Below are 109,714 nucleotides of genomic sequence, written 5' to 3'. Positions count from 1 at the left end.
TTGCGACGCGGCATCGGTATGGCGCATCCCAGGTAGAACACAAAATCATAATAAGATCATGATGACATCAAGTAGGAGTCATTTTAAGAAAAATCATCATGACGTCAATCGATACACTTTTTATGATGATTTTGTGATGAATTCTTGATATAGCAATGATTTTTTAGTGATTTTTTAAATCACGATTACATCAAAATGACGTCTAAATGATGTCAAAATGATGAGAAAATGATCAAATCATGATTAAAAAGTGAGTTTTTGTAATCATTTTCTATTCCTCTTGACATCATTTTGGTGTTATCGTGATTGACTGCATTCAGTAAAACATTTATTTTGCAACTGTTGAAAGTTTTTCTTCGCTAAGATAAAACTATTTCTTTAAATCTAAAAGTATAATCTAATCTTAGCAAAGAAAACTTCCAAAACAGATGCAAAATAAACGTTCTCCTGAATGTGGCCATTCATATTATCTGAAATGTACATAATTTATTTGTAAAAGATGTCAAAAAGGTAAAAAAAAGCATAAAATTGGATATTATACGTTATAGATATATAATTGCATCTTAAAAATTGCACAAAGAAAATTCTTATCAATATACGTAAGTAAATACTACTGTATCACAAAACAGTATCACAAAAATAGTCTTATATTAATAAACTACAAATTATGAAAAAACAAAAAGGAACTTTACTTTTTAGGACATAGCCAACTAGGCTACACTGGCCTAGTTGGCACCGATCTCTTGATACGCGTATCAAATAGTATATTTAAGCTGATCAACCAATAATCAAACTAATTCACTAGTTATTTAATACCCGTATCAAGTGATCGGTGTAAACTAGGCCACTATCTATAGATATAATTGCATCTTAAAAATTATATTTAACGAAAACATTCTTTTTATCAATACATAAGTCAATACTTATTATCACAAAATAGTATCACAAAAAAGTCATAATATAATGAACCGTAAATTATTGAAAAACAAAAACGAACTTAATTTTTTAGAAAATATTCTCTTATACTACTTATCAATTGGAGGGGTTAAAGTCAAATTTTTAAAATATTGACTCGTGCGCATAGATACAATCTATACAATATATAATTTGCATCTATGCACACGAGTAAATATTTTTAAAAATTTGACTTACACCACTGACTTTACCCCTACAATTAATATTCAATTATTAAAAATATATATATAAAGCAGAAAAAATATATTAATTAACTTTTCGTTGATTACTTGTGTACAACCATCGCGATATTTTCTTTTCCATTTTTGTTAAATTGCTCTGAGGGAAAGCATTCAAAACAGCACCTAAAATAAAAAATAAAACAAAAAAGTTTATGCATTGTTCAAAACAATAAATATAATTTATGAATAAATTTTACGCAAATTTTAACTTACAACTGATTGCTTCATGAAGTTTTGTATTTTCGAATTTAAGTTTATCACCTGACCCTGAAAAATTCATCATTCGAGCCAAAGAATTTGATATTATTTTTGGTAATAAACGACCAACAGCTGTATATTCATCAGTTTGTGAATCAATCTTCATTAATTTCACAAAATAATCCACCTGAAAAAAAGGAAAATTTAAGTTTATGTATAACTAATTACATATATATGTAATAAAATTTCTCTTCATTATGAGATGCGATCCACTTGATGTTACAAATGCTTCGAAGCATTTGATTGACCAATCAGAATAAAAAACTTTACAAATTGGCCAATCAAAGAATGCTTTGAAACATTTGTAGTGTCAAGTGAATTGCATCCATAATCAACAACAAGCGTAGAGAAATTTAATTTAAATATAATGCCCAGAGAAATTTATTTTATATTTATTATGAGTGATGCAAGTATACTTACTACAGGATAAAAATTATCATCAGACATCAAGAATGTTTGAATTTCTAAAAATGAGTCTTCATTATTTAAGGGCAGTGTAGGAAGATTTTTGGCTTAATGACTTTTTCCTCTTCTGGAGCTAATTTACGATATATTCTGTTAAGCATCACAATAACGTTGTCTGTTTTGCCATTTAGTTCTTCTTGCCTGTCCGCTAAAGTTCTAAGGACAGCAGCAACATGGTGATCTAAAAGTAAATTATAACAATAATAATTATGTCAAAGTCAAGCAAAAACCAAGAAGATGAAAAGAAATATAAGTAAGATACATTTAAATATGTTAAATTATTCATCAATGGAAGGAAATACAATTTATTTCATAAATATAAAAAGCAATATAAATTACCTGAGTGCATACCAACATTTTTCATTAAAGATGACAATGCTGAAATATAAATCAGCAACAAAATGTCAATATAAATAGACATACGATAATGAAATTAATATAAAATTAATAGAAAAGTTATAGTTCAAAAATAAAAATAAAATAACCTTACATTTATGATGTGACTGATCAAGTGTCACAATCTTAGGAGATAAAGCAGTATCTTTAACTGTATCATTGAGAGAAACCGTTGTTGCAGAGGATGTTTCACTTGATGGTGATTTCTTTTCAAAAGGTAATGAAGCATTCAAAGATGTATCTTCATGTGCTTTAACAATAAACAATAAGAAACAATAATTGATAAAACAAGATGCATTAGAAGTAACTAACTATATATATTATTTTCAATCGTGAAGTATGTTAACTAAAAAAATAAAGTAAACAATACAATACAAAGATACTAATAATTTGAGCTGGACCTAAAAACTGTAGCTTTTGTAAATAAAATTTTAGTTCTAGAAGTTTGATTAACAACTTCAGATAGAACATTTAGAACTGAAGAGATAAGAAATGAATTCTTCACAAAACAGCACTTATTAATGATTGAGAAAAATAAATACTATTCTACACTGTTATATATATATATATATATATATATATATATATATATATATACATATATACCTTATCTTTCATGAGAGCAGAGGTAATTTCAGAGAACTGTGATTCTTTCCGATATGGTAATGTATTTAAAAACTTAGAAGTAGTCTGCTTTTCTATAACCGCTGAAAAAAAAATATATAACTGTTTTAAATGTAAAAAATATTAAAATCAAAACTTTCCTTTATCATAAAAAAATCTATCTGTACGCGACAATAGGGTTATCTCGAATCATCCTGAACATATGTGTGTGTGTGTGCGTGCGTGCGTGCGTGCGTGTGTGTGTGTGTGTGTGTGTGTGTGTGTGTGTGTGTGTGTGTGTGTGTGTGTGTGTGTGTGTGTGTGTGTGTGTGTGTGTGTGTGTGTGTGGAAAAATAATAAAACAAGTTTTAAAGCTTTATACCTTCTTATTGCCTGGCATGATATATTTTCATGTAATCTGATGACAATTTAATAAAAGTGAATTTCACGATCACGAAAATCTGTACAGCTCTCTACAGCTACAATCTCAGTGTGTTTCCTCACGACCATTCGAAAGTGGATTCTCAATATAACTCTTTAATTATAGCTCTCTGCACACAATAGAGAAACAGGGATAAATGTTAAATATTAAAAATAAAAATTAGGAATAGAGATGAGATAAACGTAGCGCACAATGAATAGAAATAAGATATCATACAGATACAACATAACCTGTTATTTATCTCTAGTGCTTATTGAGAAGACTGATTCTAAAACTCTATATATATATAATTCCTTTATTCATTTAATATTTATTCTTATTTCTTCATTGTGCGCAGATCTTACCTTGTAAACACTATAGCCTCTCTCATCGAAAATCTGCTAAACGCACTTGGAAAATCCACCGATCCACGCGGAATTAATTGCGAAAATAGCGGGAACGCGGGAAGTGCCGGGAAGTCTTCTTCTTCTCGAGACTTCTTTTGTCTATTGGCTGCGTTCGGTTTGGACGCTCACGCGCTGTAAGCATCGCTCTATCTTCGTTTGATATTCGATGTGCAACGAAGATAGAATGATGCTTACAGCGCGTGAGCGCCCAAACCGAACGCAGCCTATATAGCGCTATATATAGGTTAAGAACCAATGTGGCTAGTTCTCAAGAATCGGTCATAACAAAGTCACATATATTAATTACCATTTACAATTGTATTTTCTACTGTCTACATTATTTCAACGATATATTAAAGCAACAGAAATATTTTGGGAACCAAAGGACGCTTTTATCTATAATATAGCGTACGATTTCTTTTTTCATTTTTATATCATTTTTGCGTCATTTTTTATCAGTGACTTTTAAGAGAGAAATAAAGTCATGATGATATCCTAATGATATCATTATGACTTCTATGTTCTACCTGGGATACGGCTTGCGGACTTTTGCTCACAAATAAACAATATAAAACAAGAATCAGATTGGTGCCCATTCCCCAAAAGCACAGTTTTTTTAACACATTCAAAAAATTACGCTGCGCAAAGGCGACACCTTCAGGCCGCCATACTTGCGTTTTCGTGTTCCACATGACACCGGCTATCGTCCCAAAAAGTTTCGTCGTGGAGCCGATCACACATGTTTTTCTCGCTAGCTCCCGGTCTATTAATATACAACTTTTAGAATATAATACAATAGTTACTTACTTATATATATAAATATGCTGTAAATAAAGAGCACTCCCCTACCAGCACACGCACGCCGGTAAAACGTTTAGGTAACGTTCGAACCTGATCCGTTCGGAAATAGTTCGGAAGTGCCACCACAAAAACGTTTGTCTGACGTTTGCATGGAACGTTTGTTCCTAACGTTCAGAGAACGTGCTAAGAAACGTTCAGAGAACGTGCGAATAAACGTTCACGAAACATTAGAAAGAAAAAGAAAAGCTAGTATTTCAAAGAAAAGCTATTTATTTCACAAAATTTATTTCACAAAATTTATTTTTTTCTAAAACATCTTTCTTTTAACCACTTCTTTATCCCATTTTCTGCTTTTCCTGTGTCTAGCTTGTCTCCTCTCAATTTTTAACTGCCGCTGAAATAACACAAAATAAAAGAAGTGTCAAAATCCCAACAAAAAATATTAGTGAAAAAAATAATGTAAGTAATGTAATGCCAATAAATCCACCAAAGATATGTTGCGAGTAATATAACACATGTGAATAAAGTACGAGTAATATCACGCAAATGAATCAGTGCAAGGCTGTTAGCTCGAATAATGTTATATAGTAATCGGGAATCGAATACGGATAAGCGTAACGGTAGTTCACAATACAACAATTGACGCGACGAGGGGGTAAGTCAAATTAAAGGCGAGACCGCCGACGAGAATGTAAACAACTGTAAAGATCTCGAATCGCGTCGAGGCGGCGAGATGTATCGGTCACGACAGAACATACGAAATCATTCAATCAAACGGAATAATTGCACTAACGCAATATTACTCATCAGTCATGGCCATCGCGGGCCCGATAGAATGCATACCGAATAGGATCGCACCTATCGCGAAACCGACTCAACCGAATGATGTCGAAAGAGATACAAGAGCTTGTCCGATATTGCATAGAAAATAACACGTACAGAGTACTTAGCGTTCGTAGTCTTATCGTCAAGGACGATGTCGGCAAAGCATGGAACGTCCTTTCTCCTGGATATCTCGTACGGAGAGGAAACCCGCGCACCCTCTCTTCCTCTATAGCGGGCGCGAGAATTACACTTCGCTCTATCGCAGGTGTAATGAGGCAACGCCGAGGCCTTGCCGGCTTGCGCGCCCCTAGATCGCTCGATAAATGCCGCGCACCGTGAACATTAACGTTAATGAGCAGCAAAAGTCACTATTCGTGTGAATTATAAGACGTTTCTGATAATACTGCTAAATAAACTTTACAACGAGAGGTTACTGAATATCGCAAGTCCGAACAAAGAAGAGAATATATCTCGCGTGTTGTCGCTTCCGCGTGCTTCGACTGACTACGCAATTTAACGCGTTGCTACAAGAATCGTGTCGCGAGCGCGGACCGGTAAGACAAAACACGATCGGGCTCGGCCCCCCTCGCCGCGTCGCTTTCGCTGTCGCTATCCGGCCCGGGGTATCTTCGCGAGCGCGCTATTTTTCAAACACAATTATCAGAAGAAGAGTACTGAAAAGACACTGAAATTCGAAAAGATATTATATGCGTGAGCTAAAAACTGAAATAAAAACCAAACTTTCTCATCCGCCTTTGTGCATGCAAGTTTGGCGCGCGCCGACCGTCACACGTACTCGTACATTTAATCAAATTCCAGCGATTCAATTAAGGCATCTGATCTTTCTTTTTATTGCTCAAACCGTGTAATACTTATATATAGGGGAGACCGGGGCTAGACCGCTAACGGGGTAAATCCGCCAAATCAAATATCTCGGAACCTGTATATTGTGCGAACTCGCTATTAACATTGTAAACGCTGCTTATGATACCCATGTGACCAACGGAGTTTCGGCAGGTTACCTGCCGTGTTATGATTTTTACGAGGGCAAACGTGTTTTCGGAAGGTGAAAGTGAAATTTTCTGCGCGTGGAAATATTGTAATATCTGCAATAATATTTGCTCTCCAAATCTCGAGGTACGTGATTATAAAGAGTAATGCATGCTGAACACGAATCCAGTGTAGTTTTTTTATTATCGTTGATGTCTAATATTTCGTGGGCGATCAAACCTGAAACTTATGTTTGGGGCTTATCCGCCAGTAAGCACCCGGGGCTGGTCCGCCGGTCTCGTCACTGTGGCGCGCCGGGCGCACGACTTCAGTTCACGGCGATTTCAGATTAGGTTTCCCTCGAGCGTGATTCTGTCTTCCCTTGCACGTGCGTCAGTTTGTGTAGGAGGGAAATGGTACGCACGTATCGTCGCAAAACGGGTGTTTTGGCCGACCGAAAAGATGGCGGACCGTTGTTTTCGAGATCGCTCGCGCTCACGGCACGTCGGCGAGGTACGGCGAGACACGGCACGGCTCTGAGATCCCGCGATTTCCGCGCGAGAGTTGACATGCCGCGCGCGCGGTAGATCGTCGTTGTTGGTCGTTGTGTCAGTGACAGTCGCGCGTGCGACCGCATCGTCCAGCGTTCGCCGCATCGTCTCGGCGTCATTGTCGCCGCCGTGGTAGTGATGGTGGTGTCGGTGGTGGTCATCGTCGTCGTCGTCGTGGTGGTCATCGTCGTCGTCGTCGTCGTCGTGGTGGTGGTCGTGGCCGTCGTCGTCGTCGTCGTCGGCGCGTCGAGGAATCGGCGCGAGGACGCCGTCGAGTCGGTAAAATGGTCGCGCTCCACCGCGAGCTTTCTAACCCCCCTGTCGCTATTTATCGCTCACCCGCGAGAAACGCGGCTTGGTTAGGTTGCTCGAGGGTCCGCGCTGATCCTATGGCACCGGAACGCCGTCACGCGTGTTCCCCGTGGTTGACCGCATTGACAATGTGACGTGCCGTTGGGGAGTTTACGATTTGGTTAATCTCTGTATTCACGTGCCTAAATTGTTTTATGGAATAGGTAAAACAATTATTTTTAATGTTTCGCATAAAAATTTGAAATAAATTTTTATTTTTCTCTTAAAAAACAATTATTAAAATATATCCTATCATTTTTCAGGATTAGATGTACGTATATGTATTAAAAATGCAGTGTAACGGATTAACCCCGGGGGGTGGCGGTTCAACCCCGGCATTTTTGAGATTTCAATTTTTGCACCGTTGTCGTTTTTGCTCTATACCGGTTAAACAAAGCGACGTAGATAAAAATTTCCTGTATAAATTTTGTAGCTAAAGGTTCACTCTTTACAGTGGTATACCACATTTAACTACAATTATTTATTTTGTTGTTGAAAATCGGCACCGAAAAAAAACTAACGGTCTAGCCCCGGTCTCCCCTACTTACCTTGACACTGGTTTCAAAGAAAAAAAGAAAGTTTCAATCGAAGTTCTGTGAATTCGGTGACTAATATGCACAATCACTGATAACACAACCCCACAAAAAAAAATTTTTTCTGTCCGGCGGACCGGACTAGTCAATTCTTACGTATTTTGGGTCGCTGAATCCGAATCCGAGGTCAGAATTTAAAAGTTGGTTCGTGTTTTTTTCTAATCTCAAAAAACATACTTTTTTAGTACATTTTGAGCCGTAATGAAAAAGCGCGAGCTAGTTTCGAAATTCTGACCGTGGATTCGGATTCAAAAGCTTGAATTACATAACAATTGACTAGATTTTTTAATACAAAATGGCAGATCCAATATGGCGGACCCAATATGGCGGATGTTTTTTCAAATTGATCCGATTCGCTTGAAACTTGGTACTCGGGGGTTTTTGTGGTCGCTGAGTACGAATCTGATGTCAGTTTTCCAAAATTCAAAATGGCAGATCCAGTATACCCGATGAGTTTTTGAAAATTGACCAGCTTCGCCTAAAATTTGTTACTCGAGGGTTTTTGGGGTTGCTGAATACGAATCTGACGTCATATCATAACATAATCACACTGAAAATGCAGTTTTTTCCCACATGACTCTGAGAAAGTACAAATCTTATATATTTGACGTCCAAGACCACAATAGTCAAAGTATATCCACCCTGGCAAAAATGAGAAGTTTCATAAACGTTTGTTTGATGTTTACGTGAGCGTTTGCGGAAGTTCGTTGAGAGTTTAGAAACGGTCAGTATAGAGTTCGTAGAGCGGAAATTGCAACGCTGCAGCGTTTGAAAGGCGTTTGTATATAATGTTTTTGAGAGTTTGCACAGCGTTTACATGACGTATGACGTTTGCTGAGAGTTCTTTAAAACATTTAGAGATCCTCTGTTAAGCGTTTAGGCTACATTCGGAAACGTCACCCGGGTACACACGGGTATACTCCCTTCTCCTTCTAACTCGCTGAGATAGAAAGAGAAGGGAGTATACTCGTGTGCACTCGGGTGACGTTTTCGAACGCAGCCCTGATAAGTCGAAAGCGTTTGCTTTCATCATTGAAAACTGCGTGCAGCCTCTATTGAGCTTATGGCCCTAAGCAGAATGGCTGTCTTGGCAATGTTTTATGCCTTAAGTCTTTGTCCCTAAGTTATGCCTTAAGTCTTGGACCTAAGTCGTCTACAGACGATTCCGAGTCTCGACATCGAACTCGCGAAACTCATGTTCGACCGTTAGACGCCGTGCCGTCGTAAGCGGTGAGATCCCGACGACGGGCAGAGGCGCCGTACGGCACACCGGGCTCGTGCGACGACCGGCCCGCGAGGACCGGCCGCCTAGTAGTGTGTCACATTGTTTTGAGCCTTTCGACTCACGAGACTCCTAGAGATATCATTGCCACCTTTGACTAGAGAGGATACGGCCTTAGAGGCGTTCAGGCATAATCCTACGGATGGTAGCTTCGTGGCCCGGTTCTGGGCCCCTGTACTGTACAGTATTGTGCGTTACATAAGACAAAGACTTAAGGCATAAAACATTGCCAAGACAGCCATTCTGCTTAGGCCCTAACGGGCGTTTACTCTTGTCGTTAGAAGAAACGGCGTAAAGAGCGTTAAATGTTAAAATCTGCTTTTCACCTCGCAGGGGGTCTGCTTATATACGCGGCTGGATGTATTTTAAATGCGAGAAAGATACACCGCCTAGCGGCATTGTTAGAAGAACGTTTGCTGAACGGAGGGAAAACGCTTGTGTTACGGAGTCGGGAAAAGCGTTTCTTGGGCGTCTTTAAGCCGTTTGCGTTAACGCCTTACAAATCGTTCACTGCGCCTCTACAATTCGTCATCGGAAGAGCGTTTGCTGAACGGATTGAAAACGCTTGTCTTACGGCGTTGGGAAAAGCATTTGCTAAACGTTTGAAAAATCTGACAGCAAACTCTCTGCACGCAGCGTTTACTGAGCGTTCTCTAAAAAGCGTTGCCTCAGCTTTTCAGAACTTTCATGAAACGTTATATACAGCGTTTTAATAGAGGCTGCACGCAGTTTTCAATGATGAAAGCAAACGCTTTCGACTTATCAGGGCTGCGTTCGAAAACGTCACCCGAGTGCACACGAGTATACTCCCTTCTCTTTCTATCTCAGCGAGTTAGAAGGAGAAGGGAGTATACCCGTGTGTACCCGGGTGACGTTTCCGAATGCAGCCTAAACGCTTAACAGAGGATCTCTAAATGTTTTAAAGAACTCTCAGCAAACGTCATACGTCATGTAAACGCTGTGCAAACTCTCAAAAACACTATATACAAACGCCTTTCAAACGCTGCAGCGTTGCAATTTCCGCTCTACGAACTCTCTACTGACCGTTTCTAAACTCTCAACAAACTTCCGCAATCGCTCACGTAAACATCAAACAAACGTTTATGAAACTTCTCATTTTCGCCAGGGTGGATATACTTTGACTATTGTGGTCTTGGACGTCAAATATATAAGATTTGTACTTTCTCAGAGTCATGTGGGAAAAACTGCATTTTCAGTGTGATTATGTTATGATATGACGTCAGATTCGTATTCAGCGACCCCAAAAACCCTCGAGTAACAAATTTTAGGCAAATCTGATCAATTTTCAAAAACTCATCGGGTATACTGGATCTGCCATATTGAATTTTGGAAAACTGACATCAGATTTGTACTCAGCGACCACAAAAACCCCCGAGTACCAAGTTTCAAGCGAATCGGATTAATTTGAAAAAACATCCGCCATATTGGGTCCGCCATATTGAATCTGCCATTTTGTATTAAAAAATCTAGTCAATTGTTATGTAATTCAAGCTTTTGAATCCGAATCCACGGTCAGAATTTCGAAACTAGCTCGCGCTTTTTCATTACGGCTCAAAATGTACTAAAAAAGTATGTTTTTTGAGATTAGAAAAAAAAAACACGAACCAACTTTTAAATTCTGACCTCGGATTCGGATTCAGCGACCCAAAATACGTAAGAATTGACTAGTCCGGTCCGCCGGACAGAAAAAAAATTTTTTTTTGTGGGGCTGTGTAATTAATATAAGATTATACTCGCGATCGAATCATTCGGTCATTCCGAACAACCTCGCAACGTTCGGGCGGCGTGCGAGGCGACCTTCACTCGAGCATCTTCGCGCGGCTCGGCGATTTTTGTTCGGTTGGTTCGGAGGGCGGACGATTACGCGCGATCCAAACGAGAAATCGTTCTCCAAACGTTCGCCCGTCGTTCGCGTGCTGGTGGGGTCCGCACTGCTCGATCGACACACGTGTATACGCACTCACGCATCGTATGTAGGATAATCATGTACATCATGGCTGTCGCGATGAGCGTTGCGCACAATATAAAACAATAACATTATAACAACAGAAAATTAATATACTACCAACGTTATTTCTAAGTCCAAATTACAAGGAATTTTGAACTGTTGCATTGATCTCAAATAAATGTCAGAGTAACATTTGAAAAATATTTTCTGTAACGTTTTTAAAATATTTTGACAACATTCAGAAAAATCATATTACGAAATAATATTTTTTAAATATGTGTATAATATTATTAAAAAACATTTAAAAAATACACATAAAGTCAATATTTCTAAACGTTAATTTAATTAATGTTCCTTGCTTAAGCCTTGTGTCCACGATGCTAGAACTGCGTCCGAGTTTCGGTTTAAGCCAATGAAACTGCTGCTTTTCTGTAAGAGCTGCAAGTTGATTGGCTTAATCCGAAACTCGGACGCAGTTCTAGCATCGTGGACACAAGGCTTTACTGGGATAAATGTAATCATGGCTGTCGCGATGAGCGTTGCGCACAATATAAAACAATAACGTTTATAACAACAGAAATTTAATATACTACCGACGTTATTTCTAAGTCCAAATTACAAGGAATTTTGAACTGTTGCATTGATCTCAAATAAATGTCAGAGTAACATTTGAAAAATATATTTTCTGTAACGTTTTTAAAATATTTTAACAACATTCAGAAAAATCATATTACGAAATAATATTTTTCAAATATGTATATAATATTATTAAAAAAACGTTTAAAAAATACACATAAAGTCAATATTTCTAAACGTTAATTTAATGTTCCTTGCTTACTGGGACATTTGTGTCAACTTGTGTCGCTTGCTGGAAAGCTCCCAGAATGACGCTTGTGTCGACTTGAGTCGCTAAATGAAAAGCTCCCATACTGTGCTCCGTGTGCCTCTGGCTTAAGTGTGACTAGTTGGATCCAAAGGAAAGAACCAATCACATTCTATCGTTACTTAGCAGCTCAGTGAGTGGTCGTGCTCCTGGATGGACCCTTTCTCTCTACGTCTCTACACGTTTCAGGTTTCAGAGTTCAGTACAGTTCAGTATTATTCAGCGTTATTGAAGTGCCTGCTACGCTTGGCTACGCTACGCATTTTGTTCAGACAAAGTGACTGCAGAAACTGCGCAGTGAGAGATAGGCTCTTTCCCGCGATCTGTGAGCTCATTACGCGAAAATTAACACCATGTGCTCCACCGACAACAACAGCAGCATGAACAACGGCATGCAGCGCGACGACGTAGGCGACGCGTTTGGATCGTTCGGCAGGTATATACGAGAACTTCGCGTCTACCTGCGTTGCCAGGCACGCGTACACATTTGCGCTATCACACAAATTGCGAATCGTCGCAAGTGTCCATATTGTCTATATTAAAAAAATTTACAATAATTAATTGAACTACAACAAGATATCTGTATATATGCATATATATATATATATATATGTATATATATGTGTATATATATATACATATATATATATATATATATATATATATATATATATATATATATATATATATATATTATAATAATTAAACTCGATATTAGTATTGTAACAAAGAAAGATGTCATTAGAGCGGATTACTCCTATCGTACGTAAGATATGAGACAAGTTTATTTGATACGCAATGATTGTTCAATGACTGCTCGAAGCAAGCTAGATTGCACAAACATGGCACAAACATTGGCTGCATTCCGATATTCACTGTCAGTACTGAAAATCTATATTTTTTTATATTTTACGTCACGTATACTATCGATTTTCAGTACTGACAGTAAATATCGGAATGCAGCTATAAAATGGACTTTTGTCGATTTTTATCATAGAATTAACTCTTATCGATTCGCGAATCATGTGCAATTTCCACGTTTAGATTAAAAGCGAGTCGTATTAAAAATATGAAGAGTAGGGGAGACCGGGGCTATCTGTCCACAGTACTGCTATCTCAAGTTTTAAGAGACAGATGTCTCTACCATTGTAACAAGTAGTTGAAAAATGCCCTACGTAAGATATTTAAATGTTGTTTGTTTTCTTGCGATGCCTCTCGCAGACGCTATATACGTTAAAAGAAAAGCGAAAACAATTATTCACATTTTTCGACGGTCGAAAAATTTGCTGTGCGACAGTAGTTTAACTCAAATTAAAGTAAGCAATTCATAATATTATCAATTAATATATAGTTATCAGGTGTGAGAAGCGTCAAATCTTAATTCCGCATTATCTAAAATTGGCAACATGTTAAAGACTGAAAAACGTGGTCGGGGCTATCTGTTCTATTTTTGATGGGGCAATGTGTCCACACTTCAATGACGAATTGTTCTTTTATAAATAGTGCGTAACTACAAAAGAAAGACTTTTCTTAAGACGGATAAGGTAGACATATCCAATAAAATTATATTTAAAGCGATTAAAAGAATAAAAATTGAGCGAGAATCTTTTCGTAAAATCAGCGTTAGACTTTGGAATAAATGTTCGGGCTCTCACTCGCTACTGTAAAAAAGTGACCTACGAGCAACTACTTGATCCTGCGATTCAAGAATCGTCACCAAATTTTTATTTTAAAAATACACGTCAAGTTAAATATATGAGTTTGTCTTAAATTATTGAGTATTTTCTATTTCAAACGCTGCCGAGGATAAAGTAAAGGCCCCAAATAAAAAAAAAGATTAAAGAATTGAGGGGACCAAAGAAACTCATCACATTGATTTTGCAACGGACTCAAAATCAGTTTGATGCCACCGTATATAAAAAAAAGTCAGCTCTACGCAGGAAACTTATCAAAAAATCTACACAAAGTGCCTACAATACTTCTCTGACTCCAACGACTAGGCAGTTTTTTCAATATTATATATATTAATAATAAATAATATTATAAATAAGTATAGAAATTAATACAAATAATGTGTTTTTTATTATGTGGACAGATAGCCCCTCGAATGTGGACAGATAGCCCAGTATATGGGGCTATCTGTCTACGCTTGACTTGTCCACTTAAAAAATTCGCCTCTTTAAAATGTTAAAAGATCAACGATTCTAATTATGTTTTTTTTTAATAGCAAGGTTGAAAGGTTATACCATTAAAATTTTAGCCAAATATCTTTATTAGGTTTTTAGTAAACTTGAAAAAAGCGTAAAGTGTGGACACATAGCCCCGGTCTCCCCTACGATACGAGATGTAAAATTCAGGCTCTGAATACAGATGTAAATGGGTGCTTTCCTATTATTGACACAAGTCGACACAAACGTCGTTCTTTCTTTCTTTGCATTCAATGAGTAACAAAGACAGAACAACACTTGTGTCAACTTGTGTCAGTAAATGGAAAGCATCCGATGTGTAGCAAATAAGCATGTACCAGAAAACACATACAGACTATATATATTTATTTACATGGCGGCTTAAGGCCATTGCACGTAACAATGTTTTAGTTGTAATCGTAAGGCCGTAAGAAAATAGACCAATCATAGTCGATTATTCTTCTCGCGCTTGAAGAATAATCGAGTGTGATTGGTCTATTTTCTTACGGCCTTATGATTAAAACTAAATCTTTGTTACGTGCAATGGCCTTTATAATCCGGTTTAATTACTATCGTATACTACCCGATCGAAAATTTTTCTTTTTTAGTCATAATAATCATTTAGATATGAGCCTTTTTTGATACTTAAACTATAACTTTTTTAGTATATAAATATTAAAAATTGATTTAAATGTTTAGAATATCAAAATAGGTTCATATTTAAATGATCGTTATAATCAAAAGAAGAAAAATTTTGGATCAGATATATAGGGGTGACCGGAGCAAACTTGACACGATTTTTTCGGAGGCAATTTTCAACAATTAATTAAAATTTTCAAGCGAATTCAATGGTACACATTTAAAGAGTGTTCCTTCAGTTACAAAATTGCTTAACCCTTTCGGTACGGAGAGTGACTATAGTCACTGCCCACATGCTGCTCACTGCGGCCGAGCAACTTGAAATATTAACTTGAAATGCTTCTGTTAATAAATTTTTTTTAATTGTTTTTTTTATTGAGTTTTATTACATATAATAATTGAAGACGTCGAGTGCCTATCTCTCTCGGCCGAATCGCATATATCGACGCTTCGGCCACTGGAGGGCCGTTCGCGTTCCGGTCGCTCCGTACCAAAAGGGTTAAGGAAGTTTTGCTGCATGTCGCTGGTTTTGTCCCCAGTAAAGGAAAAGTGACGCGAAGACAAATTTTCAAATTAAAAAATGCTGGGGCAAACTCGGCACTTTGCCTGATCGACACAATTTGATCTGGAACTTATTTTTTTATTGTCTGAAAATGAAAATACGTTGTTTATCGTGTATTTAGAAAGTGCAAAAATTCAGAATAAGTAAAACAATCATGGGAAATAATGAAAAAAAATTGTTGAACTTTCACAATTATTTTCATCTAAACTCATGTCTGAAAAACAATTAATGCCGATAAACTCGCGATCGGATGTACGCACACATTTGTCATAGAGCCATACGGCTGCATGGCAAGCATCGTTTGTTATTGGGATCCGACGAAACGGCATGGTGTCAACTTTGCCCCGGACGTCGTTTTTCACTTTTGTCACTCCAAAAACATAAAAATTATGAAAATATGAGAAAACGATTATCGGATTCGTATAGAGCATCAAATTTCCCATCAAAATCACTTACCGGTAGATTCGCAAGAGTAAAACTCGATGAAAGAGTAGAAATTTTCGAGAGATAAGAAAAATTACTTTTTATCATCGAAAACGCTTATATCGCACTAAAAATTACACCATAACTCTGAATGTCACCAAATTCCGTTGACAACACTGGCACATAAAGGCACATTTACAGTAGGAAAGGCTGGAGATCCTCCAGGGACTTCCTGGAGGGTCTCTAGGAAAGGCAAGTTTCTACGATATATTTGTCAAAAAGCCTAGTGTCAAGTTTGCCCCGGTGTCGAGTTGCCCCGGTCTCCTCTACAGTAGTTATTAAACTGGATTATAAGCAGCTGTGTAAACATAGTCATAGTCTCTGAATCTAATATGGAAAAGTTTTAAGTTAGAATATATGGAACAACAAGACAAAATTCTTTTTACAGGAGCAGCACAGTTTCTCCTCTCAGTGTAGCACAATTGGCACCTACTCAGCGTTATGCCATATACTATAATATGAATCATTCTAAGCGTGGTGTAGCTCTCATCTTCAATCATGAATTTTTCACTGTCCCACATCTTAAACCTCGCTGCGGTACAAATGTCGATTGTGAAAATTTAACCCTTGCCTTGAAAAATCTTGGTTTTGAAGTGAACGACTTTCACAATTTGACTCACAAAGATGTAGTAAAACAATTGGAAAGAGGTAAGATGCACTTCAACGTTCAACTCGCACATTCAACATTTCTTTAAGAAATTTTTTATTTAAGAGACATTTGTTAAAAAGTATAAGGAGAATGTCTGATGTTTTACAGATGAAATATCATGTAGGATATAACTGAAATATGTGATAACAAGCAGATTATTACTTTCACAGCTGCGGAAATGGATCATTCTGAACATGATTGCTTGGTGATAGCTGTGTTAAGTCACGGTGAACTTGGATTGCTCTACGCTCATGATACTGCGTATAAAGCGGATTCTCTATGGCATTACTTCACTGCCGATAAATGCCAGAGTCTTGCTGGCAAACCTAAGCTATTCTTTATACAAGCTTGCCAGGGTGATAAACTGGATCCAGGTATTAATCTCAAAGAGCGTACTGAAACGGATGGGCTTGTCTCAACATTCCGCATCCCTACTCAAGCGGATTTTCTTATTGCCTACTCAACCATTCCAGGTATTGTCATTTGCGCTATCTGAACATTAACCCTCCATTGCCCTCGTTCAGCAAACGAACGTCAGTACTCTCGTGTTAGCGCCATGCTGCGCTATATAGTATGTTTGTCACTGTATTAGGGGTGTAGTTCCGAATGACCCCTGCTCCTGATTGACCTAAAGTTTTACACATAAGTTGTTTTCGATGTGAGGAATAAAATCGGCGTGGTCCCAACTTCGGGAAATAAAAAAAAAAATTTTTTATGATAGCATTTATCTCTCAATTATTGAGTTGGAGATCTGTGTTTTTGCATCAATTCATGAATTTAGTTGGCTACATATTACATAAGATGACACATAAGTTATTTTTAAAGTTTAGCCACAATTTCGATTTTTTTAAATAATGTCAAATAGTTCATTGTGTACAGGGGTGTGTACACAATAAACCTAGACATTTTTAACAATAATGAACCACATGTTTTATACTGTGAATTGTTAGTGTTATTTTAGTTTTACTATATGTTTTAAAATGTTTATTTAGGGAAGAGATAATTATAAGACATGAATAATGTAAGGTTAGGATAATATTATGACTTTAAATTAAAGCTAATTATATATGTTTGCTAAACTTAATTATATATCTTATGTTTTTATTATTTGAAACTTACAATCAAAATTATTACTTTTAGTCAGACTTTTTCTCACTTAGATTATTATTCATTGTAGCAACTAGTCAATTTAATAATAAGACTTATAACACAGATAACTATAGTAAAAATAACAAAATGGTTCATTGTAGACCATATAACATTTTTTACGATAATCTCCAAAAAATACAGTAAAATAATGCAATAGAATAAAGTTGCTTACAGAATTATAAAGCCAAATATACACACAAAATTATAGAACAATGAAAAAAATGATAGATATAACAACAAAAGCATGAAAAATATGTAAAATTTACGAAAAAAACTTAGTTTGTCGCCCAAAAATCACAAAATGTGGCCTGAAACTGCCGTTCTTCGCGCGATTTGCCGGCCGATTGGGGAGCCAAAGAGGGGTTCAAATGTCGTTGCATGACAACAAGCACAATCTGGCAACATTACATTTATGAAATATTGCAATGGTTCATAGTGTACTACTGGTTCATTGTTGGACTACCTACCCTATATGTTACTGTAAAAGTGATAAATTCAATAATTATATGTAATTACCGGTTATCATGCATAATTTTTAACATACGGTGGTAAATGTGATAAATTATAGCAAATTTATTAATTTTACCAGTAATTGTAACCAAGACTTTTTGATAAAAGTAATAAATCTTTTATTATAATTTTATCTTTTATTATAATTTTGTTGTGGGTGGAAAAATGTGAATCTATTGTATTCACGCATACTTTTCCATCCACACAACAATTAGGTTGGGTTAGGTCAGTTTTTTGGAAGTGGTGCCCCCCGCAGGGGGGCGAAACCTACTGCCTTCATGCATACACTTTCCACGCGAAACGAGGTGCTACATGGGTTTACAACTTTTCACGCGTGGAAAGTTCACGCATGTACTTTGCAACCCTTATGAAAAAGTAGTACTGGTTTTAATACTGGAAAAAATATTGGTGAAAGTACTAGAGACATAAGTACTCAAAGTACTACTAAATTCGACCATACTGACTTCGTCAGTACTCCTTCCCAGTACTCATCCAATACTCATTCAGTACTCCCTTCAGTACTTCCTTTAGTACGCCTTCCAGTACTCCCTCCAGTACTTTCTCCAGTACTCCCCCCAGTACTCCTCCCAGTACTCCCCCCAGTACTCCCCCCAGTACTCCCACCAGTACTCCCTCCAGTACTCCCTCCAGTACTCTTTTAGTACTTATCGAATACTCGTGGGATACTAACGTGTGGTACAGGCGCAGTACTTGCGCAGTACTATCCAAGTAGAACAAAAAGTCAAGATGATATCAAAATAACGTCATATTGATAGTTTGGTGTGTTAATTTAGTATTTTATTAATTTAGTATTTCCAAGATACGTTACGAAAAAGTAGTACTGGCAATCAGTACTCAGTACTGAGTGATCAGTACTCGTAGTATTGACAGTATTAGTATGTTAATACTCATGAATATTGCATAATGGTCAGTACTGTGCCTATTAGTTCTTACAGTACTGGCAGTACTATCATGATAGTACTCCGAATATTAATCTGATAAAGTACTGACCACTTCAATACTTTGAAGTACTAATGAGAATTATTGCTTGTAGTACTGCCAGTACTGTAAGCACTGACAGACACAGTACTGACCATTCTGCAGTATTCATGAGTTTAACATACTAATACTCTCAATACTACGAGTACTGATCACTCAGTACTGAGTACTGATTGCTAGTACTACTTTTTCGTAAGGGAAGGTACACTATATGTCTAATTTAACGGTAATGGAACCCCCCGCAGAGGAGGGCGGAACCTACTGCCTCCACGCATACACTTTCCGCGCAAAACGAGATGCCACATGAGTTTACAACTTTTCACGCGTGCTATATATTATATATTATATATTATATATTATATATACTACAGTCAAGCTAACTCGAACCTCGCTAACTCGAACCTCAACTCGAAAACCTTTATAATTCGAATTTTTGTATTCCCTTGTAAAACCCTCTATAAATCGAAAAAAAAACTCTGTAACTCGAAGTAAACCTCTGTAAGTCGAAGAAAAATAAGAGATTAACTCGAAGTATTTTTCCAGCATCAAGAGACACGGTAGTGTCTCGCGCCAAGTACACGCGAAGCGAGACCGCACCGTGACTTTTTTAAGCGAACGCACGAGTTGTGAGTACTCGAGATTTCGAGATCTGAATAACGAGTAAACGGATCAAGTTCTAAGTAGGCTTGATCGACAGCTTGGGGTCGATTTATAGTGTTTTTAGTTTTTCTCTACGTCCCCTACGAGCGGAGATATTACGACGCAAAGTCTGAAATGTTAAATTTTACAATTAAGATACGTCGCCGTACGGTTGATTTTGCATCGATAGATGGCGTTTTTGAGATACCTCGAGTGTTTGAAAAGAGACAGCATATACGTACGTGTGCGTCGTGTGCGCTCAGTGCAGACAGTGTGTTTAGCGCGTTCAGCGCGCTGTCAGTCAGTTACTTATAACCTAGAAATATATATCGTGCAACACCGTGATCTCTCATCATTAAATACGATCGTTTAATTCCGAATTTCGGTCGCGTCACGCAAGGATCGAAGTGTCACGAAATTGGGATGGGCGTTACAAGAGACGAAATATTAGGCCAGTCATATTAGATATCAAACCTTCCAATTAATCTTCCCAGGTTGCAACCACCATGAATCGCTTTGATTTGAGGTGCTATAAGTGGGATTTATTTTGCTTCGCAAAATTAACAATATTATCAACAAAAAACACGTTTTTTTTTATTTTTTCTCAAATATCTCGAAAACTAAGCAAGATAGAGTAACTAACTATACGTACCTTTTTTGTAGAGCGTAAAATTATCTACAATAATGATCTGAACAACATTTATCGTCAAGTCAGTCGTTTAGCTTGCACGCGCCGTCAAAGTCCGAGACTCGGATTCCGAAAACCCTCGATTTCATCGTTTTTTTTATGTTGCGCCGGTGATTTTTTTCCGTCATTTAAAATGGAATTAAAAATCCCCCTAAAATCACACATCATCTTAGAACTACAAAGAATACTTTTCATGATGCAACCGATTTTTTAGACCCTTTTTCTTTAATTTGTAGCTATGTAAGCAAAAAATTTTGATTTTTTGGAATTGTCTTAGTTTTTCGCTGTTTTCAGGCCTTAGAATTTATTTGAGACGAATTTTATTGTATGCATCTTGTTGTGGGCGAAATTTGCAACAAAAAAGGACCCTTGTATTTTTTTCGTACGACGAACGCTGATTTTTTTATTGACGCGCAAAGTTATCCAATATTGCGCACAGGTCGGATAACGCTTGTTTTACACTAAAATAATTATTTTTTATTAAAATTTACGTGATTTTTCGCATTATTGAACCATATTGCAAAGCCGTTTTTTGCATCTGTATCTCGAATTTCGATCAGTAAAACCTCTATAACTCAAAGTAAAAAGATTTTGCATCAGCTTCTTCCTCCTTCTTTCTTCTTTCTCTGTCCGTTCGCTAAAACAACTGACAAAATTTTAAATGCGATATCTGACAAAATAATAAGGAATGCATAGTCCTTGATTAGTTTGTTTGTTTTGACATTATATTGTTTATCTAGTATGACTTCTCTAATGACTTTTCACTGTTGCTGACTTTAATTTATTTAACCGTTACTCGTCGAGATATTCAGACGTGCTTCTTAACACGTAAGAATTTTATAATTTACTACACTTTTCACTTTGATGAATCCTGCACCACTAAGGAGGTCAAAAATGCTATTACATCATTACGTCCTTTTTTTTTGAAAGAAAAAGTGATATTGATAATAACATATTTAATGCTCTTATAAAAATTGAAAACGCTATAGATTCCCAATAAATTAAAGCCATGAAGCAAAATAAAATCAGTTTTTTTTATTAAATAAAAAAAATTTATATATGAATCTCTATAATGTATCTCTATAAATAAATATGAATTTACTTACTTAAAAGTTATTAAAATTATTAAAACCTTTTACTATTCTGTTGTTTTTTTACGGTAACCTTAAGTTATTTATGTATAATTTCAAAACCTCTATAAGTAGGATTTTTGTTCCACACCTCTATAACTCGAAATCTTGATATCTCGAAATACTCGATAAGTCGAATTATTTTCTAGGCTATGTTCCGAATGCACTCTAGTTAACTAAAGTACTATAGTGTCGTTACGTATACTATAGCATTTTAGTTAACTAGAGTGAATTCAGAACACAGCCCTATTCCCTTGAGTTTTGAGTTAACGAGGTTTGACTGTAGGGGAGACCGGGGCCTAACCGTCGCCGGGGTTGAACCGTCAAATCAAATATCTCGGAACCTGTATATTGTGCGAACTCGCTTTTAACATTGTAAACGCTGCTTATGGTACCCATGTGACCAACGGAGTTTCGGCAGGTTATCTGCCGTGTTATGATTTTTACGAGGGCAAACGTGTTTTCGGAAGGTAAAAGTGAAATTTTCTGCGCGTGGAAATTTTGTAATATCTGCAATAATATTTGCTCTCCAAATCTCAAAGTACGTGATTATAAAGAGTAATGCATGCTGAACACGAATCCAGTGTAGTTTTTTCATTATCGTTGATGTCTAATATTTCGTGGGCGATCAAACCTGAAACTTGTGCTTGGGGCTTATCCGTCAGTAAGCACCCGGGGTTTATCCGTCAGTCTCGTCACTGTGGCGCGCCGGGCGCACGACTCACGGCGATTTCAGGTTAGGTTTCCCTCGAGCGTGATTCTGTCTTCCCTTGCACGTGCGTCAGTTTGTATAGGAGGGAAATGGTACGCACGTATCGTCGCAAAACGGGTGTTTTGGCCGACCGAAAAGATGGCGGACCGTTGTTTTCGAGATCGCTCGCGCTCACGGCACGTCGGCGAGGTACGGCGAGGCACGGCACGGCTCTGAGATCCCGCGATTTCCGCGCGAGAGTTGACATGCCGCGCGCGCGGTAGATCGTCCCGACTCCCGGCCGCGGTAAATCGTCGTTGTTGGTCGTTGTGTTAGTGACAGTCGCGCGTGCGACCGCATCGTCTAGCGTTCGCCGCATCGTCTCGGCGTCATTGTCGCCGCCGTTGTAGTGGTGGTGGTGTCGGTGGTGGTCGTCGTCGTCGTCGTCGTCGTCGTCGTGGTTGTGGTGGTGGTGGTGGTGGTGGTCGTGGCCGTCGTCGTCGTCGTCGTCGTTGCTCCGTACAAAGCGACGTAAATCACAGAATCCCTGGGTCCTGACGGAGCGATTCCGACGACGTGTCGTCGTCGGCGCGTCGAGGAATCGGCGCGAGGACGCCGTCGATTCCCGTTGACAAGGAGCAACTCAAGAAGGCAGTTCTTGCGGTGAGATCAAGGGGCCACTATTTCCAAAGTCTGTTAAACTCACAGACATATCTTCCTATGTCTGTAGTTAAACTCTAGCCGACTATTAAATTAACTTCTATTGACTATTCTGAAAAGTTAACGATCGATTAGAAGTTAACAGACGTTGGAAATAGTGGCCCCCGAACACTACGTAACTACGTTTACACAGCGGCTTGTAATCCGATTTAATAACTACATACCGTATACTATCCGATCCAAAATTTTTCTTCTTTTGATCATAATAATCATTTAGATATGAACTTTTTTAATATTTAAACTACAACTTTTAGTATACAATAGATATATATCAAAGATTATTTCAAATGTTTAGAGTATCAAAATAGGTTCATATTTAAATTATTGTTATAATCAGAAAAGAAAAATTTGGGATAGTATACGGTAGTTACTAAACCGAATTACAAGCCACCGTGTAAACATAGTCTGTATTGTAAGAACAAGAGGATGAAATATCGACCGATACATCGATATTTCATCGATATTTTATTTGCTACAGTAAGACTTAGATTTAATAACAGCGCAAGTCGTGTCGACTCTACGTATTTGTTCTTGACATAGCCCAGGAAAATTAGACGAAAAAATAACAAATCTGCGGAAAAATTTGCACCCAGCTGAATTTTTGCATAGACCTTTATTTTGTCTTTATAAACAATATATGAAAAGTCTCCATCGATGTGACCCCTGCTAAAAATTTTACAGAGGGTCAAAGGTAAAGAAAAACAGTTTTTCGCGAATATCTCTTTATTCATTAGTCTTACGGCAAAAATAGTTTTTACAAAATTTATAGCTTATAAAATTCTTTATAAAAAACGTTTCATAAGTTTTTTTCGTACGATCAATCGTTTTCGTGTCCTGCGGCTTACAAAGTTTCAACTTTCATACGTTTCAGAGATAATGCACTGTTTTCCACACCACCTCGAAGGTACAGTGCTAGGCGCGTTTTTTGTAATGTCCCCAGTAGGCCTAATTCACTGTTTTTCTGAGAGAAATAAAACAATTAAGTACTTCTTCAATTCCCTCCGTTGGATCGATATCCATAACTTCTTCAATTTCCATGGCTTCCGCCAAGAAATCTGCAGGATGTACATCTTCGTAGCTGCAGTCGGCATAGCATTCTTTGATTGCATCAGGTGCTGCGTTGAGACTGGCAACGGCAATGTCCACATACTGCTGAACATTTTAAACCAATTTTTCTGCAGCCACAGTTGAATCCGCAACTTTTCGAGCAATTGCAAAAAAATGGAGTTTAACAGAGTGTCCGGAGCAGATGGTAGCAAAGATGGAATCGGTTCTGATCATATCATCATTCCTCCTTATCCATTCTTAGTTTTCAGGATTGAGATCGTTCCCCGAACCATGTTTGCACTTGACAGTACACCCAATACAAATGCTGTTGAGCAACACTAGATGTTGATGGAAGAATAGATAATTTCACTGCCTCAGTAAGCAGCGTTAATTTAGCAAAACAATAATATCTAAATGTGTCTATTGATTCCTCATTATGTCAAGCGCTATACATCGCCAAAAGAAAGCGTACTCCATTAGTAAAAATTAATTGTGACGAACATACTTTTATTTTAAAAACCTCCGCAGAATTTCTCAAATCGTCACGTTTTTCTAATATTTTTAAAGCTTTCGATTTACCTTTATTAAACAGAGCTGACGTCGTGTCGCAGCCAGTGATTACGTGCAAAAACAAAATATGGTCTTTACTTTTACCATATCCTCTCTGTTCAACAAAGGTAAATTGAAAGCTTTAAAAATATTAGAAAAACGTGACGATTTGAGAAATTCTGCGGAGGTTTTTAAAATAAAAGTATGTTCGTCACAATTAATTTTTACTAATGGAGTACGCTTTCTTTTGGCGATGTATGGCGCTTGACATAACGAATCAATAGACATATTTAGATATTATTGTTTTGCTAAATTAACGCTGCTTACTGAGGCAGTGAAATTATCTACTTTTCCACCAACATCTAGTGTTGCTCAACAGCATTTGTATCAGGTGTACTATCAAGTACAAACACGGCTCGGGGGACGATCTCAATCCTGAAAACTGAGGATGGATAAGGAGGAATGATATTTCAGAACCGATTCCATCTTTGCTATCATCTGCTCCGGACACTCTGTTAAACTCCATTTTTTTTTGCAACTGCTCGAAAAGTTGCGGATTCAACTGCAGGAAAATTGGTTTAAAATGTTCAGCAGTGTGTGGACATTGTCGTTGCCAGTCTTGTCTCAACGCAGCACCTGATGCAATCGAAGAATGCTATGCCGACTGCAGCTATGAAGATGTACATCCTGCAGATTTCTTGGCGGAAGCCATGGAAATTGAAGAAGTTATGGATATCGACTCAACGGGGGGAATTGAAGAAGAAGTACTTAATTGTTTTATTTTTCTCAGAAAAACAGTGAATTAGGCCTACTGGGGACATTACAAAAAACGCGCCTAGCACTGTACCTTCGAGGTGGTGTGGAAAACAGTGCATTATCTCTGAAACGTATGAAAGGTGAAACTTTGTAAGCCGCAGGACACGAAAACGATTGATCCTACAAAAAAAACTTATGCAACGTTCTTTGTAGAGAATTTTATAAGCTACAAATTTTGTGATAACTATTTTTGCCGTAGGACTAATGAATAAAGATATATTCGCGAAAAACTGCTTTTTTCTTTACCTTTGACTCTCTGTAAAATTTTTAGCAGGGGTCACATCGATGGGGACTTTTCACATATTGTTTATAACGACGAAATAAAGGTCTATGCAAAAATTCAGCTGGGTGCGAATTTTTTCGCAGATGAATCCTAATTTTCCTGAGCTATGAATGCTGCGTTTAGATATATCACACGTTAGCACTTTCAAAATCTAATCGAAAAATTGTACTAACAAGGGAATTTTGGAAAATAATCATATAAATATAATCTAAAAGATTAAACTAAATACGCCATTTACGATCCGCGCTGGATCTTGGTAGCCTGATTATTATATATTTTTTGCGTATTACACATATCTTTAAGATCGGATAATTCATAAGGCGGATCGTAAATGACAATTTAGTTTAATCTATTTGATTGCATATCATAACGGTCGTATAATTCTCGTATTATTGATAATGTAAAAGGTTGTAGATGAAAAGTCAAAAAGTTGCAGAGTCAACTTTTATGCCATATCTATGCAATTGAAAAAATAAGATGTGATGTTAGCGCTCGCTTAACATGAGAGCAATGGAAAGTTAAATTATTATAGAAAGATATTTAATATTCTGAGGAAGAGGCAAATTACCCGATTTAAGTACTTTGCTACTTAAAAATGATTTTTAAAAATTGATAGGTTATTATTCCTGGAGGAATACCAGCCGCGGATCCTGGTTTATGCAAGCATTGTGTATGGAATTACGCGATAACGGCACTCATTATGATTTACTGACTCTGCTGACATTTGTATGCCAACGCGTTGCCCTGGATTATGAGTCAAATACACCTGACAACATGGCCATGCATCAGCAGAAGCAAATCCCATGCATTACTACTATGCTGACGCGTTTGGTAAAATTTACGTCTCCAAGGAATGGAGTTATATAGCCTGTAGAGTAAAGGAAATTATTACATCGCATTTATGTACCTATTTACGATATACAGGCCATATCGTTGAGTAAGGCTGCAAATGGTGCAAATATCAATTTTATTCATGCGCCATAGTTTTCTAGTATGATTGCCGCGTATTACATGCTAGATTTAGCATTTTATATCTATATTTAATATTATTTTAAAATAATTTTATATACTGTTCGTATCCCAGTGGAAGTATTGCATCTAAACTAACTATAACAGTATGAAATAATTCTTGTTTTTTTTTTTTTTAAGGCAGATTTTTATACAGGTATTTTTATTTCTTTTGCTCACATTATTGTTCCTCCCATCTCTACCAGGAAAACAGATCATTAAACTGCTAGAATCCTTTCTTTTCACATTTTTCAATTTTCACTCATACCTCCCCAGATAGCAAGTTGCCCGCAGGTTGCTGTCAATTTGCTTAAAACTGCTCTGCTAAGTTGCCTTCAATATTGAGGAAAGCGGCTTCCGATTTTGCCTATTGGATTGCCGACTTTTATTGCCACCAAAACGATTGCCAACAGATTGTGGCAACTTTTATGGCAATAAGTATGCTACGAGCTTTCCGCTTGTTTGCGTAAGGTAATCGTTGTCTGCATAATGCTTTTAAGTTGCTCTAAACGAAATTACTGTTGTCCGGTGACAGCAATATGATGGCAACTGAAGGGAAACTTATGCCAAACACTATTTCCTTTCTTATGCCAAGGAATGCTTGGCTATCTGGGTCTCTACGTGACAAAAAAATCCTGTGTTGTGATAGCATTTCAATCTTTTTTTTTACATTTAGCATAATAACGATAAGCATCAAAGTATAAAATATCTGAACAAAATTTGAAGAGAACTTCAGAAACAACTGCCGTGCTTATGACATTCGCGTTTCATACGATTTAAGATATATAATAAGTACAAATAAAAGAGTTATCGACTGCAAAATATACCTACGTTATATACAATATTCTTAATCATATTTCGTCAATAATTCGTATAAATATAAGATATATACATATATGAAAAAGATTAGCTATTTCGTATGTCTATTACAGTAGCATTGATGTTACACACATACAAACAGGATATTTTTTAATTATATATTATAAATCACATATATATGTATATATATATTATATACATACTAACAGGGTGATTCAGGATCTCTACAACAAACTCTGAGGAACGATAGATCTCGCAAAGAGGACCATTTTGTGTGAAGCAACCCTTGTTCTCTGACACATCGTTTAGGAGCTACGCGACCGCGCAGACAGATTTTAGGTGACATTTATTACAATTTCCGCTCATAAAAAAGCAGTGTAAGAGGTTTTATTGTTAACGCTTTTCCGCGATGCAGATTGGTTCTCTTATTGTGCTGACTTCGTGAGCATCTGTCGCGTATTTTGACAGTTTTATGTGTATCAAGAGGTTAATAATGTAATAGTATAATAGAGTTTGTCGCGGAGGTCCTGAATCACCCTGTATATACAATATGTAATATATATATGTATGATGTGACTGTCCTATACTACGTTTACGCGAGCGTTACTTCTGTAGTAACTTACGATAAATCACTCGTTTACGCGAAGTAAATTATCGTAAGTTACTACAAAATCCCGTTTACGCGAAGAAAATTCCTGTTTACGCGAAGGAATTATCGTAAGTTACTACAGAAGTAAAGCTCGCGTAAACGTAGTACTAGGCCGGTATTCATATACTACGTTTATGCGAGCTTTACTTCTGTAGTAACTTACGATAATTCCTTCGCGTAAACAGGATTTTCCTTCGCGTAAACGGGATTTTGTAGTAACTTACGATAATTTACTCCGCGTAAACGATCGAGTGAATCCCCAAGCAGCATTTTTCGGTTAACTTTCCGACTAAGGACTACTTTTCTACTAATCACAACGTTGTAAGCGGTCCAAGAAAGTTATAAAATGTAACTTATAATTAAAAGATAATACTAACGTTTTTTGGACGTTGTCATAACGTTAAAATTACGACGTGCTTTTTTTATCATTTCCCCAACGTCAAATTTGAAACAGTTTAATACTACGTTTACGCGAGCGTTACTTTTGTAGTAACTTACGATAATTCCTTCGCGTAAACGGGATTTTCCTTCGCGTAAACGGGATTTTGTAGTAACTTGCGATAATTTACTCCGCGTAAACGAGTGATATATCGTAAGTTACTACAGAAGTAACGCTCGCGTAAACGTAGTATAAGTCCTATTACCCGACGTTAAGATATTTAACGTTCGCCTGACGTTATACTCTGCACCACACTTTTCGAGCGACTTCACCCTTACGTAATTCCCAACGTAAACCAACGTTTTGTTATCAAGCGTTGTAAAACGCTAACGTTGTGAAACGTCGCCTGTGGTCATTTCTGACTGACGTTAAGAATCGCGAGAAATGGTAACAAATTCTGCCTAAAAGAGAGTAGAGATATAAGTGTAAATCCGACTTACGCTTAACGCTATACCATAACCATAACCTAGATCACCATAGATGGTATTGCATAGGTCGGATTTGGTTAAGATATACGACGCATTCGCAAATCTAGTATAGAATTTTCAACTAATCGATACTTTATCGACATGTTAAGTCAGTTTGGCGACCTTGTTAAGACTTTTAGTCAATATAGGTACAATTTTGCCTACAGTGGTATACTACTTAGTTTGCAAAAGTCTGAAAAAGTTCATTATTTTATACGAGAAGACAAATCTTAGTAGAATTTATCGCACCTTTTACTACGTAAAGTTTGATATAGTGTGGAACGCTGACTTCACCATTTTCATTCCTCAAAGAGGAAGGCAAATAATCCGCCATTTTCCAGTATATTTAGATTTATATTTTTTAACGCACTTTATTAACAATTTAAAGCATTTATATAATATCTGTTGTTAAAGTTTTGACAACATGTTTATTTTAAAAGTAATTTTGATAAAAAAAATAAAAATCTACATTTTGAAAATTTTAGTTATTTAATAGAATATTTAATAAATTGGAATATTTTAGAAGGGATTCGTCTAATTTCGACCTATTATTTCCACATTTATCAATAAAGTGGGTTTCGTTATAAATTTTCAGTGCTGGGTTCGTGTATTTATGGCAAAATTACAATAGTATCAAAGACTGCGCAAACTATATTTTTCCTCTAAAGCCATTTTATTTGTGCCAAATTGATAAGTACGTATTATGATACATTTATTACACCAATGCCGTCATATGGTTTGAATGGAAGCACGAAAACTACACGTAATATTACGTTGTGAAAAAATAACCTCAGGTCTAGCAGAGTGTACAAAATCAAAGTTTACAAAAATTACTTACACCAACGTTAAAACTGGTGGAAAAAATGTAACCTCAATTTAACTTATATAAGTCGGATCCCAACGTTGGTACAACCTAAATTTGATTCCCCAAATTAGTGCAAAAGAGGGTTGAAACGAAGTAGCGAAAACGTTGGATACCAACGTTAAGTGTGTTTATCTTAACGTCGGGCGGACGTCAAAATGCTGCTTGGGTCACCGTAAGTTACTACAGAAGTAACGCTCGCGTAAACGTAGTAATAGTCAGATCTTATATTTAAGACCGTCTTATATAAGTACAATCTTAAGATGTTATGAACCAATCACAGAGCCGTATTAGCATTTTAAGACATTACTTAAGACGGTTTTGAAATAAGATCCGACTATGAATACCGGCCCTAATTTTTACGATTATTACTACGTTTACGCGAGCGTTACTTCTGTAGTAACTTACGATAATTCCTTCACGTAAACGGGATTTTGTAGTAACTTACGATAATTTACCCCGCATAAACGAGTGAATTATCGTAAGTTACTACAGAAGTAACGCTCACGTAAACGTAGTATATGTAACAGTATAAAGGTGCATTAATTCGATGAGTAATAGAATTCTGACTTATTGGCCGCTGGGTCTTTAATAATTATTAAAGTAAATTATTAAAAAATCAGAATTCTATGACCAATCGAATTAATGCACCTTACTGTACATGTGTGTATAGGATGGAGCATTTAAGTGTTACAATCTATTATCCCTGAAAATACACGTCATATACTACGTTTACGCCAGCGTTACTTCTGTAGTAACTTACGATAATTCCGTCGCGTAAACGGGATTTGTTTTCGCGTAAATGGGATTTTGTAGTAACTTACGATAATTTACTCCGCGTAAACGAGTGAATTATCGTAAGTTACTTCTGTAGTAACTTACGATAATTTGTTCGCGTAAACGGGATTTTGTAGTAACTTAAACGATAATTTACTCCGCGTAAACGAGTGAATTATCGTAAGTTACTACAGAAGTAACGCTCGCGTAAACGTATAGTAATAGCAAAAATTGTTTAGATAAAAGTTATATATATACTACGTTTACGCGAGCGTTACTTTTGTAGTAACTTACGATAATTCCTTCGCGTAAACGGGATTTTCCTTCGCGTAAACGGGATTTTGTAGTAACTTGCGATAATTTACTCCGCGTAAACGAGTGATATATCGTAAGTTACTACAGAAGTAACGCTCGCGTAAACGTAGTAATAGTCTGCAGGGGGATAAATGGTAAAATCAATTTTTGAAAATTGTATTTGAAAATTGTGTGTGTGTGTGTGTGTGTGTGTGTGCGTGCGCGCGCGCGCGCCCTGGGCATATATTAAGGTCCTTGCATAATATCAGGCAACAGGCAATAGGAACAAGAAATAACCAAAAATTTGTTAATTACAACCTAAAAATTCGAATGCTATTGGTTAGCAACAGGCAATAGGCACAGAATTTTCAACATGACGGAAAATTCTGTGTCTATTGCCTGTGTCACTGTTTATTCTGCATTTATACATGATTTTTTTATTTCTATTCCCTGTTCCTATTGCCTGTTGCCTGACATTGTGCAAGGGTCTTTATGGAACTTTTTTGGATTCCAAAATTGAAATTATTTCGTTTTCCCTAGAAAACACAATAGAAATCTAGGAAATAACTAAACAATTCCGAAAAATTCCATAAGGGTGCAGTCCCACGTAGAGAAAAAAGCGGAACGGAAAGCAAGCACAGTGGGGGGTAACTAATAATCAGAACGTTTCTCCAAATATTCGTTCCGATTTTATATGAGGCTGAAGTCGATCCTATGGCATGTATTTTCTGCGTAACGCGTAACCGCGTAACCAATCACAAGCGTGAATATGCGTAACAGAAAATGCGAAACGTCTCTGATTGGTTACGCGATACGCGTTACGCGGAAAATATCAGTCCATAGGGCCGGGGCCTAATACGTGCCCTGCAGATACCGAGATCATCAGATATGCATTGTGTTGCTAGATTAAGGAACATAAGTGCTGGTCTACAACCTTGCTTTAAAGAGTATTTAAGCCGTAAGAAATTGACCAATCACAGTGGAATATGAGGAAAATACTCGACTGTGATTGGTCAATTTCTTACGGCTTAGAGCTTAAATACTTACTAAAGCAAGGTTGTAGACCAGCACTTACGTACTAAATAAAGATTTAAGAGGAACGGATCAATTAGTATTACAGCGGAGATTGCTGTATTCGCAAGAGAAACGGTAACGAAAATTGCGAAACGTGATACAAAGTCTTTCATAGTGAGAGTAACGGAATTTATATGCCTTATACACAATTGTTTGATAACTATAGTTAAACTGTGTAAGACTATTAGCGTACGCATGACATGCATATTCAACGGTAGTTTCTGCGAATCGTGTTCTCATTTATTGTTCCTCGTATAGTAATATATATGCAGTTTACCATACAAATGTATTTTGCAATGTAAACAATATCTTATCTAAATGACATTATAAAGCGATTGCTCAAAGATATAAGATGTCATTGCAAAATATAAGATTGTACAATGTCCATTGTGCGTTGTGATAAGTGTGTACTAAAAATAGCCACTACATAGGCCACATGAATCAGGCATTTGGAAATTGCATTTTTCAGAATCAGTGTTACCGGAGTAGTGAAGTAATTTTGCAGCATCTTTATACACATAAATTTAGTAATATTTTGTGTGCTTTGTATCGTATATATTTGTAATATCTTTCTATACACGAACTTGTATACAAATTTACACAATAAATCAATAAAATATAACGTATAAATGTTGACGTGCTGCAGTAATGCATTTATACTAGTTACATGCAAGGATACCTGATACTTTTCTTTGTGGACACATTTAGTTGGATAATCCATTTATTATATTACATATATATTATGAATTTACAAGTTTTTTATTTTAACAATATATATTATTATTAATATTTATATAACTAATAATGGCGAATTCGGTTAGACGCACCAGTGCGCATTCAAGCCGTTGTACACTGATTTAATTTCTAATATTTAAAGTAAAATGCAAATATTTCGACTGATTAATGCCCAATACATATTTTACCAAATAGTACAATAAAGATAATTGAGGATTTCGTGACTTAACCCGTTTATATCAAACATACACTTTACGTTGATTCGTGTACGACGGCTTTAATGTGCACTGAGTACGCACTGGTCTAACCAAATTCGCTATAAAGTTACTTTCGCGTTTTTTCCGATTTCGAAAATGTAAATCTAACGGTATAAAGCATTTTCGTACAAAAGATATTAATTTGAAATGTGTAGAGTTAAGCAATCCTAATTTACTAAAACTAACAATATTTAAGATATTACGTATCTAAAAGTCTATCCATAACAGTTTTTATCAACTCACATTTTTACAATCATTTACAGCTTTTCATTCATAGTACATTATATATGGTTCTCTTTAAGGGGGTATAACACCTTTGAGCATGAAATTTAACCTTTTTTTTCACGATTTTTTTTAACATATAAGGAATAGAGCAATCGAAAATCGGCTTTAAGGGGTCTTTTTATTATACATTAAAGATGTAAAAAAAAATTTTTTGTATATAAAATTATTCGTATATAAAATATACACCCTGTCAAAAGAGGCCGTGTGCGTCCAGCTGGTGTACACGATTTCGGCTGACTGGTATGACCTAGAACAGAAATCCAAAAAAATTCTTAATCTGTGATAGATTGGCTATGGAGGTACATAGGATTTTTGAAAAATACTGATTTTTGCGAAATTGACACTAATTTAAACAAAAGTGTCCAAATTTACACTGAAAAATCGTGTATAAAATTGGTTCCCAAAAAAAAACTACCAATCCAATTTAAAAACGGCTATGTACCTCCATAGCCAATCTCTCACAGATTAAGAATTTTTTTGGATTTCTGTTCTAGGTCATACCAGTCAGCCGAAATCGTGTACACCAGCTGGACGCACACGGCCCCGGACAGGGTGTATATTTTATATACAAATAATTTTATATACAAAAAATTTTTTTTTACATCTTTAATGTATAATAAAAAGACCCCTTAAAGCCGATTTTCGATTGCTCTATTCCTTATATGTTAAAAAAAATCGTAAAAAAAAAGGTTAAATTTCATGCTCAAAGGTGTTATACCCCCTTAACTTAAGTATAAAGGCCCTTGCACAATGCCAAGCAACAGGCAATAGGAACAGGAAATAATCAAAAATTCGTTAATTACAACCTAAAAAATTCGAATGCTACGATTGGTTGACAACAGGCAATAGGCACAGAATTTTCAACGGAACTCTGTGTCTATTGCCTGTGCCACTGTTATTCTGCATTTATATATGATTTCTGATTTCTATTCCCTGTTCCTATTACCTGTTGCCTGGCATTGTGCACGGGCCTTAAAAGTTACAGATGTGCTGCTATTGAGGCACTTGACCAGGAATGTTGATTATCGTCATATTATTTGATAATTGTTGCGATCTTTCTGGCGCTGTATACGGACGGATTAGCGTAACTTTATTTTCGTAACTTTCACTAGGACTGATATTTAGATTCAAGTGATCTAATATTGTAGTCATAGTTTGTGTGCTTTTCTCTCCAGCGAGAGTCCCTACATTAGGCGTAAGATTTCGTAAAAGACTTTCGCATTTAATAGTTGATTGCTCAATTGGAAGAGGGGCAGTCTTATTTCTCTTTACAAAAACTTTTATAATGCTTCTCCTTTCATTGGTACCTATAAAAATATTTCATATTGATTTAGGATGTTATATATTTGTTTTATTAACATAGGTACACGTACCATTGCACGATTCATTTATTAAAGCTTCATCCTGAAATTTTTAGAAGAAAATATCAGATCGATAATAAGAAATTTAAATTGAGAGATTTGTGTCATCATATTTCTAAGATACAAACATAAAGCTAGATCTTCATCTATCGTAACGCTTTGATCGCGATCGTAAGCAATTAAGCCGTCGTAAACCGTATATCTATGCCAATATATCTATAAACACACTTTTCTTCGCACGTCGAGAAGGCTGACAGGTTAGGTTATGTTGTAACGCCAGACAAGCGTCGTAATCGTAAAAGTTCAAACTGAGTCAACTTATATGATGAGCTTACGATAGCTGTTACGACGAGCGTTACGATCGCTTACGATGAACTTTACGATAGATGTAGTTCGGGCTTAGAGCGACTGTGTACAATTAATATTCATTGTGCACCTTTGCCGCCAAAAGATCTTTAATAGGTTTGAAAGGATTGGAGTGTATAGACACTTTCGATGGCGTATTTGACACAACAGACTGTGCCCGTTGAACGCTTTTATGTTGAAAATTCTGTGATTGTTTGACTCTGTTGTTCAGAACAGCATAATTCTTCACTATAATATCCAACAACCATCTGGAGGAGAATAAATTCTGATCATCAATATGACAGTATATGCCATTAATCTCTTATTTCGTGCACGTATCTAAATCTTCTTAACAGTAATTCTAAGCTTACTTATATCCATCCTTTATACCCGCAATACTACTCTTGGATTGCTCCTTGTCATAAATGCAGGAGCACGTTTCTACTCTTGTCGGACATCTCATGGCATTAGCCGCACGCTCTACATCCAGGTTTTCAACCACATCTAGCTCGTCGATAGCTTCATTCAGATCTTGTTTGTTGGCGAGTCTATGCATACATTACGAAAATCTGAATGAGATTTGTACCGGCAATACCACACAACTTATCAACATCTTTGATCATTATATGCACACAAATGACCTAATCTGCTTTTCGTATGTGCGCAAGCAAAAGTGTGCAGAGACATAACTTCAGAGATCTCTTACAACAATATTGGTTTCGTCAAGATATGTTCATGTGTGATTAATTCGTTAAATACAACTTTATTCTCTGCAAGACGGGAAATATCACTAGCATCCACCACGTATATAAGTCCATGTATCTAAAAGATGTCAGTTGAGACATATATAGAGATATTGAAGTTGCTGTTTGCAGTTAGCAATGTTAGCATAGATGTAGCAGTCAATTGTCTGATGTTCTTATCGTAACATTTAATTATAACTATCGTTATTTATTTAGATTTACATAAGTCACTTACATCGTTGTAATATTTAGGCCACAATGCTCTAATCTGGGAGCTGCCTCCGAGATCATATATCTTCACGGAATATGACTTGTGCTTCAGGGATACCATCCGGAATCCTACCGTGGGCAGCACCTTCTGATCTGAATCTACAGAACAAGAATACGTATTGTACCAAAATTTAATACCATACAGCGATAAGCTTCATTTGCAGGAATTTTCGCTTAGTGTTAAACCTATTTTTAATTCTTGAAAAATTTACCGCCACTAATGTGATTGAGTATCATAGACTTTCCGGCATTGTCCAGTCCCACAATGAGCAAAACAATGGTCCTGAAATCGTGAAAAATAAATGTAAACAAAAGGACGTCATCTCTCTCCTTATTTCATATCCAACACGCATTCTTCGTTCATAAATGATGCGTACTTCTCTGCTGTACGGTTTCTTCGCAGCCTCCTCAGTATACTTCTGATGCAACTACTCATCGCGGGAAGAGAGAGAGAAAATCGCAATCCCATGCTTCCCGCGGTCTTAATCGCGCTCCGGTGGACTTCTGTTATTCATCGAGTCCATCGAGTCCTTCCTTCCTTTTTGATTATTGGCCCAAATTGGCCCCTGCCTCCATGCCTCATAGAGGACAATACGTCCAATACGATCAGAAGGGGTCGATTAAGGCCGTGGCACATAGAAAAACTAGAGAGACTCGTAGGGAGAGAGTGGCGAACTCGTCACGTGACCCCCTTTCCTCTGATTGGTCGCGGGCGTTAAAGCTCCTTGTGATGTAAAGAAGAGGTTAAATTAGCAGGTTAATGTTAATGTTTACAAACTAAGGTTCCGTCGCGTTACAGCAATCGAGTCTCCGTAAGTGATACATTATTATTAATTCTGAAATTAATACTGAATACGAAAAAATTTGCTCTCTTCGATTTTATATACATACATGAAATAAATTCAGTTTTTAGTGTTTCCTGCATATTATAAAATGCCTGGCAGGTACAGTGCTCCAAGATGCACAAATTCCAACAAAGAAGGATTTTGTTTAACAACATTTGCTCATGATCCTCAATTAAGACAACAGTGGATCGATGCTGCTGGAATTCCGGATTGGAACCCTCCAAAATCAGCTGTACTATGTGAAGTTAGTATTGAAGTGTATGTACTTATGTATTATGGTATAACAGATATTTTTCTTTAATGTACTTGTACCTCTCATTTTAGGTTCATTTTCGTCCATCAGCGTTATACTGCGTGGGCAACAAGAAATTTATTTTAAAAAATATCATGGTAAATCTGAAGGAGAGCTCACTCCTCTCCGATTTCGATGAAATTAGGCTCAATCGACGCGTTTTTTCTCAAAACGACCGAATCTGGCAGAAAAAAGCGTCGCTCTGCCCCGCGACGCGAGATATTAAACGTTAAAGTTGACAGGAATCAGGTTATGATTCCTGTCATACCGACAACATGTAGCAACACTGAACATGCCCCGCGGTCACATGCGCATGCTCAGTGGTCGCACACGCATGCAAAACTGCGCCAACTTTAAATATACACAGCATAGAGGAAGCGCAATATTGAGTATAGATTTCGATATTTAAATCATAAGGTAATTCTTTCAATATTTATTGATAACTATAGCAAACAAGTATATTGTTTTTTATTCTTTTTAACATATGGGACAAATGCGACGCAGCCGTGTGTACAGTTACAGCGTTTTCCATAGATAAATGTTAGATCAATATGAATCCAATAAATAATTAAAATTGAATGTATTATTTTGAAGTTGTGATTTTCATTAAAGCAGATATTTTGTATTTAACTAAATTTAAAGCGCGTCACTAACCTATGTAGGTTAGTGACGCGCTTTATAAGTATTTAACTGTTTAAGCGCGTCACTAACCTACCCTTATGAAAAAGTAGTACTGGTTTTAATACTGGAAAAAGTATTGGTGAAAGTACTGGAGACATAAGTACTCAAAGTACTACTAAATTCGACCATACTGACTTCGTCAGTACTCCTTCCCAGTACTCATCCAATACTCATTCAGTACTCCCTCCAGTACTCCCCCAGTACTCCCTCCAGTACTCCCTCCAGTACTCTTTTTGTACTTATCAAATAATCGTGAGATACTAACGTATGGTACAGGCGCAGTAGGGGAGAGTGGACACCCTTGAACCACGTTTTTTCAAATCACATTAAAAATGTGAATTTAAAAATTTTAATAACTTCATTATAATATAAATGAGACTATTCGATGTTTAATATAATAAACTTTGTTTGTAAATGATTTAAGAAGTAAATTTTCAGAAATATTTTGCAAAAATAATGATATTTCGAAATGCTGCGTTTGTCACAGTGGACCCCACGCGTGGGGTCGATTGAGCCATAGCGTAGGGTACACTGTGACATGTAATGTGAAAGGTAGGGTACCCTGTGACACGTAGAAGAGATCTGTTTAAATCCTGTTTATTACAAATCTTTAGTCAATTGAAAAACCAAGACTGTGCTAGAGAACCAATTTATCAATAATCTGTGCCTATTAGTTTCTTACAGTACTGGCAGTACTATCATGATAGTACTCCGAATATTAATCTGATAAAGTACTGACCACTTCAATACTTTGGAGTACTAATGAGTATTATTGCTTGTAATACTGTCAGTACTGTAAGCACTGACAGACACAGTACCGACCATTCTGCAGTATTCATGAGTATTAACATACTAATACTCTCAATACTACGAGTACTGTTCACTCAGTACTGAGTACTGATTGCTAGTACTACTTTTTCGTAAGGGTTGACTGGCAAAAAAGATTTATTCGTATATCTGTATTGTTAATATTGTTATGCGATAGCTTTATGCTCACCAAAATAAGCAAGTATAAGAAAGAAAGAAGCGTCAGAGTCAGAGGATCACCACTACCCTGTTCGATCATCGATGTCAAGCGACAAGGCGCCGGTATACTACTTGGATGGGTGACCAGTTGAGAGAGCGGATTTCTTCGGACAAACGCGCGACGGCTATACGCACATATACGGCTTAATATATTTTTTTTCGTTCCGGTAATAAAATATTTTATTTTTCACATATCAACAAATAGTTTTTGCGTCAGTAAGAAAATTTTGTTTGCTAATACGAAACATTTTTTTTAGTGTAAAATGTATTTGAAACATCTCTGAAGTGTTTCCGCAATATTTCGTAGATATATTTGAGAAATACTTCATAACATTGCCGAAATCTTTCAGCATGGTCGCATTTGAAATAATTGCGGACATTGAAACATTGCCGAAATGATGTAGAAACGGTCGTGAAAAATTTCTGAAATATTAATGAAAGATGTAATATTTCAATTGAAATTTTGCAGAAATGCCTTTGAAATATTACGTGCCGAGTGGGTTAGTTTATTCTAATGTAATATTTAAACGAAAGTATTATTTTGGGTATTATAGTTTTGTGATATAATTTTTTATTATATATGATGTTATTTTATGTGATATTATTTTATCATATATGATGTTAAAATTAATATTTAAAATGACAAATAATCTCATTAATATTTTTATTTGCTAGCAATATCTTTTATTCGTTCTAAGTAGTTATTATATTGAAGGCCATGTTATATGTAATTCGATTATTTCAGGATTTTTCTTTTTTTATAGATGTGGCCATGTATGTTTTGTCGTTCTAATATATATTATAATACATGTTATATAATGTATAAAGAGATATATAATCTAATATGTATTTTTCTATCAAATAAAATGTTATAAATTTATTACAAATGTCTATTACAAATAAATGTTTTATATTTTTCATGACTAATGTTTATAACTAATCTTTTATGACTAAAAATAAAACTTCTCACGACTAAAAATAAGAACTTATTTTATTGTCAAAAATTATTTTATTACATATTCTGTTATAACATATTCTATTAACAGTTTAATGTTGAAAATACGATGTATAGATTTAAGGTTTTATTTCTGAAATCTTGATGAAATTAATGATATCGTCGATACTCCATTACTATTAACTTTCAGAACTTTATAAACTCATTATTTGATTGACTATTATTATAATCTCTCACATTTAAGCCTAATAACTATAACTATAATAATAATTGTTAATAGACTCTATGTAAATATTATTTATTTTATTAACTAATTTATCATTTGTTCATGGAATGGCAAAAGCAACATAAGAATATTATAATATATAACGTCCTATATTAATTATTAAAATACATATTTCTTACATGAAATTTTGTATGTTCAACATGTAATTTTTGTACAATACAAAATTTATCTTAAGAAAGAGAAGAAAACTTTTCCTTTACAAAGAACAATTTTTTGGTGTAAAAGAAACAAATATTTAAAAGATAATAACTTATTCTTTAATATGTATTTATAGTACAAATATGTATTTATAGTACAAATATGTGTTTATAGCACAAATATTATTATCAGTATTAAAAGTACAAGATCAAATTCTGTTATCTCTTTCAGACGAAACTTGTATAATTGAAAAATATATACAGAATTAACAAACATCATCAAAGAGTTAGTGCGTTATATGTGAGATTCAAATGACTTAATATGCATTAAATCATCTTGTAAACAATGAACTCTTTCCCTTAAAACTTCATTTTCCTGTACAACATTTTTTAACTTTACTTGCATTGCCTTATAGATTTGTAAGAAGTTCTCTTCTCTATTTCTTTCTTTTGTAACTTCACATAGTACAGCTGATTTTGGAGGGTTCCAATCCGGAATTCCAGCAGCATCGATCCACTGTTGTCTTAATTTAGGATCTTGAGCAAATGTTGTTAAACAAAATCCTTCTTTGTTGGAATTTGTGCATCTTGGAGCACTGCACCTGCCAGGCATTTTATAATATGCAGGAAACACTGAAAACTGAATTTATTTCAGGTATATAAAATCGAAGAGGGCAAATTTTTTCGTATTCAGTATTAATTTCAGTATTAATAATAATGTATCACTTAAGGCCATTCTACAATAGCGTAAACGTAGTCGTAAGTGGTTGTAACATATTCAGAATGTATTCAGAACGCACTTTTATCGATAAATGCGCGCATTTAGCATATGGTTTTCGTCATAATGTAACGTAAACCATATGCTAAATGCGCGCATTTATCGATAAAAGTGCGTTCTGAATACATTCTGAATATGTTACAACCACTTACGACTACGTTTACGCTATTGTAGAATGGCCTTTACGGAGACTCGATTGCTGTAACGCGACGGAACCTTAGTTTGTAAACATTAACATTAACCTGCTAATTTAACCTCTTCTTTACATCACAAGGGGCTTTAACGCCCGCGACCAATCAGAGGAAAGGGGGTCACGTGACGAGTTTGCCACTCTCTCCCTACGAGGCTCTCTAAAGAAAACTTAAGCAGTAAAACTCAAGCAGTAAGCAAATCAGCCAATCACAGTCAAGAACTTAAGGCACGGCCCTAAAGGCCTTCACACATAAAATCGCGTAAGGACGTAAAACGTAAGCGTAAGAAAATCGACAAATCCCTCTCAAGTATTATGCTGTCCGTAACCCCAGTAGGGGAAAATACTTGATTGGGATTGATCAATTTTCTTACGCTTACGTTTTACGTCCTTACGGCATTTTATGTGTGAAGGCCTTAAGCGGTAGCGATCCATACCATTGATTTCTTACTGATTAAGTTTTACTGCTTAAGTTTTTCTATGTGCCAAGGCCCTTACGCTCGCGTAAACATAGTAGCAATGTACATATGGCTTCTGCCCACAGGACGCGGAAACGCTTGCCGCGCGGCAAGCGTTTCCGCGTCCTGTTTAAAGGCCTTTACACATAAAATCGCGTAAGGACGTAAAACGTAAGCGTAAGAAAATCGACCAATTCCAATCAAGTATTGTGCTGTCTGGAACCCCAGTAGGGGAAAATACTCGATTGGGATTGATCGATTTTCTTATGCTTACGTTTTACGTCCTTACGGCATTTTATGTGTGAAGGCCTTTATTACGCGAAGGAATTATCGGCTTCTGCACACAGGACGCGGAAACGCTTGCCGCGCGGCAAGCGTTTCCGCGTCCTGTGTGCAGAAGCCATATACTACGTTTACGCGAGCGTTACTTCTGTAGTAACTTACGATATATCACTCGTTTACGCGGAGTAAATTATCGCAAGTTACTACAAAATCCCGTTTACGCGAAGGAAAATCCCGTTTACGCGAAGGAATTATCGTAAGTTACTACAAAAGTAACGCTCGCGTAAACGTAGTAATAGTTAACTATACAGAAGTAACGCTCGCGTAAACGTAGTAATTGACCGCTGTTACACGGCGCCGTTAATCGGGTTTAATAACATCGGTAGTTCTTAGACTAGCCAATCACACTCATTCTTCAGAAGAAGGGAATAGCTGTGATTTGCCAGCCTAAGAACTACCGATGTTATTAAACCCGACGTATAACAGCGGTCATTGACTGTGTTTACATGACACCGTTAATCGGGTTTTATAACATCGGTAGTTGTCAGGAAGACCAATCGTAATCATTCTTCAGAAGAATGGAATAGCTGTGATTGACCGGCCTAAGAACTACCGATGTTATAAAACCCGATTAACGGTGCCGTGTAAACGGAGTCATTGAAAGCTAATTGTAAGTGATATGCATTATAAGTACACATATGGTGTAAATAGACAGGAAGCATTGCGCATAATGGCGGCAGGTTTAGCGGTTGAACCAATCAGGAGGCGACCCGTTTTGTAGGCGCTCACTTTAAAGTGAAATTCGATTATAAGAAATAAAAATGCGTGAATCATGTAAAATTTTAAATATATATTTAATAAAATATAATAAAACCTTAAATAAATAAATTAATTAATGACAATTAAACCTACGTAACCCAACTAAGGCAGGAAAAACGGAATAAATGAATAATAAACTAATAAACGATTAACCCTTAAGCTGCATACGGCGTCCGACCCAAAGTGATATCTGCTCGTAACTGTAAAACTTGCAAGCCTGTCAGAAGATATTAAATAAACGATGTTTATCAAAATTACTATAAAATCGTCAATTGCAATGTAGACAGATGTTTCATGAATTTTTTTAGATTTTTAAAAATACTTTAAGGTAGGGAAAAATAGCGTTGAACGTGACAAACCCACGTATGCACTTAGAAGGTACCGAAAAAACCTATGCACTTTAAGTGTTAAACCTACCTGACCAAATCAGGACAGAAGAAAGGATCCCTGGGAAGGCGTGGTCCCTGGGTCACGGGGGAGCTAGCCGAGCACTTGAGAGCCCTGTATGTACTCCAAGTGTCTCAGGCCGGTATCCATAGTCGGATCTTATTTTAAGACCGTCTTAAAATTAACTCTGAAAGAATATTATAAGGCATTAATTTCATTTGTACATTTATATATGGAGGGGTGAAAACCACAGTGGTGTAAGTCAAATTTTTTTAAATATTTTCTCGTGTGCAATCTGTACAATATATAAATTGCATCTATGCACACGAGAAAATATTTTTAAAAATTTGACTTACACCACTGTGGTTTTTACCCCTCTATATATAGATACACAAACACACACACACACACGCACACGCACATGCACACACACACACACACACACACACGTTAAAATACTCACGGTACTTTAATTTTTTTGTTGTCTTCTTTGCTCTGCGACATTATACCTTTTCGCTTTTTTTCTAGATTTAATGTTGGAACAGATCCCTGTTTTAACCTTAACACTTCTTTAGCTGGTTTATTTTGTAATCGTGGTTTTGTCTTCTCAAGCACCAAACGATTTTCATCAAAATGGATTGCGCATATCCTTGCTGTAAGCATATTAGGTAATTATACAGTTTAGGGGCCTCACCTCCGATTTTGATGAACTTAGGCTTAATCGACGCGTTTTTGCTCAAAACGACCAAATCTGGCAGAAAAAAGTGTCGCTCTGCCCCGCGACGCGAGATATTAAACGTTAAAGTTGACAGGAATCAGGTTATGATTCCTGTCATACCGACGCCATGTAGCAAGACTGAACATGCCCTGCGGCCACATACGCATGCTCAGTGGCCGCACGCGCATGCTCAGTGGCCGCACGCGCATGCAAAACTGCGCCAATTTTAAATATGTATTTTATAAAACAAATGAAGCGCGATTAGGTTTCACGCTGGGAGTTTTGTTTAGATTTATTATGCGGGGGAAGGGGCTTCGCCGCAGGCTACTTCTATGTAAAAATCACAACTTCTATAAAGCAGGGCATATACACACGTGTGTGTGCCCTGCTTTAACAAAAATCACAATTTCTATAAAGCAGGGCATACACACGTGTGTGTGTGCCCTGCTTTAACGGAAATCACAACTTCTATAAAGCAGGGCATACACACGTGTGTGTGTGTGTGTGTGTGTGTGTGCCCAGTACATGCGTGGGCGGGGAAATTTTGCTGCCCTGCACCCCCCTCCCCATGCATGTACTTTATAATTTCGCTTTACAACTTAGCATGTACTTTAAGTTGTAAAGCGAGTTCCACGCTTTCAACCACGGGGGGGTGCGGGGGGGGCCGAAGGCCCCCCCTCGCACCGCCTCGTCTGTGTGTGTGTCCACGCGAAACGAGGTGCCACATGGGTTCATGACGCGCTTTACAACTTAAAGTACATGCTAAGTTGTAAAACGAAATTATAAAGTACATGCATGGAAAGGGGGGTGCAGGGGAGCAAAATCCCTTCGCCCACGCATGTACTTAAACGAGCTTGTAAAGCGCGTCATGAACCCATGTGGCACCTCGTTTCGCGTGGACACACACACACACACACACACAACGGGGGGGTGCGAGGGGCGGGCCTTCGGCCCCCCCCTCCCCCGCACCCACCCCGCCGGTAGGCAGCGTGGAACTCGCTTTACAACTTAAAGTACATGCTAAGTTGTAAAGCGAAATTATAAAGTACATGCATGAGGAGGGGGGTGCAGGGGAGCAAAATCCCCCCGCCCACGCATGTACTTAAACGAGCTTGTAAAGCGCGTCATGAACCCATGTGGCACCTCGTTTCGCGTGGACACACACACACACACACACAGACGTGTGTATGCCCTGCTTTATAGAAGTTGTAATTTTTGTTAAAGCAGGGCACACACACGTGTGTATATGCCCTGCTTTATAGAAGTTGTGATTTTTACATAGAAGTAGCCTGCGGCGGAACCCCTTCCCCCGCATAAAACTAAACAAACTCCCAGCGTGATACCTAACTGCTTGAATTAAGACGCTTGATTATTCCGCATGATTGACCAGTCATCATATTTAAAATTGGCGCAGTTTTGCATGCGCGTGCGGCCACTGAGCATGCGTATGTGGCCGCAGGGCATGTTCAGTCTTGCTACATGGCGTCGGTATGACAGGAATCATAACCTGATTCCTGTCAACTTTAACGTTTAATATCTCGCGTCGCGGGGCAGAGCGACACTTTTTTCTGCCAGATTCGGTCGTTTTGAGCAAAAACGCGTCGATTAAGCCTAAGTTCATCAAAATCGGAGGTGAGGCCCCTAAACTGTATAATTACCATCATTTTTTTTTTCATTAACTTACCCAAATCAACTTTCATATCCGTTTCTTTTCTTTGGCAGGCATTAAGCCATTGCTGACGAACAAATGTTTCTTTAGGAAAAGTAAAATATTTAAATCCTTTCGTCCCATTATGATTCGTACGATTCTTACAATTTTTTACACAGCACGTTGGCATAGTTTTTCCGCAAAAATAGAATATCTAATATCTAAACACATTATAACCTTTAACTATACTTCAAAATAATATGGGAGGAGCCATATTGCTTTTGGCATCTTGGATAAAATTCTGATTGGTCAAAGAAAATGACGACTGCGCATCCTCGAAACTGTTACACCTGTCTTCTAACACCATGACTAACAGTAAAAACTTATACAAGAAAGTAATCCCTAGTGTAACCTCTGGTGAAAGTAACCTCTGCTGACACTCCTGGTGAACATTTCCTCACAATTTATAAAAACAATTCGCAGAATTTCTAAATTCTTTATGAACTTTTTAAAATATAATTATTTGTTATTAGACTTTTTTCATCCAACACATGTATATGGTTTGTTAAAAATATCCGTTTGTTTCGCATTTAATCTTGTATAATTTATTATTTATTTGTTATGCTAATTAATCAATATTCCTAAATATTTTTTCAGGTTTGCACAACGTGCAACAATAAACTCAGATTAAAGAAGAAAGAAGAATTGGACATGGTATTTAATTTATAACTGATTGAGGATGGATACACATTACGATTTATTAGAACATTAATAATTAGATAATTATTGTATATAATAATTGTATACTTGTACAGTGATTTCAATAAAATTGTATTTTAATTAAAAGTAAATATTTAATACAACTTTTTCATAGTATTTCTCTATATATAGTACTGTTATTAGATATACATCTCTTTTTGATTGTATCGATTGCCTTTCAAATTAAAGCCCGCGCACAACTAGCAATATGGCGATCTATTAGTCATCAGATCAAAGGTGCCGACACCGAGTGAGCTTACTGTTCTTTCTTATACTGTGCCAGTACGGCTTTCAAGAGGGCAAATCAACGGTTGACGCGATCGAGCGTATCCGTGCCCTCTCGGAAGCCCCGGCGGAGTCCGGCAGGGTACGTTGCTCGGCGTCTCGTTCGACGTCGCCAACGCTTTCAACACCCTGCCGTGGCCGGTAATAAGGGGGGCGCTCGAACACCATGGCGTCCCCCCTTACCTGATAGCCGTTTTATACGACTATCTCCGGGACAGGAGATTGGTCTACAGACCGAAATGGCGTAGTGAGGGTTAGGCTGGTCGTGCGAAGGGTTCCACAGGGGTCAGTACTTGGCCCCCTCTTGTGGAACCTGGGCTACGACGCAGTCCTGCGCGTCGCTCTGCCCCCGGGCTGCTGGTTGAACGGTTTGCCGATGATACATTCCTGGGGGTTGAGGGCGACACTGGGAGGAGACCATACGACTGGCCAATGTCGCAGTGGAGGCCGAGGTGAAAGTCATGAAGAGGGTGGGCCTTAAGGTGACTCCCCAAAAAACGCAGGCGGTCTTTTTCCACGACCGGCGCTCCAAGGGGAGGCCACCAAAGGCCCACATACTGGTGGAAGAAACCCGCGTTTCCGTGGAGGCCCACATGAAGATCTTGGGCCTCTGGTTGGGTGGCACGTGGAGCTTTGGCGAGCACTTCGCTCGCCTGGCTCCCAGCCCTGCTAAAAATGACCGATTGAATCCGATTAAAAATTTTGAATCCGCATGAATCTGGATTCTTGATTCGGAAATCACGGATTTATAACGATTACACCGACTGAAAACGATTGAAACGGATTGGTATTCAAGGATGTAATTTCAATCGGATTCTATCGATTTGAATCGTTATGATTTTATAAACGATTACACTGATTGAAAACGATTGAAACGGATTGGTATTCAACGATGTAATTTCAATCGGTTCCTATCGGTTTGAATCGTTATGATTTCGTAACGATTACACCGATCGAAACCGATTGAAACGGATTCGTAATCAATTAACGATGTAATTTAAATCGGTTCCTATCGGTTTGAATCGTCATGATTTCATAACAATTATACCGATTGGAAACGATTGAAACGGATTCGTACTCAAGGATGTAATTTCACTCGTTTTCTATCGGTTTGAATCGGTCTTAGTCAATCGTTTAAATCGTTATGATTTTATGAACCCCGAAATCACGAAATTATAATGATTTATACGGATTGACTGACCGATTCAAACTAATAGAATCCGTGAATTCCGGATATATAAACAGGATTATTTATTACTTTATTATAATTACCCGATTTAAATAGATTAAGCGCAGATACGATTGAAACCGATTGAGTCGGATTCAGATGAATCCGGAAATATCGCATTAAATCCGATTCCGGTGTTGTATTAACCCTAAGAGCAAAAAGTCGACTTTAAGTCGACTTGAAGTCGACTTTTACCGAAACTGACTTGGCAGAGAAGTCGACATTTTTAAGGACAAAAGTCGACTTGAAGTCGACTTGAAGTCGGCGAATGTCGCAAAAACCACCGACTTAAAGTCGACTTCCCGTCATGATGAAAAGTCGACTTCCCGTCATGACGAAAAGTCGACTTCCCGCCAACTTTTAAAGTCGATAAAATAAACCGCCGCGTACGTCTGGAGGTCGATTGTGTATCTTGAAACGAGGTAAAAATAACAAAAGTTAACAGATTTTATTAGATTTTGATAAATAAAATCGTAGATACGCTAATGAATTTTCTCACTTTTGTAATTTTTACCTCATTATTTCAAGATACACAATCGACCCCTTGCTGGAGGGCTAAAACTGATGCATTTCGATTTTTTTTCATATATAAAATAATTTAATTATCTAAAAAACTGTATAATTACAATCCTAATGTTTTATTCTTAATTACAAAGGCGGCCATATCTGTGCCACTTCTGCGTGCGCGGATTCCGGCAGCCACTTCTGGTAAGCTGACAATAACAGAACTAAAATTAAAACATTCCAGCGTTAATCGCGAAACAATATGCAAAATTAGCTATATAAATATATATCATATTATTATCATAATGTTGTAAATATATAATAATATTGTTTTATATAAATATATATATATATACACTGGGCAACAAAATTATCGCAACAAAAATTTACGTAAAAAATTTGCCCAACTTCAAATAAGCATAACTCCGCGAAAAATTGTCATATCTGAAAGATTTTTTTTTCATTTTAAAGGGTGAAGTCTGTATTTTAAGGAACCATTGTTAGATTTTGAATTTAGCCTCCCGCCCTCCCGCCGTTCTTCCAAAAGTAAGGACGTGTTACGTCTCCAAAAAATTGCATACTTTGACACATTCTACGGAGTAGAATGAATTTTTTTCGTAACTATCATGGCAACCATCGTAAAATATGGACTTTTCCCTGCAAATTAAAAAAAAAATTAAGTCCGTACGATTTTTTTTCGCCGAGTTATGGCTTATCAAAGTTACCTATGCATTTTTGTGCATTTAATCACCGCCAACATTAGTATTACCCGATGAACACTTCGGGGAGGTTATTGGTCGGATTTTGCCTATCGTGTATGTGTGTGTGTGTTAGCAGAGATTTGCGCAAACTAATTTTTATTCAAACGAGGCATTGTTACGATTTTGTCTTTTGGTTCCGAATGAGCAATACAATACAGTGACTGCAATACTGTGAAGTTTTGTAATACTGAAGTAAGTAACTTCACAGTACATTACTTCTGTAAGTATAACTTCACAGTATTGCAATCACTGTATTGTATCGTTAATTCGAAAACAAACGACAAAATCGTAACAATTCCTCGTTTGAATGAAAATCAGTGTGCCCAAATCTCTGCTAACACACACACACACACACACACACACACACACACACACACACACACACACACACACACACACACACACACACACACACACACACACACACACACACACACACACACACACACACACACACACACACACACACACACACACACACACACACACACACACACACACACACACACACACACACACACACACACACACACACACACACACACACACACACACACACACACACACACACACACACACACACACACACACACACACACACACACACACACACACACACACACACACACACACACACACACACACCACACACACACACACACACAACACACACACACACACACACACACACACACACACACACACACACACACACACACACACACACACACACACACACACACACACACACACACACACACACACACACACACACACACACACACACACACACACACACACACACACACACACACACACACACACACACACACCACACACACACACACACACACACACACACACACACACACACACACACACACACACCACACACACACACACACACACACACACACACACACACACACACACACACACACACACACACACACACACACACACACACACACACACACACACACACACACACACACACACACACACACACACACACACACACACACACACACACCACACACACACACACACACACACACACACACACACACACACACACACACACACACACACACACACACACACACACACACACACACACACACACCACACACACACACACACACACACACACACACACACACACACACACACACACACACACACACACACACACACACACACACACACACACACACACACACACACACACACACACACACACACACACACACACACACACACACACACACACACACACACACACACACACACACACACACACACACACACACACACACACACACACACACACACACACACACACACACACACACACACACACACACACACACACACACACACACACACACACACACACACACACACACACACACACACACACACACACACCACACACACACACACACACACACACACACACACACACACACACACACACACACACACACACACACACACACACACACACACACACACACACACACACACACACACCACACACACACACACACACACACACACACACACACACACACACACACACACACACACACACACACACACACACACACACACACACACACACACACACACACACACACACACACACACACACACACACACACACACACACACACACACACACACACACACACACACACACACACACACACACACACACACACACACACACACACACACACACACACACACACACACACACACACACACACACACACACACACACACACGATAGGCAAAATCCGACCAATAACGTCCCCGTAGTGTTCATCGGGTAATACTAATGTTGGCGGTGATTGAATGCACAAAAATGCATAGGTAACTTTGATAAGCCATAACTTGGCGAAAAAAAATCGTACAGACTTAATTTTTTTTTTAATTTGCAGGGAAAAGTCCATATTTTACGATGGTTGCCATGATAGTTACGAAAAAAATTCATTCTACTCCGTAGAATGTGTCAAAGTATGCAATTTTTTGGAGACGTAACACGTCCTTACTTTTGGAAGAACGGCGGGAGAGCGGGAGGCTAAATTCAAAATCTAACAATGGTTCCTTAAAATACAGACTTCACCCTTTAAAATAAAAAAAAAATCTTTCAGATACGACAATTTTTCGCGGAGTTATGCTTATTTGAAGTTGGGCAAATTTTTTACGTAAATTTTTGTTGCGATAATTTTGTTGCCCAGTGTATATATATATATTATTATAAATATATAATATCCACAGACTTTTATACTAGACCACTAACATCTATGGACGCACTGCCGAAAAGCTGATGCGAGTGCAAGGTGCAAGTGTTAGTGAAGGGTGCGGCCATATTGAATTAACAATAAGTCACTATCGGGTGTTCAGTTGCTCATGATGTGCGTTTATCTGCATTCGTTATTACAGTACATAACGAAGCAGGCAAATGTTTTTGTGTTAAATATTGGTACATGTTATCAATAAGTTTGTAAGTCATGCCTTCGACGTGTAGCGTACTTGGATGCCGAAATCGAACCACTACTCCTGTAGTATTAAACCCTTTCTTTTGGACATTCTGTATATGCCAAACTATTGTATAGAAATCTTGTATAAAACCACTTGTATAGAATAGTAGTATAGCATATCTTGACTAAAATCAACATGGCGGCAAGCATCACGGCCGAGATGTCTGTCAGCGGTCTAGTATTGTATAGAAGTCTATGATAATATCTAAATATTATTTTATAAATTAAAATCTCACATTTTTTATCCGAACCTCAGATTTCTAGCAGTTTGTGTTTGGACACGACTCCCTGCGACTGCAGCGTTTGTACTATTGCTTGAGTGCGTGGTATCAACCTGAAAAAATCGTATTGAATTGATGTAATCTATTCGATGAATCAACGTGAAATCGAAAGGAGATAGAATAACGATTTACCTGGCCCATGACTTGGTGATGCTCCCAGGTGTCGTCAGCAGCGACAGGACAAATCGTTTCAGCTTAGGGCACACTTGACCCTCCAAGAAGAAATACGCTAACCACTTGACACCATCCACGGATGCTCTATATCCATCGATGGTAGTGCCCATTCGGCCTTTCCGAATGTACCAGACACGCGGCAAATGATCCTCCCGGTTCATTGATTATATCTATAAATATCTTTATAAATAAGTAGGAAAAACATTATAAAGCAACAATTGTGATAAAAATACCTTGGCGGTGGATCAACCAATGGTTCACTAAGATGGCATAGCATGGGCGAATTTCGGCAATCATTCGGGTTCTATCACCGTGACACCTCGCATGTATATCTTATTCGTTTCGTACACCTCTTTATAAACCACCTATTCCGGACTGATTTTCCGTAGAACGCACGAAGAATGCATGAACACAGGTTCCTTCATTTCTGGTGTTCTGAAAGATGATACAGAATGGAGAGGTCGCATTCAATAGGTCTTAATTATCGATGATAATTAATAACACACCATACCTAACCTGTAAGCATGTTTCCACTTGGCCTTATCCTGACCATCTTTTACCTCGTCGGGCAAAACCTTTCTCGCGACTTGATCCGCCATACCTGCAAAAACTATCTGGCGTCTTATTGTGTCCTGTCTCGCGGCACGTATTCCTCGCACTCGCGTAAACTCTGGTCCACTCTGGTCCTCCAGCCTCCTCGAGATTCGCCGCCATATTGATGATGCATGACGCGCCGCTTGACCTGTTTTCGTCTTTTTATAAGTCGACTATTTAGAAGTCGATTTTTAGTCGACTTTCCGCCATTTTTAGAAGTCGACTATTTAGAAGTCGACTTTTAGTCGACTTTCCGCCATTTTTAGAAGTCGACTAGAAGTCGACTTATAAAAGTCGACTTGCCGTCGACTTTCCGTCAACTGTGCTCTTAGGGTAAAATTTCACGATTGATGCGGATTCAATAGGATTCATGTGGTCATTTTATTTACCCGCTTAAAATGGATTGGCATTAATACGATTGAAACCGATTCAGTCGGATTCAGATGAATCCGGAAATATCGCATTAAATTCGATTCCGGTGTTGTATTAAAATTTTACGACTGATGCGGATTCAATACGATTTGTGTGGTCACTTTATTCACCCGATTAAAATAAATTGGCATTAATACGATTGAAACCGATAACGGCGGATTCAGATCAATCCGGAAATGCTGAATTAAAAACGATTCCGATTGATTTGTTATTAAAACCGATTCACTTCCAATCGGGCATCCGATTAACCGGATTGAAAACGCATTCATTCCGATTCAATTTCACCAAATTTAATGCAGAACCAATCGGATTCAATCGGTCATTTTCAGCAGGGAGGGCACTCGGCGTGGCCAACAGCCTTGCAAGGCTCATGCCGAATCTGGGAAGGGCGAGCGGTCGTGCTCGCCGATTATATGCCACGACCGTGCACGCCGTGATGCTGTACGGCGCCCCTGTTTGGGCGTCAGCGGCGGAGGGGTCCACGCGCATCAAGGCGCAAATGCGCCAAGCGCAGCGCGTGGTAGCCCTGAGAGTATCACGTGCGTATCACATTGCACTAGTGTTGCACTAGTGTTGCACTAGTGGGCGATAGTGCAGCCAAGAAAAAACGCTATTATATTACATGGAGCACAATTTGCGCGGAAAAGCGGAATAGGGAATTATAAAATAAGAATGTTTAGCGGTATTTATTGATTAAAATGCTTATATTCAATAAATAAACTGAAAAGATAAGCATACTAATACAAATTGCAATGAATTAAGTCAACACACATTTAATAAAGGAATATAAATGTCTAATAGTTATCACCATATTGTTCCGCTTTTCCGCGCAAATTGTGCTCCATGTAATATAAGGAGAAATAAACTTGCGGAACGAGCGCGTCAAATGTTTGTTCTTTTTCTCTGTACTGTTGCACTCAGATACTTTAGATAGGTTATGTATTTTTATAATATATTCTATCCCGCTTAGAATATTGTGGACATTTCTCCGTGAAATTGGAAAAGTGATTTAATTGTTATAAACTATTCAGTAGAACAAGCGCTAATGCATAAGTGCCCTATAGCCGTGAAACTCCTGGTGCAGGCTAGTGGCACGTGCAAAAGACTCTAAAATATATATATATATATATATATCGATTCCAAATCTCGGAAGAAAAAGTTATTTTGTACTTTGTGTATTTTATTAATTATTTTAAAAGTATATCATGGATCCAAATATCATTTAATGGTTATTATGAAGTTTCCGCTGTTCCGCTCAAATGGGATAGAAAGAAGCGACGAAAACGCGGAATCTAGTTACTTTCTTTCCGCGTTTCCGCGCTCCATGTAATGGCACCCTAAGGGTCGACAGGAGTCATTTATTACTAGAATCGTAAAATCCGTATGGCCAAAATAATGAGAAAATCGCCCTTTAACTATGATATTCGTAGTTAAAGTGCGATTTTCTTATTATTTTGGCCATAATACGGATTTTACGATTCTAGTAATAAATGACTCCTGTCGACCCTTAAGCAGGGCACACACACTTTTTGTAGAACGTAATAGTAAGGTTTCGACCAATAGCGTTGCTCGATTCGGCCGTCTGTAACCGTAGAAGTAAGAATCGAGCAACACGATTGGTCGAAACCTTACTGTTACGTTCTACGAAAGGTGTGTGTGCCCTGCTTTAGGCCCGGTCTACAATGGGTGTCGTAACTGTCGTAAGTCGTTAGTCGTAAGAAATTGACCAATCACAATCGAATTTGAAGAGAATAATCAACTAATGATTGGTCAATTTCTTACGACTCACGACTTACGACAGTTACGACATCCATTGTAGACCGGGCCTTAGGACCCGGACACACACTTTTTCGTAACAGTAACAGTAAGGTTTCGACCAATCGCGTTGCTCGATTCGGGAACGTACGGCCGTACGTTTCCGAATCGAGTAACGCGATTGGTCGAAATCCTACTGTTACGTTCTACGAAAAGTGTGTGTGGCCAGCTTAAGGAGGTAGAGAATCCCCGTGCTGTAGTCGTCAACTTTAAAGTCCCTTGCACAATGCCAGGCAACAGGCAATAGGAACAGTGACCGCTGTAAAAGCCCCGGACACACACTTTTTCGTAACAGTAACAGTAAGGTTTCGACCAATCGCGTTGCTCAATTCAAGAACATACGGCCGTACGTTTCCGAATCGAGTAACGCGATTGGTCGAAATCCTACTGTTACATTCTACGGAAAGTGTGTGTGGCCAGCTTCACGTCGGGTTTAATAACATCAGTAGTTCTTAGGCTGGCAAATCACAGCTATTCCCTTCTTCTGAAGAATGAGTGTGATTGGCTAGTCTAAGAACTACCGATGTTATTAAACCCGATTAACGGCGCCGTGTAACAGCGGTCAGTAGTGCAAGGGGCTTTAACTGTTTTTGGCAGGGTTGAAGGCGCTAATGCTCCTAACCTAAAAGGAGCAAACAAAAAAAAACATTAACTGTTAATATCTCGCTTTGCGGGGCAGAGCGACATTTTTTTCTGCCAGATTCTTTCGTTTCAAGCAAAAACGCGTCGATTAAGCCTAAGTTCAACGAAATCGGTGAAGAGGTCACTATTCTTCAGATTGACCTCGTATTTGTTGGCAAAATGGATATTCTAAAAGCGGAAATAATGAAGAAACGCAAAGAGCTAGAAGAAAGTCATGTTTTGGTACGTACATGTATTCTATAATTTTAGTCTTGCGTGATTGTGTATTAATATTTATTTTAAAATATCTTTCTCAGGAAAATAACAAGAAGTACTTTAAGAGAAGTCAATTGATATCAAAGCAGCAGGAAGTGCATGAAACTGACAAGGGGAATAATGAAGCTGCCCCTTCAAATGTCAGTCAACAATCGGAAAATCATGTAACAGACAGCAGTTCCGAACATTTGCTGTCCAGGCAAGAAGTAATTAGGCGATTACGCGAGCGGGGAGAGCCCATATTGTTATTCGGCGAATCTGAGATAGAAGCGTTCAAGAGATTAAGGAAATGTGAAATCCTTGAGCCAGAAGTAAATAAGGTAAAGTATCCATCTGCTTTACATTACTTCCGTCAATTAAAAAACAGCTTGCTAAAAAATAGAAATTTGATTGCAATAATTTGTCAACAGGGTTTCAGAAATGATTTTCAAGAGGCCATGGAACAAGTGGACCAAGCGTATCTCAATGAGATTTTGACATCTTCCAAGTCTCAAAATCTTGATGGAAAGGGAGATGTAAATGTACCTGACGAGGGCGTCACTTATGAAGACATAGAAAAGATGTCGACTAAACTGAACAAGGGAGACAAAGACTTCGATATGAATGTTATCACCCTATTTGTGCAATATCTAGTCCAAATGTGGGGCAATCAATTAAACAGCCGGTCGACTGCTGAAAAGATGAGCACAAAAGGAAAGATGAATAGCGCCACGTACGCTCAAACAAGAGAGTATTTAAAACCACTTCTGAGAAAATTGAAGAATAAATCTCTTCCAGAAGATATAACAGACAGTTTAACAGAAATTGTTAAGCATTTACTACAGCGAAACTACATATTGGTACATTTTAATTACATATAAAATATGTATCCTGTCAGTGTAATAAATATAATAATAACAAATATCTGTATCTGACAATATCAAATAGACATATCAAAGCAGTAATACCAAATTCTTATTTCAGGCTAGCGACGCTTATTTACAAATGGCAATAGGTAATTCTCCATGGCCTATTGGTGTTACTATGGTCGGTATCCATGCCCGTACTGGTAGAGAAAAGATCTTCTCCAAGAATGTTGCTCATGTCATGAACGATGAAACTCAAAGAAAGTATATTCAAGCACTCAAAAGATTGATGACTAAATGTCAAGAATATTATCCTACTGACCCATCACGTTGTGTAGAGTACTCAAAAAATTAGATATCTACGATAAAATGTACAAAGTAAAGGAAAGCACTATTATAAGTTTGCATGTAGAAATGGACATCGTATAATCATTAATAGAAATTCTCAACAGATTATTATAGAAATCTTTTACAAAATAAATTTATTACCAGTTTATAACATTCTTTTTAGGTAGTTAACAAAATGATATAATGTATATATGTATTTATTGTATACACTTTTCGTAATAAATGATACTAAGATTCACTATGATAATATTCGCATTCAGAAAAAAAATTTCGAAAATTTACATTATTGTTCTACATTACATGAATTTAATATCTCTTCAAATATTATATGAATATAAAATGTGGCTTAAATAAGATAACATCGAACATTTATTCGATTATTACATATCTACACACTTCAAAATCACTAATCAAAAAAGGAACTAATTTAAGCGAGATGTTAGTTCATTTGTTTTATTCACAGCAGCCTCGACAGCATTCATTATAGATCCTCTGTAATTATCAAGATAAATATCAAGATTATTTAACAATTAAATCATTAAATGCATGTATAGGTATAGACTGGTAATAACCATACTACCTCTCATGGACGTGAATTAAACTAAATAAAAAGTTCTCTCGTTTTGCAGTTTTTTCAATTAATGAGTGAAAACAGTAGTCTTAAAACACAGTATTCAGTTTGACTCGCTTTATCCGCCCACGAAAAGTGATACGATTATTACCAGATACCCTGCATATGCATGTAATGCAATAAATAAATAAATAAAATATATATGTTACGGGCGAAGTCCGCATAGTGTGCAGTGTCGGCATTGTCCGGGCAATGTCAGCACAACGCGACTGGGTAAAGTAGTTTATTAGCGGACATTGCCCGGTTTTTGATGTGGTCGCGTGGAAAGTTTATGCGTGAAGGCAGAATGTTTCGCCCCCCTGCGGGGGGCTCCACTATCGTTAAACTAGACATAGTGTGCCTTGCAAAGTACATGCGTGAACTTTTCATACGTGGAAAGTTGTAAACCCATGTGGCAATTCGTCTCGCGTGGAAACGGAGCCCCTCTCCTGCCTACATAAGGCTAACTGTTAATTTTCGACATTGCCCACTTGGAACCGAGCAAAGTCCGCAATGTGATAATAGTCGTTGACATTGCCATCGCTGGATGGGCAGTGTTAACTTTGTTCACATCAACCCGGGCAATGTCCGCTAATAAACTACTTTGCCCAGTCGCGTTGTGCAATGCTGACATTGTCTGGGCAATGCCGACACTGCACACCATGCGGACTTTGCCCGTAACATATATATTGTATATACATTGTATACACAGGATGTTAGATGTATAAAAAGGTAAAATCAACCAACTAGCACGTGAAAGAGAAGCTTGAGTAGAATATGTAATGTGTACAAACTTTTCTTGTATTTGCCATGGTTTAGTAAATACAACGCTTCATACGGTATGGTAGGTTTTACAGCTGCAAAATAAGCACATAAAACATTTATTATCTACATTCATTGTCATCAATCTTCTTCTAAACACTATTTTTTGAACACCCATTTAGACTGTTTACACTGATTGTAAGTGTATAATGTTGTGATCTAATTGTATTTGCCGCATCCGTACTCTGTCCATACCTGCTGTTGTCATGCCTCCAGGTCTCATTTAAAAGACGATAGTGTTCGCTACAAAAAGTAAAGAGTGGAGGAGTGAACAATCAAGTGCTCGTACACAGATAATTATATCGTGATCACAGAAAGAAAACAATGAGGAATATCGCGATAAGCATTATCTTTAAGGACTTTGTGATGGCAATGCTGCTACAGCTGAAAGGAAACACCAGATGCGATATAGACAGAGTATGGACGTAGTAAACACAATTAGATCACAACATTATACACTCAATGTAAACAGTCTAATGAGTGTGTAGAAGATAGTGTTCAGAAGAAGATTGATTATTGTAAAACTTGACAACAACAATGACGGTAACAAATGTATGCAGATAAATGTATTGTATGCTTATTTTGCAGCTGTAAAATCTACTGTGCGTATAAAATGCTATATTTACACTATCAATCAATTAATCTTTATTAACTTCAGCCAAGAAATAGTAATGCTGTATTTAACCATAGCGAGTACAAGAAAAGTTAATGTACATTACGTATTCTACTCAAGCTCTTCTTTCACCTCCTGGTTGGTTTACTTTACCTTTTTATACGCTCTGTATAAAATAAAGAAATGTATAAAATAAGTTAAGTACCTAACTCCTCCCACTTCCATAGCATGAATGCCGGTAATAGTAGTACCTCCAGGTGAACAGACTTCGTCCTTCAACTGGCCAGGATGTCGCCCAGTTTCGAGTACCATTTTTCCAGCTCCTACCAGCACTTGTGCTGCAAATTTAGTCGCCATTGGTCTTGGCACACCCATTCTCACAGCTCCGTCCGCTAATGCCTCTATGACGAGATATGCCTGAGTAAAAATAAATTGAAATAATATGCAACTATTTTCATTTCTCTAATCGTTACGATTATTACAACTTACAAATGCTGGGCCGCTACCTGACACGCCACCAATGCCATTCATAAGACTTTCTGGAACATTTTGACTCATGCCAATGTAAGAGAATAACATATCTATCAATTCTAGATCTTTCGACTCAGCGTTGTTGCTGCAATAAACTAAAAATTACACTTATGTTAATGCATAAGTTAATCTACACTACATCGCAGCTTTCTAACATACCTGTAATTCCTTCCCCAACCATCATGGGTGTATTTGGCATGGATCTAATTATCCTTGGTGAAGTCACAATTGTTGAAAGTTTCTAAAAACATTTCATATAAGTTGTTATGAAAATGGAAATGTTATACAAAATTTGGGTAATTATGAAGGAGAGGGGCTATCTTACCAATTTGGTTAAAACTTCACAATTTTGTGTATTTTGGTGCATAAAACATGAATCTGTAAGTTAAAACTGTCGCTCTTAATTTTAGGAAAAACGTCATTAAGTACTATAAAAATTGACAGTTGCGTGGTTAGGATGTCTGTTTTACCGACATGATGTAGACGCACATGATCATACGTATAGTGACGTAAAAGTACATGGAATTACAGTAATAGTGCAGTATAACAGCAATCTTTCATAATAGTCTGGCGCCTTACTTTAATTGTGTGCTATTAAGAAAAAAGATAAATACGCTTATGGACTCCCCTCAGGGTTGCAAGGTGTTTTTGTAGGGACATTCCCAACCCTTTATTCAATTCTCATCCAATACTACCATTCTCTTCTCACTTAACCCTTTGGACCAACGGCTTAGCGTCTCTTTCTGAAAGACGGAGCCCAGTTTGCTCCGCACAAGAGCCTATCTTGCACGGAGGGCGCAGCTTTCGGAAAAAACTTTCCATGTTTACATGCTCTAGTGGACTCGAACCTGGTTCCTCAGATTACGAGTCTGGCGCTCTACCACTAGACCACACTGCCGCCAGTAATTGTGTGCTATTATTTGACTTTGTATTTATATAGACTTTGCAATATACCAATTATTTTCTGCTTTAAAAAAAGCATAAACTCTATTTCTATTATCTTTTTTAACCATATAGTTAAAAAAGATAATAAGAATAGAGTTTATGCTTTTTTTAAAGCAGAAAATAATTGGTATATTGAAAAGTCTATATAAATACAAAGTATAATAAATACAAACTCAAATAATAGCACATAATTAAAGTAAGACGCCAGACTATTATAGGACAGGTTGCCGTTATACTGTATTATTACTGTAATTTCATGCATGATCATGTGCGTCTACATCATGTCGGTATGACAAACATTCTAACCACGCAACTATCAATTTTAGTACTTAATAACTTTTTACCTAATTGAGAGCGACAATTTTAACTTATAGATTCATGTTTTACGCACCAAAATACACAAAATTGTGAAGTTTCAGCCAAATCGGTGAGGAAGTCCCTCTCCTTCATAATTACCAAAATTTGTTTTACTTACAGTATATAAGACATCGAGAGATACTCCAGCAAGCACCGAAACAAAGAGCTTGCTCTCGAATTTCTCACCAGCTTTTCTCCCAACAACAGTTTCAAGTACGTCGTCCAGCATATGCGGTTTCACTGTCAGAAATATGATGTCACAGTTGCACATGACTTCATTGTTTTTCAATGTCGGATGAGCACCTAGATCCCTCCAAAATCCATGTGTTCTGTCTGTACGGCCAGAAACCCAGACATTATCTGCTTTTAATATACCTTTTGCGAGAGAAAGAAAAAATGTATCATTCAGGATTTCTGTCTTGCTTTAGTCTGACTTATCGGTGAGTGATGAGCAAGTGTGTTTACCTTTGTGAATTAAACCAGCGCCTATGGCACTAGCCATATTTCCGCCACCGATAAAACCGACTTTAATGGATTTTAAATACTGTTCCGCCATAGCTGGTCACTCTTCTTCTTCTTCTTCTTATATTTCTATTGGCTCCTGCCTCTAACAGAGGTCAATACGGCCATATTGTCCACTGATTGTTTAGATAGCTGAGAGTGTTGCGCTGCCGAATTTGGTGACTTGTCTTTTGTGTGAGCGGACAAGAATGGGGGATATTGGGTTCCAACATGGGGGCGGGGCTTATATCATATAATCCAATATGGCCGAATTAACCGCACAATAAATATTTGACGTACCGGTGACAGCGCTAAGTTTTTAATAAATATGTGGCTAACTATGCAACATATTTGTGAGTGGGCCCATACAAGCCCATCTGAGAGGAATTATAGAGAGGGAGAAAGTATTTTAAGCGTAGGACATTTGTTAAAATGTGGAAAACTTTTAAATAGCGAAAACGATCCAAACGTCAAAGTCGTCGCATTTTGCATGCAAACATCGCAAATGCGGAGTGATCCTCACAAAATAAATGGAGAAATATCAAAATCAGGTATAATAATCTCAATGGATTGTTCATGCAAAGCTGGTTTAGGTGATACTTGCAAGCATATAACCTTAGAACATATAGAAATTTCTATATGTTCTAAGCATATAACAGCAACATTGCTAAATTGTCACAGGTAAATATAACCTCGTTTTCGTTTTCGTACTTTCACTGGGATATTTTGCACAATTTTAACTTTGGTCACTTTTTTCCACGCTTTCAATTTATCTATTTTTTCCTTTTGACCGAAATAATTTGTCAGATATACAACACGGTCGTTTTCCTTTGGAAAGGTGTGAAACGTCAAATTTAAGTTTTTATCCGATCTGCTGCCACAATTTTTTATGGCACAATAAACCTTATACGTTCGGCTCAAATGAGAAGGCAACGTAACATGCTCCATGTTTTGATTAAATAAAATCACAATAAATCAGACATTCAATAAATTGCTAGTGTACGGTTATAATAGTTGCACATCTTGCCACCAGATGTCATAGTGCCTGATGTTGGAACCCAATAAGGCCCAGTTCAACAGTGGCCAGTTAGCTTAACTAGTAGTTAACTTTCACTCTCTGTCTCTTTCTAACCTCAAAGGTTAGAAAAAGACGGAGAGTGAGAGTTAACTACTAGTTAAGCTAACTGGCCACTGTTGAACTGGGCCTAAGTCGAAGAGTATTGGATAGGGGAATATAGGGATAACCAGCGGTTAGTATTGCGCGCGCGGGAACGCGCGAACTTATAAAGAAATATTCACTGAGGGTGCCGTCCCATGGCGCGTATCGCGATACGCGTATCGATACGGGCGTATCGATTCTGCGACCAATCACAGACGATCCGCCGTTTTCGATACGCTCAACAATCTTTTGAACATTGACTCCGTTTACACGGCACCGTTAATCGGGTTTTATAACATCGGTAGTTGTCAGGAAGACCAATCGTAATCATTCTTCAGAAGAATGGAATAGCTGTGATTGACCGGCCTAAGAACTACCGATGTTATAAAACCCGATTAACGGTGCCGTGTAAACGCAGTCATTGACCGTTGTTACACGGCGCCGTTAATCGGGTTTAATAACATCGGTAGTTCTTAGACTAGCCAATCACACTCATTCTTCAGAAGAAGGGAATAGCTGTGATTTGCCAGCCTAAGAACTACCGATGTTATTAAACCCGACGTGTAATGCTGGGTCTACAATGCGAGTCGCAAAGTCATGAGTCGCAAGAATTGACCAATCACAGTCGAATTTGAGGAGAATAATCATATTGTTTGAGCGGATCGCACACTCACACATGTATGTACAGTCGTACGTGTGGGTCGAGCCCTCCTTTTTGGGCTCAGGTGCCATATTGAGTGTAGAAGTAGAAAGTGCACTAGTAGTGCAGTAGAGAAAAGAGAAGAGTAGAGGTCTGCGTTTTGTCTTCCGATATTATTATGCAAAATTTTTGGTAAGTATGTGAAAAAATTGCGATCTTCAGCGATCGAGGTGCGCCGCTACAGGCGGTTTAACGCGACGAAATTCGATGACTCGTATCTCGCCCGTGCTCGATTGTCACCATGATAAACAGCGGTAAGATAGGTTAGCGTACCCCCGGTATATGAGGCAATGAAACCCTCCGCGGGTAATACCAGCTAAATACGAGTCGCGAGCGTCGCTTTTCCGCACGGAGATACTAGGTTTGTTCGCGTCGCATGCCTCACCATTCTCCTAATCACTCCAACGCACTCCAAAAACTCATCTGCTCCAATCGCCACCTTTTATCCGTGATCCAAGTGCTCTTGGTGTTTATTGGGTAATTATTCAGTTTACACCCCTCACCTCCGATTTTGATGAACTTAGGCTTAATCGACGCGTTTTTGCTCAAAACGACTGAATCTGGCAGAAAAAAGTGTCGCTCTGCCACGCGAAGCGAGATATTAACAGTTAAAGTTGACAGGAATCAGGTTATGATTCCCGTCATACCGACGAGATGTAGCAACACTGAACATGCCCTGCGGCCACATACGCATGCTCAGTGGCCGCACGCGCATGCTCAGTGGCCGCACGCGCATGCAAAAGTGCGCCAATTTTAAATATGATGACTATTGACTGCCCTGCTGAAAATGACCGATTGAATCCGATTGGTTCCGCATTAAATTTGGTGAAATTGAATCGGAATGAATGCGTTTTCAATCCGGTTAATCGGATGCCTGATTGGAAGTGAATCGGTTTTAATAACAAATTAATCGGAATCGTTTTTAATTCGGCATTTCCGGATTGATCTGAATCCGCCGTTATCGGTTTCAATCGTATTAATGCCAATTCATTTTAATCGGGTGAATAAAGTGACCACACGAATCGTATTGAATCCGCATCAATCGTAAAGTTTTAATACAACACCGGAATCGAATTTAATGCGATATTTCGGGATTTATCTGAATCCGACTGAATCGGTTTCAATCGTATTAATGCCAATCCATTTTAAGCGGGTAAATAAAATAACCACATGATTCCTATTGAATCCGCATCAATCGTGAAATTTTAATACAACACCGGAATCGGATTTAATGCGATATTTCCGGATTCATCTGAATCCGACTCAATCGGTTTCAATCGTATCTGCGCTTAATCCATTTAAATCGGGTAATTAAAGTAGCTATGTGAATCGGATTAAATCCGCCTTAATCATTAAAATTGTATACAACACATAATTTTTACGTAATAGAGTTCTTACTACAGGATTTTCTTTTGGTAAAGTCATGAGTTCTATATTTGCAAAACTGTAAAATGTTTTCATTTAAATAAATACTGCACATTGTAATAAATTTGTAGTACAAAGAATGGAATTATAATAAAGTAATAAATAATCCTGTTTATATATCCGGAATTCACGGATTCTATCACTTTGAATCGGTCAGTCAATCCGTATAAATCATTATAATTTCGTGATTTCGGGGTTCATGAAATCATAACGATTTAAACGATTGACTAAGACCGATTCAAACCGATAGAAAACGAGTGAAATTACATCCTTGAGTACGAATCCGTTTCAATCGTTTCCAATCGGTATAATCGTTATGAAATCATGACGATTCAAACCGATAGGAACCGATTGAAATTACATCGTTAATTGATTACGAATCCGTTTCAATCGGTTTCGATCGGTGTAATCGTTACGAAATCATAACGATTCAAACCGATAGGAACCGATTGAAATTACATCGTTGAATACCAATCCGTTTCAATCGTTTTCAATCAGTGTAATCATTTATAAAATCATAACGATTCAAATCGATAGAATCCGATTGAAATTACATCCTTGAATACCAATCCGTTTCAATCGTTTTCAGTCGGTGTAATCGTTATAAATCCGTGATTTCCGGATCAAGAATCCAGATTCATTCGGATTCAAAATTTTTAATCGGATTCAATCGGTCATTTTTAGCAGGGTGGTCAATCGTGCGGAATAACCAAGCGTCTTGATTCAAGCAGTTAGGTATCACGCTGGGAGTTTGTTTAGTTTTATTATGCGGGGGAAGGGGTTCCGCCGCAGGCTACTTCTATGTAAAAATCACAACTTCTATAAAGCAGGGCATATACACACGTGTGTGTGCCCTGCTTTAACGGAAATCACAACTTCTATAAAGCAGGGCATACACACGTGTGTGTGTGCCCTGCTTTAACGAAAATCACAACTTCTATAAAGCAGGGCATACACACGTGTGTGTGGCCCTGCTTTAACGAAAATCACAACTTCTATAAAGCAGGGCATACACACGTGTGTGTGTGTGTGTGTGTGTGTGTGTGTGTGCCCAGTACATGCGTGGGCGGGGAAATTTTGCTCCCCTGCACCCCCCTCCCATGCATGTACTTTATAATTTCGCTTTACAACTTAGCATGTACTTTAAGTTGTAAAGCGAGTTCCACGCTTTCAACCACGGGGGGGTGCGGGGGGGGGCCGAAGGCCCCCCCTCGCACCGCCTCGTCTGTGTGTGTGTGTGTGTGTGTCCACGCGAAACGAGGTGCCACATGGGTTCATGACGCGCTTTACAACTTAAGGTACATGCTAAGTTGTAAAGCGAAATTATAAAGTACATGCATGGAAAGGGGGGTGCAGGGGAGCAAAATCCCTTCGCCCACGCATATACTTAAACGAGCTTGTAAAGCGCGTCATGAACCCATGTGGCACCTCGTTTCGCGTGGACACACACACACACAGACGAGGCGGTGCGAGGGGGGACATCAAACATGACACTAAGTTCATCAAAATCGGAGGTGAGGGGTGTAAACTGAATAATTACCGTTTATTGGAGTATGCGACGCAAACAAATCTACTGTCGATGAAATTGTTGAAATCGCCTTGTTTTCGTTCTGTTCGGCTGCGAGTGACGTGCAATATACAGTGTCCGCGAAGTACCAGAGAGCGCTCACGCACGAGCGGGACCGACGGTGCTTCTGGAGTTACTTAATTTTAATTAATACAGTAATCAGGTTGTGACGGAGTTGACTTTCACCTTGGGACGATTTCAATTAACACGCAAATGTCTCACGTCAGAGACGTTTGCCTTGACCACCCGATACATTCCATTTTCTCAGATAACTTTTTTGCGTATTGTCAGACGTATTCGCTGTTCGTTTTTAAGGATTTTGCACGTGACTGCATGACTGCATAACAATATGCATTATTTGTAAGAAGCTTTTTCTTCAGTTTCTATATATACCCAGTAAACAATTTGTCAGCAAATTGTAACCAATTTGACACCAAATACGCGCAAAACTTGTCGACAAATCCGGTGCGATCTGTGTCTGCAATACGCTTGTGTTTTGCTAGCAAAGCTTGTGTACATGACTTGACACCAAATTGACGCCAAATATCGAGCAGAACAGGGCAGCAAAAGTTCAACGGCAAATTTGCGCCATATTGTAAACAAGGCTTGCCAACAAAAGCTCGACAGCAAATTTGTGCCAAATTGCGTCGAGCAAACCTTGACGAAAAAACTTGACGCCAAATTGACACCAAATACCGAGCAAAGCTTGCCAGCAATCTAACAGCAAATTGTTGACAAATTGCTATCAAAGTTTGTTGACAAAACCCGACGCCAAATTGATATCAAATATCAAACAAGATTTGAGAACAATACTTAACAGCAAATTGGCACCAAATACAGAGCAAATCTTGATGACACAGCTTGACGCCAAATTGCAGCAAGCCTTGTTACGTAGCCACTAATAAATACTAAAATATATATTTTTTTAGGAAAAATTAAAAGCATTAAATTATAAAAAGCATATAATTTTTAATTGATTTACAATAAATTATTTTATACATATGTTAAAAGAAATCTTTATATTTATAAAACATTATAAGACATTTATAAAATCTAACGGTGGCAATAAAATAATTAATTATATATTAATTACAGTAAATGTTATACAATGTGAATTTACTGACATATGCAAACATTTAACTTTGTCAACAGCACATACAATATTTGTAAACACTCGAGAATCTATATAATGCCTGGAACACATACTCCGTGCGCAGATAATGCATTGGCCGGTATAAGAAGGATTTATAGAATCTTACTGAAAACACGAGTATAATTTCTATGAAAATGCATCTAAAACAATATTCTTATAAGCCTAATACTACTAACTTTCCTTTCTTTAATTATACAATAATAACTACCGTGCATATTTAAACAACTAGTTCAAACTTGAAACACGATTTATTATTTGCAAGAATGCAAAATTGAAATAAACAAATGTTCACAATGTGCATAGTTCGTCGATTACGATGGAATAATGCAGTACTGTTGTCAGAAAGAAATAACAAAAGAATAATATACATCATTTAGGTGCAAGCAACCGAAGTGAATTTTGTAGTGTTTGATGTAATAGAAATTAATATACAGCAGAAAAAAACTGTTGAAACAAAACTTTTAAACCGTTCAAAAAAAACTTTTAAACTATTCAAACAAAACTTTTAACTTTTACAGATAAAAAAATACACGATATTTCATCAACAGTTCCAAGATTATTTTGAGAAATATTTTAATCAAAAAAAGAATATGTAAAATGTTTAATATTGCAAGAATATGATAGTTATAAAACTAAAGCATTTCCCTTGTATTTTAAATTATTTTAAATTGTTTCTATTTCAAACTAATATTACAATTTTGCCTTAATCAGATTCAAACGGCAAGTAGAATGAAACATTTTATTACATAATATTACATATTCTTTATACTCTTATAACTCTTTTTTAAGACTATAAGAGTATAACTCTTTATACTCTTATAACTCTTCTTTATAAATCTTATTTTCACGAAACATTTCGAATATTTTTTATTCTCATCACTATTCTCGCAGTTTTCAGAATTATCATCGTTGTCATCTGAATGAGCCTCGTTATTGTTGCCGGTGTGTCTGTTAATGTTAAATATATCTCTATAATTATCGTTATTTTCGAAATCAAAGTGTTCAGAGTACTCAAAATGATCAGAATTATTAAAAAATTCAGAATGGTGAGAAAGTTCAGAATGATGAAAAAGTTAAGAATAATGAGAAAGTTCAGATTCTTTTTGATTATGAAGAAAATCTGGTATTACGGAACTTTGGCTTTTAACGGAAGCATGTGCTTGCTGAATATGCGACTGATCGAATTCAATTAAAGAATCTGTTGAATTGAGTTCTTCTACAACTTCAACATTCACTTTCTGCCTTTTAACTTTCTTAGAAAGCTTATGAAACGGTGTTTTTTGGCATGTTCTAAAATAAACTGCAAATAAATTTAAATGTTATGTTTACATAAAATACATAGATTTCAAAATATATACTATCTTTACTCTTTAAAAACATTTATTTTTTCAGATTTTCTACTGCACAATCACTATAACAAATGGAATGTTAATGGAAAAAAATATAACTAAATTAATTAAACTAACAGTACAAAATAAACTTATAGGATGGAAGGCTGGCTGATTTTCTCGAGTTATAAAAAGGTCATCAATTTAAATTTAAAAACAAAATCTCGTTTAATTAAACAAATTTTAAATACAATTAACGTTTTACGTTTCGACTTTATATACTTAGTCTTCTTCAGAAACCTGATACATAAGAGATAATACATAAAAAATAATTAAAAAATAAAAAGAAATAAAATTGCTACAGATAAAAAGGATAGAGAACAAAGCCGCATACTTTGGACTGACTTGCCAGAAATGTAGCTAAGATCTACACTATGACATAGTATAGACCTTAGCCACAATTAATGTATATACGAGTTGTCAAAAATAGAATGAAATAAGTCAAGTAATAAAATTGTTACTATTATCTATACTGTTGTTATTATTATCTCAAACGATATTATTTATTATTTGACAGTGTAAAATTGTAATGCATATATTAAAATTACATTAGGGCTAGAATATAAACCAGACCCACAAGAATGAGAGCAATTCCAAGATCTCAAGACGAGAATTAACCAGATCTTACAGGGCGGAATTAAGGAGTCTGGATTACTGATTGAAATCAAAGTAAGAAAAGAAAAGAAAAAAAGAAAAAGAAAGAGAGGGGGGCCTCTGCTTTTGGCTACGAGATCAATTCTAGGGCTAGAATATAAACCAGAGCCACAAGAATGAGAGCAATTCCAGATCTTAAGACGAGAATTAACCTTGCAGAGCCCCTTGTACTACCACGATCAATGTCGATCTTCCAATATGGCGTCCCAAATGAGAATATCGGAAGGGCCCTGCTCGCTGGACCGGACTCCTTGCCTCAATCCTCCCTCAAGCTCTCCTTTTCCTGGCGGTGAGCTCTCCTTGGGAAGTCGAATCTCGCTCGGTTGGTCTCCAGAATACGTGCCGCTTAGCTCAATCAGTTACGAAAGAAGGAAAACGTACTCGTCTCGTCCGAAGAAACGCAGCAAGAGCGGCCATGACACTGAACAAGAGCGAGGAAGGAGGTGGGGGCGCTTTGAAAGTGGCGACTCACGTGTCGCGCCATCTGAATGAAACGCCCTAAACATCGCTTGGTATTTGGCGTCAATTTGTTCTTAAGTTTTGTTACCAAAATTTGCTCAATATTTGGCATCAATTTGGCGTTAGGTTTAGTCAACAAACTTTAACAGCAATTTGGTGCCAATTTGTTATCAGGTAGTTGCTAAGCTTTGCTCGGTATTTGGCGTCAATTTGTTCTCAAGCTTTGTCACCAAAATTTGCTCAATATTTGGCATTAATTTGGTGTTAGGTTTTGTCAACTAATTTTAGCGGCAATTTGATGCCAATTTGTTATCAGGTACTACTAAGCTTTGCTCGATATTTGGTATCAATTTGGCGTCAATTGTGTACGCATGTTTTGATACGTATTTGCTAGCAGTTTGTCGACAACATTTGATAAAACAAATTTTGATGCAAATTTGTACCATTTCTGAAACCAAAATTTGTAGCAAGTATTTGGCATTATTTGTTCGAACAGATTTGGCTATCTGGGTACATGTTAACTTGTACTCATGATGTGTATCATCACAATATGATCACAAGACATACATCACATTTCGATCAATATCAGAAGATCATGACGTGATGAAATCTGATCATCAGGCATTGCTATCTGGGGTATATATAAAGAAAATAATATCAAGTAGAAAATCCTTTTTTATTTACTATTATGTAGTACTATTATAAATTCAAACGGCCAATTTCGAGCAATTATCAGGTGTTAAAGAAAATTATTTAATACATTCAATATAGTATACAAATTCGTTAACGTTTCGCGCCTTACTTGGCCTTCCTCAGAACAATAAAAATTACAAAAACGCATATATATCTCGCATTATTCTAAGAGTACAACGAATCAACTCATTACGACGCCACAATTTGCATTAATCCGGTCTCACCAAAGCAATCGGACAGTTAGTCATATTGAAGTCAGAAGTGTCAATTATTCGTCAATCCACGCACTGAGTCGGTCGCTTCTCCCGCTGTATGTCCCTTATTCGTCCATCAAAACTCATATGGATGTAAATTCCTTGTCTCACAACCATCTTAGTGACAACTATGTTAAAAATAGAATTCACATAAGACCGAAAAGAACTTTTGATTTAAAACGAGCTTAGCCACAAATGACTCACATAAGTAGTCGATGAAACAAAGAGCCGGGGTGAATTCATTACAACGTCTCGCAAAACGTGTGTTCATCGTGAGAGATAGCGGACGACTGAGACGATACCCGCATTACAAGGACACGAAAACATAAATCTTTGTTATTAACCCAACGTTCAAGATAATCGATTCAAGATGTCAAAATAAGCATCGTTTAGCAGTTCCGTGTCTTTATTTAAATTTATACCATTAATCTGCTCTTTAATATGTATCATTTCTGCGGTTAATCTCTTTTTGTAATTATGCTCAACTTCCAGAATGCGCGTATTATCCCAGTCAAACGAATGATTAAATTTAGTAGAATGTTCCGAAACAACAGAATGCTTTGAATCATCTAATCTTATATTGTTTTTATGTTCCTTTAGTCTAGTTTGCAACTGCCTTTTTGTTTGACCGACATAAGAGGCATCACAATTTTTACAACATATTTTATAAACTACGTCATTTTTCTAATAATGACGTAGTTTATAAAATATGTTGTAAAATATGTTGTAAAAAACGATTATACGTTTACGATTATGCTACTGTAGAGCTTAAAACTTAACTATGCTTACCGTAGCTTAAAAAATCTTTCGGGATTATTGTTGCTATCGATGTAAATCTTGGCCAGCGCGTTGTGCGTAGCCGACTCCACGCAGCCCTCGTGAACGCGTGATTCCAACCACGGTAGCAACAGCTTCAGCCGAATTCTCTTTTCTACCTCCTCGACCAGTTCGTCGGTGGAGAATTGCCCGCGCACCACCAGGATCAGATTTTAATGATATCTTCCGAGCAGTCAACGTCCAGTAGACCACCCACGACCACCGGGAGACGCGACGGATTTACCTTCTGGACGTATATCTCGATGTACTTTTGTAAATTATTGCGATAAAGGTAGAGAACGAGATTGTGAACGAAGTCGAATCGATCGCACACGATTATCAAAGGCAATTGATCGGATAGCTTTGCTTCCTTCAGGAAATTCTTTACGCGCTCCGGATTGTATGCTCTCCCGACATATACGCTCCACCTCCACTTTTTGGGTTATTACTGCGTTTGCCCTTTAGGTGCATGCGTGTTTGTGTGCGTGTGTTCAGTACGCTGCCAAACGGGTCCTGGTGTCCCATGGAGCGGATTAAGCGGAAGCGTAACCAGCGGATCGCCAATCACGGATCCGTTTCGACGGAATCTTTGAAAGAGCTCTATCGGAAAGATTCCGTGATTGGCGATCCGCTGGTCCGCTTACGCTTAATCCGCTCCATGGGACACCAGGACCCGTTTGACGGCGTACCAAAACCGGCGGATCGTCTGTGATTGGTCGCAGAGTTCGATACGCTCGATACGCGCGTATCGCGATACGCACCATGGGACGGCACCCTGATTTGCAGAAAGCCATAATTAATCTGCATATTTTGATTGTCGGTTTTTTCAAAACTGTGAAGATGTCGTTGCAGTGGAGACCCATGAGGGATTCGACAGCACGCCGAAGACCCATGGCCGATCCAGACGTCAGAGGGCAATGAAAAACAATGTGATTAATATCTTCGATCGGATTACCACAAGCGCATGAGCCGTCATCAATAATGTTTTTTCTAAATAGACTATGGTTTAAACTATAATAATTCGCTCTCAGGCGGGAGATCGATCGCATCGCGTTTGAGGCCTAATTTGTAGTACCACGGTTTTGGCGCATTAACATAGATTGTGCGAAAGAAAAGATTTCCTTTGTGTTGGGCGCATCTAAACAAATAATTATGAAATTCTAAAGATAGTTTTTCCCTTTGTTCGATAAACAAATCCGAGTGGGGGAGCCTAAATGCGTGAGTTTCAATACCTAGGCGTCCCAGGTAGAACAGCAAGTCACAATAAAGTCAAAATGATGTCAAAATGACTGCAAAATGACGATTTTTGGTCATTTTACAATCATTTTACCATCATTTTGACGTCATTTTGATTTTATTGTGACTTTCTGTTCTCCCTGGGGTATGGCCTTTTTTGCTAGGTCGTCGGCTATTTCGTTACCGATGATGCCTTTATGCGAAGGTATCCAAATAAACTGTATGATTTTACCGCGTTCTTAAGATGCCATGATTTTTGCTTTAAGGTAGTCGTCTCGTCAGGGCATGTATTAGATAAAGTTTTCGATTTCGGATTTTATATCAAATTATATGATCAGCTTTGCAGTCGATTTTTTCTGTGGCTCCTTACCGACTATTTACTCTAGAAAATCGATCTCGAAAATCACAAATTTTGCATTACTTCATACAGACGGCCAGAAAAAGAAGGCTCTATCACGGTTTCAATCACATATTTTCGCATTTTTCGATTAGATGAAGTGAGAAAAAACATTGCTTTTTGTACATTAGATTTCGAAGAATCCGATGCAACCATAAAATATATAGTTTACCGGAGATTTCGCTGCTAATTTTTTAGTTTATTTTAGTGAAAATGCGGTAATCGAGCAGACATTTTTTGGTCGAGGTTAGGTTGGGAAGACTTGGCAACGCCGCTGGCTAATCACTGTAGTTGCAGGTTATGGGGCTCGTCTTTCTTAGCCGAATTGGATAGTGATTGACACCCCTGTCATACGTTTTGAAACCCTTTCTCAGTAATTGAAGTAAAATGCGACGTTGCCAAGTATTTTTCTCACTTGTAACCTTTCTCGACGACTCGCATGATCAGCTGATCAAAACGGAGTCAAATGAGAAAAATCACAGAATTTGGAAAAAGTAACATACTTTGTCACGTATGAAATTTTACACCATAATTCATAAAATTATTTTTCCCTTAGCAAAAATTGCCTGAAATATATTTCTGAACGTGAAAACCTACAAACAGTCACATGACTAGCACGTAGCGAGACGACTACCTTAATAAGGGGAATTAGGTAGTTCGAGCGGCATGTAACCGGATTAGAGAGAGCCTCTAAGGGGCAATTTCACCAACCACGGTTAGCTTAACCGACGGTTAAAGTTAGCAGGATTGACCAATAGAAATGAATCCACCCTGCTTTCTATTGGTCAATCCTGCTAACTTTAACCGTCGGTTAAGCTAACCGTGGTTAGTGAAATTGCCCCTAAGACGCTTTTTGAATCAGAGACGATAGTGAATCTAGTGTGATTAATATCTAAGGTGAGTAGCACCGCGTTGTATATCGCCCACGCCTCCGCTGTGTATACCGAAGCGCGCGGGGGAAGTTTGAACATGAGACTTCTGTGTAACTGAGGCGAGTAGCACGACGCTCCCACCCAGCTGTTCGTATCAATTTTCGAGCCATCCGTGTAAAGAACAATGGAGTCTGAGATAATGGTATTAAAGGCCTGCGTGAATAAACTTTGAACAGCTGACCTGGGGATTCTATCAATTAGTTCGAGGAAGTCTGAAGCTGGGCGGTATAAGAGGGGAGCAAATAAAATGGATTAGTAAGGGTGCTGAAAGGGAGAAGGCGAGACGGCGGAATGCAGTGAGGATGATTGAAGAGCTCTAACGCGCAAGAATGATTTAAACAAGGGAAATTTATTTAGACAGTATTCATAATTTGCCGGGTTATCGTGAGTTGAGAGAGCAAGCTGATATAGGGAGCTTTCCAGCAAGCGACACAAATCGACACAAATATCGTTTTATCTTTGTTACCCTTTGCCAAAAAAGAAAGATAGAACGATGCTTGTGTCGACTTGTGTCGCTTGCTGGAAAGCTCCCATAGAGATTCTATTACAGGGTGATTTGTAATGGATAGAGATTTTATTAAATATCTGGCTGCAAGAAATTGGAGCCGAAGTTTAGGGGTGGCTCTTTAGCCTCCGCGAACATAGTGTTGATTGGCGTCGAAATGCGATATCCTAAACAGGCTCTAATGGCCTTATTTTGAATAATCTCTAACCGGTGAAACTTGGGACTGTCTTTTAGGGTAAAAATGTGAGAAGCGTACTCTATATAGACCCCCATAGCACAGCCCGATAGATATTTAGAAGGAGTTGAGGGTGAGATCTCCACCATACTCCCCTCAACGCAGAGATAACGTCGGCTATTTTTCTGGTTTTGTTGATGACCGTGTCCATGTGCAAACCTCCCGCGAGCTTAGGGTCAAGAGTGACCCCCAAGAATCGGACAGAGTCAAAAGGAGAAATAGAGTCTGACTCGATTTGTATCTTGAACTCTTCAGGGTTGTGAACTTTCTTAGAGGAAAATAACATAAGTTTAGTTTTGGAGGGAGAAATTTCCAAGCCTCGGTTGCGAAGGTAGGTCTCAATGTTGTTGATAGTGATTTCTAGCCACCGAATGGCTTTTCTGATCTTTTTGGCCGAGGCGAAAATGACGATGTCATCTGCAAACTGTAAAATTTTTACTTGTTGATGTAGTTGTGCGGCTATATCTTTTAGGTAGAAATTAAAGAGGAAGGGGCTAAGAACCGATCCTTGGGGTGTTCCCTTGCGAGAGGTTCGAGGGGGGGGGGGTGAGCTTTCCCTGTATAACAAACTGTACGATTCTTTCGGCGATGAGGTTCTGGACAAATTGACAGGTTTTACCCGCGAATCCTGCCTGCACCAGGTCTTCGACAAGTATACTGGGGATGACGTTGTCGAAGGCCCCTTTGATGTCAATGAAAAGTGCCGCAGTAGTTTTACCAAGCAGATTGTTGTTGTGGATTTCAGATGTGAGTATGGAGAGATTATCTGAACAAGAGCGAAATTTACGGAATCCGAATTGACGCTCTGGAATCAGACACGAAGTGCCTGACTCCACACACCAGTGAATGCGGTTGAGTAGCATTTTTTCAAGCAGTTTGAGGATACAAGAGGTTAGAGCGATAGGGCGGACTCCGTTGCCATGAGGCTTGGGGATTAAGTAAATCAGCGAGTGAGACCAATGTTCTGGAAAGACGCCTTCCGAAAAGATGTTGTTGAGGATTCTGAGGAGCAATTTTTTAAGTGACAGTGGAAGGGATTTGAGGATCTTATAGTCGAAACGGTCAATGCCTGGGCTAGAGCTACCTTTAGAAGAGTTTAGAGCATGATGGAATTCACTGTATTGAAAAGGGTTATCAATCCATTTGAACGGGCTGCTATCATTGAGGTTGTTATGAATCAGATTTTTTCACTCTTCCGAGCAAGCAAGAGGACAGACGCTTGCGATTGCTGCATCTGTTACGTGTCATCCGAGAAGTCGTGCACGACATGCGCATAAACATATAGAAAATTATGCACACATACATGTGCCGCACTAAAGAGACGGACCCCTCGGACATACAACCGTATACACGCGCACACGTACACACACATGCGACAGATAGGTAAATATCTGCGAATCTAACAACGATCGTCGCCACTCTTTCCGTCTGGCGACGCTAGCCAAAGGGAACCGCGGCGCCGATAATCACAGGACACCGCCGCCACCGTGATCGCCTCATCGGTGTCTCGCCAATCGAAGGGACCAATGAGGAATCGTTTCGACGGAACCGGGATAAGGGGGGAGATCGCGATGGAAAAATCAGGCATTCTGCCCGTAGCCACAGTCGAGTGTACACGCGGTAATCGAGTTCGAGCAAATTGTGTGTCCGAGAAAACGCGACCAAGAGCGAGAGTCCATTGAGACGTTGTCGTGTGTCCGTCAGGCGACTCAGGGCAACAACCTCCAGGCGTTGTCGCCGGACCGGGATCCAGGACAACAGTTCTGAGGCGTTATCCCGGTCTTACGCGTAGAACGTAAATAAGGCGAATAATTGCGTCGACAGTACGTACCATAGATTGATTCGCGAACTACCGTGACGTTTAAGTTGAATTTGTATTGAAGTGCATAATCAATAAACTCTTTATTCGAAAAGACAGAGTACTTGTGAACAACATCTACCCTGATACAAAACATTTTGGTGCCTCCTGTGAGGTCGCGGCCTCTGCAAGTTCGAAATAGTGAACCAGAGACAAGTATCGCATCTCCGCAGCGGAAGATCTTTCAGTTCGAGCGGGACAATAGACAGCGGTGCTCACGTACATCTAAAGGCCGAGTCAGAGTAAGTCGTTCGATCCCAATTTATTCCATCATACAACAATGTCCGACAAAATAAAGCTTCTCATACAAAAACGAACATCCCTAAAATTCCAAATCACCATCCTAACAAACCTCCTCGAGAAAGGAAAAGTAGACAATGCCACGTTGAGATTGCGAAGTGCTCGTTTAACTGAATTGTATCACGCGTTCGAAGAATATAACGACGAGCTCGCGGTGTTGGATCCGAGCGACGGACATCAAACCGAATTCGCGAATATTCACGAAAGGTTCTATTCCCTCGCCGGGAAAATCGAGAATATTTTAGAAACGGCAAGCACATCGGACGCGGGCGCCGGCTCGTCGAGCGAAAGAAACCGAAGCGACAACACTATAGTTACTATTGAAAAGCGACGGATTAAGCTACCCGAAGCACCTCTACCGACGTTTGACGGGAAATATGAGAGCTGGCTATCCTTTAAGAACGCATTCCGTAGTATGATAGGCTCACAAACAGATTTGTCAGACATCGATAAACTACATTATCTAAAATCGGCATTAATCGGGGATGCCGCTAATAAGCTAAAGATCTTCACGATCGACGGAATAAATTATGCACACGCGTGGGATCTATTGGAACGCGCGTATAAGGTAAAACAAATTTTAATCTCGCGACATCTCTCTTTGATAATAAATCTACCTACATTAGATAAAGAAACTACAAGCGGTTTGTCCAAACTCGCGGACGACACTCAACAGCACGTCGCGTCGTTAAGCGCATTAGGGTTCGGTCGGGCCCGAAATGATCGTACATTTGTTGGAAAATAAACTACCGAAGAGCACGTTAGAACGGTGGGAAGCGACCCTCGAAAAAGACGAATATCCGAAACCAGAGCAGATGTACGAATTTCTTTACAAAACCGCCGTTTGCGCGTCGAAACGCGAAAGATCAAAGTCAAGCAAATCAGAAAGAAACAAAGGCGAACCCTCATTCAAAAAGAGGCGAAACGGCTCGTCAAATCAAGCCTTTATGTCAAACGCGTCGCGCAATTGCATCGCGTGCAAAACCAAACGACATCCGCTTTATTTATGTGACAAGTTTAAACAATTGCCCGTGCCTAAGCGCATCGAAACGGTGAGAAACGCGAAGGTCTGTTACAATTGCTTACGCTCCCATCGCGACAGTCCGTGTAAATTTTCTAACTGCACGATCTGCCAGAAACGTCACAACACTCTGCTGCATCTGGAAAAATACACGGCCGCAAGCAATCCCGACGTATCGAAGCCCGAAACTACTCAGCCCATATGACTAGCTAAATCGATCGGCAGCGGAACAACGAGTCTCGCGACGATATCGCGCGTGTCCGCTCCGCAGTTGTTAACGAGCGCATTAGTCTATATTCATGATAGTAAACACAATCTTGTAAAATGTCGCGCGTTGCTAGACACGTGCGCTACCGCGAACTTTATCTCCGAAAACATTGTGAAACGCTTAGGCGTGCGCGTAATCACACACTCGTTGCCGATCGGTACGATTAACGAGACGACTACTGAATCCAAAGGCATGGTGCAAATTACGATTCAATCGATGCGCGACGACTTTCGTAAGAATCTCACGTGTCTTACCATACCGGCCATCGCCGATTCCATTCCATCCGAGATCTTCCCGCGAGTTTCGCTTTGAATACCTCCAAATATTAAATTAGCAGATCCGAAATTTCATCTACCGCGCCCCGTCGATCTATTGATTGGTTCCGGAGCCACGATATCATTATTCTCAATCGGTCAAATTAATTTGTCTCACGAGGGTCATGATCTTTATTTACAAAAGACTCGTCTAGGTTGGGTGGGCGCTGGTGGAGTGTCATCACAATTTCCGTCAAAGAACGCGACATGCCATCTCACGAGTCTAGAAAATCAATTACTTAAATTTTGGACAATAGAGAAAGTCGGGACGGATGGGCCGTGGTCGGCGGAGGAAAGGGAATGCGAAGCGCACTTCAGAAAGACCGTCCGTCGTGACAGCAGCGGGCGTTACATAGTTCGTTTGCCGTTTCGAGAATCGAATGTGCGTTTAGGGGAATCGCGAACTAACGCGCTCAGACGTCTGTTGTCATTAGAACGCAAACTTGACGCGAATGCAAAGCTAAAGGAGGAATATACTCGGGTAATAGAAGAATATTTAGAATTGGGACACATGTCCTTAGTAGAAGATCCCGGTGATGACGGATTTTATATGCCACACCACGCAGTAATAAAAGATTCAAGTAGTACTACCAAGGTACGAGTAGTATTTGACGCATCCGCGAAATCGAGCAATGGGGTGTCATTAAATCAGATGCTAATGGTAGGACCCACCATTCAAGCTAAACTGCCTTTACATCTCATACGATTCCGGACATATGAGTACGTCATCACCGCGGACATAGTCAAAATGTATCGTCAAGTGTTGCTATATGAAAACGATCGACGATACCATCGAATCCTCTGGCGTAGGTTCAAGAAGGTAGAGACGTTTCAAATGAATACGATTACTTTCGGCTCCGCTGCCTCCCCATTTTCTGCAATTCGATCTGTACACCAGCTCGCGAAGGACGAACTACACAAATACCCCAGGGCCGCCGCGATTCTTAAAAAACATTTTTATGTCGATAATTTAATATCCGGCGCCAAGACCATCGAAGACGCGCGAACAATTAGAGACGAACTAATCGCATTATTATCCCTGGGCGGTTTTCCCATTAAACAATGGGCATCTAACGACGAACGCGTCGTCAACGATTTACCAACGAATGAGCTGCACGCGGACTTCGTACTAAATCTAGATCGTTCTTTGAAGACATTAGGTATGACATGGAGCACGCGCGATGATAAGATCTGTTATTTAGCTCATCCGATTACAATTAGCGGGAAAATAACAAAGCAAAGCATCTTATCGGAAATCGCGAAAATCTTTGATCCGCTGGGATTGCTGGGTCCGATAGTATTATACGCGAAAAAACTCATGCAAGACGTCTGGCGGTGTACATTGCAATGGGATGAATCCGTCCCGCAACAGATATACACGCAGTGGTCGGAATTCGTTCGGCAACTAGAGTCAATGCAACGGATTTCCTTCGAACGTAAACTGTTTATAGAAGATTGCGACAGCATTCAATTACACGGATTTTGCGATGCTAGCAACGTCGGCTACGGAGCATGTCTGTACATACGCTCAAGGGATAAACACGGGAACGTTATCAGCAGATTATTATGCGCCAAATCTCGGGTCGCTCCTTTAAAAACTATCACTATTCCACGGTTAGAACTTTGCGGCGCGTTATTGCTAGCACGACTCTATCGCGAAACAATCGGCACATTAGAGGTAGTATTCGACAAGAAGGTTTTCTGGTGTGACGCGCAAATCGTGCTTCACTGGATAGCGACATCGCCTCACTTGCTCAAAAATTATGTAGCAAATCGGGTAGCAGAAATTCAAGAACTAAGTAGCTCCATCGAATGGCGACACGTACAAACAGAAGATAACCCTGCTTAAAATAATTGATAGAAAATAATAGAAAATTTTGCCTTTCCTTTCCTATGGTGATTTTGAATCCTCTTTTTCAGAACATACTTAAGAAATTTCATATAGTTAGATTGTTTTGTACATTATCATATCCTTTGTAAATATCTTATAATTTTCTTTGTTTTTCTATCTTTTTCATTTTATATAAAAATAGAAATTGTTGTTCTATGTAAATTTCGATAAAACTCATAATATCAGAGTTGGTATTTCTATGTCAATCAATATTTCTTATCATAATTTATATAGAAACAACCAAATCCTTATCAATGTTATTCTTTACGAATAATTAAAATGCCTTGATACTTGTGTTATTTAATGTAACTCTAACTATTATCTGTATATTAATTAATATTTTTGTATCATAAGTACAGAAAAATATCTAAAAACTTATGTATGTTATTCTATTTTATTCTATACAAATAATTAGAATGTATATTGATACTTATGTTATTTAATATAACTCTAACTATTATCTGTATATTAATTAATATTTTTGTATCATAAGTACAGAAAAATTTCTAAAAACTTATGTATGTTGTTCTATCTTATTCTTTACAAAACTATGATATGTATGTTATTCTATCAAAAACTTTAATTATATGTTATTCTACCTTAGTCTATAAAACAATGACTGATCAGTACAATCTATATCGGTACTAATTAGTCATTGTTTGAAAAGAATAAGGTAGAATAACATATAATCAAAGTTTGATGATAGAATAACATATATTATAGTTTTGTAAAGAATAAGATAGAATAGCATATAAATGTATAAAAAAGAATGAAGAAATAATTTTTGTATTAAAATTTTTTTATTTAAAATAAACTTTTCTTTATTATCCGTATATATTGCATATAATGTTTAATGCATTAACATGTATAAACATGTACAAACACAAATATTTTATTATAACAAAAATTAACTGAAAATAGCTCCATAAAACAACTTAGCGTATTTATTGCAACATATTAGAGTTTGTATTTAGATAGTAATATTATAATTTTATTGAAAAATAATAATAATTTTATTGAAAAATAATAATAATTTTATTGAAAAAAGTAATAGGATTTTTAATTTAAGTTAACTCGGTATCATCCGCACTGTCTTGACTGGAATCAGTAATATCATGCGTTGAACTTTGCATGCTTTCCTTTCCTTCGTCCTCCTTTTCAGAAAATTTTGAACTTTCTTCATTTTCTCTATTGTTATAATTTAATGATTCATCATACACAGAATTTTCTTCCGATGTATTGTTGTCTGCTTGAGTCTCTAAGTGAGAACTAGACTCGCTGGAATTATTGTTTTCTGGTGTATTACGATCATTTCGATCATCAGGTTCAGTATTTTCAACATTAACTGGATCATCACATAGTTCCGCAGGATTAATCTCTTCATTTTTTTTCTTTCGAGTTGGCAAGTTATTAAGTTCATAAATTTTGTGTGCAATATGAGTTCCGACTTGTTGTGCCTGAAAGTCTGCTGTTACTTCATCATGACCTTTCTCAGACATTGTATAATATTTAACAGCAGCTACAAACAAAAAGAAATACTTTGTAAATTACGATATATGTGTTATATATGTGTTACAATAAATTATTTAAATGTTGTAACAATTTACCCCTTATGGCTTGTAATTTTGTAGAATCTAGTGCTGGTCTAGGAGCAGTTTGTACTTTATTTTTATTTCTATTTGATGTAATACCAGTCACTGAACTTTCTTGAAGAGTTTTAATGCCAAAAACAGCGATAGCCAAATTTTTCACAAACTGCGGTAATGTTTTTGAGATTACACATACTGTATCATATTGACGTGCACATATGTATACTCCATAACCAAGATAAACCTATAAGTACAGAAAAACTTATTAAAATTATATTTCCAATTCGGAAGACAGTAGAGTCCCTCTAATCAGAGTTTGGCCAACTTGCAGTTCTGGCAAAATTCTGCGAGAGAGAAGGATATAAGAGAGAAAGAGAAAGAGCTATATTATATACATATTTATATCGCTTTCTTTCTCTCTTATATCTCTCTCTTTCTGTTTCTCTTGCTTTTGCCAAGAAATAACAAGCCAATCAAAATTTGTTACTGTATGGCCAGACTGTGATTAGAGGGACTCTAGGAAGACACTATTAAAAGTTAAATAGTTTTCATATCTACCTCGTTACGTTCAATATTTCTATAACCTACAGGAAGCGGTCCAAATTGATTTTGTTGTGTCATAGGATTTTTTTTAAAATATTCGGACACTGTGTCTATTATAGAAAAAAAACTATTATTTGAAAGAAATATTATATAAATAGGAGATTTACTAATAGTAAGAGATACGTACGCATGAGTTCATCGAAATTACTCAAGACTTTTGTTTGAATTTCCTCATTTTTCTCATGAACTTTGGGATATTCTGAGATCACTTTTTTTTGAAGTTGCATATTTAAATTCATTAAATCATTAATGACTTGTTCTTTATTTTTAATTCCATCCTTTAATTTCAAATTTTGTCTTTGCAGATCTTCATTCATTCTTTGCAATTTTTCTATCTATAAATTAATATGAATAACTCAGTTACATTTTTATCTATTAAATCAGTTTACCTTTGTTAAAAATATTAATTTTTTTATCTATTAAGGGGTTAGTCTACCCTGGAGAGCAAAAAAACAAGCGAATTTTCAGGAATTAATTTCAGACAAAATATCGGTGATACATGAATGATTTTTTTTGCATTATCTTTATTAGGGTTTCAAGAACATGTACAAATTTTTTGGGGTAAAAAAATTTCAATATGGCGATGAGGCACACCTTCGCGCGCAACCATGTTTTTTAGAGGTGGTCAGACGGTGTACATGGTTTCTGACATGTGGGTGGTCTGAAACAAAAAAAAAAAATATGGTCATTAACTATATTGTATTGTCTTCGGAATGACGGAGCTTTTTTTCTCTCCTCGTTTTTGGCGTCAAGAAAAAAATTCCTGAATTTTTCAAAGAATTCAGGAATTTTTTTCTTGACGCCAAAAACGAGGAGAGAAAAAAAGCTCCGTCATTCCGAAGACAATACAATATAGTTAATGACCATATTTTTTTTTTTTGTTTCAGACCACCCACATGTCAGAAACCATGTACACCGTCTGACCACCTCTAAAAAACATGGTTGCGCGCGAAGGTGTGCCTCATCGCCATATTGAAATTTTTTTACCCCAAAAAATTTGTACATGTTCTTGAAACCCTAATAAAGATAATGCAAAAAAAATCATTCATGTATCACCGATATTTTGTCTGAAATTAATTCCTGAAAATTCGCTTGTTTTTTTGCTCTCCAGGGTAGACTAACCCCTTAAATCAATGAATCTTTATTAATATTATTGAAAAATATTAAAATATTTTTACCTTTTTCTCAAATTCTCTGTTTTTATTAGATTTATTTTCTGATGCAGTATTATCGCTCTGTAAATAAATCATTTCTGGATTAATTTTATATTAAGGCTCCCTGGGTTCTTTCCCGATATCTCATGAGATGTGACGTCAGAAGCGAGAAATGTTGAGAATTGACACGTGGAGAATTCTTGCGTAGTATTTCCAAATAAAAAGATATTTGCTTAAAATAACACTACAGATCACTTCAGCACACTTCGAAAATACTCCGAGTTGAGGTTAAGTCTATCCCTTTCCCTTGACAGTTAATAAACAGCCATAAAATGAATGTAATACGAAATCTAGTCATGCGCCTGCGCACAAGCCTACATCATTATTTTAAGCAAATATCTTTTTATTTGGAAATACTACGCAATTAAGAATTTTTAACGTGTCATTTCTCGCTTCTGACGTCAGATTCCAACATGATCGCGACGAGTACCCAGGAGCCTTAAATCAATTTATATTACTGCTTAATTCTTATGCATTAAAAAGCTACAAATTTCATTCATATTACTTTTCAATAATCTTAAATAAAATTTTTTAACGCTTACAATTTTATTATTGTCTCCTTTCTTCTTGAACTTGCTTGAGAAATAATTGTTATTTATTATATTAGATGTATTATCTAATCCAGTTTTGTTCGCAGATATAATACCTCCTTTTTTTGATTTGCTTCGAATCGAACTATTCTGTGAGCATTGCGTAGAACGCAATTCTAAATTATTCTTGGTAATTACAGCTGGTGATACCACTTCCTGGAAAATAAATGAAAACTGGAAATACAACTAGAAATAATAGTTTCTGTTTCTGCAAAGTTATGTTTCTGCAAAGTACAACTTCTGAGTCACATTTGTAAAAAAAATTTTTGTACTACAAAAACAGTACAAACTTACTTTTTCCTTTGAATCATGTACTTTTTCTGTATTTGAAAAAACAACCTTATCACTACGTTTTTCACCTTCTTCGTGATTATCTGTCATGCCTTTTAATTCATGTTGTTTGTCGGACTTATTCTTATCTATTTGTGGTATTGATTGTTTCAAAGTGCTGTTACTGGAATCTTTTACAGGAACTAACGATTTCTGTTAAAAATATAAATGATAAAATAAAAACTTATATTATTGTATTTTTTTTAGCTAAAACTATAATTATGAACAAAAATGTATTTACCTTTATCTGATTCTGTTTCTCATTTTTTCCATCTTCTGTAGATAACATTCCTCTTTTTTTTAAATTCTTGCTTAGAACATTATCTTTTACTTTGACTGTTTTGATTACATGACTATTGTTAGTATTTGATGACAATTTTTTACTATTATCTTTTTCAACTAATGTAGTGTCTAATTTCTTGATTTTTGCAGCAATTCTGTTTTTTATATCGTCTCTTTTTAAGCTCTGAAAAGATTTAGTGTAATTTTTTGTTTAAAGTCTACTTTGGAAAGAAAATAAGATATTTTGAAAAATGTATTTATAAAAAAGTTACGTTTTTGCCGTCAACGTCTGATGATTCACTCTCAAGTTGTTGCTGAAATGCAAAGATTCAGAGGCGAAAACTCTACTCTTTTACATTTTATTTTTACGTCAACTGCTTCTTTGGTTTCTATCATATAAAAACAGATATTTAGTACAGAATGCTCGTGATTATTTTCGTAAATAAATTTATAAATATATATTATATACATGCATAATATTAAAGTGTACAAAATAATAAATTTAATATTATATTATAAAATATAGTACTCTTTAGTATATACTTGTTTATTTTTAAAAATAAGGCCAATTATATACACTACATTATAGTATGCAATTATATTACTTTATACTTGGCAATTATATATGATCTTTCATAAATCTAAATGATTATATAACGTCTGATATTTACTGTAAAGTCTTACATAAAGGGAAGTCTTACAAATAATCGTTTAACATTAGTATTTTATTATGCCAGTATCAACACGGTACAATGTCGAGTGCTTTCCTATTTGTAATGTAACGATACAAGCATTATGCAAAATTCTAACCTAATTTAACCTAACTATATTCTATGATAATAAATATAAGATAATAATGCTTCCATTGACTTTGTACCATTAAATAGAAAGCATTAATTTACAAATTATCTTTATATAATACTTTACAAACAATATTTTCCAACATAAAAAATGAATAAATGTTACTAATATTAATTAATATGGAGTAATGGAAAGAAAGCTAATCTTAAGAATACTATATTCTTACTAAGGGCCAATTTCTTCACCGTTGGATAACTCTATCCTTCGGTTAATAACCTCACTCTTTATCTCTTTCTAACTGCCCCCTTAGAAAGAGATGAAGAATGAAGTTAACCGAAGGATAGAGTTATCCGACAGTGAAGAAATTGGCCATAAGAGATTAAATTTTTTTAGATACATTTTGAGTTTCTTACTCTAATACTATATACTACACATACCTTCTAGAATTGCTTTCTGTTGCATTCTTCCTATTATTCCGTAATAAAAATGACCATCGTCCCATTTAATTTGGTATTTTTTATCGTATTGAATGTCTTTTATATTAAAATCCACTATGTCCTTTGTATCCACAATTGCTTTTACGCCGTCTTCAAATTTAACGTAAGTGAACATGTTTGTGCTGTTGCCGCTCGGCAGTGTTAATACGGAAAATGGAGGGAAATCTTTCTGCCAGATCTCTATGCGCATGCGTGGTGCGTGGACTATATAGCGATGCGCGTATTTTTCTACAGGGACGCACCGTTTATTATATGTGTGTGTTGATGATCCATATACGCTTTACACGTACAATCTGAATTCTATAAACAATTCTATAATCAATTCAAAATTAGATAAAATGGATAAAGATAATGTATCTTTAAAAAAAAAAAGATACAATAAACTTTTTTTGGATAAAAATAGTAAAATTCCGTTAGTACCCTTAGGAAAATTTACTTAAAAAAACTTAAAATAAACTAGAAAGTTTACCAAAGAAATTACTGTTGATAAACTATTGATAAACTATTGATAAACTATTGATAAACTAGAAGTGATTTTGAACCAAACTTTAAGTATTTCTATAATATACTTTAAAGGTTACTTTAAGTTAACTCATGCAATTACTATTAATCACCCCCAAAAAAATATTCTGTCATTTAGTGGCTCCCGCTTGATTTTAGAGGATTTTCCTCTGAAATACGGTCTCAAGAAGATATTTTAAAATCTAGAGGAATATCCTCTAACCATGAGACACTAGACTTAAGATTGCAGTCCTCTTAATACTAGAGGACACTGATTTCCGATATTTACCCGGAATACAAAAAAATTATTTATTTTGAAATTTTATTACTATATTTGTTTCTTAAGATGCAGTCTATGATTATAAATATTTTCTCGTATTTGAAAAACACACTTACCTTGGTGGGATTCGAACTCGGGACCTCTGGATCGTGAGCCAACTGCCTTACGTGGTAGACTACTTCTTAATTTGATGTAAGTGTTATATATAGTCTACATATGTCATAACCAGCGCAAATATATAATTTTCCAAAAATTATCTTAAGAAACAAATTCAGTTTAAAAAGAGTAATAAAATTTTGAATTGGATATATGATATAATATTTCTTAATGTCTCGTGTGGTGCAAGTGTGGTGAAAAAGGGAACTTGTCTTTTTAAGTATACTGTTGAAACAACACGCATAAGTTAAAATCAGCTTTAAGTATTACCTTTATAAAAAGTAAAGTTAAAGTATATTTATAAGTATTACGTTTGTTAAAAGTAAATTTAAAGTATATTTGCGACTTGCTTATAAAGTTTTTATTGAGGTTAATAACTGAAAGAAAACTTTACGCTCGGCTGTCAGTATACTATTAGTCTACTATTATACTATTAGTATACTATTATTACGGCTAGTATACTTTATAATACTTTAAAATACTTTAAGTAACTTTAAAAAACTTTAAGTAAATTTTCCTAAGGGTAGCTAAACAAACTTGGAGACGGTGGCAGGATTATAGTAAACGTATGTATACATATATATGTATATATATATATATATATATATATATATATATATATATATATATATATATATGGGACAATCCACGTCACTTTTACCCCCCATCTGTCCAAAATTGGTATGGACGGATTTTAATGACTAAGGGCGGAAAATGTTCGTCTTGAAAAGAGCTTTCGAAAGGCGTGTGGCATATATGCGCAATTCAATATGGCGTCATAGTTATGGCTGCTTAAAGGGATAAATTCAAAATTTCAGATCCAACATGGGCAGATAAAACGGTGAAAAGTAACTAAATTCATGTGAAACTCAGTATTTGGGGGATTTTGGGGTCGCTGATTACGAATCTGAACGTAAAATTGTTAAATTTAAAATGGCGGATGCAAATATGAGAAACGGACGAAAATTCCAGTAAATGATCTGAAAACTCTTACTGGAGGATTTTTTGGGTCGCTGATCACGAATTTGTAGCTAATTTGTTAAAAAACAACAGAAAAACCGTGTTAATTGAAATTCTACTCTAGGAGATGAATTTCTACCACGTCCACGCCGTCATCTCTGGGTAACGCTAAGAGTAAAATTTCAATTAACACGGTTTTTCTGTTGTTTTTTAACAAATTAGCTACAAATTCGTGATCAGCGACCCAAAAAACCCTCCAGTAAGAGTTTTCAGATCATTTACTGGAATTTTCGTCCGTTTCTCATATTTGCATCCGCCATTTTGAATTTCACAATTTTACGTTCAGATTCGTAATCAGCGACCCCAAAATTCCCCAAATACTGAGTTTCACGTGAATTTAGTTACTTTTCACCGTTTTATCTGCCCATGTTGGATCTGAAATTTTGAATTTATCCCTTTAAGCAGCCATAACTATGACGCCATGTTGAATTGCGCATATATGCCACACGCCTTTCGAAAGCTCTTTTCAAGACGAACATTTTCCGCCCTTAGTCATTAAAATCCGTCCATACCAATTTTGGACAGATGGGGGGTAAAAGTGACGTGGATTGTCCCATATATATATATATGTGTGTGTGTGTGTGTGTGTGTGTGTGTGTGTGTGTGTGTGTGTGTGTGTGTGTGTGTGTGTGTAATATTAATATTTTGTATTTATATAAACACACACACACACACACACACACACACACACACACACACACACACGTATATGTGTCCTATATAAAGACTATTATATATATAATTAATGCTTAAGGATAAATTGCACATGCACACGTATATTTTATTCTTCAATCAATATGTGTGTGTGTATGTATTATACATATGATATATACGAGTATACACACATGCATAATTTGTTATTTAATCAATAATAATATGTGTCTTTTTACAGACAATCGTAGTGATTATGAATCAAAAGAACCGTATTTACATTTTAAAAAAGATTATATTGAAACATCTAAATTAAATACTACTTTACGTAATAATACGTACGAAAGCGAAGAGATGCTTGTCTCTGAAGAAATTGATGATACTACTACGAATTGTGACGGATGCAACAACAATGAAAACGAAAAGATTTACTCTATAGATGAAGATCTATTCCAGAACAGATGTATGGAGGAAGGAATCGAGGATAATAATCCTTGTCATACTGAACCAACAATTATTAATGACGCAAACATAAAACATGACAATACCATAATGTTTGAAAGTTCTAAAACAACTGTTGATGAAGTTGTGCAAATGATACACAGTTACTGTGTTCGTTTCAATAGTTCAGATGAAGCAAGGTTTGCCTTATTTAATATGGCAAGTATTTGGGCGGGTCCTAAGTTTTCAAATTTCATGAATTCGAAATATATGATAAGCAAACGTTTGGATCCTCCAGAAGAATTATTTCAATATATATTTATTGTAGTAAATGTAATTGTTTATTAGACAAATTTTATAGAAAAGATTTGTTAACAACTACTTATCGGCATTGCGAGAAATGTCAAGAGACATATAAAATGAGTACTAATTCTTCCAACTGTTTCGTAAGTACAGATGTAAAATATCAAGTACAGGTTCTTTTACAAAATTCAAATGTGCGCAAATTATTATTTCAAAACATTAAGGATATTGAGAATAGGCTAAAAAATAAAAATTTAAATATCGTTGATATTCACGACGGTGAATTATATAGAAGACTTTACAATAATAAACGCGAAAAAACAGTATTATTAACTTTTAATTTTAATTTAGATGGTGCACCTATTTCTAAAAGTAGCAAAAGTTCAATGTGGCCCATCCAACTAATAATTAATGAATTGCCGCTAAAAATACGGTTTAGAAATATACTACTTGCAGGAATATGGATTACAAAGTCTGAACCTAGCTCACAATTTATGAATTTATATATAAATGTTTTTATTAATCAGATTCGTGATTTGATGACAAATGGTATTGTCATAGACATAGAAAATGGTCAAAAATGTAATTTTATATTACAACCCCTTTGTTCATCGGTTGACTCTGTTGCCCGGCCTATAATACAAAATCGCTTCCAATTTTACGGTTATTTCGGCTGTAGTTGGTGCTATCAGTATGGGGAGTATTTCAACGGTGCTATGCGATACCCTTTTATGGATGATGATCCGCCTTTAAGAGATCATGAATCATATATTAAAGACATGAAGTACGTTGAAGAAATAGGCAGACCATTTAAAGGTGTTAAAGGTTTCGCAGAAATTACTCAATTGGAAAATTTTGAAAACAAAACTGAGAAGTTGAGTCGCCAGCAAATAATTAACAATTAGCACAGGAGTTTTGTTCGACCAAACTGGCAATTTTATTATTAAAAAGACGCTACGTTTCAACCGCAAAATTCGGTCCTTTTCAAGCGTGTATGACTCGCAAATATTAATTAGTTGGACATAGTTTCCAAAATACGCCGAATCTAAAAACTAAATATCAGATTTTGTAGAACGTAGCAAATAGAATAAGTCTAGGAGCATTATATAAATCAAAAACTTACATATTAGAGTGTTATTTCAAGAAATAGAAAACGGTTTCACTACATTTCCGTTGTCCGTAATTATATCAGAGGGACGAGTCCCTGTCGTGCGATGGTGAAATTGCGACTAACAAGAAAGGACGAAACAATAAACAATGACTTCGAAATGTGGCTGAAGTAAAGAGAGGGAAGCAGATGAGAAGGGGATATTACGTTTCCTTTATGATATGTTCGTAGAGAGCATTAAGACTCTCTGTGTCCTTTTGCATATTAATGGTATTATCCGATTTTTTGATGAAGAACATCTCCGCTAATTCCCTCTTTCTCATCAGCCTCTCCCTATGCATTATCTCTGGATTCCCCCAATCAAAGTCATGTCCACGGGATATTCGATGTTCACTAACTACAGAGTGTTTGCCGGCTGGTTTTTTGATATCCTTCTGGTGTTCTTTCAGACGCGTGCAAAGATGCCTTTTTGTTTGCCCTATATATATAGCATTACAATCCTTACAAGTGATCTTATATACGATTTCGGTTTGTTTCAGATCATCGATTTTATCTTTACCACGTTTAATTAGGCAATCCAATTTTTTGGGAATTGTGAACAGAGGCGTAATGTGGCACTTACTTAGCGTATAATTAATATTTTCGCTTAAACCCTTTATGTAAGGCAACGGCATGCACTTCCTTAAATCAAAATCTGTTTTGCCGTCCATGGAGATGTTGTGTGGGGCATCGCGATAGATATTTCACAAAGGAATTTATAATCTGTAAAAAATTCCTACGTGATAATGACGATGTCCTTGTCACCAGAGCTGATAAAGGCCAAATAACGGTCATCTTAGACAAGAACTCTTATGTGAATCAAATGACCGAAATGCTAAATGACCAAACTACTTACAAAAAATTAATGAAAGATCCAATTAATAAGATTACAACCAAGATTAATGAACTGGTCAAAGCTTGGCATGATAATGGCATCGTCAGTGATCAGATGTACAGAAGGTTGAATTGTACTAATGGAAATCTTCCAAGGGCCTACGGACTACCGAAAGTGCATAAGGCCGGTTTCCCATTACGCGTTATTGTCTCGACGTTGGCCCTCTTTATGACGTAGCCAGCCTCCTCCAAAATACTTTGCATTCCCCTATCCCAAAACCTAAGTCACATATCAAGGATAGCTGGGCCTTTGCTGAGTTTATTAATAATAGGGAAATTAACGACGATGAGATACTCATCTCTTTAGATGTCACAGCTTTATTTACTAACATACCGAAGGACTTGGTTTTGAGGGGTATCGAAAAGAGATGGTTCCACATTTCCAAAAAAACTGATCTCACGTTACCACAATTTTTACACGCAATCGATCTAGTTTTGTCGTCCACGAGTTTTGTATTCAATGGGGTAATATATGAACAAATTTTTGGTAGCCCAATGGGATCTCCGTTATCTCCAGATACTGCAGATATCGTGATGGACGACCTAGAGACACATTGCTTGAATCTTTTAAATCTCAACATCTCAGTATTTTTCAGATATGTGGACGATATTTTCGCGGTTGTCCCGAGGAAACATGTGGACTTGATACTTAAAGTTTTCAATGACTATCACCCTAGACTTAAATTCACATATGAAATTAAAAATAACGGGTCTCTCAATTTTCTCGACACAACTGTCATAAGAAATGGCAATACTTTGCTAACGAATTGGTATCGAAAACAAACGTTCTCAGGGAGGTACACTAATTTTTATTCGAACCACCCCTTAAAATACAAGTTGAATACCATTACAAGTCTTGTTGATCGTGCGATACTGCTTTCTGATAAAAGATTCCATAGCAACAATATTAAAACAGTCAAAGACATCTTAAATAACAATAACTTTCCAAAACAAATTATTAAGAAACACATTTTAAAAAGGTTACATCTCTTAAAAACACGCGATGCCCCACACAACATCTCCATGGACGGCAAAACAGATTTTGATTTAAGGAAGTGCATGCCGTTGCCTTACATAAAGGGTTTAAGCGAAAATATTAATTATACGCTAAGTAAGTGCCACATTACGCCTCTGTTCACAATTCCCAAAAAATTGGATTGCCTAATTAAACGTGGTAAAGATAAAATCGATGATCTGAAACAAACCGAAATCGTATATAAGATCACTTGTAAGGATTGTAATGCTATATATATAGGGCAAACAAAAAGGCATCTTTGCACGCGTCTGAAAGAACACCAGAAGGATATCAAAAAACCAGCCGGCAAACACTCTGTAGTTAGTGAACATCGAATATCCCGTGGACATGACTTTGATTGGGGGAATCCAGAGATAATGCATAGGGAGAGGCTGATGAGAAAGAGGGAATTAGCGGAGATGTTCTTCATCAAAAAATCGGATAATACCATTAATATGCAAAAGGACACAGAGAGTCTTAATGCTCTCTACGAACATATCATAAAGGAAACGTAATATCCCCTTCTCATCTGCTTCCCTCTCTTTACTTCAGCCACATTTCGAAGTCATTGTTTATTGTTTCGTCCTTTCTTGTTAGTCGCAATTTCACCATCGCACGACAGGGACTCGTCCCTCTGATATAATTACGGACAACGGAAATGTAGTGAAACCGTTTTCTATTTCTTGAAATAACACTCTAATATGTAAGTTTTTGATTTATATAATGCTCCTAGACTTATTCTATTTGCTACGTTCTACAAAATCTGATATTTAGTTTTTAGATTCGGCGTATTTTGGAAACTATGTCCAACTAATTAATATTTGCGAGTCATACACGCTTGAAAAGGACCGAATTTTGCGGTTGAAACGTAGCGTCTTTTTAATAATAAAATTGCCAGTTTGGTCGAACAAAACTCCTGTGCTAATTGGAAAATTTTGATTGTGTTTGGGGATTACCGTATGATTATATGCATGGTATTTTGCTTGGTGCTGTTAATACTTTATGGACAAAGTTTTGGGCAAATAACAAAAAAGAAGAACATAATTTATCCAAAAGTGATATAAGAAACATTGAGAAACGATTGTTAAGTATTAAACTGCCTAGTGAAATTCACAGATCACCACGATTATTTAATAGTGGAAAATGGAAAGCAAGTGAATGGAGATCTTGGCTATTATATCTTAGCATTCCATGTCTTTTGGGATTAATGAAAACAAAATATTTAAGTTCTTTTGCGCTTTTAGTTCGTTGCACACATAAGCTTTTATCTGAAAGTATAACAATAGGAGATTTAAGACAATGCAAGATTGATCTTATGTATTTCACTGCGCAATGTGAAGAATTTTATGGAAAAAGTAGTATGAATTTCAATACTCATGTATTACTTCATGTTGTTGATAACGTATATAAAAGTGGCCCACTTTCTTCGACTTCTGCTTTCCCTTATGAAAGTGGAATTTTTGTGTTAAAGCAGAAATTAACTGGTCCGAAAGGAGCTTTAATACAAATGTCTAAACGTCTAATCCAGAAAACTATTTTAGAAACCGAGTTGTTAAGTACATCTGATAATAAACCTTTCCGCTTCTGTAAAAATATTTTGCGTAATCATTTTATATTGAAAGAAACAGAGTTGAAAACCAATTCAGGTGTAATTCTTTTAGCGGAAGATAATAATCTAAATACAAATATTAAACAAATTTTAAATAATAATTTTGCTAATATAAGATTAGAAGATGTAAAAGCTTTTAATAAAGCAGTTTATAAAAATGTCATATATACTACTACTTGTTATAAAAGAGAAACAAAAACTGATGACAAATTTTTTGAAAGTTTAACTGGTGATATAATTGAAATATTCAAAATTGTTTTATATAAAAATGAATCTTATATTTTAGGATATAAACATAATGTACAGTTTCTGTGTATAGAGAACGTGATAATTGATTCATTTTTTAAGATAATATCTAAATCTCATGATCTCCATTTATTTGCTTTTCAAGATATCAAGAAAAAGGTTGTATATATCAACGTCGAGAATGGACCATACTTTTGTCGAATGCCGAACACTTATGAGATCCAATAATATTTTCCGTGATATTATACTTGTATTTTTCAATATAAAATATGAAATATCTTGTCAGGGTATTCACTTTTTCATAACTTTACCTTAATACTTTTTTACATAGAATAATGAGTAGAATCGATTATTATAAAAAAAGAGAAATATTTAAATAAATTCAATACATTTTGCAAATATATTGATATGCTTGTGTAATGATTAGTATCTATCTTTAATCGATGTCTCTCGTTAATTCAGCAAAATTATTAAAAAGTGAATACTTTTGTAGAATATAGCATTATTTTATGCATAAACTAAACATATCGCTTTTGTAACTTTTTTTCAAAAGATATTCCTGAATTCATTTTCTTTGTTTCCTTGCAAAATAAACTCTGCAAATGTATATTGATTGGATTATACTCAGCAGATACTAATGTGCTTACGTCCACTGGATCATATATTTGCAATACTTGCAATACTGTATATGTATACTCTGTTACTATTAGATACAACTCAGTATCTGGAAGATTAACGTTATTATTGTCACACATTGTATATTATATTGTACCACGACTCTTTCCTCATACGTTCAATCTCTCTCTCTTTCTCACCGTTGAATATATGACTTCTTTTTGATAGAAATATCTTTTGAAAATTTAGCATTTACATGTTACACCTTTCATAACAGTTACAGTATCCATTTTCTTTGTAATATTTGCATTTGGTAAAATATAAGCAGTATATATAGAACTGCAGAACGAATAATTGTTTTTGAAAAAATTAGACGTTGTTATAAAGAGAGGGAAGGACCGTCTTGACAGGAATAGCTCGACTGAATTGGTTTACAGAATTAACTGCGATAATTGTTGCGCATCGTATATCGGACAAACTAAACGACATTTAAAGACTCGGATAACGGAACACTTCAGGGATATAAGGAAAGACGACAGTAACCATTCCGTCGTCAGTAAACATCGTGTTTCTCTTGGGCATGATTTCAAATGGTCCGATTGGGAAGTACTGCACAGAGAAAAGAATAAAAAAAAGAGAGAAATCGCTGAAATGTTCCTCATAAAAAAGTATCCGGATACTATTAATCTGAAAAAGGACACGGATAATTTAAATCCTATATACGATAAGGTCATCTCATGCGTTTAATTGTTTTATTTTCGGATGTTGGATACTCTGACAATTTGTCTGTTTTTAAAAACACATGCGATATCGTCAGTTCGTTCCCGACTCTTATTGTGTGAACATGAGTCGTTGCGTGACTCGGAAATCTTTTTTGTCTTAACTCCGAGACATTATCTATTAAAATGACACGTTTTGGAAATTGGTGCTACCGTGGGACATTCTCTTTGTAATTACCCTCCTTTGTTACTTTTTGACACTATTTCATTTATTTAATTTAGCATATTAGTTAATACTTATTTATTTTATTTAATTTAATTCAGCTTTCTATGCGTGATGTTTCTGCCAAAACCTCTTAAATATTAGATTGAGAATGTGTTGGCGGTGGGACTTTTATTCTCATCAGGTAATTAATCTAGATTGAATATGTTTGCGCCGACTACAAAGAATTTTATATTTTTGATTATTGACGTTGTTATTTGACCCCGTGCGTTATTTCGTTTTGCTAGATCACTTGATAAGGACCCGAAGCTTGGGTGGAAACGTTGTGAAGTTTATGTATATATTTTTGCCAATTGTTGTCGATTTCAATACACTATTGCTGTTATACATTATTGGCGAAACAATTTCCTACTTCTTGATAATTGTTTTTGTCATCACTTACATTTAATTTTTTAGTGCTGCAGACGCTGATAAGAATTTTATTTCTTTCTTGCTTATAGATTAATCAGTTTCAGAAAATTATTCTTGTTTAGAAGCAACTAAAGCGGATTATTACAGTATTCATCCATTACTGCACTGCAGTTGTCGATTTACACATAGAAGAATTTGCTATAATTCACTACTCCTCCATGCACTTCTTTTTCTTCTTCCTCTTTTTTAAACTGTAAAGTATTAATATTTAACTCTATGTCATCAGATACCTAAAAATAAAATATGAATTTTTAACAAGAAGCAAATAAGTAGATACACTACAGGTAACAATAATTGCTAAACATGATTTAATAAAGGCATAACAGGAAATAAATGTTTCTTTGGAATATTTTTGAAGAAAGTTGATTCAAGTTTTCTTCCTAACTTTTAGAAGAGCTTTTAGTATTTGAAAACTAAAGATATTGTCATATTGTCTTTGTTTCATAACCAATATAATCATGTATATAAAGTTAACTATGTCTATTAGAAATAATTATTAATTAAAATATAAGTTATGTGTGCTTAAATGTGTGTGTGTGTGTATATATAAAAATTTACCTTTCAATAGCTTGGGAATAAGAAGGAAATTATTAGTAATATTTTTAAATTGTTTTACATAACCGTGTTATAAGGCCTGATGGGCACATAGGAAAACTTAAGGTGGTTCATGCATTTAAGTCATATGTACTTAGCCCGGAAAATGTGATATGAAATGAAAGGTTAACGTTCCTCGAGTGTGTCTGTAAAATTTCAGATTTTTTAACCGATTGGTTCCGGAGATATATGTCCGTAAACTTTGCCAATTTAACGCGGTGGGGGGACCCCTTATCCGAAAAACGAGACTAAAGCGCTTATGCTGCAAAAATTGCAATACTTCAAAAATAGATGAACGAACCAAAAACTGACGAAACGATGCAATAAACATTTTGCAAGATACTGACGAAAGCCCGAGTTCATTGACCGAACCATATAATAATAAAACGTAATTTTCGATTGACTAAATCGACAACACGGAACTGATGGCTGGGCTCGAGCGGCACTAGCGGCAGCTTGGCAACGTCGCACGTGTCAGCTGATGAGTATAGCGCACGGAGAAATAGATTCTATCAATTTTTCGTTTCGTCTCGAAACGTCCCTTACGTCGAGGCTGCTCGCTCCAGCTCATATTTCACACTTGTATCGCTTGTACGTACAGGTTATGTAGATCGCGACGACGAAGACTGCTGACTCAGCTGACCGCAACGTTGCCGCGCTGCTGTTGTACATATATTCACAGGGCTCACAACTCTAGTAAAAGATGTGACTTTCGTCTCAATATTTTATTACGTAGAGGTCGTATAGCATTAAAGATGTCATAAATAATAAATCTAATTATATGCTAATTTTTACGGACAAAAATCACATTTATTTATCACTAATAAGAATAGTTGCCTATTTGACTTGCAAGTACTGCATGAACCACCTTAAGCAGTTAAAACGTAAGAGTAAGGAAATATCAGCCAAACACAGTCAAGAAATTAAGACATTGCATAAGCGGTATCCAAACTGTAATTGATTTCTTTATTACTGCTTACGTCTTTATTGTTGAAGATTTTCTATGTGCCCGGGCCTTTTAATACAGACCAGAGGTTATAATGAAAGTGAGACGTACGGTTTCTCTACTAATAAATCTCTACTAATGACAAGGTTGCGAAAAGTGAGATGATATATGCAATATATACCATACGGTTAGGTTAGGTTATACGGTTAGGTTATATCAAGTTCGGCAATATCATGAAAAACAGTTAAAATACAACGAAATTAGTATAATATATAACACAAAATTAATAGAAAAACAAACCAGAGAGGTGTGACAAAAGGAAGACGTGAACGTGCCGCTCAAGAGTCCCAGCGAGTATTCAAACATATATACGCACTGCGTAGTTAATTGTCAGACACGAGCCGCAACCAATCATAGTCAAGTATTCTCACAATGGCCGCGTTCAACAGACACAACTGTTGAGATGTCGTCTTATCAACATATGCTAAAGGTGCGATTTCACGATGACGCTCGACGCTGGATTCGAGCGTCAAATCTGGTCACGTGATAGATTCAGAGGGACGCGAAATATAACCTAACCACTGGATTGGCTGAAATCTATCACGTGACCAGATTTGACGCTCGAATCCAGCGTCGAGCGTCATCGTGAAATCGCACCTTTATGCTGATTTGTTGGGTCTAAAAGTAAGAGCCAATCACGTTTGATTGCTATTGAGCGGTGTGTCCTGCTGAAAGCGCCCAATGTAATAAGAATGCTTGACTGCGATTGGTCGATTTTCTTGAGCGGCTAAAAGCAATTGAATATGATTTGCTGGATCCAAATAAGATAAGGACCAATCATTATAAAATAATAATAAATGCATAATATCATTGTCTATGATTGAGAAAGATCAACTTATTGTACAAACTTTCATATTTAATAATATTAGGTTTTTATAGATTATTATAGCAAATACAATTTTTATAGAATATTATAGCTTTCGAAGTTTGTTGTAAAAAGATATTATCAGGAATTTATCATAAAATAATAATAAATGCATAATATCATTGTCTATGATTGAAAAAGATCAACTTATTGTACAAACTTTCATATTTAATAATATTAGGTTTTTATAGATTATTATAGCAAATACAATTTTTATAGAATATTATAGCTTTCGAAGTTTGTTGTAAAAAGATATTATCAGCAATTTATCATAAAATAATAATAAATGCATAATATCATTGTCTATGATTGAAAAAGATCAACTTATTGTACAAACTTTCATATTTAATAATATTAGGTTTTTATAGATTATTATAGCAAATACAATTTTTATAGAATATTATAGCTTTCGAAGTTTGTTGTAAAAAGATATTATCAGCAATTTATCATAAAATAATAATAAATGCATAATATCATTGTCTATGATTGAAAAAGATCAACTTATTGTACAAACTTTCATATTTAATAATATTAGGTTTTTATAGATTATTATAGCAAATACAATTTTTATAGAATATTATAGCTTTCGAAGTTTGTTGTAAAAAGATATTATCAGGAATTTATCATAAAATAATAATAAATGCATAATATCATTGTCTATGATTGAAAATGATCAACTTATTGTACAAACTTTCATATGTAATAATATTAGGTTTTTATAGATTATTATAGCAAATACAATTTTTATAGAAAATTATAGCTTTCGAAATTTGTTGTGAAAAGATATTATAAGAAATTTATCATAAAATACTAATAAATGCAAAATATCATTGTCCATGATTGAGGAAGATCAACTTGTATAAACTTTCATATTTAAATTGTTATTCAGTTTTTATAGGTTATTATAACAAATACAACTTTTATAGAATATTATAGCTTTTAAAGTTTGTTGTAAAAAGATATTATGAGAAATTTATCATAAAATAATAATAAGTACATAATGTCATTGTTCATGATTGAGAAAGATTAAATGATTGTACAAACTTTCATATTTAACATTATTGAAAAGAATAGTATTATAAAATATTATTAAATTATATAGAAAGTTTATGTACTACGGCATTGGTAACAGATTTGTCATATTAGTTAACATTGATATTCTTTCCATTTCTATGAGATCCCTTCATTTTCTATCAATTATTTTAAGCAGGGAATCCAGCCGACGCGATTTCGAGGGGTCAATTACCCCATACCTTTCTGCGAAATCAATCGTGGCCTGTAGGGCCCTCGTGGCTAATTAAAGACGAAGGTGAATGGCCTAACGAGAACACGCGAATAATCGAAATACCCGAATTAAAGGGAAACGCATGTTTGGTAACAACATCTATCAACACCGGAATACTCGAAAGGTACTCCTCTTATTCCAAACTACGCAGAATCATTGCGTATTGCCTTCAATTTCGACCGACGAACAAATACACCGGGTCGGTGTGCGCGAGGGAAATTAACGAAGCCGAAATACGGATTCTAAAAATTCTGCAAACTGCTCATTTTCTCGAAGAAATCAAAGGAATCAAAAACAAGAATCTAACAAACCGAAGTAAAATTATTAATTTAAACCCGTTTTTAGACGCAGAAGGTTTAATTCGTGTTGGGGGACGTCTTCAAAGATCGAATCTAACGTTTTCGCAAAAGCACCCGATTCTACTCTCAAGTCGACATCGTTTATCGGACAGTATTATTCGCGAAACTCACGAGACACATTATCATGCGGGTATCCAAACCACGTTGTACATTCTCAGACAGAAATTCTGGCTACTTGATGGCCGGAATCAAGTCCGGAAAGTCGTACGCGCCGGCACACGCTGTTTTCGATTCAGCGCCGACGCGATCGAATATAAAATGGGAAATCTTCCGCCGGTCCGTATACGCGAAGCTATTCCATTTGCTAATACGGGTATCGATTTCTGCGGTCCATTCTACATAAAAGAGAAAAAACACCGTAATCGAACACGAATTAAAGTTTACATATGCGTATTTGTGTGTATGTCGATAAAGGCAGTACACCTCGAGGTCGTAAGCGACTTGTCTTCCGACGGTTTTATTGCAGCGTTACGACGCTTCGTCGCTAGACGGGGGCTGCCAGAGCACGTCTATTCCGACAACGGAACTAATTTCGTAGGCGCGAATAACCAATTAAAGGAATTATACGTTCTACTCAACTCCGAGGAACATAAAGACCTCATAACCAGATATGCGAGCAAACGCCGCATAACGTGGCACTTCATACCGCCAGCAGCACCACATTTCGGTGGACTGTGGGAGGCCACCGTGAAGCTTTTTAAACACCATTTCAAACGGGTAGTCGGAGATTCTCTATTTACATTCGAAGAATTAAATACATTCACCATCGAATTCGAGGGCATTCTAAATTCAAGACCAATTACTTCCCTCTCCACCGATCCGAACGACATACTCGTGTTAACTCCCGCTCACTATTTAATTGGCAAACCACTAACCACCCTTCCGGAGGGCGACCTGTCATCTATTCCAGCCAATATGTTGTCTACCTGGCAACACATCACAAAGGTACGACAAGACTTCTGGGCACGCTGGAACCTCGAATACCTAAACGAACTCCAAATGCGTAACAAATGGATCAAAGACGGACCAAAGCTCGACACCGGGACAGTCGTGCTTATAAAGGACAAAAACATGCCGTGTACGCATTAGGCACTGGGCAGAATCATAGAACTGCATCCGGGCGCGGACGGAATTACGCGAGCCGCTACCATCAAAACTGCAGCCGGACAAATAAAAAGAGCTACCAATTGTCTGTGCCCATTACCGATCGAGCAACAATTATGCGATACCCCCTCACAAGCGTAAAAACATCTACGGTATTGTGATATACATCCTAGTCAACGCGAGACCAAATGTAAACATTTCACATATTGTATCTTTAGGAGTAAATCAGCGCCTCCGTAACATTAATTATATTTTTGTTTACACTCGAATGCGGTCGTAAACTGCTCAGGGTAGTTGATCGCCACCCTCTCAACGGGGGGAGGATGTTACGTATCATCCGAGAAGTCGTGCACGACATGCGCATAAACATATAGAAAATTATGCACACATACATGTGCCGCACTAAAGAGACGGACCCCTCGGACATACAACCGTATACGCGCGCACACGTACACACACATGCGACAGATAGGTAAATATCTGCGAATCTAACAACGATCGTCGCCACTCTTTCCGTCTGGCGACGCTAGCCAAAGGGAACCGCGGCGCCGATAATCACAGGACACCGCCGCCACCGTGATCGCCTCATCGGTGTCTCGCCAATCGAAGGGACCAATGAGGAATCGTTTCGACGGAACCGGGATAAGGGGGGAGATCGCGATGGAAAAATCAGGCATTCTGCCCGTAGCCACAGTCGAGTGTACACGCGGTAATCGAGTTCGAGCAAATTGTGTGTCCGAGAAAACGCGACCAAGAGCGAGAGTCCATTGAGACGTTGTCGTGTGTCCGTCAGGCGACTCAGGGCAACAACCTCCAGGCGTTGTCGCCGGACCGGGATCCAGGACAACAGTTCTGAGGCGTTATCCCGATCTTACGCGTAGAACGTTAATAAGGCGAATAATTGCGTCGACAGTACGTACCATAGATTGATTCGCGAACTACCGTGACGTTTAAGTTGAATTTGTATTGAAGTGCATAATCAATAAACTCTTTATTCGAAAAGACAGAGTACTTGTGAACAACATCTACCCTGATACAAAACAGCATCGATATGTTCATTATTGACAGGGTTCGGTTCGCCCGTAGGCGCTAATTTTCTGTTACGGAATTTTTTGATCATCTTTCAGATGGAGGGGGTGGGGGTCATAAAATCTAAGGAGTTACAATACTTTTTCCAGCCTTCTCTCTTGGCCGATTTGAGAATTTTTCTAGTATCCGCAATTTGTTTGCGATACATATTGTAATTATCAACTGAAGGGTTTTTACGATATATCTTGCAGGCGATTCTCCTAGCCTTGACAGATTCAGTGCAATCTTCGTTTCACCATGGGGATGGGAGAGGTCTGTTGTTGGGATTACTGAGATTTGTATATTTGTCTGACTCTGCGCTTTTAACTGGAGGTGAGAAGGCATCAATATGTTCTTGTAAAAGCGTAGTAAATACCTTATACTAGGTGCGCAACTAAGTTTCCGGGTTTCACACATAGATGGCACCAATAACACATGTACTCGACTTACATGTCTGAAGTTGTCTGAAGTTATAGCTTGGACATCTGTTAACAATAACCAGTCGTTATATAAACACATATCGCAACGCAAAAATATTTTTTCTAACAACGGAGATGTCGAGTTTTGTGCCAAATAAACAGCATTTGCGGGAAGCTTTGCTTTTCTGCTTTAACTTGAAAAAAAAAAATGCAGCTGAAGCACGTCGTTTGCTTGAGGAGGCCTACGGCGAACATGCACCATCGAAAACTACCTGTGAAGATTGGTTTAAACGCTTCAGAAGTGGCGATTTCGACACTGAGGACAAGGAGCGCTTTGGTGGGACCAGAAAGGAATCGTGTACTATGAGCTGTTGAAACCGGGCGAAACTGTCAATGGGCATCGCTCCCGACAACAACTGATCAATTTAGCCCATACATTGATCGAAAAACGGCCAGAATGGGACACGAGACACGAACGAGTGATATTGCAGCACGACAACGCTCCGTGCCATCGCAGTTCCATCGTCCAGGACACCATCAAAACGCTGAAATGGGATCTGCTACCGCACCCGCCGTATTCGCCAGACCTGGCGCCTTCCGATTATCACTTGTTCCGATCGATGGCGCATGGCTTGGCTGGGCTACACTTGACCAATTTCGAAGAAGTGCAAAATTGGTTGGATGAATGGTTTCGGTCCAAAGACGCGTCGTTTTATTGTCGCGGTATTCATGTATTGCCAGAGAGATGGCGAAAATGTATAGCTAGCGAGGGACGATACTTTGAATAAACCATTTTTTGTATTTCTCTTGAAATTTTCCATTTTTTATTGATCAAAAAAACCCGGAAATTTAGTTGCGCACCTAGTATTGTTCAATTGGCTCACTGTCCGACCTTTCCAATACTTTGGATTCAAAATCCTTCGCATGAGCTTCCAGCGTACGGGCAAAGTTGATAAACTGTTCGCGGGTAAATTTACATTTATGAGAAAAAACATTTTGCGTTTTGATTTTGGAATTGACAGTGATCTCTATCGGACGGTGATCACTACTACGAGTATCATTGAGAATTTTTATATTTAATAAAGTAGAAAAGTTTGACGACGCGATGGCCAGATCAAGAAGAGAAGGGGTGATACCTGGGGGGAATGTATGTGAGAGTAAGGGGGTTGAGGAGAATGAAGGGAAATCTGTCAAGGAGGTCCATGATAACCCTTCCCGCTGAATTGGGTGATGGCGCACCCCAGTGTGGATGGTGTGCATTGAGATCCCCCACTAAGAGGGAGTATTGGAAAGAGTTGGCTAAATTGAAATGCCATAAATTTTGGGGGCATAATTTACCTGGATGTCTATAAATTCCAAAAATCGCCGTACCGACTCCGTCAACGAAAATCTTGATTCCAATGGCTTCAATATTCGCGTCTGAATTTAAAATGTGGCTGAGATTAATAAGAGAAAAGGTAATATTGTTGCGGATAAGCATGGCAGTACCCTGTCGACCCACGTCCGAGTCATTTCGCACTACGTTAAAACCAAATATGGAAAAGAAATGTTTAGGTCGTAGCAAAGTTTCCGAAAGAAATATGATGTCGTATGTTTCGCAGAGCTTTTCGATATCTGGCTTTTTGGATATCGCTCCCCTACAATTCCAATGTAGAATGCTAAATTTGGATTGTGAGCTACATCCGGGATGTCTGGGCCGCATTTACAGCCGGTAAATGCCTTGAATGATGGTACAAATTTGAAGTACCGTCTCATATGATTGCGATTCTTTTATTGTAGGGTAAAATTCGGGCAATTTGTGAATAATATCGATTATTGCTTTGATAATGGAAGTTAGGGATTCATTGGAGAAGTTTGGATTGCAGCTACAATTGTTAGTGGAATTTTCACCCAAGGATTTTCCAAAAACCGGGGAATTGTTACCATTGTTTCTTACTCGACCATTTGGAAAATTAAGGCAGGCCTCGTGTTCTTCTCTAAGTTTTTGTTGTCTAATTTTGTTTGCTTGATCAGATATTTTACGATTATTAGAGTTTGGATCTTTAGGTGGACTGTTCCGCAGTATGCCTGCGTACGAGAGCGAGGCCGAAGAGGGAGTGCTTTGCAAGGAGGGAGTTGAAGAAAAATTAAATCTTAGGTTCTTTATCGATTGACTCAAATTAGAGGAGTTTGAAAGTGACGGGAAAGAGTTGGATGAGCCGAAGTCCGGGGGAAGAGAGTTCTTTTCGATTCGGTTCCGTGCCTCTAAATACGGAATATTTTCTTGAGCCGCAATTGTAACTATGTGTTTTTGCTTAATATAAACCGGACAAGTCGTGGACGTCGGAGAGTGATCTCCTTTACAATTTAAACAGATCGGGGATGTTTGGGCTCTGGGGCAGTCCTCCTTCTTCTCGTGAGCGAACTGAGCACACCTGTTACATCGCGCCTTGCTGCGACATGCGGAACTGATGTGTCCATATCGATAACAGGTGAAGCATATTTGCACCTGGGGTATATAGGGCTCTACCTCGAGCTTAGTCTTGAAAATTGAGATTTCGGTAGGTAAGATCTGTCCTGTGAATTTTATCATAATGGTCTTTGAGGGTTCAAATTTTTCTCCGTCTTTTTTGACTCTTCGATTAAGCCTTTGAATCGAGATAATCTTTATTGAAGACTCAGCTTCTTGCATGAGCTCTTCGTCATTGAAGCAAAGAGGGATGCCCCTAACGAGAGCCACGCGTGTGATTTTAAAAGCAGGGATGAACGCTATTAAATTATGTTCTTTTAAAATAGGGTGACTTATAACACGGTTGGCCGCTTGGTATGTGTCAAATTGGGCCCGGATTTTATTATTTCCTATAGTACGTATCTCTACAACATTCTCCCCGAGGGATCCGCTGATCATCTTTGAGATGAGAAGGGAATCCGGGGTGACTTTAGTTTCCGCGTATTGGAAATGCACCAGAAATGGCGGGAGGTCAGAAGCCGTGTAACGGTTGGCCTCCCTCCTGTATCTTTTAGAGGAAACGGTTGTATCGAGTGATTTGGCACCCTCCGAGGATGCTTGATCCCCGATAGGTCGCTTAGTGCCCCTTTTTATCTCACGCGTATCGTCGACCAACATGTCGGTATCCCTCGAGAGATCTGTCGTCCGAGGGCGGTCTCACTGGCTTCTGGAAAGCATGAGGCCGTAGCCGCCTGCATTTCCTAGCCGAGAGCGAGTTGACTCGATAAATCGCGTTCCCGAGACAGTAGAATGTATAAAAACTAAATACTACCCGTAGAAGACGGGTAGTGTAATCCAGAATCTAATAATTCTTCCAACACACAACAATAAAAGCCCGCGCGACACAATGAGAAAAGCCGGCCGGCACAAGAACGCACATGCACACTGCGCAGGAATTGCAGGAGAAAGGGAACACACGTCCGCTCACTACCGCTGCTCGAGCGCGAATCCCGCCATAGCTGGTCACGATTACGAGCAATGTATTTTAAAGGCCATCGCACACAAAACGCATAGCTTAGCATAAAGGCCATCGCACACAAAATTGCATAGGCTGCATAAGCATAGCATAAGACCGCTGGACCAATGAGCATCTTATGTAAATCAATATGGCGACTTTATGCTAGATGCTCATTGGTTTAGCGGTTTTATGCTATGCATATGTAGCCTATGCAATTTTGTGTGCGAGGCCCTTAATTCTCGTTCTAGGGCTGCGTTCGAAAACGTCACCCGAGTGCACACGAGTATACTCCCTTCTCTTTCTATCTCAGCGAGTTAGAAGGAGAAGGGAGTATACCCGTGTATACCCGGGTGACGTTTCCGAACGCAGCCTAGAGTGACCTGGAGGAGGATGATCCTACTCGCGGCTCATCCGACTACGGTCGTCGATTGATGCGCCATCTCTCGCTACGCGCAATACTGCTCATCCCATGGTGGAAGTATACAAGGTGAAGCAACGCGCTTAATGGCGGTATTATGGGCAGAGAACCAATCAGAACTGCCTTACACAAAGGCCGGTATTCATAATTAGATCTTATTTCAAGACCGTCTTAAGTAATATCTTAAGATGCTAATACGGCTCTGTGATTGGTTAATGACATCTTAAGATTGTACTGAAGACGGTCTTAAATATAAGAACTGACTATGAATACCGGCCAAAGAGGCGGAAATTCAAAATGAAATAACTTCAATAAAATGAAAACAAAGTTTTGCCAGATTAAAACAATTGTATTAATACATGTATATATCAAAAACAACAAAATACAATTGAAAATAATAAACTTTTCATAAAATAAATGCATCTCATCTGTTGTGAGCGCACAACGTAGTTAAGACTAATTAATGCACTTGGCAACACCAAGCGCCTCCGATACAAAATCCGACCGTAGCGACGGACATAAAATCCACATCCGCCGAAAAGATTGACGATTGCATCGGGCGACCGATCATCCGATGCAACTCGACACGACCAGAAACGCTGACCGCGTAGGGTTAGCGCTAACGCGGGAGCCCCCGAGTTAGCAACAGACGCGGACAAATACCGCCGAATCCGACGATCGGCGGGCAGTCGTCAGTTAACAACGAAACGGTAACGTGCGTCTAAAATATAAAAGCGTTTCAACTTCGCGAGTATCGGAACTAGAATAAAGGGAACTGATGTAAAGTGTAAAAGGGAAATATATTTGGCTCAATTATTGTACACATTGTGACGTGCTTTACTCTCCGACCCGGAATTCCCGAATCCTGTGCCGGCCCTGAGAACAACTCCCGGTTACGGCACAACAATTGGTGGCAGCGGTGGGATTCTGGCAATCGGAGAACATCCCCGTCGCGTGTGTTCCCGCCACGAGTATTCGCCTGGAAGAAAAGAGCGAAACAGTGAAAGTGGTGAAATCAACCCTGACGGAATGTCCGGTTGAAATACCACTACTTTCATCGTTTCCTTACTTACTCGGTTAGGCGGAGCGCGTGCCCCGAGGGCTTCGTGCCCCGGCGGTCACGGTGTTCTAGAGCCAAGCGTGTCAGAGTGGCGTGAGGCCTCGCGGCCGATCGCCGTTAATACTCCCGCGTGATCCGATTCGAGGACACTGCCAGGCGGGGGCCTGTTAGGACACCTGCGTTATTCTTTGACAAATGTACCGCCCCAGTCAAACTCCCCGCCTGGCAGTGTCCTCGAATCGGATCACGCGGGAGTATTAACGGCGATCGGCCGCGAGGCCTCACGCCACTCTGACACGCTTGGCTCTAGAACACCGTGACCGCCGGGGCACGAAGCCCTCGGGGCACGCGCTCCGCCTAACCGAGTAAGTAAGGAAACGATGAAAGTAGTGGTATTTCACCGGCGATGTTGCCATCTCCCACTTATGCTACACCTCTCATGTCTCCTTACAGTGCCAGACTAGAGTCAAGCTCAACAGAGTCTTCTTTCCCCGCTAATTTTTCCAAGCCCGTTCCCTTGGCCCGTTCCCGATGATAGTCATACCGGCACCCGGTAGCAGCCCGCTTGAGAGGAAGGAAGCACCCGGTAGCAGTCCGAGCCAGAGGAAGGAAGCATCCGGTAGCGGCCCGTTCCAGAAGAAGGAAACACCCAGTAGCGGCTAGCAACGACACCGGAGAAGGCGCCGACCTACCACAACGGTGACTCGTCGGTTCAGCAGCCGAGCCACGCAGCGACGGTCAACAACCAGCGCAGTAACGAGCAACATGCGACTACTAATGTAAGTCGAAAAAACAATTGTAACGCGTTTAGGTGTAGAGCGTGATAAAGCGATAAATGCCAGAAGGCGAAATCACCCCGTTCCGCCCCGTTCGAAACGCGTCGTTCCTCCACAGTGAACCAGCACTGCGCGCGATAGAATCTAGCTCGCGAAGTCCCGTGCGCGTCAATAGACATACCGATAGCGAAACATTAGACCGCGTGCGACGGAATTTAGACTCGCAATTTTCGGATGATAGCACACCGGTGCTAGAACTGCACCCGAACGTCATTATAGAGCGGGAATTTCCGTTCGACGAAATAGACGCAAGTTTAGCGCGTGAAAATAACAATAATAATTGCGGTAACGGCGACGATAGACTGACCCCGACACAAGCAGACGCACACTCCGACGTCGCAAGCAGTACGATTAGCAGAA

At 37.6% G+C, this 109,714-nt stretch overlaps 7 protein-coding genes, 5 long non-coding RNA genes and 1 pseudogene across 19 annotated transcripts; 6 read left to right on the top strand and 7 right to left on the bottom strand.

Moving 5' to 3' along the window:
• Window positions 1–1,212: 1,212 nt before the first annotated feature.
• On the bottom strand, window positions 1,213–4,275 carry LOC139782480 (uncharacterized). The gene is made up of 7 exons (XR_011720890.1): window positions 3,705–4,275; window positions 3,301–3,469; window positions 2,410–2,565; window positions 2,259–2,297; window positions 1,875–2,100; window positions 1,410–1,581; window positions 1,213–1,319 (listed from the first exon to the last, which is right to left on the bottom strand). It is a non-coding gene; the product is annotated as an uncharacterized lncRNA (long non-coding RNA).
• Window positions 4,276–12,136: 7,861 nt separating this feature from the next.
• On the top strand, window positions 12,137–34,036 carry LOC139782488 (caspase-1). 3 transcript variants are annotated; one of them, XR_011720895.1, is made up of 5 exons: window positions 12,144–12,427; window positions 16,250–16,509; window positions 16,681–16,983; window positions 26,348–31,943; window positions 32,103–32,756. XR_011720895.1 is itself a non-coding variant. In XM_071721520.1 (4 exons), exons 1-4 carry the CDS (start codon window positions 12,345–12,347, stop codon window positions 34,005–34,007), a joined length of 762 nt encoding a protein of 253 aa, XP_071577621.1. In that variant the 5' UTR covers window positions 12,137–12,344; the 3' UTR covers window positions 34,008–34,036. The 3 variants fall into 3 exon arrangements, 2 of the variants coding, with proteins under 2 accessions (XP_071577621.1, XP_071577620.1); XM_071721520.1 differs by lacking the exons at window positions 26,348–31,943; window positions 32,103–32,756 and adding an exon at window positions 33,892–34,036 and having other exon boundaries at window positions 12,137–12,427; XM_071721519.1 differs by having other exon boundaries at window positions 26,348–32,756.
• LOC139782486 (ADP-ribosylation factor-like protein 13B) lies at window positions 32,824–36,627 on the bottom strand. The gene is made up of 8 exons (XM_071721518.1): window positions 36,494–36,627; window positions 36,329–36,399; window positions 36,082–36,215; window positions 35,810–35,925; window positions 35,475–35,651; window positions 35,195–35,372; window positions 34,771–34,801; window positions 32,824–34,704 (listed from the first exon to the last, which is right to left on the bottom strand). Exons 1-8 carry the CDS (start codon window positions 36,583–36,585, stop codon window positions 34,391–34,393), a joined length of 1,113 nt encoding a protein of 370 aa, XP_071577619.1. The 5' UTR covers window positions 36,586–36,627; the 3' UTR covers window positions 32,824–34,390.
• A 153-nt stretch (window positions 36,628–36,780) lies between these two features.
• On the top strand, window positions 36,781–37,836 carry LOC139782489 (uncharacterized). Its single transcript, XR_011720896.1, has 3 exons — window positions 36,781–36,928; window positions 37,023–37,205; window positions 37,286–37,836. It is a non-coding gene; the product is annotated as an uncharacterized lncRNA (long non-coding RNA).
• A 2,097-nt stretch (window positions 37,837–39,933) lies between these two features.
• Window positions 39,934–41,352, bottom strand: LOC139782490 (uncharacterized). Its single transcript, XR_011720898.1, has 2 exons — window positions 41,269–41,352; window positions 39,934–40,978 (listed from the first exon to the last, which is right to left on the bottom strand). It is a non-coding gene; the product is annotated as an uncharacterized lncRNA (long non-coding RNA).
• An 819-nt stretch (window positions 41,353–42,171) lies between these two features.
• LOC139782483 (uncharacterized) lies at window positions 42,172–46,469 on the top strand. Its single transcript, XR_011720891.1, has 2 exons — window positions 42,172–43,907; window positions 46,276–46,469. It is a non-coding gene; the product is annotated as an uncharacterized lncRNA (long non-coding RNA).
• A 4,926-nt stretch (window positions 46,470–51,395) lies between these two features.
• On the bottom strand, window positions 51,396–53,065 carry LOC139782484 (probable ATP-dependent RNA helicase DHX37). 3 transcript variants are annotated; one of them, XM_071721517.1, is made up of 5 exons: window positions 52,674–53,059; window positions 52,396–52,597; window positions 52,121–52,332; window positions 51,959–52,041; window positions 51,396–51,882 (listed from the first exon to the last, which is right to left on the bottom strand). In XM_071721517.1, exons 3-4 carry the CDS (start codon window positions 52,321–52,323, stop codon window positions 51,960–51,962), a joined length of 285 nt encoding a protein of 94 aa, XP_071577618.1. In that variant the 5' UTR covers window positions 52,324–52,332; window positions 52,396–52,597; window positions 52,674–53,059; the 3' UTR covers window positions 51,396–51,882; window position 51,959. The 3 variants fall into 3 exon arrangements, 1 of the variants encoding a protein (XP_071577618.1); XR_011720892.1 differs by having other exon boundaries at window positions 51,400–52,041; window positions 52,669–53,065; XR_011720893.1 differs by having other exon boundaries at window positions 51,400–52,041; window positions 52,679–53,065.
• Window positions 53,066–55,458: 2,393 nt separating this feature from the next.
• On the top strand, window positions 55,459–57,340 carry Prp18 (pre-mRNA processing factor 18). Its single transcript, XM_071721509.1, has 4 exons — window positions 55,459–55,867; window positions 55,942–56,220; window positions 56,311–56,739; window positions 56,864–57,340. The coding sequence occupies exons 1-4, from the start codon at window positions 55,805–55,807 to the stop codon at window positions 57,098–57,100; spliced, it is 1,008 nt and encodes a 335-aa protein (XP_071577610.1). The 5' UTR covers window positions 55,459–55,804; the 3' UTR covers window positions 57,101–57,340.
• P5cr (Pyrroline 5-carboyxlate reductase) lies at window positions 57,275–62,485 on the bottom strand. 2 transcript variants are annotated; one of them, XM_071721511.1, is made up of 6 exons: window positions 61,437–62,485; window positions 61,090–61,346; window positions 59,829–59,910; window positions 59,628–59,677; window positions 59,344–59,555; window positions 57,275–57,585 (listed from the first exon to the last, which is right to left on the bottom strand). In XM_071721511.1, the coding sequence occupies exons 1-6, from the start codon at window positions 61,525–61,527 to the stop codon at window positions 57,516–57,518; spliced, it is 762 nt and encodes a 253-aa protein (XP_071577612.1). In that variant the 5' UTR covers window positions 61,528–62,485; the 3' UTR covers window positions 57,275–57,515. The 2 variants fall into 2 exon arrangements, with proteins under 2 accessions (XP_071577612.1, XP_071577611.1); XM_071721510.1 differs by having other exon boundaries at window positions 59,628–59,764; window positions 61,437–61,991.
• Window positions 62,486–70,706: 8,221 nt separating this feature from the next.
• On the bottom strand, window positions 70,707–71,622 carry LOC139782485 (uncharacterized). The gene is made up of 2 exons (XR_011720894.1): window positions 71,129–71,622; window positions 70,707–71,052 (listed from the first exon to the last, which is right to left on the bottom strand). It is a non-coding gene; the product is annotated as an uncharacterized lncRNA (long non-coding RNA).
• Window positions 71,623–77,183: 5,561 nt separating this feature from the next.
• On the top strand, window positions 77,184–78,429 carry LOC139782473 (uncharacterized; annotated as a pseudogene).
• Window positions 78,430–78,684: 255 nt separating this feature from the next.
• Window positions 78,685–80,655, top strand: LOC139782472 (uncharacterized). The gene is made up of 2 exons (XM_071721506.1): window positions 78,685–78,724; window positions 78,830–80,655. The coding sequence occupies exons 1-2, from the start codon at window positions 78,685–78,687 to the stop codon at window positions 80,653–80,655; spliced, it is 1,866 nt and encodes a 621-aa protein (XP_071577607.1).
• Window positions 80,656–81,519: 864 nt separating this feature from the next.
• LOC139782481 (uncharacterized) lies at window positions 81,520–98,916 on the bottom strand. Of its 3 annotated transcripts, XM_071721513.1 has the most exons (13): window positions 98,735–98,916; window positions 96,866–97,124; window positions 87,501–87,641; window positions 86,544–86,903; window positions 85,578–85,694; window positions 85,265–85,489; window positions 84,988–85,176; window positions 84,646–84,849; window positions 84,068–84,124; window positions 83,017–83,224; window positions 82,845–82,939; window positions 82,305–82,530; window positions 81,520–82,216 (listed from the first exon to the last, which is right to left on the bottom strand). In XM_071721513.1, the coding sequence occupies exons 6-13, from the start codon at window positions 85,310–85,312 to the stop codon at window positions 81,762–81,764; spliced, it is 1,482 nt and encodes a 493-aa protein (XP_071577614.1). In that variant the 5' UTR covers window positions 85,313–85,489; window positions 85,578–85,694; window positions 86,544–86,903; window positions 87,501–87,641; window positions 96,866–97,124; window positions 98,735–98,916; the 3' UTR covers window positions 81,520–81,761. The 3 variants fall into 3 exon arrangements, with proteins under 3 accessions (XP_071577614.1, XP_071577616.1, XP_071577615.1); XM_071721515.1 differs by lacking the exon at window positions 87,501–87,641; XM_071721514.1 differs by lacking the exon at window positions 98,735–98,916 and having other exon boundaries at window positions 96,866–98,640.
• Between the last annotated feature and the right edge of the window lie 10,798 nt (window positions 98,917–109,714).

The sequence above is a fragment of the Temnothorax nylanderi genome, unplaced genomic scaffold, assembly GCF_030848795.1.
Source record: "Temnothorax nylanderi isolate EJ_2023f unplaced genomic scaffold, tnyl_v1.0 TNYL_tig0416_pilon, whole genome shotgun sequence".
Classification (NCBI taxonomy): Eukaryota; Metazoa; Arthropoda; class Insecta; order Hymenoptera; family Formicidae; genus Temnothorax; species Temnothorax nylanderi.
Note: the sequence above shows the minus strand (reverse complement) of the source record. Positions and strands in the feature narration are given on the sequence as shown.

Coding starts and splice junctions, on each gene's coding strand:
- LOC139782484 (XM_071721517.1), bottom strand. CDS start 52,323: ATGAACCGGGAGGATCATTTGCCGCGTGTCTGGTACATTCGGAAAGGC. Junction 52,042..52,120: donor ATCACCAAGTCATGGGCCAG/GTAAATCGTTAT, acceptor CGATTTTTTCAG/GTTGATACCACGCACTCAAG.
- P5cr (XM_071721510.1), bottom strand. CDS start 61,527: ATGGCGGAACAGTATTTAAAATCCATTAAAGTCGGTTTTATCGGTGGC. Junction 61,347..61,436: donor CGCTGGTTTAATTCACAAAG/GTAAACACACTT, acceptor CTCTCGCAAAAG/GTATATTAAAAGCAGATAAT. Junction 59,556..59,627: donor CAGGTAGCGGCCCAGCATTT/GTAAGTTGTAAT, acceptor ATTTTTACTCAG/GCATATCTCGTCATAGAGGC.
- LOC139782488 (XM_071721519.1), top strand. CDS start 12,345: ATGTGCTCCACCGACAACAACAGCAGCATGAACAACGGCATGCAGCGC. Junction 12,428..16,249: donor GCGTTTGGATCGTTCGGCAG/GTATATACGAGA, acceptor TTCTTTTTACAG/GAGCAGCACAGTTTCTCCTC. Junction 16,510..16,680: donor AGTAAAACAATTGGAAAGAG/GTAAGATGCACT, acceptor TTACTTTCACAG/CTGCGGAAATGGATCATTCT.
- LOC139782472 (XM_071721506.1), top strand. CDS start 78,685: ATGGTGCAAATTACGATTCAATCGATGCGCGACGACTTTC. Junction 78,725..78,829: donor ATCGATGCGCGACGACTTTC/GTAAGAATCTCA, acceptor TTAAATTAGCAG/ATCCGAAATTTCATCTACCG.
- LOC139782481 (XM_071721513.1), bottom strand. CDS start 85,312: ATGTTATCTACAGAAGATGGAAAAAATGAGAAACAGAATCAGATAAAG. Junction 84,850..84,987: donor TACATGATTCAAAGGAAAAA/GTAAGTTTGTAC, acceptor TTTATTTTCCAG/GAAGTGGTATCACCAGCTGT. Junction 82,217..82,304: donor AAAATTACAAGCCATAAGGG/GTAAATTGTTAC, acceptor TTTTGTTTGTAG/CTGCTGTTAAATATTATACA.
- Prp18 (XM_071721509.1), top strand. CDS start 55,805: ATGGATATTCTAAAAGCGGAAATAATGAAGAAACGCAAAGAGCTAGAA. Junction 55,868..55,941: donor TAGAAGAAAGTCATGTTTTG/GTACGTACATGT, acceptor TATCTTTCTCAG/GAAAATAACAAGAAGTACTT. Junction 56,740..56,863: donor TACAGCGAAACTACATATTG/GTACATTTTAAT, acceptor TTCTTATTTCAG/GCTAGCGACGCTTATTTACA.
- LOC139782486 (XM_071721518.1), bottom strand. CDS start 36,585: ATGGGATTGCGATTTTCTCTCTCTCTTCCCGCGATGAGTAGTTGCATC. Junction 36,400..36,493: donor AGAAACCGTACAGCAGAGAA/GTACGCATCATT, acceptor TCACGATTTCAG/GACCATTGTTTTGCTCATTG. Junction 36,216..36,328: donor ACTCAATCACATTAGTGGCG/GTAAATTTTTCA, acceptor CTTGTTCTGTAG/ATTCAGATCAGAAGGTGCTG.